The sequence below is a fragment of the Puma concolor genome, chromosome E1, assembly GCF_028749965.1.
Source record: "Puma concolor isolate L17-30 chromosome E1, mPumCon1.1.hap2, whole genome shotgun sequence".
NCBI lineage: Eukaryota > Metazoa > Chordata > Mammalia > Carnivora > Felidae > Puma > Puma concolor.
Window position 1 is genome coordinate 37269436 of NC_141680.1, and position 122747 is coordinate 37392182.

The following is a 122747-nucleotide window of genomic DNA, read 5'->3' on the forward strand; positions in this document are numbered from 1 at the left end:
TCACGGGACCTGGCCCAGGCCCAGGGACACCGAGCGACGTGACGGGGCGCTCTCTACGCAGCCATGCGAGAAATAGCACCTCACCCGGTCTGCTGGGCTTCCGAGCCCCCCGAAGCTGGGAGTAGAAGAACCATTTCCACGAGGGAGGTGACGGAAGGAAGGAACAAGGCAGGGTCAGCATGACTTGTCACCTCCCCCGCTCTGAGGGATCCCCCACGTGCAGCTATCCCTGGAGCTGGGGATTTGGGTTAAATGCATGAGGAGGGCTTCAGGCAGGGGGAGGAGTCTGTCCCGGGTAAATGGGGACCAGTGTCCAGCCACCCAGGAGGGTGGGAGAGAGGGGAGTCTCGTTTAATTCATAAGTAGCCATTCTCTCCAGCTTGCCTTTGAAGGCCGCCTTTTACCCAAAGTGGTTTTCATGAGCTTTTCGGAAACGGGTCCAGATCTCCCACGAGGCTTTTCCGGTTCCAGGCCAGGCGAGGCGACTCCAGCCAGGTGGCTCGTGTTACTTGAGGGCTCTAGCTGCCTGTCTTCAGCCTTCCTGCTTAAGGAGACCCCATCCTCCTCCCTCTTCCCAGAATGCCAGAGAAAGGGCCCCTCTTCAGCATTCTGTATCCCACACCTGCTGTGTTCTAGGCTCTGTGCCAGGTACTGGGCGCACAGAGATGTGAAGATGGTCTAATGACTGTCACCCATTGTCACTCTCTCCACTAGCAAGCCTCTCTCCCTCTCGGCAGAGCTGAGCAAGCCCTTCGGGGTTAAGGCCAGAAAGTGAGAGGACATTGCCCCACATCACGAAGGCTGATGGAAAAATGAGAACTTCAACCCATAGCCCTCGGCCCAGAACTTTCAGCCCAGCAGCTCAAGGATGAAAAGGTCTTTGGGGGCACCTGGGTGGCTCAGTCGGTTAAGCGTCTGACTTCGGCTCAGGTCACGGTTCGTGAGTTCAAGCCCCGCGTCGGGCTCTGTGCTGACATCTCGGAGCCTGGAGCCTGCTTCAGATTCTGCGTCTCCCTGTCTCTCTGCCCCTCCCCTGCTCATGTTCTGTCTGTCTGTCTCTCTCAAAAATAAATAAACATTAAAAAAAACTAAAGAAAGAAAGAAAGAAAGAAAGAAAGAAAGAAAGAAAGAAAGAAAGAAAGAAAAGAAAGAAAATGCCTTTGCCCAGGGTCATGGCCTCCACCCCAGGCCTCATGCCATGTTCCATATGGGAGACCCAGGCTGTTGGGTAGGGCACACGTGGGGGGAAGTCAGGGGAGAAGCAGTGGGAGTGAGGGTGCAGGGGGAGGTCTCCCGCCTTGCCTAATAGGTGCCCCCCCGCCCCTTGTCTATGCTTGGAGACATTTCTAAGATCGAGCAGAATCCAGGCCCTGGAGGCAGACTCCTTGGGTTCAAATCCTGCCTCCACCACTTCCTGTGTGACCTTGGACAAGTCATTTACCCCCTCCCCCATAAGTCTTAGTTTCCCCATCTGCAGAGTGGAGATAAACCACAGTCACTACTTCATATGGTGTTTGTGAAGAGTAAACGAGATTTTGGCCTTTGAGCCAGGTGACCCAGATTCAAGTTCTGGCTCCGTCTCTGGACAAACCAATCTCTCCGTGCCTCGGTGTCTTTGTCTGTAACCTGGTAACCATACCGGTTCTTAGTTGGTGTGGCTTCAGCGGGGATGAAATAAGTTCATATGCGGAAGCACCGGGAACCGTGTGAGGAACGTAACAGCCAGAACGTTAGCTATCTACTGCGTCTAGTAGGCACAGCATTGGGTAAAGAATGCGCCAGAGCCGCGTGCCCGCACGGAGCAAGAGTCACGACGCTGCTGGTGTTCAGGCTGCCCTCCCGGTCTCGTCTCCGGCCTCTAACGATGAACTCTTTGCTTCCCCAGGACGGTGTCGTCCCCCACATTCAGCTCACGCTTCAGGAGGTGAAAAGGGGCAAAACGAGCCAGTTCTTTGGGCTGATGGGGAAGCGGGTGGAAGGTGAGTGACAAAGGTGGGCGCTGTCCAGACAGGGGTGGTTCTGAGCGGGTTCTGTGAAACCAAGCCCAGGCACCAGGCCGGTAGGGGTCACCCGGGCCATAGGGTGTCCATATAGATGATCATCAAACAGCGACGCTTTGTGGAGAGTTCACTAGGCCAGGCTACAGGTGTGAAAACTGGGGCTGCCTCTGGCATGTGGGGGTGCAGCCACCCTAAGGGTGAGGGCATCGAAAGTCAGATGCTCAACCGACTGAGCCACCCAGGCGCCCCTGTTTTGTTTTGTTTTGTTTTGTTTTGTTTAACAACTGCATACTTACATATATATGCAAATAGATACGGAAATTTCTAGAAGGATAGACATCAAACTGTCAACAGTGGTTACATCGAGGCTGGGAAGTGGAGGTGAGGGGAAGAGGGTGAAAGGGACTTTAATTTTGACTCCACAAACCTCTCATTACTTGACTCTTTTTATAGTGGGCATGTATTCAAAGGCTGCTTTTGTAATTAAAAAAAAAATATGCACATTTAAAAAAAAAAAAAAAAAGGCACCGAGCCCCAAAGAGCCACCAACCCTTCCTGCCTCGCCAAGCCCCCAGGGAAGCAGTGTGGCTCTCACTCCTTCTTTCTCTTCCCCCCAGGAATACCTCCTATCCAGCCAGAGAGAAGAACAGGTAAGTGTTGTCTAAGCTTTCCTCTCAGCCTGCTCCCTGGGGAGGGCGGAGTTGTCCCAGCCACTAACAAGCCAGAGGTGGGGGACATGTTCTGGCCGGGCGCATGCCAGACTGGCATCGGAGAGGGTGGGGCCAGCCTGGTTTGGCCACACACTAGGCTTCCTGGCTGTTTCCTTAGAGAGGTGGTCTGTGCGTGTGGGTTCGGGGGCGGCGGGGGGTGGGGAGTACTTGCAGGGATAAGGAAGAGACAGGATGCAGCCAGTTCTGCCCAAAGGTTTCAAAATCACTTTGGGTCTAAAGCCTGGAATTGGAAAAACTAACCAATCCATTGCCCACACTGAGCCTAGAAGGATCTGAAAAGTGCAAATCTGAGCAGCCGGTACCCTGTCCCAAATCCCTGGTGAAAAGGGGGGGAAAATCAAAAGAAAACCGACCAACCTTGACCCACCACACCCTCAGGACTCAGGATCAAGTCCAATGCTCTGACGCCTCACCACATCCTCCGGGCTGCTCTCACGGGCTTGACTCCAAGCCCCACCTCTCCTTCCCCCACTGCCTGCCCTACCCTGGGCGCCGTGCTGTCCTTGGCACATTGCCCTGCCCTGCCTTGCTGGGTCACGTGACTGGTGTCCCCAGAGTGGCGCCCCTCCCACCTCGGGCAGGAGCAGGTCTGCTGTCTCCTCTGTACCCACAACGCGAGTTTCCATCAGTGAGAGGTGCCCCCTAGGTGTCTGTGGAAAGAACGGCAAAGAGAGGGACGGTGAAGGAGAAAGGGGCGGAAATCAATGAATGAAATCAGTGAGCGAAATGAACCAATCCACGGTTCTTCCTCAACTCCCAGGATGCTTGAGGAACGACTGCATTTACAAGGCCCCAGGGCTGGCCCTGCCCTGCCCTGCCCTTCTTGGGTCCCAGGACGGCCTTACTGTGCTGCTCTCCTTCTTTTCTGTCTCTTCTAGCTCCACCCCCAGGGCACCCACCAGCAGGCACAAAGAGCGTGGGGCCTCCTGGGCAGGGCAGGACCCTCTAGAGAAGGTAGGTGAGAGCCTCCAGCGGACTGCAAGGGCATCAGGAGAAAGCGACCAGACGCCTCACTGCGTCTCCACGGTGGGGGCCCAGCAGCTGGACAAACAGAGCAGGGTCCCCACCAGCCATTAGGCAGATGTCCCATAGAAGAACGCAGCTGAGGTGCAGGGAGGCGGTCCCTTTGATGATCCAGGCCCGAGACAGCTGTAGTCCTGAAGCTGGACCCTCTCCATCCAGATGGCAAGTCCCCTGTTTCCCCCACCTCCCCCCCCACCCCAAGACTTTTCTAAATGTCTGAGCGATTCCATCCGAAAGGCCATGGAAGTCACCTCAGTACCAACACAGGATCAGTGTCCCTCCATGCAGAGTGTGGGGCAGGGATCGTCATTTTGCAGGGATGGGAAGCAACTTGCCCAAAGTCACACAGTGAGCTGAGGACAGCAGGGACGAACGCTGGGTCTCCTGCTGCCTAGTCCGCTGCACCTTATACATCTCCAGGAGGGCCTCTGGCCTTTCAAATACTGGATTAGCACTGCCCTTCTTTTAGACAGAATAGCTGAGGGCTGGCCCATCCGTGCTCTGGAGGCGCTTACGATTGAATCCGGGAAGATACGATACCCGACAGATGAACTTGTCATTTGTCCAACATATGTACAGCCTGGGGGTAGGGAAGTGGAGGGCCCAGAGGGGAGTCACTGGGGAAGCCCTCCAGGGGTGGGGGGTGGGGTGGGACAGACAAGGCTCTTCTAACCGCCGCCGTCATGCACAGAACCCTTCCCAGGCAGAGAGGACAAGGACCACAGGTCAGAGTGAGAGCGCCCACCGCACACTTCCCAGGGGCCGAAACCCCGTCTCCTTACCTGGACGTTACAGCTGACAGCGGCCAGGCCAACGTGCTTCTCCGTGCGTCTCCTGCGCCCCGACGCGGCCGTGTCCCAGCCGGCTCACTGAACTCACTGCGGTTCCTTCCAGGACTCTTCAGTGTTAGGCAATGGTGACGCATAAAGGCACTGTTGTCTCAGTCGTGAGCTGGGGCTGACCCTGCCCTCCCTCGGCTCTCAGCCCCCATCTGGCAACTAAGCAAGGGCCGAGTGCTACCTGCTTCCACGTCTCCTGTGCCTGGAACACAGTAGGGGCTCAATAAACGGACGAACGGTGAGCAGTTTCTTCTCTGGCACAGGGTAGATGGCAGGAATGCCCAGGGGCCCGGCAGGGCAGCAGGCGAGGTCTTTTCCAGAACCGCAAAGGGAAATTCTAAACAGCCCTGGTCCCCACCTTTGGGACACAGGTAAGCAGGACAGCCCCAGCCTGAAAGCAGACACCCTTTTCCCTACTCACAGGTCATCATCTCAATGACCCAAATCCATGGGTCCACTGACCTGGAGAGGAATTGGATCCCAGGTCCTCCTTCATCAATTGTCACGTATAAAAAGGGGCTCTTCAAGTAACTGCTTTGCTTTTAGGACACAGACAGCTAGTTCATGCTCTGAGCACTGGGGAGAGCTCCGGAGCAACCCTTAGGGAGCCCCCAGTCTGATGGGGAGACAACTGTCGCAGCCCCAGGGGTTAATAGGCAGGCAGGGCACAGAGGACTCTGGGATGCTTAGAAACAGGCCCGCCAACCAGAATGAAACCACGGAGGGCAAAGCTAGGGAGTAAGCGTGGAGGGGCTACGTAAAGGGACCAGTAAGGAGCTGTGTGGGCTCAGCAGAAGACAATTCATTAATTCCCTAGGGTACATAACATTTACCTTCTGTGTCCCTCTCTCCACAAAGGAGGAAACGGGTTAGAGGTTTTTTGGGAGGGGTACATCTGATCTTTTGGGAGTGGAGTGGCCAGGCTGTTTTTATTTTTTATTTTAAAAAAAATTTTAATATTTATTTTTGAGACAGAGAGAGACAGGGCATGAAGGGGGGGGGGGTTCAGAGAGAGAGAGGGAGACACAGAATCCGAAACAGGCTCCAGGCTCTGAGCTGTCAGCACAGAGCCGGACGTGGGGCTTGCTTGAACTCACGACCCGTGAGCTCATGACCTGAGCCGAAGTCAGACGCTTAACCGACTGAGCCACCCAGGCGCCCCCCAGGCTGTTTTTAAAGGGAGGGGAAGACGGCACTGGAGGAGAGGGCAGCCCTTCATCTGGGTGCCAGGGAAGGTTTCAGTGAAAGCAGAGACCAGTAAGGGGCAGCCAGATGGGGTCAGCACAACCAGTTAAGATAGATCCCTCTAGGGGCGCCTGGGTGGCGCAGTCGGTTAAGCGTCCGACTTCAGCCAGGTCACGATCTCGCGGTCCGCGAGTTCGAGCCCCGCGTCGGGCTCTGGGCTGATGGCTCAGAGCCTGGAGCCTGTTTCCGATTCTGTGTCTCCCTCTCTCTCTGCCCCTCCCCCGTTCATGCTCTGTCTCTCTCTGTCCCAAAAATAAATAAACGTTGAAAAAAAAAAAAATTAAAAAAAAAGAAAAAAAAAAAAGATCCCTCTATTCGACCTGTAATAAAATAGCTTCCATCCTGTTCATCATGAGCCCTGAACCAACCTCAGGTCTCCCCGCTCTTCCTTCTCCACCTCACGCACGGCCAGTGAGCCAGATGGGAGTGGGGGCGGTGCAAGCCCTCTCCAGACACCCCTGCAGAATTCCCCAGTCAATGCACCCCTTACTCCATCCACTCCTGAACTCCTATCCCCCGTCCCCCCACCCAGTGCCGTGGTCCCAAGAGGCGGGTCACCGTCATAGCCCAACTTGAAGGAGTGGCAAAGAAGACTGACATTTGGGACATTTAAGAGAAACTGAAGTCACCAAATGATTTAGTGAGCCTCCTCTCTGTGCCGGCACTGGGCCAGGAACTCAGACGGAAGAAGGGGGACACAGATTTGTCCTCGAAGATCTAACGGACCTTACAGGGGGGACTGAGATGTGCAAAGGCCACTCCCTGCTCTCCATTGATCCTGATCTCACCCCCCCCCCCCCCCACCACGTTCCCTCAACTTCTGGTTCCCGCACCTACCATGCTGGGGAATTCTTAGAGGTCAATGTCTCTGAAAAGCTTTCCCAAGCTGGGAACTACCCATCCACTCCCGCCTCTGAGTTTCCAAAGCACCTTGCACATACTTCCGTGACATCACTCAATATAGGGTCTTCTAGCTCACACTTCCCGTCAGCAGGGTTTCTCAGGCACGCGGACCGCATGCCATGCGTCTTTATCCCAGAGCCAAAGTAGGGCTTGGCGCCTAAGAGGTCCTTGGAGAGTGTTTTGACAGAAGGGCTCACACTTCCTGTCCTCGGGGAGTCTCTGTCTCTAGAGAGCCATGAAGGAGCCAAACTTAATACAAGTACCTGAGATAAATAATCGCAGCCACAGCGTATCACACACATACCGTGTGGTTCTCAACCTCAGCAGGTGCGAACGCTGAACTCTTCACCGACCGCCCCAAAGGCACTCCTCCCCGCTCCCGCCCCCCCCCCCCCCACCGTGGTGGGCATCTCCACAAATGGCACCTCTGCGTGCCCGGTAGAAACCTGGGAGCCACCCTCTCTCTACTCCTCGTGCCTCACATCGAATACATCCCCCAGTTCTTGGCTTTTCCAAAATCCATCTCAAATTCCTGCCCCCTCCACGACCACCCTTTGTGCAAACCGCGGTCTTCCCTTGCCGGGAGGGCGACACCCCCCCCCCCCCCCACTTCCTTGCTTTCCCACCTGACTGCCAGACCCACCCCCATCCATGCGCCACCCAGAGGATGACCTTTTAAAATGGGAAATCGGATCCCGCCAGCCCCTGCTGGCCGCAGTTCAGCTTCCAGGGATAAACCCGACAGTCAAGGCCTCCAAGTCCCCGTGCTGTCCCTTCCCCCACAGCCGGGCTTTCTCTCAGGCCCTCACACACACCAGGGCTCACCTACACCCGGCCCCATACCTAGGCTCTCTCTGCCTTGGGAGAGCTGCCCCCATCCCTCCACTCCCCCACCCCCGGCCAACTCACTGTTCAAGATAAAGGGTCTTCTCAGGGATTCCTTGATAACCAAGCTCAACCAGCGGCCTCCACTGCTGCTCCCACTCCCGGTCCTTTTCCCTTCGCAGCACTGATCACAATTAGAAATCATATGTATTCTTATCTGCCTCCTCCAGGAGACTGCAAGGCCTTTTTTTTTTTTTTTTTTTTTTTTTTTTTGGACGAATGAACATCTGTGTATAAGCCAGACATTCTGCAAGACAATTTCCCTTCATAGTTACTATCCTCACTCTGCAGGTGACAATAAGCCACGCGCTTGAAGTTACACGGGAAATGGCAGACCCAGGATTTGAGCCAAGGTGCCTTCGCTCCAAACATCCAAACCCCTCCACTCGCTTGGTCTACACCCATAACCGTACAGACAAGTCCCAGGCAGAATTAAGGCTTCACAAGGAACTCCTTTTTAGCTGGGCCATTTCAATTGGTGGGGAATTAACTTCCAAATGTCTAACCACTCCCCACCCCACCCCACCCCCCCCCCCCACCCCCAGCATACCAGTCTTGCAGGAGTCTCCTTCCAGATTGGATCTTTTAGGAAATGTTACTGTTTTCCTCTAGGAAAAGCCCAAGAGGGAGGTTTTGAGAAGCTCTGACTTCAAGAAACAGACCGCTACTTTTTAACGGAGTTGATTTCCTAGCTTGTGTGGCTACAGTATCCTTTTTGCCCATACTATGGGGTTCAGTGGAACACACTTAGGGGAGGATTATCCAGGAAAAAGAGGAGGGGGGTAGAGACTAAACCAGCTGCACTCTGAGGCTGTGTGTAGGGGAACCACCAAGGCCATGTGAGCTGAGTCAACTCATGGAAAGACTTGAAAGCCAGGATGAATGTGACCTTAATCCAACAAGCATTGGAAAGCCCCGTGGAGGAGCAGGGAGGCGACGAACCACGTCTGGACAGCAGGATATTCTCCACTCTTCCTGACCCGCTTCCCTAAGGAGGTAGCTGAGATTCCAAGGCCAGGCAGGGACCTCAGAAGCAACTTGACAGCTGAAATAAGCTGAATGGGCACACCGGGCTCAAAGTGGCTCCCAGGCTGCTGTAGTAAGGCCTAGGAATAGTGCCCCTGGAGTTACACAGGGGGTGGCCCTTTGCCAGGCACATCTGGTTTCCAGTCACAGGCAACCAGCTGAGGCAACCTACAGGCCAAACTCAATTCCTGTCCTCACATTTCGAAAGTTCTCTTCTGCCCTTGCCCAACGCTGTCAAAATCGTCTGCAAGGAAGGGCTTCAAACGGTATTTCACCCTTGCGTTTCTTTAGTTTCAAGCGGTGCCAGCAGGGGTCACTGCCGAGGCCACATTCAGGAGGGAGGCCTGGGATCTCGGTATTCCACTTCTGCACCTCCTCCCACGCCCGGTCTCTCTTTGCACGGCCCTCACTCTTCACTTTCGCTCAAGCTTCGGGTGTGGAAACATCTCAGCTGGTTTCCCACAGCAAAAGCGGAAGCCGCCAGCCTATCACTTCTGCCACATTCAAGGGGTCAAAACAAGTGAAGAGTCCAGCCCACTCTCCAGAAGGAAAAGGATGGCTCTTGCTGGGAGGAACAGAACACATAGCCAGAAATGGCAGAGACTGCTGGTGGCCAGCTCTGGAGATGATCTACCACACCTGTGTGTGTGTGTGTGTGAGAGAGAGAGAGAGAGAGAGAGAGAGAGAGAGAGACAAGAGTGTAGGTTTCTAATAACTCTGGAATAAATAGAAGGTGAGCTGTTCCCAGAAACGAACCCCCAGTGAAGAAGGGAAGGCTGCTTGGAATGAACGTGACGGGTCAAGGATAAAGGTGTTTATATCTCACAGAGACCGTCTGGGGCGAGCAACGGAGCCCGTGTTGTGCAACAGCACAGGTTATTTTCTCCACTCTTGGCACAAATAAACAAGCCCCCAAACTCGCAAATGGCGGCCACGTGACCTGCATCTCTAAGGTCTTGCACAAGGCCGAGGAGACAAGCTGATATTTCAGCACCAGGGGCATTTGCTAACACCGGGCGGTCCTTTGTTTCCTCCTCGGTGACACTCACTGGCATTTGGTTGGAAGACACCACAAAGGAAGTGGGCAATTACACTGCCCCCCTCGGCAGGAGACAGTCTGGGAGAGGCAGTCGTACAAGTTTGGAGCAGTGCCGGGGCAAATCCAGAGCGTCTAGTGCTTAGAATTCCATGATCCGGCTGAAGACCAAAGATCGTTGTCTACGACTCCTAGCACACCCCACATAGTTAGCCAAGGAGTTTTCACTTTATCCTAACATGCAGAACCCCGTGCCGCATTTTGTGTATATGCACGCTTGGGAGGCCACAGGAGGAAGTGGAGAGCCACAGCGAGCCAGGCCCGCTCCCTCAGCTGTCACTTTACCTTACTCCGTGGGACCGGTCATTTGAGCCTGCACACACAAGCCAGCTGAGGGCTCTGGGGGGTGTGAAGGCAGGGTTCACACTTGCTCACAGAAGCTTTCACAAACCGAGGTTTCTTATTTCTGAACCTCAATGCAGGAATGGACTTCGAAGGCGGGGTCTCCTGAACTGTAGACAAATGTGTGCGTCTCAGCATTGCGTGCATTCCAGAAGATCCAAGGCTAGTTTTTCTCAAAATGTCAGAAGAAAAAAAATGATAGTCTCTGCAGAGAGTTCCGATGCGTGACCCCGGCACCGGTCACACAACCTGCACTTCCTGGATGCCATTTGGCCTATCAGTGGCTCTTTGGATGAAAAGGCAGGAAGGTGAAGTTACTAATACACCCGTTAAGTCGATGTTTTCCACCCCATTCCATATTCCAGAAATGTGTACCGTAAGCTGTGGTCTATTTTCCTACTGGCCTTTCATACGTAGCCCCAACCTCCATTTGAACCAACTACTTTTCGCATCAACTCCATGCAAGACCATTCCCAACCCTAGGCAGGCCATCTGCCCAAAACTACAGGGACAAAAACTAAGCTAACAATCACCAAGTGTCATCTTGGCCTATACAGGGTAAACCATATTGTTTAAAAAAAAAAAAAAAAAAAAATCACTTGACTCCCTCTACTTCCTTGGGAGAAATGGGAATAACAGGCAGAGGGATCACGGGGCTCATGATGGCATCGTTAACAGGTCTGGAATCAGAGGGAATCAGGACTTGGTTTCTATAATCCAGCAGCAAGAACTCTGAGCCTCCAATTTTCCCATGAAGAAGAGCGAGGTATGAGGAGGGAAGGAAACCTCAGGAAGGGATGATGCTTACTGAATAGCTCAATCCTAAAATCAGCAGCACCAGAACAGGGCAGGGCTTCTGCTTCCTGGTTCAGGTCTCTGGCCCCCAGCTGCTGCTTATAGGATCAACTGAAGTCCTTTCCTTCATCTGAAAGTTTCCACGTTTATTTTTCTTGCAACGGAAACCACTAAAAGTATGGGCACCTGTGGCTGAAGCAAGGAAATCCAAAAGGGGGAGGATGACTGGGGTGCATGAATGGATGGCTCAGTCGGTGGAGCGTCTGACTTCGGCTCAGGGCACGATCTTGCGGTTGGTGAGTTCGAGCCCCGCGTCGGGCTCTGTGCTGACAGCTCGGAGCCTGGAGCCTGCTTTGGATTCTGTGTCTCCCTCTCTCTCTGCTCCTCATCCTGTTCACACTCTCTCCAAAATAAACATTAAAAGAAATTTTTTTTTTTTTTTAAAGTGGAGGGGTGGGAGGGATGACTGATGATCATGGAACCAAAAACGTGGAAAGATAGAGGGTAGGGTGTTAGGTTCTCACGCTGGACAGACTACAAAATGAATGTTCTGCCTTCATTGTTTATGGTCACCTTAGGCTCCAGGCGTCCTGCAGAACCAGTGTGAATTACTCCTGCGTGGGGCTGACGTGAGGGTCAGAGGCAGTGGGAAGGCTCATAGCAGTGCCAAGCATATACAGGAAGTAGCCAGCACACGCCAGGGCTCCCTCCTCCTCCGGAAACAGAGTAGGTGCTTCCACTTAGAGGGTTTCAGGAGCTGGATCCAGGAATAATTCCAGACTTGTTCTGCTAGAAAAGAGCGTAAGCAGCCGAGTTGCTTTTGTGCAGGTAAAAAGAGTCAGAGGGGTCAGTCTTACACAAAATCGCCCAGGAAGTGAACACTCTGTTCCCATACCTGTAAGGGATTTAAACCAGAGAAATCTTTTACTTTTCCATAAGGCACGTTGGGTGGCAATCAGCTGAATCTTGGGATCCGGACTGTGCGCAAGAAAACTTCTAGTGCCCTGACCTCAGCATTCCAGGCTCATGGCTCACATGACGCATTCCAATGTTTTAGAAATGTGAGCGAGCAGGGGCGCCTGGGTGGCTCAGTCGGTGAAGCGTCCGACTTCAGCTCAGGTCGTGATCTCAGTCCGTGGGTTCAAGCCCCACGTCGGGCTCCGTGATGACCGCTCGGAGCCTGGAGCCTGCTTCAGATTCCATGTCTCCCTCTCTCTCTGCCCCTCCCCTGCTCATGCTCAGTCTGTCTCAAAAATAAATAAAAACATTAGTAAAAAAAAAATGCGAGTGAGCAGAATTTCCCTTTGATACAAATATCTAGAATAGGGAGATTTGGGTATACATCATTCTAAGAGTTTAAGAAGGGTCTTTGTTTCTTTTTTAAGAATTTATATATTTTGAAAGAGAGTAAGCAAGAGGGGGAGGGACCAAGAGGGAGAGAATCCCAAGTAGGCTCCGTGCTGTGAGCGTGGAGCCCGACCAGGGGCTTGTTCTGGAAACTGGAAGACTATGACGTGAGCCACAATCAAGAGTCGGCCACTCAACTGTGCCAGCCTTCCTTTTCCTGCACTGGGTACACGTTCCAGGGCAAATGAGCTCCTTTGAGACATCCTCTCACCTTGGGAGTCAGCGACCGGGAGGAGACAATGCTATTAACAAAGGCGCTTAGTGAAGAGAGGGAAACCTGTCCCCACTCCACTCCAAGTAGCCACTGTATCCCGGTTATCCAACTTCCTGCTGGTTCCTTTGCACTTGTAATCACAGGAAAATGCACTAATAATAATGAGGCATCAGGCTGGCTCAGTTTGTAGCACATGTGACTCTTGATCTCGGATTTAGGAGTTCGAGCCCCATGTTGGGCATACAGCTTACTTTAAAAAAAAAAAAAAAAAAAGGAATACCGACCAATCACTGCTATGCATACCTATTAGCGGCAACTGAGTGAGGCAGAGAGAAGCCATCCCACCGAGAAGAGTTCGGAGCAATCACTCCCTCTATAGATAGCCTGCATCAGAGAAGAAAAAAAAAAAATTCCACAGCCACAAACCACATCCCTCAACAGTCAGCTTACTGCTGGGGAAGATAAACGCCAAGTGCACACACTAGGAGCGCCGGGTCCTCGGCACCCCGTCCAAAGAAAGGCTCCTGCGCAAAACGGGCTTGAGCAGAGAACATGCTTTATTGAGGAGTAGATATAGAACAGCACATTCTACCACATGTGGGGAAGGGTTAGCTTCGATAAAAGGCCTTTACCCCTTAAGAAAACCCCCAGTGAAGTTGCTTTTGGATAAACTTTTAACAGTGACACTGAAACTGGCAGGGAGCTGCCACTGAACATGCTTAAAATTAGCTCCCCCCAACCCACAGTGAGTATAAGTAGTGTACAGAGATGACAGGAGAAAGGCACAAATGACCAGAGTCGGGATTGTGGGGAGGGCTCCACACGAAGACAGCGGTGTTGGAGGCGACCAAGTTGGGAAGGGTGGCGGGTCCTACATCAAAAGCTGCCCCAAGATAGCAGGTTATAATGGGCCGGACAGAAATTAGAGGGAGCATCTCTTCCTTTGCTTGAAACCAAAAATAGGAGACCGGAGAATGGGGGGGGAGGGGGGGGGAGGTTGGGTAGGCATGGTGGCAGATCCCAAAAAAGGAAATGGAGGAGGAGTTCTTGGAAGGGCAGGAGTGCTTAGTTCAAGAGGGGAGGGTGAGGCACTGTCGAAGAGGAGCCAATGTTGGCAGGGGGGGTGGCCACTCTGCCCTGCTGAGTCATGGGCTGAGAGGAGATCCGGAAGTCCCTCGCGGTCACTTCCTACTTCTCCAGGGATGTCCAGGCCAAAAAAAAAAAAAAAAAATCACCGCGACTCGGACAGAAGTACGGGTGTGTGCCAGATCGGACTGGCGGGCCCTGGGGAAAGTTCTGTGCAGCCTTACGACCCAGGGAGCGTGCGAACTGGACATTATTTTGACACCTGCAGACGTACATAAAACGGGGCGGGGAGTCAGGGGAGGAGAATACATTCAGGACTGGGCACTTCCCGGGGAGGCAAGAAGCACTCATTGGCTTCCCCGAGACACTTCAAGTTCACTGCAGGTGAACGCCAGGGACAGAATCACCACCTCTCGACCCTCCTTCTCCATTTCATTCGGATAAATTACATACTGTTACCAAGTTAAAAACTACTGGTCTCTGGTCAGCTGGACGCTGACCAAAACCAGACCTTTCAATAGAAATGGTGGGGGGAAAAAACTGCAAGGGAGGTAAAAATCCAAAGGGAATGGACCCCTCCGAGTGGGCACACACTCACAAGCGTTCCCTCTTCCCTGCTCTTCCAAAAAAAAAAAAAAAAAATACACGTTAAGGAGTAACTGTAAAGGTCCTGGTGGCGACAACCGTTATTTGGAAGTCTGGTGACCGGGGCAGCAAGAAGCACTATTACAAAGTTCGGGAGACACAACACAACCTGAAGGGGCTAGAGGGCACGAGGGGAACCAGTGACTGGACAGGTACAGTACCAAACAGAACACCTTGGGTCAGTGCTACGAGGGATCTGTGCTCAAGTCTACTAGAGATCCCATCCAGGCAACCTCACTGAGGCCGAAACAACAGTTCCTCAGAACCAGCGTCTGCAGAGTACGTGAGGCTCGGAGCCAGGACAGTCCTGAGGGGCGTGGCCTTCCCAGAGGATACTGTACTTGCCAATCACAAGAGCAACAGAAATGACAGACAGATCCCTAGGGTACGGATTCCTACTGCTGGGGTTCGCTGGCTCAGAGTAACAGGTCACTTTAAGTGCCCTTGGGAGGGGTCCATTTTAAACAGCTCGGATCCATGGTTTTATTGGAGTTGGATCTTTTGGCCTCCTTGGCTATCCACTCATCAATCAGGTCCTGGGGGAGAACAGGAAAAATTATTATACGTGTTCAACGAAAATGTCTTTGTACATACAGATTCCAAAATGCTGGTCAGTCAGGAAGGAATCGCCCCAAGTTTAATGATATGCTAAGGTGCGAAAGAGGTATAAAAACATCTCCTGATTTACAAAATGCTTTCCCGCAGAATCCGTTTCTTCCTACTGTGTCCTCCGTAAGAAGTGAAAATTATCCATCTTCCCTTCTTATACAGTAGTCAACCAAATCAAATTAAAAGTGGCCATGACTTGAGATGGAATTTGTTAAAGGAATTTATTTTAAAAAAAATTTTTTTTTCAACATTTATTTATTTTTGGGACAGAGAGAGACAGAGCATGAACGGGGGAGGGGCAGAGAGAGAGGGAGACACAGAATCGGAAACAGGCTCCAGGCTCTGAGCAGTCAGCCCAGAGCCCGACGCGGGGCTCGAACTCACGGACCGCGAGATCGTGACCTGGCTGAAGTCGGACGCTTAACCGACTGCGCCACCCAGGCGCCCCTGTTAAAGGAATTTAAAAGCACCTGCATGAGCCCTGCGGTCTACGAAGATTCCCCTCTACAGATGGGCAATTTTTTCCAATCGAAGAAAATCACGCAACGACACGAGTACTGTGGGACACAAAGCTGCTTAACTGAGCGGCTTCACTTGTGTCATCCAAATCTGAGACAAGAGCTTACCCAAAGTTTCTGAGAGGGGAAGATAGGAGGGAGACAAGCCTAACAGACATTGCTGCCTATGAAAAAAAAAAAGAGAGAGAGAGAGAGAGACCCAGTGAAAGGTGTATCTAAGCAAACTCCTCCTTTAAGAAGAGAAGGCGGGGGGCACCTGGGTGGCTCAGTCGGTTAAGCGTCCGACTTTGGCTCAGGTTGTGATCTCATGGTTCGTGAGTTCGAGCCCCGAGTCAGGCTCTGTGCTGACAGCTCAGAACCTGTTTTGGATTCTGTGTCTCCCTCTCTCTGCCCCTCCTCCATTCACTGTCTCTCTCTCTCTCTCCAAAACACTAAACATTAAAAAAAAGGAAAAAAAGAGAGGGCTGCCTTTTGGGTGTTAAGCCCCCACTTCGCTGTTAAGCCTTAAGAGACATTTAACCATGAGCCAGCAGCTGACAAAAACTTTACCTGTCTCTTTAAAACTAGATGTTTTCCTTTCCAGTACTTGAGCATCTGAAGGGCTTGCAGAGTGCTGACAATGTCCACAGGATTCACAGCTGTCTCCTGGCTAATTTCTGAAATAGAAGCACTACTGAGAACCTGGCCAAAGTGCAAACCCTCAAACCCCCAACTGAGCCTCCCTACCGCCACCCCCCCCCTTAAGAGGAAATCCAAATGGTTGGAATCTTTGATACTCAACCCAACCTATTCAGAAAAAGCTTACAGAACATTCATTTGACCAGTTCTAATAACTACAAAAGAGGAATAGTACAGCAAGAAATCACTCCGGCCCCTATGGAAATCAAGGTCAAAGACAGACCTGATTAAATTCTTCCACCCTGGCGTAAATATACAGGGATGTCTTACCAGCTCCTGTGTGTGCCAAAAGACTTGATGGAAAATAAACGTTTTTCTTCTTTCTGGACTTTTGTTACCAACCCCAGGTTTGTGAAACCAAATCGATAACCATTCCCAAAGGGCCAAACGCTCTAGAACCCGTAGGCACCTTTAGGGAGAGTCTCTGCAGTGCCCCGTATTCAGTGGGCCTTCTATTCTCATATTCAGATGAAACACAGAATGAGGCATTCTCTTTGCAGGTTACACGCACATCGGGGCCAGTGGAAAAGCTGGACTATTCAGCGGCATTAACATCTTGGGTACCAACCATCTTCAAGAGTCAAAACACCAACCTTTGATAGAAATCTCTTTGCCTTGGAAATTATGCAGGTAACGGAGAAGCACTTCTTTCCAGTAACTGCGATAGCTTATGAGTCCCAGGTCAGAGAGGGGACGTTCTGGGGAGCCAACTTTTTCTTCCACTTTGGAAAGCAAATAACCTGCCAGGGAATGGAACACACACACTGTTATTTCATCCGAACGGCAAACGACATTGTGCCAACGTGGCAGGCCTAACGAGAACCGTCTGCTGTGCAGTACATTAGGATTCAGACATTAACAAAATACAGTGTGGCTGCTGTATGGTATGCTACCTCGGGATAAACCAAAAGAAAGAATGTTATGTTAATATTTACTTGTACGAGACAGGAAGAAAACTCGAGAAGGTTTCACACGTAGAAACTGGTAACAATGGTTACCTGTAGGTGTGTGTTGGGAACAGGGGAGTGGGCACAGAGACGGGAAGCCATTTCATTACATCACTTTGTGTGTTTTTGGAGATTTAAAAATTTTTTAAATAGATTATTATCTCAGTACCCACATCTTGTTATGGGGATGCAGTCCACAAACTCCACTCTGAGAAACCTTAGTGGGAAACTAACCTGCTTTCGATAAATAAATAGCAAAGAAAAACAAGAAACAGATGGAGTGGGAACCTTCAGACTGCAAGTGATTTACAAGCCACTTCTATCAATGCCAATATATCCATTCTCTTTGGAATGAAGTAAAAATAATTATGCGTGCTTTTTAAAGGAACAAAATCATAAAATTAAGGAAATCTGAATACTCTAACTTAGGTTATTAAGGGATTTGGGGAGGTTTGGTTTTGTGTATGTTTTAACCTGAAATAGATCTTTTCTTTTAGAGACAGCAAAGTAATTGAGGGTAGAAACAGAGGTAAAACAAGACTGGCCAGAAAATGCTAATCATTCATTATAGAGGGTTTTAGGCAATGATTCTCCTTTTACACATGTTTGAAATTTTCCATGAAGACAAGTTTCTAAGATAGGTGTTACCTCTTCAGAGTTACAGGCACACACACACCCCCACCCCGGTAGTGGGACTGTTCCACTTCCTGATTTCATCTCTTCCCAGGTGGTTTAAACATGGAAAAGCTGGAAGGCTAACTCTAAGTATTCTAATTTTGACCAAAACGTGTCATAGGACAGTGAACCCTGCACAGAATACAGTTGATTCTCATCATTTACAAGAAGTTAAATGTTCTCTGAAGTCACGGCAAATACCGCACCACCGCTCCTACGGGAAATACCAGGTTCGGTTTCTATGAGCCTTTGGTCATATTTTCATCAACCCGCCATTATGCAACCTTGTTGTGTTTCACAACTTATTTAACATACGTTGCTGACTCCTTAGCATCCAGCTTCCGGCCAACAGCACCACAACCTACGCCTGAATGAAGCCTGCCTAACTCGGGTATTTTCTCTGCGAGGCACCCCACAGCCTTTCTGGATGGCATTTCAGCACTACACTTAGGGGCAATTTAAAATCACCAACAGGGGCACCTGGGTGGCTCAGTCAGTTGAGCGTCCAACTTCAGCTCAGGTCATGAGGTTTGTGGGTTCGAGCCCCGCGTTGGGCTGTGTGGACAGCTCAGAGCCTGGAGCCTGCTTCAGATTCTGTCTCCCTCTCTGCCCCTCCTCCATTTATGCTGTCTTGCTGTCTCTCTCTCTCTCCCACAATTAAGTGTTAAAAAAAATTTACAAACACTTGCTGTCTCTCTCTCAAAAATTAAGTGTTAAAAAAAATTTACAACAAATACAACCAGCAACAAAAAGCACAAAAATATGAAAAATGTAGCACTAACGGATCGTGAAACAAACATCTGTTTACACCACGAATGCCGAAACAAGGCACCTGCTTGTTTGGAGCTGAGAAAATGCAGTGACTTTTTGCTGCTGTGTGCGTGTCTACAAGTGACTGCAAAAGTGCCGAGAGTATTGACTTGGGGTTTAAAAATAAATTCCTAAATACAGAATACACTATTGATGCGGCCCGAAGCCTCTACCAGGTGTATATATATATGGACTGCCTCTAGACAAGGCCTTACAAAACCGAAATCCCTAATCCAGGAGCAGATTTGAAGCCTTATGTACGTATGTGCTGTTCCTAAGCCTCAAACGGGGATAATCCTCAAAAGCTTACTTCACTATCCTCTCTCTCTCCTACCCTCAGGTACCAACTCCGGGTTGGTCCAAAGAAGGTTCATTGTATACCAGGCTGGCCGGAATTGCTCAGATTTTTCTCCACGTATTCATTCACTTGCTACATGCCTGCCCGGAACTACGGGGACCACAGGACAGAAAGATGACAATGTTCCCATAGCCCCCGCCCCTTGTGGAGCGTGGGCCTTAGCAGCGTCACTTACTGAAATCAATGAGCATCTTGCCATAGCCCTGTCTCATGTACTGAGGCATGGTAAGGATACAGGACACATTGTAGTTGAGGAATGAATTCTTTTCCTGAAATCAAGAGCAAACAGATGGAAGCAGGTCACGAGGGTTTGGAACCAGAGGGGTCTGCGGTCCCACAGATTCAGAATTAGGCACCAGCAAAATATCTGGCTAACCAGTCCCGGGGAGTGGCTGGCAGGCTCACAGCTGTTACGTCCACACCTACTAGGTATGGCCAAAGCCATTAATCCCAGGGTTTCCCTAGCTCTTGGGATCAGTCTCATTTTCAGGGGGCGGACTCGGAGTTCTTTATAGTCACAGCGCAAGGCAAGGAGGTCTGAGGTTTTGACTGCTGAGTTGTCTCGGGCAACCCTCTGTAAATGCAATTTTTTTAAAAGGGGGTTGCCCACTGGAAAGGAGGGAGACCCCAAACAGTAAGCCCCCAGTTTGGAAGGGGTTGGTCAACAAGCAAACCACATTCTGTAGGATTCCACTTATGTCAAATGTTCACAAGAGGCACACTTCTAGAGATAGAGGGCTGGGAGGGGTTGGGTGGAAATGTGGAATGTCGCTTAGGGGTTTCTCGCCAGGGTAACGAAAACAGTGGGGCCTGTGCCGTTGCCGCACAACTCTACTAAAAACCACTTAAGTATGCACTCTGAATGAGTGACTCGTATGGTATGTGGATTACACTTCAATAAAGTTTATATTAAAAAGTCCTAAGCAAAATCTGGCCTTCGGTCTTCAAAGGCACAGTGGGGTTATCACTGAAAAGAGCCCAGCTAGAAAGCCAGGCAAAGGAATATATTCCTGGTTTTAGGCTAATAACAGAGGGCAGAGCCAGGAGGGTTGGCTTGACTACAAAATGTGGGTTTTAAGGGTTAGCAGGCAGGGCCTTGGCCAATAATTAATAGGCAGCTCCAGCCCACAAGTCCAGAAATGAATAAACCAGAAGCTTTCAATAAAGAATTGCACATTTTCATTAAACAACCTTTGATACATGGATTTCCGAGCCCCGAGCCCCCGCCCCTGCAAGGGAAGGGCGGTCATCACTGTCCAGGGTACTGCCTCTTCCTTGTCAGTGATTTGGGTCCCCATATGCCAACATCAATCACCCCTGCTGTGGCCATTAGCTTCTTAATCTCCAGATCCTGCTGACCTTGGAAAAATATCCAATCAGGTGACAGCCGGTGTTGTCCGCTTCAGTCATAACATAAAACAGGAAGGGTTCCACATCGTAATATAATGTCTTGTGGTCCAGAAAAAGTTTGGCCAACAGGCACAGGTTTTGGCAGTAGATCTGGAAACCGAGAAACAGAATTTATGTGTGGGCCAGCGACTCCTACACTTATCAGATAAAGGCCTAAAATTAAAGATCGTTATTGCTGATGAAACGGCAAGTGTACTTTGGTCAATAGTTGAACTTTATCTTCTTTACAGGGCGAGATGGAGACCAAACACACGCCTTCTGAAGCCTGTGAATATGCACCACCACCACCACCACCACTGCCGCCGCCGCCGCCCCTCCTGCCACTGTTTACCTTGTTCTTCTTGCCATCTACTTCAAACACAGAGACGGAGCCTTTGCGATAGATCTCATCGCCGGGTGGGTGTTTCCACACACATTTAGCCTGCAGGAGAACGGAATTCATATCAGGGAAACAAGCTTCCCCCAACAAGACTACCGCTCAAGAGGGAAAATGAATCACAGGTCAAACTTTAGTTAGCGGAGAGGACAGACAGCTGACACGCTTGAGAAGGTACAGCAAGAGAGAGTTTCTGTTTCAGTAAAACAATTAAAGTCTTCTAAAATCATAGTAATGTTTTTATGGTATTTTTATAGCAGTTTAGAACAAGATTTCTAGATGGTATTCTGGCCCTGCTTCAACCCAGGAGATTAAAGTCATCTACTACGTAAAAGACAGATAAATAAAAAAATACCCTTATTATAAAATGCCTTGTGCCAACAGGAAATTCTTAAGCAGCTTATTTCCAGCAGCTTAGAGTTGCTCAGTAAGGGCAAGAATACTTGACGTTCACCTTTACCAGTAAACTTTGCTACCACCTAGCCATTAGTCTTGTTTTCAGATCAGAAAATAGGCCTGTAATAAAAACTACCCCCACACCAAAGTGTTCCCTTTGGTATATAAGGAATAGGAGGAGCAAGTCCTTTCTGTGGCTTAAAAAAAAAAAAAAAAAGGACAAAAAAAAGGACAAAAAAAAGTCAAGCAACAAGAAACTGCAGGGGTAGATGGGCACCCAGCCACAAGGGGGCACAATGTACCCCCCCTTTCCTCACCTTCAATGGCTAATAGATCTAATTTTTTTTTTTTTAAGGTTTAAGACAGAGACAGAGCACAAGCAGGGGAGGGGCAGAGAGGGACACGGAACCTGAAGCAGATTCCAGGCTCTGAGCTGTCAGCACAGACACAGGGCTCGAACTCACGAACCTTGAGATCATGACCTGGGCTGAAGTCAGTCGCTCAATGGACTAAGCCACTCAGGTGCCCCTCTTAACCGATTTAATGCAGGCTGTCAGCCATTGCTGTACATGGATGAATTCTTTTGAAAAGTTTTATGTGAATACATTTTGAAATATCATTTAAGAAGCGCATGCACGTGGAACATTTTCTACCAAGTTTTATTGTGACTTTTGGTCAACTCAAGAATCATGGCCCAATTGGTCACATGTAAATCCAAGTATTAATTGGAATTACTTCGAGAAAGCTCCACCCAGTCTGTTCCTATATCCACCTCCTTATTCACGCTGGCTCTTTCCAATAACCTAATTAGTGTGACACTCATTTGTTTAGAAACAGAAGCCAAACTCTTGGCCAAAAGGCCAAAGAAGGCCCACATCAGTGATTACCCCTAAAGCAATGGGAATCAGAGGAGGTGTGAACGAAAACAGGTTTTCATTTCCGGAAATTCGATTCTTGCACCTCCCTTAATGCAGGAGGTCCTCAAATACACATAATGTTTACCTGACCTTCAGATTTATCCAAACCCTTTTTTTTTACCCTTCTACTACTATTTCCTGCCCTTTTTGACTACTTCATTGGTTAATGCCACTAAATAACCACAAACAAAAAGGAAGAAAGACTTAAATGGTAAGAAGTTCACATCCATAAAAATACCAGCCTTACTTTCACGCAGCAGCACGGCATTTTAGCTTCTCATGGTCTACAACGGTTGGAGACCAGGCCTTCTGGTACCGCTCCCCACCCTCTCCCCACACTGGTGTCTCCACCAGTCCTGCCCATCTCTCCAGCAGTCCCTCTCTACCCGAAGTCAAGCGTGCAGGGGTCTGAATGGCTTAATTCACAGGGGCAGTTCTGGGCCACAACACTACAGACCACGTGTTCAGCGATGGGAACACAAAAATGCAGTTATCCCCCAACCCAACTAGGGAGAAGAGTGGAAAGACAGAAACCCTGGGTTGTAGATGCTGGCCATATGGAAATCCTGGAAAATAAGGGGGGAGGGAACAGAAGAAAAGACACCCTGAAAGGTTTTGGAGCCAAATATGCTGTGACTGCAGAAACAGGGAGAGGAAGGTTCCCTGCCGGAAACGCTCCAGTCTTTCCCCATCTCTGCTCCCAGAAATTCCCATGTTTCAGACAAGACTTTTCGCCCCACAACTAGGGAAAGAAAAATGGCTTCAAGCTACAAAATATCTAGTAACCAATAAAGTGAGTGTCATGTCTTTGTTCCTATTTAAATAAGAAGGACAATGTTCAGGAACCAGAAAGCACTAAACTTGAGAAGGCACCAAAGGACCCATTTTGTAAATTTCATAACTTGCCTCCTTTAAATAAGCATTCATTCAACAGTCACTGGGCATTTACTGCCCACACTGGTTGCTAGGGATATACAAAGGTGAGTCAACGTTGTCCTTGCTCTGTCTAATGAAGTCAATCTAATGAAGTCTATTTGTTTTCATCTAGCTTGGGACACATAAAAACTGCAGGCAGGTCATTTATATCTCAAGGAGAAACAGAAAGGAGCAGGCATTGTGTGACAGGATGTGGTTAAGGGACATCAATTGTTTCAGGTGCCACACAGCACACCTTGCCACAGGCTGAATCCCCCAACCGTGAAATGTGGCTTTCAATTTCCTATGCCTTTATCTCATTGCTATGGACCACGGAGAGATGCATGGATAAAGGCCATCCAGATAGACAGCAATATCTAGAGCTCCAAAGCTCATCACCATCATGATTGCGGACCCGGACAACTTACCATGTGCCGGCGGAGTATCGTTTGGCTCTTCATGTATTTTAAACAGAATTCGCACATGTAGAGACGCCCCAATCGTGCATACTCTTCAGGATAGGGAGAATGGTACCAAGTATCGAGCTCATAACGACCAAAAGCAATTGTTTTAATCATGTTGCTCCCCTCTGTGATTTGGCCTTGCAGCCGTAACTTCTCCTAGTGTGGAGAAGAAATCCAAAGTCAGAAGATTAGAATTGATCATCTTTGTTATTAAAAAACCCGTAGTTAGCTTACTATGCATACTACCACGCTAGGCTAGGAGAAAAATAGAACTGGCTTCTAACTCACGAGAAATTTGCACTATGGAGGGCTACCTACCTGGGCATGGATAATCAGGAAGGCTTCTAGAAAACTCCTGTCTACACACTGCCTGGCACAGGTCTCAACAGACAGCAAGCGGCTTCTCTCTGCTCCCCCCTACCATGCTCCAGGCCTTGTCTCTTGAACCTCAGAACAAGTCCTTGGTAAAATTTTGTTTTTAACCAGCCTGCACCAAACCAAATTTTAAAGCAATCTACCAAGAATGCAAATGCCCCACCCTCACTGGACACTTCTAAAATGAAACAGAAGAGATCCAGAATGTGCTTTGAGATCTGCTTCTAAAGCTTATGGATTGTTGGGACAGAAATCTACTGGGATAGGGGGCCATCCTCTCAACATCGGTCCCTGAGAAAAAAAAAACATTCCTGAAACATGAACGGGTGCTTTAATTCTGTAATCTAAACTCCAGATAAAGTAGAAAATACTTCTGGGGATCTATCTCTACTCAGTCGCTAGAATTTGTCAGCATAACCAGGTGGAGAGCGGTGAAACAGACTAACCTGGGGAATGCTCTGTTCTGGAGCAGAACAGAGAAAGCCAGCCATAGCACAGCAGCCCAGCCCAGCCCAGCCCAGGGCAGCTATCAAACCCTGCCTCCTCTACATTTCCAATAAGTCTGTAGGAGGATTTGTAAATTAAGTGTTTGATAAAATTAAAAAAAAAAAAAAAAAAAAAAAAGGTTTAACGGGATGTTCAGGTTTTAAGCTAAGTTTCCCCAAACACATTTAATCTGTTAAATCAGAGGTACCACAGTTTTTAAAAGCAAAGTTGTTGAAAATTCTGCCTAGGGTATCAAAACTATGCGTAAAACTAACTGTAAATAAAAAGCAGAACACAAAACCAGCTTCATGTATGAAACTTGGCTAGGTCAACGCTGAATTTTCTAAAATATCCACCTACAGTCTTTTCCATTATTCCTCTTCACTGTTCTTTTAGAGCTAGCCTGGAAGGGCTGAAGAAACTGCTAAGCCTAAGCCAAGTTCCTGGAGGGGGTTAAGAGAACAGAGAGGCTCACCAACCAGTCCAGAGGCTCTCAGAATTGCAAATTACCCAACTGAGACCCAGGGGCACCTATTGTCTTTACCAGCCTCAATACCTCCACACCCGAACTGGTCCTTCCGGGAGGTGAAAGGGAGAGAGAAAACCCATCAGGCAAAGGAAAGAGAAGGGAGGAGGGGTAATTAATTTTAACTATGAATGGGGTGGATCACCTCGAAGCTGGATAGCTGGGGGAGGGGGAAGAGATTCAAGCGGCAAAGTACGTTTGTTTAATTCCTGGCCAACTGATGGCTGATCATTCTTCTTGGCAGTCCCACATGCCCTTCCCAAGTGGTCCAGAGCTTGAAGGTTTTCATACTCACCAAATCCTCTGAAGCCCGGGCTTGCGCTCTTCGGAAAAGATCCAAGTCATATTCGCTAGTCAGGTTTTCCAAGAGAGGTTCCCGAGTATTCCCATAGGTCTGTCTGTGTTCCTAGGAAAATAGCCAGAGCGTGATTCTCTCTGCTTCTAAGAACTTCATCTATTTCAACTGATGCCAACCAGAGGGCCAAGCACAACTATAAGCTATTTACTTAGTGCCTACTATATGCCAGGCATTATACTCGGCACCAGGAATTGAGCGTAAGACGCACTATCAGGTTAATGCCAAAAACCACCACTATCCACCCTAATGAATCTAGAAAGAAAATGCTCCTACACCTTCAAAAAGGAGCTTCATTCTTCTATCTCTAAATGAGCACCTCGAGGATCAGAATTCTATGCCTCCATTTCTTCATCTGAAAATGTGCATGACAGTACAAATAAATAAAAATGTAACAAACCCAAAGGCACTACACATTCCTAGACAAAACAAAAAACAAAAAACCAAATCTCTGACACTCAGAGTCTGAGAGTTTAGACTGAAAGGGAAAGCTGCAAAGGGGAAGGGTTAGCTGCGCTAAGGAGTCCTTGGTAAATTCTGTCCCGAGTCGCTGCACCCACTGCGATCTGCCAAAGGCCCAAAGCTCCCGACTCAGATCTCCAGCCCAAGTGCACAGGCAAAAGAGGATGGCCTCTTTAAAAAACATTTTACTAAATATTAAGCAAGAAGAAAGAGGCAATATTCATAGAAAATCCGAAGCATAAAAATAACCCAGTTCTTAATAAGTATCAAATCTCACCATGATAGTAAAGTATCCTTGCGCAGGAAAGGAAGGGCACGAGGGAAACTTCCCTTTTAAACCTCCAATTCTAGCCCTTCCCACTTGATCCTAGACTCCACCTCCCACCCAGAGAATAGGAGATAATGGTTGTTAAGTGGAGTGGATGGCTCATCCTAGGGAGACCATTATAGAGTTCACACACATTAGCATATGAAAAAACCATTCACCAATATCTTGAAGCTATTACAATTTCTTCAGGTTCTTCTGGGCCCATCTGACCAGTATATTTTGAATTTGGACTCTGTTATCTACGATTTAGGTTCTCAGTATTAAAAGTATTTCTTCTAGTTTCATACACATCTTTTTTTAAGTTAAAAAAAAATACCCTACCCAGCATTTTTAACAGGAAGGTTGGGTCCCCATCACCTAGCTCAAATTATTGCAAAGTAGATGTTTGTAAGATAAACTTCAGGAGCTTTTCCTTCAGACACTCCTTGTACCCATATGATTTCTGGGCAAATTACCTCTCTAAACCTCTCCATTCTTATCTACGAAATAGGTAAGACGCCATCCGTCACAGAGGGCTGTCCTAGAAATGATGGGAACAACATGACCATGACACCTAACACACAAGCACTCAATAAATGCTATTACCATATTATTTATGCCCCATCTACCCAACATGTGAATAAAAGCCCTGAACCAGGCCAAGGGAAGCAGCAGTCAGCCTCATACTAGAGCCTTCCCTCTACAAACCCAACAGTCTGGTGTAGGTGTTTAGCTACAAATTAGCCCACCATCCATCTCCTACTGGCTGTTGCCATTTATTCGTAAGATTCTCATTCTCAGGGCAGGGAGGACCACCAAATAAAGTAAATACGTAGTTTGGCACGTTTTGGCCTTAGTGAAGCCACGCTGACTGTCTAAGCACTCACAACCCATCTAGTCTGATGACTCAAGAAGCCAAAATTCCAATTCCATGAAAAAATAAACATCAGAAAAAGACCCAGAGATCACACAGCAAAACACCCAGGGGGTTACATCTCAGAGGGTGATTTTTATTCTCTGTATTTTTGGTATTTTCTTTCTTTTTTTTAACGTTTATTCATTTTTGAGAGACAGAGTGCGAGTGGGGGAGGGGCAGAGAGAGAGGGAGACACAAGATCTGAAGCAGGCTCCAGGCGGGTAGCTCAGAGCCTCACGCGGGCTCGAACCCATGAACTGCGAGATCATGACCTGAGCCAAAGTCGGATGCTTCACCAACTGAGCCACCCAGGTGCCCTTTGGTATTTTCAATAGTAAGCATTTATGAACACATTTATAAATCTTTATCAATTACATATATTCATATATCGCATTTACAATAAGTCTTTATTTAAATTTTATGCAAAAATGCTTTGAAGAATTTTTCATGAACTTGAGGAAATTAGTTCAAACCATTTAAGTGAAAACAAAGAAATTCAAAGCTGTACTTACAGTAATATCCAAATGACATAAATAAGGCATTATGTAAAAGGTCAGAAAAGGTCAGGAGGCTCTCCCCCCAAACGCTAACTGTGGTTACTTTTAAGTAACCACTACACCCAATGTGAGGCTCAAACTCACAACCCCAAGATCAAGAGTCAGATGCTTTTCTGACTGAGCCAACCCGGCGTCCCTATTTCCCTGTACTTTTCTTAATTGGTCTGTACTCCCTATTACAAATGTGAATTACTTTTAAAACTAGAAAAAAATTAAAATACTACCAAAGAAATCTTATTATATAGAATACATCCCCCAATTAATACCCTTTATCATGTAGGAATTTTGTTTTCCCATTAAAAATACACAGACTCTCACTCAGTTGGAATACTTTTCCTTATACAGACATCTCCAATATCTTGGTATTTGTTCAAGGGGCTAAATTTAACCTTTTACAGCAAATCTGAAAAGCAGAGTTTAGAAATCAAAAGCAATCACATGCAATTACAAGAGTTCATGCCAATGGTCAACGTTTTCTCACCATGTATTTCTCCTTCTGCTCTTTGCTCAGCCCAGAATTCCTTTTCTTCCTGAGTTCGGCCACCTTTTCCTTATACCGCAGCTGCCTCTCTGTTGGTGCCTGAAAGGAAAGAGAAAACTGAGAAGCTAGCCAGAAAACTCATTATGTCAGTAAGTTTCAAAATGAAGAACAAAACGAAACGAAACAAAACAAAACATGGCAGGGAAGAAAAAAACGCCAGACGTGTGAAGGCCACCCTATGCCTATGACGGCAATTTTAAAATTCCAAATTGGGTTCCCAGACCACCGTGGTTACAGGCAGTTCATATTTATTTTAAATATTAAGCCCAAAAGAACACCATGTTGAGGGACGTCTCCACCAGAGCAACACGAATAAAATAAAGATGATTTCAATTCAGTAAGCATTTATTGAACGTTTACTGTTTTCCCAGTACTGATACGAGAAGGAATACAATTTTTACACTGAGAAAGATTAGAACCCAAGACAGACAATGAAAAAAAGTAGAGCTACCACTTACAGAGTGCGTATTACCTGCCAAGCACTGGGGATAGGTATTTTGTTAGCTGACGCCCCTACCAGGTAGGTATTCTTCTTCACTCGTTGTTATTAACAAAAAAATGCCAGGTGTGTTACAAGGACAGAAAGTTTAGGGAGGTTAGCTGACCTGCCCAAGACCACACAGGTAGAGTCACAGAATGACAGTATTCAAATCCAGATCTGTCTGGCTCCAAACCCAAACTTCTCCCTCCTCACCATGCCTTCCTCTGCTATCCACCTATAATCTAACCACAAAAACAGACATCCGTATGATGAACTGTGATAAAGGCTAAACCAGCCTTCGGAGAACATTACGATGGAACAGATGAGGAAGAAATTCATTCTTGATAGGAGATCTGGGAAGAGTTCCTACCACAGCTGAGAGGTGCTGAAGGCCTTGAAGGATAAGCAGAATTTCTTCTTGGTACAGGCACAGAGTTAGGCAGAAAAACAGTAAGAACAAAGACCAAAGGCATTCGTGGAAGAACTAGGAATTTAAGCGTAATCAACAAGCACGAACGTTCAAAGAGGTAGACAAACTAGGGCAAAGCAGCGTCTAAGAGTCCAAGGGAAGAGAGAAATGGAAGAGAAATGACATGACCAACAAGTGTCAAATGCTAAGGAAAAGTCACCGCTGACCTCGGAAACATGCCAGCAGAGCGAAGGGGTTTGAAAGTAACAAAGGGCTAAAAAGTAGATGCAAAGTGAGGAAACAGAGCAGCAAGTGTATCTTTCAAAGAATGAGGATTATCTTTTATCACTATTACTATCATTATCATAAATAGCACGAGTCCTTCATTTATGAGGCAGAGGTGTTTGTTTCACGAAATTTTACTCTTTGGAAAAACAAAACAAAACAAAACAAAACAAAAACGCTTCTGAGTTCATGACTGAAGACCAGTTATTTAGAAATACCACAGGGAACGAGAGGCACAGATAGACCTAAAGACCGTTAACGGGGCAGAGGAGATCCCAGACTTGGCTCTCAGACTGTGAGCGGCCAGAGTTTAACAAGGCCCATACCTGGTGCCTGGTTGCATGCCTGTTGTTGTCATCTTGCCTGTGGGACAGCATCCTTTCTTCTATCTGCTTATCCCGGCTCTGTGCTCTCACCTGCAACCATCAACAACGTCAATAAATCCACCTGCTTCTAAGACTAAGTTTACTGAAAGCATAAGAATACAATGGTCATCCCTTGAATTTACGTTGCACTTTCACTTTCAAAGGGTCTTCGCGTTTATCAGCACAATCTCTACAAGAATAGGCGAGGCAGGCGTCACAGTCTGTCTCCTCAGCCACGAACTAGAGTCAGAGAAGTGAAACCAAGACCGCTGACTGGTGGTAAGGCTAAGATTTTAATTCAGTCTGAGGACTCTGAGCCTGGACCCTTCCCACCGTACAGTGGATAAGAAACAAGAAACCGTGAGGAAGTGCAAACACAGGGCAAAGAAGTGCGAGGGAAAGGGTGGACGCCTGGGGTCAAGTCTATAGGGAAACTGACCTCTGGAGTCGGGTGATCCTAAGACGGATCACATCAGCTCTCCCAACCGTTTCAGGACCATCTCCCGGAAGGAGAGGGCTCGTATCTCACCGCCTGTTCAACTTCACACTAGGACTAGGACTCGGCAGGTCAAAACACAATGACTGACATTTTCCCACAGACCAGCTCCTCCCAAACATTCCGTCTATCAACAGCAACGCTTTCTAAGCAACTCACCACATCAGAAATGAGAAGGTCGCCCTCGTTGCTTCTCTCTGTCTCACACCTCGCGTCACAAAATCCATCAGCAAGTCTATCAGGCTGCTCCCCTCCAAAACATATCCCGAGTCCAATCAATTCTTACTATCTCCACTGATACAACGCCAGTCCAGGCTACTAGCTCCTGCCTGAGCTCAGAGCGGTCTGCCAACTAGTCTACCTGGGTCAGCGCCTGCCCCCTCCAGTCCATTCTCCACACCACGAACCAGCCGTGACTTTTAAAAAGTGCTCGTGAAAATTCTATTACACCTCTGCTAAAGCCCTCCAAATGTGTCCCGCCGCCATCACAGTAAAGACGCACTTCCAACGCCAAGGCCTTAACAGGTCCTTCATGATCTGGATCCGGCTTCCGCATTCCCGATCACGTTCCAGCCACGCTGGCCTACTCTTGGTCCCTCAAACCCAGGCGTTTACCCCCACCTCTCGGCCTCTGTGTTTGCTCGTCCTTCCACTTAACGTCTCTCCTCCTAGATCCGGACACAACCGTCTCTTTGCCCATCAGCCACGTCTCAGGTCAAATGCCAACTCCTCCAGGAGGTCTTCCTGAACAACCCAAGCGGAAGCAGTGCCGTATCCCCGTCACCCCCAAACAGCCACTCTCTGTATTTGTAGTTTTTTGGTTCCTCGCAGCATTTATCACTGCTTGAAATTCTTCTTCACTGATTAGTTTATATGTGTTTTGCCTCCCCCTGCGAGAACGTTAGCTCCTCGAACGCAGTCTTTTACTGGATTCACAGAACCCACAGATATCTGTCACAGCGTTTGGCACAGCAATCTGGAACTGAATAAAAGCGGTCCTAACGTTGATTGCAATTGTCCACTGGGAAACTCAGAGTGACCACCTATAGGCAAGTACTTTAAAAATGACAGAGCTTTCGGGGCGCCTGGGTGGCTCAGTTGGTTAAGCGGCCGACTTCGGCTCAGGTCATGATCTCACGGTCCGTGAGTTCGAGCCCCACGTCGGGCTCTGTGCTGACAGCTCAGAGCCTGGAGCCCGTTTCAGATTCTCTGTCTCCCTCTCTCTCTGACCCTCCCCTGCTCATGCTCTGTCTCTCTCTGTCTCAAAAATAAATAAAGTTAAAAAAAAAATTAAAAAAAAAATGACAGAGCTTTCAATTTAGGTGAGGAGTTAGTCTATAATTCTTCCACTTGGGATTCTAAATATAATAAAAACCTATATCCTTCAGAAATTCTCTGGATCGTCCAAGTTCCAGTAGTCAAGATGGATTATGCTGAGCCTGATTTCTCTTGCAAAGAAGAAAACACGACAGAGGAAGAATTCAGGAAATGCTTTCCTTTTCTTCAGAACTTTCTTCCCCAAACTGGCACTTTTCTTTTTCTTTTTTAAAAATAAATTGCTTAAGGTAACTCGTTCACATTGCTACAAGCCAACAATTTTTGAAAGTTGTACCCGAGGAAGACGTCAATGCGAGACCACGCTTAGTATCGGATCACGATATTTAAAGTCAAGAGGTAGAGGGCGACTCCCAAAAAAAGAGATCACGGTTATTTTCAGAGAACGAAAGACCCAAAGCCTGTCGGCTTCTGCTGCAGATACCGGCAGAGCTGCTCCTGTTGGGATCTGGTCTCAGACTAATGGGAAGATAATGGGCAGACCAACCACTCACTCTTACACAGAGCAGAAGAAATGAGCCTGCTTACACAAGAGATTTGGAATAAAGAAAAATGACAGTGTCTTCAACCTTGAAATCCATGCAAGCTTTCAAAGTCTACTACTTTGCTGAAAGACTAAACATGCAAAGAAACTTCCCATCGTGTGGTCTCGTTAAGAAAAAGAGGACAAATTCCTGACTCGGAAAGAACTAGTGTTAGTTAGGGATTCTCATTTTTCTTAGGATGAAACTGGCTCAGACAGGAATAAATCTGTGACCTTGGCATTGTTAGAAAATAACAACCACAGGAACAGTTAATACTTTGATGCCATGAGCTTGGATAACCTGTCCAAACACTACCCACGCAATGCATTTAATGAAGCGTGTTTGCAACTCCTGGTTCCCCATTATTAGTTTCATCCTTGGTAGCAGCAGCCGATACAGGAGCCCACAAAATAGGGTCTTAGGCTCTCCTAAATCCATCACCCCCAAATCCCAAAAGTTACGTAGGACTATATTTTTCAAGAATTTAAGACAAAAACTGGCCAAGAGTGGGTGTGACTGAGAGTAACAACAAGGAAACGTATTCTGCGGAAACAGAGCCAAAGGAAAATAATCATGCAAAAATTTAAAGAGCAAAATGTCTTCAGAGATTCACGAGAAGAGAACTTAATGCACAAATACTGAGATCACATATTTAGGCAAATTAATTCCTCGTGGAAAAGGTCCCTGCCTCGTCGAAGTCAATTTTCGATGGAAAATATCAATGCACACAGGATGATATTCCAAATGTTCCAGATCTCCCTATTAATTTCTTTCGAAGCAGTCATTACACACTGTAATTCTTTTATTTATCTGTTTAAATCTTTCTTTAAAAAACCCAGCTGTATTTTTATTGTTTCCTCCACTGGAAGATAAGAAAAAGGACCTTGCCTATTTTGTTCACATTGTATCCCCAGTGTTTAGCCAAGTGCCTGGCAACGGAAAAGCACTCACTAGATTAAGTATAGAGTCAAATAATGAATACAATTACCTTGCACTCATCAGCGGACAGGTTATGATAGAGCGGGCATCCTGAGATGGAGAAATGTCTCTCATGTTTTCCTGTAAGATGTCCTGTTAAAAGAGGAAAAAACTTTATCTCGAGACAGAAGATTTAAGTTCATAAAGTGACGTGGGTTTTTTTGTGTGAAAAAAATTTTTTTAATGTTTATTATTTTTGAGGGAGAGACAGAGAGCAAGCAGGCGAGGGGCAGAGAGAGAGGGAGACACAGAGTCGGAAGCAGGCTCTGGGCTCTGAGCTGTCAAGCACAGAGCCCGATGTGGGGCTTGAACCCACAGACCATGAGATCATGACCTGAGCTGAAGTCGGACGCTCAACCAACTGAGTCACCCAGGCGCCCCAAAGTGGTAAGTTTTCTATAGGACAACTGTGTAATTTGGCTGTATCATTTCTATCCAATATGTATCTGATCACAGATTGAATCCACCAAAAGTAAGTGCTGCCAGGGCCATAACTTGCACCCACTGATGAATTCTTTTTTGCCACAGGAGGGATCTGGCAATCGTTGAACATACTTGTGTATGTTCAATATAAACTGTAGTTCCTTCTGTTCTTTTTTTTTTTTTAATTTTATTTTTACTTATTTTGAGAGAGAGATAGAGAGCAAGCAGGGGAGGGGCAGAGACAGAGAGGGAGAAAGAATCTCAAGCAGGTTCTGTGCTGTTAGCACAGAGCCGGATGTGGGGCTCGAACCCAGGTACTGTGAGATCATGACCTGAGCCGAAGTCAAGAGCTGGACACTTAACTGACTGAACCATCCAGGCGCCCCAGTTCCTTCTGTTCTGATAATGTATTTCTCAAATTCTAAAAAATCATAAAGCCATATATTTATAAAAAGAACAAGATTACAAACAGAAACATTTTCTTTTGGTGAAACTTAACTTTCCGTTGCTAAATTATCAAGTTATATGTATATCAAGTGCTTCTTCCTTTCTATTATGCAATGCTACCCAATCCGAATTGAACTTCTTTCAATAATCAAAAGAAACTTCTGGAAAATGAAAAAGAAAATGGACTCTTCTATTCTGCAAATAAACATATGTTGATAATTTTGAATCAGATTAAATATATTCATTTTTTTGGAAGGGGGCTGATTTTGTTTAAAGATTTAGGCTTCTGTAATCAGACTTTTTAATAGGTGGTACTTTTAATAATGGGATATTACTCAGCCATAAAAAAGAATGAGATCTTGCCATTTACAATATGGATGGTATAGGGGCACCTGGGTGGCGCAGCAGGTTGAGTGTCTGACTTCAGCTTGGGTCATAATCTCGCAGCTCGTGGGTTCAAGCCCCACATCGGGCTCCACGCTAACAGCACGGAACCTGCTTGGGATTCTCTCTCTCCCTCTCTCTCTGCCCCTCCCTCACTTGTGCTTTCTCTCTCTCAAGACAAATAAACTCAAAAAAAAATTTTATACAATATGGATGGCATAATGCTAAGTGAAATAAGTGAGTCAGAGAAAGACCAATACCATATGATTTTACTCATAAGTGGAATTGTTTCAGAGTAACAAACAAAGAAAAAAAGAGACAAACAAACAAACAAACAAAAAAAAAAAAACCAGGCTCTTACATACAGAGAACAAAGTGGTGACGCCAAAGACGGAAGGCACGTGGGAAAGGGGTGAAACAGATAAATGGGTTCAAGAGTACATTTAGCTTCATGAGTACTGGGTAATGTATAGAATTGCTGGGTCACTATATCATACACCTGAAACTAATATACCACTGTAACACAAATACATAGGCACAAGTTAGCACAAAGCTCCTTCTTATGAGGGGATAACGTGAGCAGTTAACAATACAAAAAGCTCACTTTAAAGGGGTATCTCTTCACTTTTTAATTTTTCATGTGGTTTTGGGAAACACACAGGGAACTGAACATTACTTCCTTTTTATACGTCTCTTCAACCTAAAAGCTTATACAGCCTTTGGATAATAGAGACAATGGGATTTTAAAAATCATATATGATTTATAAAGTAAGCTTTAAAGAACAATAGTTCACGTAGTGGGAGAGACAGGAATTAATACATGTTATGCGGACTGCCATTTCTCCAGGATTGTGTTATTAAAAATGTGATTTTAGAGATCTGTTCAATTTATCTTGCACACAAAAAACTAACCTCAGTGATCAAACACCGTGTACAAAATGTAAAGCATCCATGTTTTAGAAAGTCTTCTTTCTGTAGATTATTTCTAAAAAATATTTCTGTAGATATTTCTAAGATATTATTCATCTATATCTTCTGAGTAAATTATTCAAATGTCTTAGTTTATAATAAATAAACTAAAACCAATCAAATGAGTCTATATTAAAAGTTTTATAAATAGGATAGCTAATCTATTGATCTAGCAATTCTATTGTTACAAATTTATTCCACAGGTTTTCTAGCAAGACATCAAACTACATACGTACAAGACTATCCACTATAGTAATATTCAAAGTAGCTAAAAATGAGAAATCTAAAGTCAACTTATACTGTACAATTTAAAAAATTTATAAGCTTTAGGGGTGCCTGGGTGGCTCAGTCGGTTAAGCGTACGACTTCGGCTCAAGGTCATGATCTTGCGGCTTATGGGTTCAAGCCCCACGTCAGGCTCTGTGCTGACAGCTCAGAGCCCGGAGCCTGCTTCCGATTCTGTGTCTCCCTCTCTCTCTGCCCCTTCCCACTCATGTTCTGTCTCTCTCTCTCTCTCTCTCTCTCAAAAATAAATAAACATTAAAAAAAATTTTTTTTTTAATTTATAAGCTTTCAATATAATGGAATGCTCTGTATTCTTTTAAATAGATGGAACCTGGGGCGCCTGGGTGGCTCAGTCGGTTGGGCGGCCGACTTCGGCTCGGGTCATGATCTCGCGGTCCGTGAGTTCGAGCCCCGCGTCGGGCTCTGTGCTGACAGCTCAGAGCCTGGAGCCTATTTCAGATTCTGTGTCTCCCTCTCTCTGCCCCTCCCCCGTTCATGCTCTGTCTCTCTCTGTCTCAAAAATAAATAAACGTTAAAAATATATATATATTAAAAAAAAAAAAAAATAGATGGAACCCTAAGTAAAATACCCAAGATGCCGAACCAACCACTGTATTTTCCCTTTTGTGAATAACAAAAAGGAAATATATGTACATATACCTGTGTACGTACATACACACAAACACACAAACTTACTAGAAGCATTCATAAAAAACTACCAAGAATAGTTTCATATCTGAGGATATGAGTGAAGGAGAACTTTTACTTACTCATTTCAGGGCTTGTAAGTTTGTACAAGCACATAATACTTTTATACCAAAATTAAACACACACACACACACACACACACACACACACACAAATTAACGACATTATTTTCCCAAACATAAAGAGTGGAACAGGATCAAAAGTAATTTTGGCAATGGATTTTTTTTTTTTTTTTAATTAAGTAATCTCTGCCCAATGTGGGGCTTGAACTCACAACTAAGATCAAGAACCACATGGTCTACTGACCGAGCCAGCCGGGTGCTGCCTTATCAAAAATAATTTTGGAAGCTCAGGTTCACACTTTTCAAACTTTGCCAGCAGATTAACACCAAAATTCAAAGTGAACTTTCTCTGATGCAACAGAGATTTATCCGCTCATCTACTCCATTAAGGGGGTTAAGTACTGAGCAAAGATAACACACGGTCAGGCCCGACTCTGACCTCACCTCCTCCTGTCCACTGTGGCTGCTCCACCCTGGGCATAGTGGCCCCTAAGTGTGCCTCAAACGGCCTAAGCATTCTCCCGTCCCATACCCTTTGCACTGGTGTGTGTGTGGGTGCGCATGGCCGTACATATGCACAACACCTTACTTGCCCTCTCAGCACTACCTTATCTTCCTTCAGAGAATGATCTCTAGTTGACCTATTGTACACCTACCTGTTTTGACCTTCCCAGTTAGACTATAAGCTCCGTGAGGGTAGGAACTTTGACATGTTCATAGCTACATCCCCAGAACCTAAAACAGTGTCCGGTACATAGCAAACATTCAATAACTATGTACTGAATAGCTAATTAAACACACGACATAAAGGGAACAACTTAGGGATGCACGGACAGTGACCAGCAGTGCTGGAGTCCCTTTCCTTGCTGCGCGGCAAGTCGATCCCCTTACCCTCTTAGAGCATGTTGGCTAGCTCTTAAACACTGGTGTTTATATGACGAGGTCTAGTCTTACTTTTTCATTAATTTGCGCAAGGAAACAGATTTAGGCCTGAACCAATTAGCTTCTTTGAGGCTGGTATGACATTCAGGGGAATTTACACTCTGTGCATTCTGAGTTCAAATTATCTGAGAAACCAGTGCCAAGACCCGGAAAAGATCCAAATAAATTAAATACCAGGGAAAACATACTGTGGGCCCACAAAGCAGCAGCTCACTCTGTTCTACCTTTTCTGAACCTGATGGCCACATTCAAAAGTTCACAAATTTGAGAAGTAGACCCGGTGGAGAAATGCTTGTGATCTCCAAGTCAGCACCTTCCAACTCTAGACAAAAACTTACGCCCAACATGTGCACTGAAGCTCACCTAAGGAGAATTAATAAAGTTTAAACCACTATAAGAATCTGTCAGTCAGGAGTCAAGGTCATAAGAAAACAAAGACATACTCATTTATCTGAGAAGAAATACTTGTCTGGTTTGTATTGATTAAGCACACAAGACCTAAAACCACTGAAGTCACAAAAGGCCGGGGTCTCCTCTGTGCCCTTTTAGTTTCAAGCCACGCAACAAGAAATCTGTTTTTCTCACTTCCTTAACAGCTGTGGCCGCACAACTGGTGTTGTGCATTAGCTTACACTCATTGAATTTGAACTACGCGCCATACAATGAGTTGTCTGAAGGTAACTGGTCCTCTGTTTTGTTTTTTGCAGGAAAAAGGAGGAAATTTTTCACAGGGGGGAAGCTCTTGATAAGCAGAACGGTGCATCCCACTTAATTTCCTTGCAATCAGATCTGTTATTATGGACGGACAACAGGCCAAGAAGCAAAAATATTCAAGTGGGCAACCCAGTGATACTCTGAGCACCACTGAAGAACCTAAGGAGCTAGGTCACAAGGGAACACAGAACATTTCTTCAGGAGCCTAAGTCCAGAGGGCGAGAAGCACAGAACACAGGCATCGTGAAGCTGGGCGCACTCACCTAGAGAGTTACAGCCTGGAGTAGGACATTTCATATTGAAATTGTAGCTTTCGTGGAAGCGACGACGCTTGGGGCGATGAGAGAGATCGCTGCCCGAGTCCTTCAGGGACATGTCCTTGGCCATGCTCTCATCGTGAGACACATTAGGGCTGGAGATGTCGATGTCAGACTCAGAAGAAGGTGCGTTTCCAGTTGGAGTTCGAGGTGGAGACTCATCATGATCGGCTGTATTTTTAGTTTCTAAAGCAAAAGTAATTGGTAGAGCTCATGAATGAAGTTCATTTGTTTGAGGTTTACTATTCAGAAGAGTTTATGGACTTTCCAGATCCTCTATCGTTTAACCAGTAACTTCTAACCACTTATCTGCTATAAATGAAAATGAAGAGAAACTAACATCACTCCTTTGTGCAACTTTACATTCTGACTACAATTAAGTTTGGAGTTTCCCCAATACATTTCACTTATCTGTGTTCCTCACAGACCCCCAACCATGGATAATCAAAACTAGATGGAGGCAAATTTTTCTTTAAAATTACCATCCAGGGGTGCCTGGCTGGCTGTCAGTTGAGTGTCCAAATTTTATCTTTGGCTCATGTCATGATCCCAGGGTCATGGGATCAAGCCCCGCCTCAGGCTCCTCACTGGGCATGGAGGCTGCCTGGGATTCTTTCTCTCCCTCTCCGTCTGACCCTCCCACACTGGACAGCACACGCACGCACGCACTCTCATTCTCTCTCCCCCTCTCTCAAAAAGCAAAAATAAAAATGCAATGAAATAAATAAAATAAAATAAAATAAAATAACCCATTCCACTCCTAGGAGACACACAGGATGGAAGAGAAATGGATGACAGGCTTGGTGTGTGAGTGTGAATGAACTTGGCTCTCGAGATAGCTTGTGAGTAATCTAACAACGTAGATTATAAATCACGGGTTGTAAACCAAATGCCTATAGGAGCTGGGCAAGGCCAAACAGAGACCCAATTGTCCATCTCAAGGAGACAACTACTATTCCGCTCTAGTCCATACTGTGAGTGAATGGGTTACCTCATTCATGTTCCCAGAGATTTGCATTTTTTAAAGGAAACTAGTAACTCAGGTTTTTATATGAAATCTCTGTATTTTCAAATGCTGGCAACAAACTTTTAAAAGTGTAAACACAGTGGGGCACCTGGCTGGCTCAGTCGATTAAGTGTCTGACTCTTGATTTCAGCTCAGATCACGATCTCGCAGTTCGTGGATTCAAGCCCTACATCAGGTTCCACACACTGACAGCGTGAAGCATGCTTAAGAGCCCCCCTCTCTCTCTCTCTCTCCCTCTGCCCCTCCCCTGCTTGTGCTCTCTTTCTCTCAAAGCAAACTTTGAAAAAATAAAAAATAGAAATGGGAACCCTGTGCAAGCAAACCAACTGAGCATGTTGGCAGACTAGACGCTCCCCAGTCTATAAGCCATGCGCTAAGGCCTCTGATTTGGGCTGGTGAATCACGATCACCACAGCTCACCATCCCCCATTACCGAAGGTCACCTCTCCCCAGAATTTCAGAGATAAATGGACAGACAAGCATGAACGTAAGAAAATCTGGTTTAGGCCTTCCTCATCTGTGGGTAAGAGGGCCATAGTCCCTTTTGCCTGTTATAGGTCCAACCCAATATACTCCAGAGACTGTAAACTTCAAGAGTACTCTAGAGCAAAACTGTCCTCAGCAAGACATTCAAGAAAGGAATCCGGCAAACAGCATTTACCTAGCTGAATTTCGTCAGTACCAGGCATCTACCTGCAGTGGCCCCAAGCCTTCCTTAAGAGGAAACTGACCAGATCTTCTCTGTAACTGACCAATTCATACTATACTCACTCACCTCTATCTGAAAAGTCAACCACCTGCTCAGTTTCTGAGCCAGACGAACGAGTCTGCCGAAGGGGGTACTTTTTTGGAGTCACTGGGGTAGGCTGCTGCTGACTACGGGTCACTCTTCTGGTAGAATAAGCAGGCTCCTCAGTGCCAAAAGATTGCAAATTTCGAACCGGGCTGGAATCTGATCCCCAATTTTAAAAGATAATAAAATAATTAAAGAGAAAAGAAGGAAATTTGTTTTATTTCTCATCCATATGACTTATTACCACCTGTGCCCTCCTCTTCGTATTTCACAAAATCCAACAAATCATTAAAATGTCTATTTTATTAAATAAAATGGAAGCTAAAGAGACTAGATCAGGCATAGAAATCCAATATAGTACAGAATTAATAGTTTTAGGTTCTGGAATCAAAACTGACTCCCATTCAATTCCCCTGCACCGTACCAACTAGCTATAACATCTTGGGCAAGTTCATCTCTCCAGGCCTGTTTCCCTGAACTATTAAAAAAAATAAATAAATAAATAAATAAATTATTTGTACATTCCTCACCTCTGTTGTGAGAAGTAAGAAAGATAATTCATAAAAACGTTTAACGTAATCCCTGGTACCTAGATGTATATCTTTCTAAGTATTAGCTGCAACGTCTCTTTCTTTCCTTATTCCAACCCACCATCAAACAGGAACTCTACTTCTAAAGGTAGAACAATACACGTATTTCCTTTCTTCAGACATCTCTTGTGTTCTTCCTGATTACCCTGTCTGATACTCTGAAGCAAAGTCATAATGGATTCATGAAGGGTAAGGCAAGAACACAGCTTTTGAAATTCTTTTGGATAACAAAACTATTCTGAATCACCCAGCAGCCTTTTCACATCTCTAATTTGATGACACTGAAAAAAGAATTAGAAAAAGATTCAAAGCTGAAACTAAAGTGTGTTTTAAACAACAAAAGAGGGGCGCCTGGGTGGCGCAGTCGGTTAAGCGTCCGAATTCAGCCAGGTCACGATCTCGCGGTCCGTGAGTTCGAGCCCCGCATCAGGCTCTGGGCTGATGGCTCAGAGCCTGGAGCCTGTTTCCGATTCTGTGTCTCCCTCTCTCTCTGCCCCTCCCCCGTTCATGCTCTGTCTCTCTCTGTCCCCAAAATAAATAAACGTTGAAAAAAAAAAAATTAAACAACAAAAGATCCTAAGATGATATGTACATCTTATTCTGCAAAGAAGAAAATTGAAATTCTCAAACTTTTGGGTTAAAAAAAAAAAAAGCACACAGCTAGGTTATCAGTTTACACGCCTCCAGGGGACTCAGCCAATTCATAATAGGGTCTATATCTTGCTTTAGAGAGAGCCACCTTACACAGACTACATTGTGAATGATGCCTCTAGGCGTTGTCCAACTCCATAGTTATGAAGTAGAACAACTAAGAAGTGACCCAGGACCCAGTTATTTCCTAGCTGTTTGGAATATTTTCAACTTTCAGGTGGCCAGGGCACAGCCAATTACGCTTTGTGAGAATATTACTCCCTTTCCTTTGCATATACTGTTCTCTCTACCTAGAATGATGTTTTCCCACCTTTCAGTTTGTAAATTCCTAGCAGATCCTTTAAGATTTCCATCTTGGAGACCGGACCCAGCTCTGAACTTCCATAATATGCTATACAAACATCTCAGAGCTCTTAACCACAATGCATTACTACGATCAGCTGACATACTATATTTCGCACTGAACTGTGAGCTCCTTACGGGCAGGAACTATGATTTTTCTATCATGGCATTCTAATACATAGCATAGTATCTGAATTACAGTAGTTTTTTTTATCAGTATTCCCAGTATGCTAAAAAAATAAAAACTTACAAATTGAGAATCTTACAAAACTTACAAACTTACAAAAAGACAACAGCTATACTTTGGCTGAAATGTTAAATACAAAAATAAAGTTAGGAACAGTTGTTGAGAATGTTCTCATTTTCTCCCTTGAAAAACTGATGTTTTTCTCTCATTTTGTAACGTGCTCCTAAAGCAATAACTAGACCTGCACTATTTAAGTGCTTGAAGCATATTACAAAATTTTCCCCCTTAATCTCTCATCAGCTACTGATCATTAGCTTTTTGTATTAACTGCAACTTTCTTTCCTCCCCAGGGAATGAATCCCAGAGCAGAACCAGGAGGGATGAGGGGTACCTTCTAAATCAAAGCCCAGATGGCTAATCGCACTAGAGAACCTTCAAACTGCCTTCCAACACGGAGGTCCTCTATTCTTTACTACCAAAGCCAACTGCTGGGTATTTACAACTGTAAAGTAGTTGGATGCAACTACTTATGTCTATGAATCATGTCTGACCACATTACAGAATTACATATAAGTTATGGAAGTATTTAGAAGTATTGAACCTCCTCCAAAAACAAGTTCAAGAGACTATTTTAAATGCCTAAGTCTAAGCCATCCTAACAGAAAGTAAAAATATAGTCTTCCCATTTTACTCATGGAAAAACTATTATTCTAAACAAAAGTTAAATGACTTAAGACATACACGTGCCACACAGTCATTGTATCAGATATAGTTCTTTTGGGTCTACAAACTGGACAACCCCCAACAGAACCATTTTTAAGAACCTGATACTTCTGCAGGCATTGACCCTGCATTTTACCAGATTTTGTCATCTACACCAAGCCAAAGGACCAGTTTCCACATTCACACAAGAATATGATGACCAGCGAGGTGGCTATGAGGCACGGTCAGGAAGAATGAATTCTTATACCTTGGGAACTCTGGCTCAGCCGGGCTGAGGAGCGGGTGACTCGGGCAGATCGCCGGGACGTGCCGTCACTCTCTGAACTGTCTGTGTGCTCGAGATCTGTAGAAAAATCGGAATCTTCGGTTCCATCTGAACTACTGCCTGCATTCCTCTGTAACACCATAGATCCAGACATTAGCACAGAAGCATTTACTCTGTGGGTTTGTCTTAACACTGGAAATAAAATGAATTATGATACTGAAAACACTAAGAAAGGATTCCACCGCCAAATTCCCTTTATTTAAGGCATTAAATGGAACAACCTGCAAGTAATGCACCTTGGTTAAATAAAAAAGAGAATTAATTCTTACTTTATTGTCACTAATTCTGAAACAAGTACATTTAGAGGTCAGTACCACAAACTGGAAATAAAAGTACCTAATTCGAAATGGTCTGGCTGACATAACTACGTACTTCGAGTCCATGGTGGGGAGAAAAATGTCAGCGCTAGACCCCTTTTAACTTTGGAGTAGCTTTTGTTCAAAGTCTCCACAAACAGCCATCACATTTTTTTTTAAACCATATACTAATTCAAAATACCAGGGTCCACAATTCCGATCCCAAGAGAACTTAAAGGAAAAGACTAAAGTTCTTCTTATGTTATCTATCTACGAAGTTTCTCCACGTGAATGCTGAAAGTGCTTTAAAAAAAAAAAAAAAAAAAAAGCGGCTTGCATGTGAAGACTTGTAAATATCTAAGAACAGAGATTTTATCATCTTTTCAATAATCGTTTGTCAATTTTTAGCCTCCTGAAGATGATTAGCCATAAAGGTAACTTTTATCGGTTGAACATTACCGCTACACCCTTTACTAAGCCAGGAAGGAAAGAGCATTTGCTTAGAAAACAATACAAAGCCTCAAACCACAAGTCCTCTATTTTTTATCCAAAACCCTTAGGGCCAGTTGTGCTTGAAATTCCTAACTTTTTGGCTTTTTGGAAAGGGAATACTTTACATATATCCCTCAAGTAACACTCCATAATCAAACACACTAATATTTCTACAGCAGAATATAGAAACAATCGCCCCAAATCAGACACACAAAACCTATAAGTAGCCTCAGGATAGTTTAGGACAGGTTTTGCCACCAAATAAGTTACTAAAAACACTTACATTTTCAAAAGCTCTTTGTATTTGGGAACTGCAGAAAAGGGACTGTGGACCTATTCCAAGGCACCAACACTATTCCTGCATTTGGTTAGCCTTCATATAAATAAATACCACCTACCAATGTAGGCCATTTTAGGAGAAAATAAAAGGTTCAGATGTTTTATTTGAAAACCTCTGTGAAAAAAAGGTTTCTGCAGAAATAAGCAAGAACACCATGCAGCTTTCCAAATATTTCAAGGGTAAACTGCCCAGAAATGAGCAGACTTCAGAGTCATAAGATGAAGGGGGAGTCTACAGGTCATCTAGTCCAGTTATCCAGTTATTTGAATCCCTGACCATCCCTTCCTGGTTTGACCCTGGAATTCAGCTCTTCTCTCTGGCTTTCACCAACCTCCTTCCCATCTTACTCCAGAGCAGACTTAATCGCTCTCTTACTTCCCTCCCATAATACTTTGTATATACCTCCACGTAGAGAATTTACTAGCTCCTTCTACACTTATTTATATGTCCGTTTTCCCCATCAGACTGTGATCTCCTTAAGCCAGGGATCATGTCTGATTAATTTGTGAATCCCCAGCAACTAGCACAGTAGCAAGCAGTCGATAAACATTTGTTGAATTAGATTTGTTCTGTAGTCCAGGCTCTGCTATTGCCTAATGGGAGTGGCTTAGGGCACTCCATTAGGCGTCTGTTTGTTCAGCTGCAAAGAAAAGGGATGGGGGTGTCCCTAGGTGACCTTATAAATCCTATCTAATTGTGGAAAGTTTTTGACTTTACGAACTGCATTTTCTGGCCGCTGTTCAAATGAGCAGCTAAGGAAAAAAATACGTCTTAGATGCAAAAGGGCCTGAGCAGGATCCCTAGGGAGTGGGCGCTGGTTCTCTACCACCCAGTCTTCTGCTTTGTTGTGCCCCCCGCCTGGAGAGGAAGGATGCTCCAAAACCCCGCCCATGCACCTATCAGCATCCCCGGCCGGAAGGGCGGGGATTCGTGCCCCCCAATCGCGCTACTGCTACGCCGCGCCCCCACGGGACAGACTGCCAAGTCTAGCCAATCAAGAGAGGAGGGATCGTTCTCTACAGCCAGTCGGAGAGCTGTAGGGCCAGGCCCCGACACCGCCCCCGCACGCGGGGAGGTGACCGTTGGACCCAAATGGGCGGTGTCACCAGCCAATCAATATGCTTCCAGGCGTTTCAGCGACCAATTACCGAGAAGAACGCCTCCGAGCCAGGCAAGCAGAGGGCGGGAATAGTTGCAAGCATAGGCCGAGGCCAGGATCGGGCCCACATTTTTCTGTCGGGTATGGACAGAAGAGAGGGTTGCTGAGCTACATTGGGGGAAGCGGGAAGTTGGCACCCAACCACCGTGAGGCGTGGCCAACTGCGTCACGTTGCTCAGTCGACTGTCCTTAGACACCCGCCATCCCTCTGTCCTGTTCCTCTCACCTTCCTTCGCGGCATTGCCGGCGGCTGCGGCCCGACAGTTCCGATTCGGGCAGCGGCGGCAGCAGCAGCAGGAACGGTGGCTCCGGCGGGCTCCGTGGCGGCCTCTGTAGCAGTCCCAATCCTGCGGACGATCCCAAGTGCCTCCTGCTTCACAGCGTCTAGACCCTTCTGCGCAGGCGCCGCGGGCTGAGGCGCTTTTTCCTTCACTTCCGGCTGGGGCTCGCGTCACCTGACGTTACGGGCCAGAGAGGGTGCTGGGAGGGTCGCTCCTTCTGGTGAGGCTAGTGAGCGCCATTTTAGAATTGGGCAGAAAGTAGCGCGGTGGTAGAAACCCAGGCCAGCCATGTTTAGTCAGGGGATTGGCACCTTTTGTGGACGTGGGCAGCCATTCTTGTTTGGGGCTGAAGCCCGACAATTGAAGTTAACGGTTCTCATCTTTACCTTGGGCAAAATTTCCCTTCCCGTTCGTTTTAATTTCTGAAGTAGAGGAAGGAAACCCCCAGAATCCATCAGGTGGCTGAGGTTTAACCCCTTGGTTGCCTGGTTGACCAAAGGACGTTTCTGTTTATCCTCCAAACTCAACGTTGGGAAGGGATATTTTGCCCCAGAAATTGCATCTTAAAAGTCATCCTGTGTCTCAAAGTGATGGGAATGGGGGCTTGTAAAAGGAACTGAAGGGTAGCGTCCATCATCAGGAAGTTTGTTGTCTGGTAGAGGAGACATTGTCCTTGCCCGTAGCGAACAGCAAGTAAGTTAGTTAGTCGTTCAGGTCGCGGAAAGAGGCAGAACCATTCTCCAGAGGCTGTAGCTCCAGAGAATTCCCACATTCGCTCTGTGGTGAGCGCCCATCTCCTTCCCCCATTCTGTGTGGGTTTGAGAGCCCTGGGTGGCTCGCGGGGGTGGGGGCGGGTGCTGACGCGGTAGCGAGAGTCGGAGAAGCAGTGATCCCCACTTAGCCCAAGTTAACTCTGGAAATCTAGATGCTTGAGCCAGGAGTTGGGGGAGGGAAGAAGAGAGGAAGGAATATTTTTAGTAAAGCTGGAGCTTAGCAAAAAAAAGGCATGGATATTTAAATAATAATAATAATAATAATAATAATAATAAGGCCTATCTTGAGAGGAAGGAAGAGTTGGTCAAGGATGTAAGGCTAGGAGAAGAGCAATTGTAAAAGGCTGGCAAATGGAGAGCAGGCTTTGAGGATGTAATCTCTCTGGAGGAAATGCTTTGAGAGGACCAAAGGTTGGCGAAGAGAGACCGGGGGGGGGGGGGGGGGGGGTGGAATCCAGGCATACTCAGTCATTAAGTTAGACTCCTGGACCCCAGTTGCACCTGAGGCCAAGTAAGATGGAGTTTTCACCCTGGAGCAGAGCTAAAGAACAAAGCAGCCGAAGGTAAACATCTGACTGATGTGCTAAACAGAGAACTAGGAAGAGTTAAAGTTCCAGACCCTTAGCCAGCACTCTCCTGGGGGGGGGGGGGGGGGGGTGCATTCTGGGCCGGTGGTAATACAGGCAGCTTTCAGTATTTAGTATCTAGCTTCTAGGGTTTAGTATAAACACCTCTGAATAACCTGCTTTAGGTTGAATTGGACATAAGAACTTGTTGGAGCTCTTAATGCTAAAAGCACATCTCAGTTTTGTGTGTCATCCTTAATAGTGCCCAAATGGTCCTCTATGCACAGGAAATGCTTGCTAGTCGATCAAATCATGTTTACCCTTTCACAGTCTCTGAATGGATAGCCCTCAAAGATGGTGAAATATCCCTCCCTGGAAATTAGGACTTTAGAAGATCTTATCCTGACGTAACCACTCGTCATACGAACACCAGCATTACGAATGTTCAACGTTAATCTCTTACACTGGATTCTCCAACACTGCGGCTGACACGGAAGAATGTACAGTTTCATTTAGACATGGTTCTTCTCCTTGGAAAATGTGCACTCTGGAAAAAAAGATGAAAAAAACTAGCATCAATAGGATAGAAAGATGGTCCTAAGGAAAATGTATACTTAAAGCGGAATGGGGGGCGCCTGGGTGGCTCAGTCGGTTAAGCGTCCGACTTCGGCTCAGGTCATGATCTAACGGTCTGTGAGTTCGAGCCCCGTGTCGGGCTCTGTGCTGACAGCTCAGAGCCTGGAGCCTTTTTTCAGATTCTGTGTCTCCCTCTCTCTGACCCTCCCCTGTTCATGCTCTGTCTCTGTCTCAAAAATAAATAAACGTTTAAAAAAAAATTTAAAAAAATAAAATAAAATAAAAATAAAGCGGAATGGGTAGGCGTATTTAGAATGGGGAAGAGAGAACCCCAAAAGCTTCTTTTTCTTCCTTTCTTTTTCTGAATTAAATATAATCTTTACTTTGAGGGTCATTTTTCATCGTGGCACAATTGGCTTTTGAAGCAGGGACTGATGTTGCGTTTCAGAGTCTCTTGACTAAGTTGCCCCCTGCCCATCTTCATCCACCAGACTTAACGTAGGTAGCCCCACTGGTTTTCCTGCCTTTACACAGGCTTTTCCTCCTGCCTGGATGCCTCTCCCAACTTTCTTTAAAACGTATTTCTTCCGGGGTGCCCGGGTGGCTCAGTAGGTTAAGCGTCCGGCTTCAGCTCAGCTCATGATCTCACAGTTTGTGAGTTCGAGCCCCGTGTCGGGCTCCGTGCTGACAGCTCAGAGCCTGGAGCCTGCTTCGGATTCTGTGTCTCCCCCTCTCTGTCCCTCCCCCGCTCATGCTCTGTGTGTGTGTGTCTCTCTCTCTCAAAAACAAACATTAAAAAATTTACTTTCTTCAGAAAGTCTTTCCTGATTTATTCATTCTAAGGTAGTAAGGCACCGTGATATGGTATTTTGCACTTACTGCTATATTTACACTTTTCCTTATACAACTTGGTAGGTGTCCTGTTCCCCTTTCTCCTTTCCAAACAGATAATAGGAACATAACTCCTATTTATTTCGTTCATCAGCTCTCCTAGTGTCCGGTACAGGGCTCTGATGTCAGATCTGGCTTTGAATTTCAGCCCTGCCACTTTCTCTCTGCGGTGCTCTCGGACAAGTTTTCGAATTTGTGCCTCGGTTTTCTTATCTGTGAAATGGAGATGCCAATAGCCGCCCCCACAAGGCTGTTGTCAGGCTCAAAAGAGGTGATTGTGGTAAAGCGCTTAGCAAAGTTCCTGACCAGAGTAAGTGCTCAATAAATGGCCGTTGTTACTGATATTTATAATTTCCAGTCAACCTAGCCATGGCTAGCATCCTAATGTTTGTGAATGTGCACATGGTCTAATGATTGCTTATGTCTGTTCAACCTCACTTCAGCTCAAGGAGCACAGAGTGGGGGGCGGGGGGCACCTCGGTGGCTCAGTCAGTTGAGCGTCCGACTTCGGCCCAGGTCATGATCTTGTGGTTTGAGTTCGAGCCCCGCGTCGGGCTCTGTGCTGACAGCTCAGAGCCCAGAGCCTGCTTCGGAATCTGTGACTCTCTCTCTCTCTCTCTCTCTCTCTCTCTCTCTCTGCCCCTCCCCTGCTGATGCTCTGTCTCTCAAAGACTAAATAAATGTAGGGGCGTCTGGGTGGCTCAGTTGGTTGGGCGACCGACTTCAGCTCAGGTCACGATCTCACAGTTCGTGAGTTTGAGCCCTGCATCGGGCTCTGTGCTGACAGCTCAGAGCCTGGAGCCTACTTTAGATTCTGTGTCTCCCCTCTCTCTGCCCCTCCCCTGCTCATGCTCTGTGTATCTCTGCCTCTCAATAATAAATAAACATTAAAAAACATTTTTTAAAAACCTAAATAAACATAAAAAAAACTAAAAAAAAAAAAAGATTCTGTGTCTCTCACATCTGTGTTGGGGTTCCTGGGTGGCTCAGTTGGTTAAACATCAGACTCTATGATAACTTACCCTGAGTTGAAGAGGAACAGAGCAAGGTCAGAAGTGGGGGTAGTCTTTTGTGTATGTTCTTGTGCATTTTCTTTCTTGTGTCTGTATCTTGTCTCAGTCACATGTGTAAGCTCTTTAAAAGATTCCTCAACTTCCTTGGGGCACCTGGGTGGCTCAGTCGGTTGAGCATCTGACTTCGGCTCAGGTCAAGATCTCGCATTCGTGGGTTCGAGCCCCCCATCGGGCTCTGTACTGACAGCTCGGAGCCTGGAGCCTGCTTGGGATTCTGTGCCTCCCTCTCTCTCTCTCTCTCTCTCTCTGTCCCTCCCCTGCTTGTGCTCTGTCTCTCTCTGTCTCTCAAAAAGTAAAATAAAATGTTAAAAAAAAAAAAATCCCTCAACTTCCTTTAAAATGCTCCCTTGTCAGTAAAATGATAGGTACCATATTTCAGATGCAAAGTGTGGTTGGTGGTTGTCACCTTCCAAGGCCTGGGAGCTCCTGGAGGTTGGGAGCCTTGCCTGGCTGGCTACACCATCTCCAGCTTCTCCCTTGCTGCCTGACATCTTAAAGGGCCCAGTAAATGCAGTGACCACTGCCAAGTGTTGGCTCAGTCAGGAACCAGCCACCCTCTCTCCTCTTAAACCTGCTTTTTGACCAGTGATGGGTCTAGGAAGGGTTAGAAACAGCAGTTTCCTCTGCGTGCAGAAAGCTGACCTGCAAGGTGGAGACGCATGCCTTGGCCATTTTAGCGGCTAGGGTAGCCAGGCCAGTCTCGTAACTTCTAAGTAGAGGTGTTGGCTTAGTCTCTATCCCTTTGGGAGAAGCTCAGAGGCTGCTGATGTGACCCTAATTCATATTAAAATATTTTTGTGTACAGCTGCCTTAAAAATGGAGTCAGCGCAGCCACGAATGGTCATGTCTTTCTTACTCTTCTTGGAGGTGGCCTGGAACTTCTCTTACCTTCTTGGCCACTTGGGAATTTGGTTCTTGTATCCCCCTTAGCCACCACCCCTCCCCAACCCCACCCTGGGGGAAGGTATTGGACAGATCCCAGCAGGCTCAGGCATAGCTCCCCGCCTCTGCAGCTGGGGTTATAAATAACCACCAAAACTAAACAGTCAAATCACCACATTTTGAAAATGGCTTTAAAAAAAAAAAATCACCCTAATCTTGATTCCATAGTAGTTCTCTCACCCTTGCCCTTCATCACCCGCCTTCCTCTACTTATCTACCTCCCTTCCCTGATCCAATCTCCCTCGGAAGTCCATCTGCCCACAAAGCCTGCCTGTGATAAAGACATCCTTTCCCACATTTGACAAGGCCAAAGCCCTCCAAGGCTGTAGTTATAGTTACAGGGTGTCGTTATGGCAGCGGAGGCCTCAGGGCAACATATGTTCCTGGGTGGTAATTGGGTTTGCTCTAACAGACTGTCTCTCCCTGGGTTCTCCATGCCCAAATTCACTTATCAAGAAGACCAGGGAATTGTCATTATGGATAGGACTTTTTTTTTTTTTTTTTTTTTGAGTAAGCTCCGCCCACCTTGAGGGCTTGAACTCACAACCTGGAGATCAGGAGTCACATGCTCTACGGACTGAGCCAGCCCGGGCGCCCCGCCTTCATTTTTTTATTCGAGCGAAACCAAGTTCCTGTTTATTCCCCAGGATGGAACCTACCCAGCGATCCTGGGTTGAGACTTTTTGGACTGCAGGCATTTTCACGTACCCATTCAACCAATATATTTTTTTTTAATTTTTTTTTTCAACGTTTATTTATTTTTGGGACAGAGAGAAACAGAGCATGAACGGGGGAGGGGCAGAGAGAGAGGGAGACACAGAATCGGAAACAGGCTCCAGGCTCCGAGCTGTCAGCCCAGAGCCTGACGCGGGGCTCGAACTCCCGGACCGCGAGATCGTGACCTGGCTGAAGTCGGACGCTTAACCGACTGCGCCACCCAGGCGCCCGCATTCAACCAATATTTACTGAGCATCTGATAAGTGCTAGGCTTGGACTGGGAGCTGAGTGCACACTGTGGATAAACGGACATGGTCCTTCCCCTCCCAGAGCAGACAGTGCAGGACAAGTGTGTATAGAGGGGGCTGGGAGAGTATGACTTTCTTTTTTTTTTTTTTTCAACGTTTATTTATTTTTGGGACAGAGAGAGACAGAGCATGAACGGGGGAGGGGCAGAGAGAGAGGGAGACACAGAATCGGAAATAGGCTCCAGGCTCCGAGCCATCAGCCCAGAGCCTGACGCGGGGCTCGAACTCACGGACCGCGAGATCGTGACCTGGCTGAAGTCGGACGCTTAACCGACTGCGCCACCCAGGCGCCCCTCCAATGTGCTTTTTAAAATTTATTTTTTTTAATTTTTTTAAATGTTTATTTATTTAATGTTTTTTTTTTTATTATTTATTTTTGAGACAGAGAGAGACAGAGCCTGAGCAGGGGAGGGGATAGAGAGGGGGAGACACAGAATCCGAAGCAGGATCCAGGCTCTGAGCTGTCAGCACAGAGCCCGACGTGGGGCTCGAACTCACGGAGCATGAGATCATGACCTGAGCTGAAGTCGGACGCTCAACCGACTGAGCCACCCAGGCGCCCCTAAATGTTTATTTATTTTTAAAATGTTTTTTTTTTTTTTGAGAGAGAGAGAATAAGTGGGGGAGGACCGGGGGGGGGGGGGGCACAGAAACTGAAGCAGGCTCCAGGCCTTGAGCTGTCAGCACAGAGCCCGATGTGGGTCTTGAACTCATTAACTGTGAGATCATGACCTGAGCTGAAGTCAGACGCTTCACTGACTGAGCCACCTGGGCGCCCCTATTTAGTTATTTTTATTTTTATTTTTATTTTGAGAGAGAGAGAGAGCATGCGCACCTGCACTAGCAGGGAAGGGGACAGAGAGCGGGGGAGAGAGAGAGAATCTTAAGCAGGCTCCACGTTCAGCGTGAAGCCTGACACGGGGCTCAATCCCACAACCCTGAGCGGAAATCAAGAGTCAGACTGGCTGAGCCACCCCGGCGCCCCTCCAATGTCCTTTTGATTTTTATTTCTGATTAGGATATACTTCAGTCTTCCATGTGTCCCTTTACCAGTTCTGTTTCCTCTTCCATGAAATCCCACTCATTACTCATTTCCCTACTGAGGCCTTGATGATTTTCTTTTCTTTCTTTTTTGAATGTTTATTTTATTTACTTTTGAGACAGGGAGAGAGGCAGTGAGCGAGAGCACAAGGCGGGGAGGGGCAGAGAGAGGGAGAGAGAGAATCCCAAGCAGGCTCCACACTGTCAGAGCAGAGCCCAGGGCAGGCCTCGGTCCCACAAACCACGAGATCACGACCTGAGCCGAAATCAAGAGTCGGGCGCTTAACCGACTGAGCCACCCAGGCGCCCCTTGATGACTTTCTTTTTAAGTCCGAACGAGGTATAGACAGGTAGACAGACAGATGCCTCGTGCGAGCCACATCCGGTTACAGAGTCAGTTGTGTCAAGAACGCAGACCGTTCGCTTCGTAATCCTTGGTCCAGTACTTTGTCCTGCTCTGCTCTGGCTTCCCAGTTACCTCTAGGGGCCAACTCTTAGTCAAGTATGCGTGCTGTTGAGAGAGAACGACACGGTGAACAGAGTATGCAGGTGACAGGAGTTAAAGCAGTGAGGAGGCAGACTCTGTTTTATCTCAGCAAGAGTCAAGGAGCCACTTTAAAACTCCAGTCCCTCTTAGCCAACTACAGGAACCTTAAAGACGGTTCTGTAGACGACATTTTCCCAGCGACTTAGGAGAAACTGAGTCCCAGGGAAAAATATTTCCCAAACCAGTCAAACTTCAGGAGGATGAAAACTGACCCTGAATTTTGCCATGCATAAACTGTGGGTCGTTTTATTTTGGTGGGAGATGCTTTCCCAGGAATGGGGGCTCGGAATGGGTCCCTCTGAGTCATTTACACATGCTTACCCAGCCTCCCTTGTGACTAACTGTACCCAAATGTGAATCAGCTGGCCAAAGCGAGGGATGGAAACCGCAACTAGAAAGAACATTTCTGTATTTAAGGCAAACCAGCACGTACGTGGTCCAACGTGTCTTGCTCTAACCAACATCAGAGGCTTAGGATGATTTGTCTTACTAGACTAGAAATTGCTTGAGGATGAGTGGGCATCTGGTCATTTGCTTACCTGCCTAGCTTTGCCAGTAGATGTCACTACACCAAACCACATTCTCCAAATAAAGGACAAGAAGGAAGGAAGGAGAGGCCTTCAGAAAGGCTAAGTCCAATCACCATGACCCTCTTCTCCCATGACTTCCAGGAGTACCTGTGGAAAACTATCAAGGATGTGTAAATATACACAGTTCCAGACAGTACAGATGCCTGAACTCAGCAGGTCAAGACCCCAGGTTCTAGGCAGTCAGAGTTCTTATCCAGGGGCCTTCCCCACATCAGGTGGGGAGAACAGCTGTACAGGAAGGGTGGCAGGGCGAGCAGGCCATTTAAATGGGGGTATGTATACGTGATAGAATTATCTAGGAACAAGAGCCATAGTCTTGGGGCTGTTCCAAGCGTCACTGTGGAGCTGATAGCTCAGGCAAAGCACTCCACCCACCCTCCACCCCTGCTCCTCTGTCCACAGGAGCAGGGGCCATCCCTGGCCTGAGGGCTGCCAGGCTGGGGCTGGCTTATCAGTCCTGGGCCTCCCCAGTGCCAGGCAAACATAGCCACACCATGCCAGGACACCGGGAATGTTCTTAGGAGTTCAGACCATCGTTTCTGTTCTCCTTCAAGAGAAGTAGAAGCAGCATTAGTAAGCTGGGGAAAAGAGCCACTCTTCCGGAGATATTTGCCTCATGTGCTGCTCTAGAATAACGACTGGCATCCTTACCTAGCCCGTAGTGTCCTGCATGGTCTTTCTTCCATTTATCCCACACAACCTCATTCTCTGTGCTGTATGTAGCCTCACTGGCCTGCCTGCAGTTCCACTGGAGCACGCTGGTCCCTTCGACCTCAGGACCTTTGCACTTTACTCGCAATGTTCTCCCTCATACCCTTCTACCTACCTCCATACTCCTTCAGATCTCGGGTCAAATGTCGTTTCCTCAGGGAACCCTTTCCAGACTAGATTTCCAGGCCCCCATTTCGACATTCTGAGGCCCCCTGTACATTTCTTCGCGGCCCTCGGTCTCAAGTTTGTAATTGTGTGTTTATTTCGGTGCCTTTTGGATTCTTTATCTTCTTCAACGTTTATTTATTTTTGGGACAGAGAGAGACAGAGCATGAACGGGCGAGGGGCAGAGAGAGAGGGAGACACAGAATCGGAAACAGGCTCCAGGCTCCGAGCCATCAGCCCAGAGCCCGACGCGGGGCTCGAACCCACGGACCGTGAGATCGTGACCTGGTTGAAGTCGGACGCTTAACCGACTGCGCCACCCAGGCGCCCCTGGATTCTTTATCTTCTATCCCCATAACACACACCCCAGACTTAAGGCTCCGTGAGGGGAGTGTCCGTTTCACCTACCGTTGCAACCTCAGTTCCCAGCGCAGTACCTACCGTGGTGCTTAGTGGGCACTCAGTGACTCCTGGATGTTTGAAAGAATGGCAAACAGACCAATGAAGGAAGTCAGAAAACGTAGTGTTGCTCGCGCGCACACATTCACATAGCATTTGTCTACAAAGGACAGTGCCTGATTCTGGTCACTCAGCTCCCAAGGAAGACCTGTCAGAGTCCAGAGAAAGTCATGCAAATTAGCAACGGAAAAGTGGAGACAAACTTTAAGTATGAAACAAACTTTAAAAGACTGGAAAGACGGAGGCTGAGGGGCTGAGCCACGCGTACGAAAACGGAGAGGGGTCAGATGCCGGTTTGATTACCAAATCCCCAAAGGTCAGCACAGAGGAAAATCTCTTGAAAACTAGACTGTGGACTCCCCCAGAGAAATGAACCGTGTGTGTTGTTCATCTCTAGATCCCTAGCACGTAGTGGGATGCCTGGCACATAGTAGGAGCTCAAGAAACGCCTGTTGAGCTATTTTGTTGTTAGAGCTTAAAGGCGGGTAGTCTTGGGTCAGGGGATAAGGTAGTAAGCAGTCATTCACTTGGGAAACCCCAAAGGCCGAGTGAAAGAATGAAAGAAAGAAAGAGAAGTATGAATAGGGCCAAGAAGGGTTCCTTTACATGTATAGACAATAGCTATACAATAGACTGTTTCAGGGACATTAGGGCTATTCAAGGCCCATCCCTTGACCTTTTGAGATCATACTTATGAAGGGTAATTTACCAGGCGCTCTCACAAAATGCATCTTCTTTCCACCAGCAAGGGCCAAACTCTATATAAAGCACAGGCCTCACCCTACCTCACGTTGTTATCTCCTTCAGTGCCCTCCAGGCTCTTGGGCACAAGCCTTGTTGGTCCCCTGGGCATATTCTACTCTGGTGTTTCACCAGAGAAGGGAAAATCCCAGAAGGTGGTGCCCTTCAGTCAGAAGTAAAAATGGCTGCATCTCTCAGGGCAACCAAAGCCTGGGCCTGGTATTCCTGAGCCCACAGCAGGGAGGCCATTAGCCCCCGTCCCAAGAATCCCTGCGACCAACATCTCTGGCATTTAGCCTTCCATCCCTGGCACTTAACCCCCTGGCCCCTTAAGCGGGGACATTTCAAATAGTTTTTCTTGGAGCCGTGGAGGGTTCAAAAGAATTCTTATGCATTAAAAAAAATAAATCCTCCCAAAACAGCCATTGAGCTTCTCCACCTCACTTATTTCTTCCCTCGCCCAGCAGTGGGAGGCTTACAGGAAAGGCTAAAGAGTTGGATGTATGTCCAATTAGACTCATTCCAGCCAGTTGCACGCGTCTCATCCCAGATGGTACCCCGCTTCCCCACCGAGCTGTCGGACAGGCCGGGCAAGCGGTGTAGCCGGTGTGCTGGGGCCGTGGAGAGCACAATCCAGCAAGGGTGCAATTTATTTTGTTCCCCCACCCCAGAGATGGGGAGACAGAGTCCCAGGGGCGAGTCCCTTTCGTTTTTGATTACGGTGGTTTCAGAATTCAAGCACACTTTTTTGGTCCTGGATCAATTCTTTTTTTTTTTTTTTTTTTCTTTCTTTTACTTTATTTATTTGGTTTTATTTATTTATTTTTTTCAACGTTTATTTATTTTTGGGACAGAGAGAGACAGAGCATGAACAGGGGAGGGTCAGAGAGAGAGGGAGACACAGAATTGGAAACAGGCTCCAGGCTCTGAGCCATCAGCCCAGAGCCTGATGCGGGGCTCGAACTCACGGACCGCGAGATCGTGACCTGGCTGAAGTCGGCCGCTTAACCGACTGCGCCACCCAGGCGCCCCTACTTTATTTATTTTGAAGAGAGAGAGAGACAGGGACAGAGCACGGGAGTGGGGAAGGGGCAGAGAGAGAAGGAGGGAGAGAGAATCCCAAGCAGGCTCTGCACTGTCAGCATGGAGCCCAACGTGGGGCTCAAACTCACGCACAGTGAGATCATGACCTGAGCTGAAACCAAGAGTCCGCTCTTAACCCTCAGAGCCACGCAGGCATCCGGGGCCCGGATCAACTACCAGGACCTCCTTCCCACCCTCCTCTGGTGAGGCTTCCACAGGGCCTCCTCTTGTCGCCTCTCTTTTGACCCCACAAAGAGCTTTCTCACTTTACCTGCCACACTGCAGAAATTTCTTAAGAGTCTTGGCTCTGGAGCTCTGGAGGCCTTGATCAGAGAGCAATGCTGCCCTTCTACTCCCTTTCATTTTCTCCCATTTCTCCAAATGGAAACCCCCCAGCTTCCCCATCTCTCTCCCCTCCTCCAAGCTGGGAAGCTCGGAGGAAGCAAATGGATTCGATCCTAGGCTAGTCCGCTGAAGGAAAGACACGCTTTTGCCAAGGAGAAGTTCCAAAAAATGTTCGACTCCCACACCGGGAACAGCTGGAACCTGCCAGATTCACCTCCATCATTTCTGAGCACAGCTTCCTGTGATATAAACAAAGGCAGAATTTGAAAGAGTTTAAGGCTGGGGAAGTGACAGGGAGGCAGGGTAGTAGGTGGTCTGATGGGTGGCATGGCTGGTCCGGCCTGTTTTCCTAACTCTGACCTTCAGCCTCTGGGGAAGGGATGGACCTATAGGTCTGTATCCCTCTGACCCCCACCCTCCCAGCGCCCAGTAGCAGGTTATACAGTCCTTAAAAGCAGGTGGGCCTGTCACTTTTATCTATATAACTTTCAACCCATTTCCTAACCTCTCAGAGCCTCAGTTTTCCTTCCTGTGAAATGGGGGTAATTATACCTACTGTATAGGGTATAATAATGCTGAGAATTAAATGAGATTATGTGTACAGATTACCTAGCCTATAGTAAGCACCCAGTAGGTGGATGTTTTCTTCTATGCTGTGTAGCAGGGTCACATGGCCTTTAGCATCCTGATTATATCCCTTCCTTCCGGGGGTCCTGATGTTACTGTCTCCACAGGTGGTACAGGCTTCTTGGGCATTTTGAGGAATGCAGGCCCACCACTGGTTCAGGGATCCCAGGATTTTCAATCTGTCCTTGGAAGAATTCAGAGTTGAGTGTACAGGGGCCGAGAAATCGGCAGGGTTGGGTTCTAAACCCTGGCTTGACATTCTAGGCCAACACCCAGGAGATCAAAGAATTGGAAAGAGCTTCTGGGTGGGACTTCCAAGGAAGGTGCCAACTTGTGTGATATTATCAGAGTGGCATGGAAGAAGCAAGGCCGAGCTGCTTCCTACCCCAGCAGAATACAGGATACTTTGTAGACTACCAGGCCTTTGCCCAAGTTGATTGGAAGCAGGGGTCACAAAGGCCACTGGTGGAATGTACTGGAACATTCCAGGCCCTTCCGCTGCACAACAACACAAATCCTCGAGGCTTGGAGCCATCAGGGGCTTCCAGAATTGAGCACAAGTTCCTCACCCTCCATGATGCACAGCAGGAGAAACCATCTACTCTGAACAGAGGGCGATTCTAAGTGCCATGAGTCACTAAATGGAAGGAGTGTCCAGCCAGCCCGATGGAACTTTTTCATTAGATAGACTCAGCTGCCAAAGCCATTTTGTTGAGCCAGAGCCATCTTGTGGAATACAAGTGTTGGGTACAGGATATCCACAGGAAAAACCAGGAATAGATACCTAATTCAGTCAGGGCTTGAAGAATTGGACGGGATATAACCGGACTTCACTCTCTGAGTCAGACGCGGGTTTACCATAAAGCTAATGAAACTTTAAGAGTCAGAGCCCCTGGGGCGCCTGGGTGGCGCAGTCGGTTAAGCGTCCGACTTCAGCCAGGTCACGATCTCGCGGTCCGTGAGTTCGAGCCCCGCGTTGGGCTCTGGGCTGATGGCTCAGAGCCTGGAGCCTGTTTCCGATTCTGTGTCTCCCTCTCTCTCTGACCCTCCCCCGTTCATGCTCTGTCTCTCTCTGTCCCAAAAATAAATAAACGTTGAAAAAAAAAATTAAAAAAAAAAAAAAAGAGTCAGAGCCCCTCATTTGTACAGAACCTTCTAGGGCCTTGTGCCTGGTTCTCTAATGGCTTTACTCTGTAACTTAAAGAGGAACGCCCCAATGACAAGCATTAAGGCCTCACAAAACCTGGAGGCTTCACTCCTTTCGGTCTACGGGACGTTGAGCCCCAACTTTCAAGAGTGATCAGAAACACTCAAGAGGGATCATTTGGAGAAATAATCCATCGCTTAAACAGCCAAGGCTGTCTCACCACTGCTGGCTGCAGTGGCTCACCGTGGTTGCCGGCACGAAATACCAGAGCAAACGTTTCCCTTTGCTCAGAACTGGGGAGAAGGAAATCAGACTACAGACCGACTTTCCAATCACTCCTTCCTTCCGTTATATTTAGCGTATCTTTCACTTGGATTTCATGACACTTGATGCCTGATTTGGAGCATGGTGTGAGGGGCAGGGAGAGGGATTGGATGTGCAATCAGATGGAAAATGTTTAGGGTTTTGTAGCTTATTTGCCCTGGGGTGATTGTATTTTTGAGGCCAACTTGAAGAAGGTACATGGGAAGAGAAGAGGGAAATCTAAAGGGGGCTAAGGCGCGCCTGGCTGGCTCAGTCAGTAGAGCACGTGATGCTTGATCTCGGGGTTGTGAGTTCGAGCCCCATGTTAGGTATAGCAATTACTTTAAAAAAAATAAAAATCTTTAAAAAAAATAAAGAGAGCTGAGACTCCACAGTCACCCGGGAGTGTACGTACCCCAACCTGTCTTCTCCAAAGGCTTTGATCTCTGAGGAGGTCCGGGTGTGAGGGAAGCAACCTGTTGCCACCAAGGTGCTGCTCTAGAAACCAAATGGTACCCCAAGGCGCCCATGGTCACGTGACACAGCAGCACGTGGCAGAAGTAGAGTTCATTTGAATTCATTTTTTAATTTTTTTTTTATTTAAAAAAATTTTTTTTTCAACGTTTATTTATTTTTGGGACAGAGAGAGACAGAGCATGAACGGGGGAGGGGCAGAGAGAGAGGGAGACACAGAATCGGAAGCAGGCTCCAGGCTCCGAGCCATCAGCCCAGAGCCCGACGCGGGGCTCGAACTCACGGACCGCGAGATCGTGACCTGGCTGAAGTCGGACGCTTAACCGACTGCGCCACCCTAGTGCCCCATGAATTCATTTTTTTAAATGTTTATTTATTTTCGAGCGAGTGCAAGTTGGGGAGGGGCAGAGGACAGAGGATCCGAAGCGGCCTCTGCGCTGACAACAGACAGCCTGATGTGGGGCTCAAACTCATGAACTGGGAGACCGTGGCCTGGGCCAAAGCTGGGCGCCCCACTAACTGAGCCATCCAGGTGCCTCTGGATGAATGAATTCATTGCATTTTTTGAGAGGCACGACCTGCATGCCGGTCACAGTGCTGGTGAGGCCATAAGAGTGATGACTGAGATGCACCTGTTCTCTTTAGGAAACTTCTCTATTTTAGAGAGGAGGACATTTGTAAAAAATGAAAAATGCCAGCCTGGGTGTTCCATAGGCCAAAGAGCCAAATCTTATGTCTCTCATAGTGACCTTTTAGGGAGATCGTGGGGGTAGCGCTGGTTCCCGAGACATTCCCTTAAAAGATTAGCAGGGTGGGGCGCCTGGGTGGCGCAGTAGGTTAAGCGTCCGACTTCAGCCAGGTCACGATCTCGCGGTCCGTGAGTTCGAGCCCCGCGTCGGGCTCTGGGCTGATGGCTCAGAGCCTGGAGCCTGTTTCCAATTCTGTGTCTCCCTCTCTCTCTGCCCCTCCCCCGTTCATGCTCTGTCTCTCTCTGTCCCAAAAATAAATAAACGTTGAAAAAAAAAATTAAAAAGATTAGCAGGGTTTGGGGCACCTGGGTGGCTCAGGCAGGTAAGTGGCCAACTTCAGCCCAGGTCATGATCTCACAGCTCATGAGTTCGAGCCCCACGTCACGCTCTGTGCTGACAGCTCAGAGCCCGGAGCCTGCTTGGGATTCTATGTCTCCCTCTCTCTCTGCCCTTTCCCCCCTCACGCTCTGTCTCTCTCTCTCTCTCTCTCTCTCTCTCTCTCTCAAAAATGAATAAACATTAAAAACATTTTTTTTAAAAAGGTTTAGCAGAGTTGGCACATATCAGAGATCCCTCACTCTTAAACATATCTAACTCCTTTCTTTGGAGACAGCTTGATTGAGGCATAAATTACATACCATCAAATTCACTTATTATATATGTATCATCATGTGATTTTTAGTAAATTTATAGACTCATGCAACCGTCATCACATTCCAGTTTTAGATCATTTTATCACACCAAAAAGTTTTACCGTGCTCGTTTTCAGGCAACCCTTGTTCCCTTCCCAGTCCCAGGCAACCACTGATCTGCTTTCTGTCTCTATAAATTTGCCTTTTCTGGGCATTTCTTAGAAATGGAATCCCATACTATGTAGTCTTTTGCATCTGGCTGCTTTCACTTAGCATGATGTGTTTGAGGTCCATGCATGCTGTGGCACATATCACTAGGTCGTTCATTTTTATTGCTGAATAGTATTCTATCTAAATTCCCTCAAAAGTCATTTATGTTTTCCAACAACACTAAACAGGATGCAGGAGCCCTGGTCTCCTACCCTGTGTCTGATTTTCTGAGTGGCCTCTGACCACTTGTCTTGGGCATCCATTTCTCCATCCATAAAATGAAAAAAAAATCTACTCTGTAATTTCCATGGAGTGCCCCTAGGACCAGCATTCCAAAATGTCGATGTCTCTGATCCCACATTTATTTACCCTCTCCCTGTTTGAAGACTTCCACCATATCCTATGTTGTTAAGGATAAGGAATCTTCATTTTTAAAAAGCTTGCCGTTTCGGAGGCAAATCTGATTCCCGGATTGGGGAACGAAGAACGGAGGAGTCAATGTCATCCGGTCCGAAAGAAGGCGAGTGAGCAAGCGAGAGAAGTAAGCCGGAAGACAGGAAGCGGTGGGCCGCAGCAAAGGATGAAATGTGTCAGACACGGTACCGAAGGTCAAAATCCAGGCCATCTAGTTACCTTGGGAGTAAGAGGGAAGGGATAGAGAGAGAGAGAGAGAGGCCACCAGAGTGGGAGAGGTGTGGAGGGCTGGGATCCCCTCCCTGCTCTCGTTCCCATAACCTCATTCATTCCCTCAACCCTCCTTCCCAACCCCTTTCCAGCCGCTCTGCTCCTTCGGTTCTGACCCCATTTCCTCAGGATCTCGTTCCCTGAGGAGCCGGGCCTGACATTTCAGACAGAGGCTGAGGAAAGGAGGTAGGTCGGAAAGAGACACCGTGTGTCTGCGTCATCTGATTTTCTGTTTTATTATTTTGGAACCCGAAGGCCAGAGACGGAAGCACTTAGACATTTACCTGGAAATTCAGAGACAGTCCCCCAGATACCAAGGAATACGAAGAGCCGTCTGTTCTCTGAACAACTGCTACTTGAACTGCTTGAACCTGCTTGAACTGCTTGAACTACTTGAACCTGAACTGCTACAGGTTCGGGAGGGTAAAAACGGCGATCTGGAGTTCCCATTCTTGTTGGTAACCGTGGCAAAAACGCTCAGGGTGAGGGTCAAGGTGTCCCGGAATTAGGGCTGGACAGCACCTTCAAAACTAGAACGCTTCTCTTGGCTCTGAGGACGCCAGCCTTCTCCTAATTCAGTAATCAGCAGGACAGCACCTCCCTGCTGATCCTCCGATCGGCCAGAATTCCCCACAGACTTTTGCCCACGGTACTCCCTCAGACTCCTGCAACTTTTAAGACTCCAGGCCCTAGGGGGACTGCTCGGAGAGTGGCTGTACCTCTGACTCACTCCTGTAGGAAAAGTGACTCCAATTCTTTGAGTCCTCGTTTGTTTGTGACAACTGTGGACATCCCCAAAGTAGGTTGGGATCAAGGAACCGAGCATTTGCTGTTGGAGCCCTCTGAGGCAACTAAGTCTCCTAGAGAGGAGAAACGATTTATTGATCTGCTTTGCGTAAGTATTCCTCCACTCTTGCTGTTTTTGAGTGCCTGCCTCTGACCGAAAGGCCCTGAAAGCAGGAGCCACATCATGTCTCAATCGGAATAGCGTCTAGCCCAGGACCATTTCGGCATACAGTCTTCAAGGCCTGCTGGGTTGTGAGTTCCAGGGTAGGGAGCGTGTCTCTGAATATCGCGGTCATTCCTTAGTGCCAAGCTCTGTGTCTGGCACGGAGTCGTTGTCTGAATACATTTGTGATGAGTAAGTTAATGAATGACAATCGCGTGGACAAGGACGATGGGGGGACAGCCACAAAGGTTTTGTTTTGTTTTTGCAAGCTGGAAGACGCTTTGTAAGGCATCGGCAAGATATGTGTAGCATCACCCAGCCTCCCCAAAGCCATAGTTTCTCTCAGTGGAGGAAAGAGACAAGAGTTTATCTTCAGATGACGTCTTTATCCTCACCATCAAGCCCGTGCCGGGAGAAGCTATCTGTGATAGAAAAGGGAATAAGAGACAGCTGCTTGGGTGTGATACCTGAGTAAGGAGCGGACGGGGATCTCCTATGCCTGCCTTCTCACTCCTTCAGCTAGGTCAGCTTAAATGTCATCTGCCAACGACTTATCAAGAAGGACCATGACTCTCTGGCCTCAGAAGATCCAATTCTCCAGCTACACCATCTCCGCTAGCTCTTCTTCCACTGTCCGGGCCCTCATTTTCTGGTACCTCGGCTTTAGAACAAAAGTTAAACACCACGTCCTTGAGACTGCCCACATTACCCTTCTCTCCAAGGGAAGAATGCATCTTCCAATACTGTGCCATTTTATCTTTAGAACAACTCTTCGAGGTTAATGGAGCAGAGGTGATGCTTGCATAGAGAAAGGAAGCCACCTGCCCAAAGTATTTCAAGCTTCCTCATCCCAGGAAGCTCTAACACATCCTGTATGGCTCAACCAATAAAAAGCACTCATCATCTCCTAAAACTGTCTGAGAATTTACTTGTTGAGGGGTCCAGAAACGGGATATGTTGTCAGGCGAGAACAGATTTCAAGAGACCAACTGGTCATCCTTTGGTTCTTACCATCCTTTGGCTGTTAGGTCAGCCAGTGGTCTAGAAGTTGAGTTGGTTGGGAAAGTACTTGAATTTGGAGTCAAACGACCTGTGATGTAAGTCCCAGGTCCGCCATTTACTGAGTGAATGATCTTGAACAAGTCATCTAATACCTGTGACTTAGACATTTACCTGGAAACTCAGAGTTAGTCCCCCAGGTACCAAGGAATATCAAGAGCGCTCTATTCTCTGAACAACTGCTACTGAGAATCAGGTTCAGGTTCGTCCCTGTAAAATAGGGACAAAATGTCTGCATTTTTTTTCCCGCTTTACAGGGGTGTGGTGAAAATTAAATGAGATGATGTATGTGAAAGCTATAAAGTAGTACGAAAATGTTGATTTGAACATCTCACCCAAATTTGCATCTTTGGAGACTCTTTATGTAAAAGATAAGTAGTAATCCATCTGTGTTCATGAGAAAGTTTTACAAGAATAGTTCAACTGCAGAGTCAGGCTGCCTGAGTAACCTTGGCCATGCTATTTCTTTCTGAAACTTCACTGAATCAGAGATGATACCCATCTCACAGGGGTGATAACAAGCATTAAATGAGAGAATGAACACACAGTACTTAACATGTACCTGACATAGAGAAGGAAACTCAGTGAATGTTAGCTGCTACCATTACTGATTTTGTTAATGGAGATGTGGGACAGGGCGGTTCCATAAGATCTGATAAAAATCTGAGCTAGAAATCAAAAGGACTCACCTTTTTGGCCCTTAGTTTCCTTACTCGCTCCCTAATAAAAATCTATGGTTTTCTTCTTCCAGATTGTCATGAGAATGTAAAAAAAAAAAAAAAAAAAAAAAAAAAAAAAAGATAAAAAGAATATGAAGACTTGGAACTAATTGAGGAATATTATAGGTTGCAAGACACTTTTTAAAGCACTGAGTTAAGTTTATAAAGACTCTGATTTTTTTTTTTATCAGTTCATCAATTTTTGTTCATTTCTATCTGCCTGTGTTAAAGTTGTCTTCCTCATGGAAAAGGATCACAGCGTTTCCCAGCCAATAAAAAAGATTTCAAATGCCAGATCTTGAAGTATACCCTTCAACTCTGCTAGAGTATACTTTTTGCAAAGAAAACCATGCTTCCGGGTGTTCCATTGCCTCAGTTTGTTCTGTGTATGTAAACTGATTTTAGTATTCAACCAACTCTTGAATTTCCACTTTGGGTATTATCTATTTTCAATACATAATCACAGAATGACCTCTCCTTGCCTTGCAGGATGCTCCCAGATTACCTCCTTTTCTCTGATTAGCTAGTATGGCTTCAGGGAATACCTTCATTTTAACATTAAAGTGGGCAAAAACAGAAATAGAAAGATAAATCTGTAGCAAGATCAAAAATAGAATTCATAGCTAAATATAAATCTGGAGGGAATTATCCAATTATTTGTGTGGTCCCTTATCGCAGACAATCCAGGGTTCATTGCCTTTTGCTTTTTCCATATATAGAACAAAACAGTTAATAAATACCAAGTGTAATATTTTTTCTTTTGAAAAGTAATAGTTTTTAATAGTAACTGAAATGCTGTTTCCTTCCCAAATATCCTCATATATATTATAGCATTGATTTTTACAAAAGCATGCATCCTCTTCGGGGACCGTCTCATCTCATTTTGACTTGTAGGTCAGAGAGCATAGAACTGGGAAGACCAGGATTTGCTAATGGAGTCACTGTGCAAATTTGGGCAAGTTTCTCACTTTGTTCCTTCCACTCTACTGAGTTAGACTTGGAATGGACGGCTCTGAAGGGAAATTCCCGGCTCCTTTTCAGTCTCAATATAATTTACAGGCTAGCAGCTGCTTTTTTTTGGGGGGGGGGGGAGGTTAGACCCACACCAGCTAGGGACTTGGAAACGTGGAGAAAGACAAATGTGGGTGTCACATGAGGCACGGTAGCCATTAAGTGCACGAATATAATGCAAATCGCATGCAAATATATGCAAACTTTGTATTAATGTGTAGACTCTTACTTTGGAGCTTGCAAGCAGCACTGCGATCCTATGAGGACTCAAAACTCATATTTTTAGGTTAAATCAAAAGTAATGCTTTTTGAACTTATCGCTTTCTTGGTGCTTGCCGGGCTCATTTGCTGGAAGTTTGACACTCCTCCCTACCCCCCATAATGATTTCACTAGTATTTGATTCCATCTTACACCCGGCCCCGCCCCCGCTTAGCCTGACGTCACGTGACAGAGTATTTGCATACTACCTGGGACTGGGTGTGACGCTCCCCTTTTCTGCGTCTTCTCATTGGTGGCACTGGAGAACCAGCCCTCTTCCGGACGGACCAATCAGAGGCCCCTCCGGCAGAGGAAAGCGGGAGGGGGTGGGATGAGGGTGGGGTCTAGGGTTGGATCGCTAGGCATATCGACCAATCATCCTCTAGAAAGGGAAGAACAAGCCGCGAATTGGTTGGGAGGAGGGGTCTGGGGATATGCGGGCCAATGAGAGCTCTGGGCTGAGGGGGCCGGTCTCCGCCCCGCAGGGCAGATAAGCAGCCGCAGCGGGGGTTGGGGGGCTGTGTGGGGCTCGCTGTGGGGCCGAGGCAGGCAGGCTGTCGGGCGGGCGATGGCGGGGGCCGCAGCGGGCGGCAGAGGCGGAGGTCCCTGGGGGCCGGGGCGCGGAGGGGCCGGGGGGCTCCGGCGGGGTTGCTCTCCCCCAGCCCCCGTCGGCTCCCCCCGGGCTGGGCTGCAGCCGCTCAGGGCCACGGTCCCCTTCCAGCTGCAGCAGCCGCACCAGCGCCGGGACGGGGGTGGCCGCGCAGGTGAGCCGGGCCTGGAGCGGGTACCGGGGGGAGGAGTCGTTGGGGGAGGGGGGGCGCGTGACGGGGGGGGAGGGGTGTGGGGAGAAGCGTGAGGGGGAAGTGGACGGGGGCGAGGGGAGAGAAAGGGGGTCGCGCAAAGTCTGCGAGGGCGGCGAGAGCGAGGAGCGGTGAACGCTGGGGTCCACCGTTGGGACAGAGTGTGCGGGGAGTCGGGGCCGGGAGGTGAGGGGAGGGACATGGCAGACGGAGGCTGGCTTTGGGGGCGTAACCGAAAAGTGGGCAGAGGTGTCGTGTGGGGGTGAGTGGAAGACGCAGGGGTGGCAGCGAGGTGTGAGGAAGGAATGAGTGGCGCGTGAAGGGGGCGCCCTGTGCAGGCTGGCGCTGGAGCGAGGAGCCGGTGGGCGCTGGACGTCTGCACCGGGAGGGGGAGGGGCATGGAGGAGAGCCCCGTGGAGCCATGTGTTACTTCTCCAACTTGAGTTTGGCCCCGGCATCCCGCTCCACAGCTCTGGAGTTCCTTTCCCCAGCCCTTCACGTGCACTTCCCTTTATGCCACCTCCCGGAGCTGGTTTCATCGGAGCCGTTGGAATAAGTTAGTTTAACGGCGTTCACTACGGTACAAACGCTCCGCTCCGATTTCCCTACATTCCTCTTGGTGTGGCCCACAAGTTGTATGCTCCCAGATCATTGACCTGCTTAATATGGCTGTCTCATTCCAAGCATCGTGTGTGTGTGTGTGTGTGTGTGTGTGTGTGTGTGTGTGTGTGTGTGTGTGTGTAGAGCCTGGGCAGTTTGCCCCCTGCCATTCCCTCCTACCCCCACCAAGGCTGTTTTTGTCCCAGGCATTGCCAGCCAACGTGGCAGTGGGGTGAGGGCTACAGTCAAGTACAGTGTGGCAAATACCCCCATTTTAAGACGGTGTCTTAAGAGCAGCTTGGTGTGGTGGGTGTGGGGAAGCCAGGGAGGAGCAAGATTAACCTTGCTCTCACACTCAAAGCTGTGATGGATCCCCCACAAAGGCAGGCAGTTAGGAATGGGGAAAGGAACCCACTTACATGAGGAGGTTGGCAATAAGTGGAAAGTGAGGCTTGCACTTGATTCACACCAGATGTGAAAAAGATCACTGCACACTTCCAAAGCCTCAGAGTCTACCAAACGTACAGAAGTCATGGTCTCTGCCGTCTAATGGTTAATGACATTCTCTACACCAGAGTTTCTTGAGCTTTTTGTGATTACTAAGCCTCATTGCCACACTCCCCCCTCCTGAAATTATAGTTGCTTTTCTACAGTGCCTTTCTAGATAGGAACGGGATTAAGAGGGTCTCTGAAGTTGAAAGTCCAAGTCTCTTTGGATGGGCAGTGTGAATGTTAACACTGCATCTTGGAACACAGAAAACTTGGGCAAATCTGGCAGCAAGATGGTGACCAACTAGTAAAAAGTATGCCTAGAATCTGGTAGCGTAGAGCAGGGCAATGCCCAAACTCATGCCTATCTTGAGCCATAAAGCAAACCACAAGATTACAAACCTGTTGGTTTTGTTTGGACTTCCCTGGAGTCCAGGGAAGTTAGTAGAACAGCAAGCACCAGAGCCTTAGTCACTTTTAGTAGAAATCCACAGAAAGCCTGCCTATGCAGGAGCTGGAAATCTGGTAGCGATCGTATTTTAAGAGCGGTTATTTTGTGTCTACCACAGAACTAACACTGAAGGCAGAAGCACTGGTGGATGCTGTGGAAAGAAGAGTGTAGGTTTGGATACCCGGGTTCTTTACATGGCCTCTTTTTATAAGGCCACGGGCCCTAAGATCCTGGTAAAAACCATAGGAAGCTAGAGTTCTGCGTAACTTTTTGCGCGGTTTAGGGCGCGTTGAGTGGCTTCTTGTGTATGGATTTGGGCTGACGGGTAAATTCTGCACCTGTTCATACCCCAGAGGCATTCATGAGGCAATTATCTGGTATCTAGTGGGATTATGTATAGATTTTCAGCGAGGCAGGACAGAGGAAAGGTAGAAGGAAGAAGTGGTCTGAGCCTGTGGACTTCTTTGTGAGTAGACGTTAAGGGAAATGTGTATGGCCTTTGGTTTAGGAGCACATTAGGTCGTCTACATGTTAACTTTACCGTCTATGTGCATTCAGATTGTTTCCATATCTTGCACTTGAGAAGTGGCAGAAATGGTTTCCTCTAGGCCAGTAGGGTATGTGTGATAGGAGGAAACGCCTTGCATTCATAAACCCTTAAGGGAATCCTCCTGGCTTTGGGTGCCAGAATTCCTGCGTTTACGATCCGGGCCCTGCCATTTACTAGCAGAAGGTGCCATCAGTGTTTGCCGCTGCTGATCGTCACCCTTCCCTCCACCTAGCCAAGGTGAGAGCAGTGTTGGCCAAAACCCATTGCCTTTCAGGCTTCAAAGAGCAAACCTATATTGGTCTGAAACCAGTACCGCAGGTTTCAGAATTTCAGCACCTCCTCCTGCGCTTGTATTCCCTCATCTTTTAAAATGAGCTTTCTAAACAGGGCTCTGGAACCCAACTGCTGAAAACGGGCACGTGAGCTGGGACTGGGTTTCCGGGATAATCAGGTGTCATCACTGTTTGTTTCCCACCTCGAGGTGACGTAGCGTTCAGGGCTGTGCAGTTATCTCTCTCCCACACACCCTGTTGTGTTCCTGACGAGATATGTTAGACCTTGTAACACAGGGTGACGATGTAAAGAACGGATTTACCTTCTGTGGCCATTCATGCATAAAGAATGTCTTCATAAAGTGAGGAACGGCTTCCTTCTTTTCTGAGCCTGGGCTAGCAGCGCGGAAGGCAAAAGAAAGCCCAGAGGAAAATGAAGGTCAACTCTAAGAAAGCTAAGATCAACCAGTGGGGAATAGCAACCCAAGATACATTTCTTACGGCAGCTCCCCCTCTAATTAAATTCTCGTTTGCTTCTCATGTCAACTGGAGGCTGCTAACTTTTATGTTCTTCCAGGACCACTGATGGACCAAACGGGACTAGGAGGTGAACTGTTCTGGGTTTCAGTCTTCCCTATCCTGCTTAGTGTCTCTGTCTTCATATCTCTAGAATGAAGATAATGTTTAATCCAGCTTTGCAAATTCTTCTCTAGCGGAGAAGAATTACTGGGGCCAGCTAGGTGCTGGGGGAGCCAAGTGTCGCCTGTGTACCTCCTGTGCCCATCAGAACCTTCTTCAACCAAGGGTTGGCAATTATGGCCTGCAGCCAAATCCAGGCCTCTGCCTGTTTTTGTAAATAAAGTTTTATTGGAACACAGCCATGCTCCTTTCTTTAGTGTTGTCTGTGGCTGCTTTTGCACCATGGTGACAGAGTTGACTAGTTGTGATCGAGACCATAAGGCTCACAAAGCTTAAAATATTTACTATCATAGCACTTTGTAGGAAAAGTTGGGATACCTTTGTCTTAGACAATGTTCCTTACCATTATTCCCATATAAAGATCAATTTCAATACATGTAGCGTATACTTTTGTCAGAAAATTCTAAGAGGGTAAAGAAAGGTAACAAGCCTCTATTCCCACTCGTTTTACGCGAAAAGAAAAGGCGGGGGGGGGGGTCATCTGCCTCTAGTCAGTTCTCAGTCTTTGTGGGAGATCAGCACGTGTGAATGGAGGCTCTCTACCCTCCACTGCCCGCCCGCCCCACCGCCGTCTTCAGGTGGCATGTGTTCAGTGGACATAAACTAATTTGGATTTACATAAAAGCTTGACTGTTAGGCAAATGTGTACCCCCTCCCTTCGTACCCCCCTCAGAAACAACTGCAGTGAACGCATTTCAACTCCATTGGAAATTACTTTAGGTTTATCTCCTGTTTGGGATTTTTCTCCACCCCTTTTCTCTTTCTGAACAGCCGGCGGTAGTCATGGCCGCCCTAAAATGCTGGCTTCCCCACGGGGACGTAGGATGGGTTTACTTCAAATGTCCACTTGGTTCTCCTGGATGGCCGTGTCAGTGAATATAAGGCCGCATTGTTGTTAGCAATGCTATCGGTAATTAGTAAACTCTTTTCCTTGCAGTGCTTTGGAAACTTAGTCCTTGGGGGATGGGTGTTTAGATAGGTCTGGAACCACATAAAGGAGGTCCCTTATTAGGGACCTTGAGAGACAGCCCTCATCAATTCCTGGTCCTTCTGGACCCTGGTACCAGAAGCAATCCCAATTCTTCTATGCCAAGGAGCCACCTTGCTATAATGAAGCCTGGGGGTGCACTTAAAATCCTTCAAGAGCTCCAGCTGTTCTTGAAAACTCTGGGATGGAGGCAGCTTCTGTCTGGGAAGCGTTAAACACCGCTTAGCCTGATGCTGCTTACTTGCTTTTGACGGCTTTGCCCACACCAGGCACACGGTCAGCAAAACGCACTGCTGGAAGTCTCTCTTAAATGATATCACCGGTGACGGCATCCTTGAAATTTGGGGGCCACGGTTGCCTCACTGCTTTATCCCTCTGGTACGCAAAGGAGTGTGGGTCAAAGTGCTCTTTGGTGTTTTGGATCGCGAAGGATTCTGCATATGGGAAGTTCCCCGCTCACGTAACGTAGAGCTAGGATACTTTAAACCATCTGAGGTCAGTGGAGGAGGGGTGAGAACAAAAGTGGGGTGTGGTGGTAAGAGGACATGATTCTCTCTGGTTCCAAGTGCAGCCAGATCTCCAGAAAATTTGGGGTGGGATCGGAAAACTTCCAGTTGCGGTGGCCACGTGAGTTTTGCCAAAGTGGTTGGGGGGGGGGCTTTAATAGCAGAGAACACTTTACCCGTATTTTTGGCTACGTTATATCGAACGGTGTCATGGGCACCATGGCCACGCTCTTCCTTGATCTTACTCTTTGTCTCATGAAAGTGTAATTAACATACAGCGTTATATTAGTTTCAGCTGTACAAGATGGTTCACCCATTCTATACATCACTCAGTGTATTCCCTGGTCTTAATGGAAGTGTTAGAAATCAGGCGTCCTCGGGGCTCCTGGCTGGCTCAGTTGGTGGAGCGCGTGACTCTTGATCTCTGGGTTGTGAAATCGAGCCCCACGTTGGGTGTAGAGATTACTTTTTAAAAAAGGAAAACAAAGCGAGCATCCTCCTCTGGGTTTTTACGCTTCTCACGTAGAGCCTTTGTGCTATAAGGATTCACGCTTCAAAGTGTGATATGTTGTGGGGGCAGGTCTGCTGTTTCAGTCTGGCTGACACAATCCCATTTATCAAGTGCTGTTTGACACCTGCTCAAATGCTTTCCTAGTCATACCTGGGCTTACCCTTATTCTACAGGCAGTTTGGAGCCCTCTCAAGGGGCTGCAAGGGGAAAACCTGTGTCTCCTTCCCAATCTAGAGAGAAGGTGGGTACCTACCAGCACGTTGGTTGAGTGAGAGTGGACAATCCCTTCTTGGGTTGTTAGTAAGTTTTACCCCACTTTGAGGTGGATAGAACAGGAGCCGGGAGGAGTGGAAGCCGCCAAAAGATGAGTGGGAGACTTGGGCCACTTTTCCCCCTGCCTGAGTTGAATCTTCACAGAGGGCTCCATTATTTGGTTTGCAGGGTTATGAATTAACCAAACACGAGCCGCATCTATTCACATTGTTAGGTCAAAACCAAATCCTGATCTCTGAGAGAAAAGAGTTTTGAATTATATTTGAAGTTATAAATTATCCGTGCTCCAATTCCTCTCCAGCGGTGAGGAGCTTGTGAAGGGCTCGTTGTTCTTGGGAACAGCTGTATGGAGGGAGTTTCTCTACCGCCGGCTGCCCGCACTCAGGCCTCCAGCTCATGGTCCCCACCAAACCTCCTGGTTTTGAAACCTCTTCCCGGCGCTTCGCTTCTCTCCTCCACACCTCTTCCTCAGGGTCACTACAAAGCTGCGTGCTCAACTCGGAGTCTTTTAAATGTTTGTCCTCAGGCCCGAATGAGCCTCGGTTCACTTTCACTGTGTCAGGAGGCTACAGCCAATCAAGGGTGCATTTAACGAACTGAGAAGAACGCTATCAAAGTGTTTCATGATAGGGAATCTTTTAGCTCCAGCCCTTGAGGAACCTGGAACTGAAGTCTGGGCTCTGTGCAGACAGATACTTACCCTGCCCTGCTCACGAGCCCTAGATGGAGTGCCTTGAGCTCAGCATTGCCTGCGCATGAACAATTGTTACTTCCGGCTCCCTAATAAAAAGGGTGGGAGGCGGGGGGGAGGCCTGGGAAGATTCCTCTGGGGGCTTTGGTTGATCTGAAGCAGCAGGCCTGTGATCAGGGGCAGTGGAATCTTCTGTGTGGCTATCTTGCAAATGGAGGGTGGCTTTTGGAGGTGGAGGGAACTATGTTAATCAGCGCAGGCCCAGTCTACCCCCAGCTCTGTTACCTGAATCCCCTGTCATCTGATCCTAAATGAAAACATGCACGAGAGCCTTGTGGTCTCACCTCCTTAAGAGGCAAAGGTAGGATTAACCATAAGACTCCAAGAGCAAATTACTAACACGTCCACAAGTGAATAAAGTACAAAGCCAGGCAGGAGGAGGCATAGAATAAAGGAATATTTAGTGTTAGGTAGGGTCAATTAGAGAATTACTGGGATATTTCTAGTAAGTTTTTTTTTTTTTTTTTAATTGGCCAATGTGTTATTCTCCCTAAGGTTGAATTAAGCATCTACTCTCCTCTCTTCCCTTCCCTTTCAAAAGTGGCATTGGTGTGGCCCTGCCTGGTCAGCTGTGTCTCTTCACTTTCTCAGATCTCTTTAGGCCCTTCAGCCTGTGCTGCAAATTGTGTGCCTGCCTTTTTAAAAGGTAGGCACCTCATGTTTCAAGTTCAAGTGCAATGGAACTCACCCTGCAGCTTGAACAGATTTGAGTGTTTTTGCAGAGGGAGGGCCAGGGCAGATGGGGAGTGTCGTGTTCAATAAATACTTGTTGGATTGAGTTGCTGGAAAGGCAGCAGGGGTGGGGAGAGTGAGCCACACTTCCCCCAGGCTCATTTGAAATGGTTTTTCCCACTTCTGGTCCCCACACACTGTGCCCCCTTTATAATACCTCTCTGCAGCTACTTCCAAGGCAACCCCCCCCCCCCCACCTCCCCGAAGTGTTAGTGTTCTCTCTCTCTTTAAATCACTGGTCTCCTATTCATCCTGGTCATTGGGCTTGAAGCCCAGCTGGTGGCAAAGACGTGGCATTTCCATGGATGTCATTGCTAGGCCTGTAGGTTCCCTTCCCTTCGTACTTAAAGCCAGAGGGTGAGCTTGGGCAGTTAGTTACCAGGTCGATCCATGAAAACAGCCAACGTTTAGGATTTTGTTATGATTCCGTGAAAAAAAAAAAAAAAAGCCAGACTACCTGGCTTTATTTAGGCTTAGAAGTGGCTATGGGTGACAGGCCAAGGAAACCAAGATGAATACTGGGTACCCTTTCATTCCAAGTGGATTTACACCACATTCCTAGTAGTGTTATAATGTATAGCGAAGGGAAGCGGAAAAACAAAGTGTGAATCGCTGGCCTTTCTAGGCTAGGGAGCAGAACTGGCTGTGGGCCCGGGGTGGGGGTGGGGCGGGGTTCAGGCTTCCCCTAGAGGTGTGATCAGGCTGGGAGTCCCCCTCTCCCAAGCCAGACAGCATCCCGCTTCTCCTGTGCCTCCCAGGCCCCCAGCAAGCGGGGAAATGCTCGAAAGAGATGCCCGTCATCCTTCTCCGAGCCCTGGACACATGCACCGTCATCCATGGAGACTGTTCCTCTGCCTTTCAAGTTGCCAACCATGGGCCCGGCGGCTTAGTCAAAATGGTTTTATGCACCTGCCCAGCTGGGGGGTGGGGGCGGGTAACTTTGGACAGAGTAAGATTGTGATTGAGAGGAAGGAGAGACAGCTTCTGTTACTTCGACCTCCCTTCTCCTCCTCCCTACCCCACACACTACTGCCTTCCCTTGAAGAGTTTTCTGTGCTCGGTGCGTGTTTGATCGCCCACACGGCTTGGAGAGAACGGGCGCCCATAACACGTGTGCTCCCTGCCCCACACCTGCGAGCTGGCTGTAAACCTGCCACGCGGCCTCTGTCTGGGGATTGTCTTTGTAACTCATACCCATCAGATATGACAGACCAACTGGGGTTGAGGGTGGAGCTCGATGCCTTTTGGCGAGACGGAGGGGATGCAACCAGAGAGCTTTCTCACGGGATTACGCAGTCCGGATTTAGAGATTGTGAAGAAGGCGGTATGAGCCGTGCACCCGTGTGGCGTGTGCACCTCTCACTGCCGAGAGCAGCATCTGGGCTCTTTCTCACTGGAACTGCGGGCCTGGGTGGTTCTGTGTTCACAGGAGAAGTCGAAAGCAGCTCCTTCACACGGAAAGCAAAGTCGGTGAATCCCAACAAGTTTTTGTCTTGTTCAGGGAAGTTGAGCGTATAAGTAGCGCTAGCCTTTTTTTTTTTTTTTTTTTTTTTTTCAGCCCTGTAGGTGCAGGTGGCATTTACTTGTTTTCGCAGATAAGTCACCGAGGCCCAGAAAGGAAGTGACTTGCCCCAGACCACGTGACTAATAAAGCCCTGTTGCTCCTGATCTCAGGGCTCTTCCCACATCTGTGTGGAGAACCCATTGTGAATTTCCTCCCAGGTTGGCACCCTCTGCTGCCTGCCCCGCACACGCCCAGCCTTTGTTTCCCTTCTGCGTGTATGCCTGGAGCCCAGGAGTGGAAATCCGTTCGTTCGGTTGACCCAAAGAGAATTGGAAAGGAAAAGGGATGGCAAAGAGGCTTGTTCGTTCCTTGGGCACCCCATAAGCGCCTGTCCGTTTGGTGTGGCCCATTGGGAGGTGGTGGTTAGTGTATTCAACGTGTGATAGGATAGTGGCACCATTTCCGCGCGGAATGCGAAGCTAACCAGGGATAGATAGACCCAGGAGGCAGGCAGGGTTTTCCTGCCTTTGTGGGGTCACAGTCCTGGAGAGCTTGGGGCCATGTCAGGGAGAGACCCCTAAGATAGAGCCTATGGGAAAGGGCATCTTTCTTATATGTGACTGCTTGGAACCCCACAGAGCACCTGGGAATAAGTGCGGGTGTGCATTCCTTCAGTGGGGAGCAGGGGCGGGTGGCATGGTACCATGATGACAGCTTAGTCTTCCTTACAGGGAGGGAACCCCTGGTGCAAACCACCCTCCTCCCCGCCACGCTCTATTTGAGTGCGTCTCCCCCTCCTAGCTTCAGGTTACGTGGGAGTAGAGTCACTGTGACATGTGGTAGTGCCTTGATGAGACCAGCGTGCGCGCAGTCAAGGGGAATATCGGGGACTGGAACTCAGGAGAAAGCTCCATCATCTAGGGGCTTGGTGTCACGGAAAACTGCCTGGCCTGCTTCACAGAGGTCGCCTGGCCTCTCCCGAGAGGGTGACGGGCAGCTCTTCCCTCCTGACCTCTCTCACGAAGCTAGATTTTGTGTAGAATTCTTGAATGTTCTGATAGCCGTATGCTGACCTGCAGTGCTTCTCAACTTCATAAGGGAGAATCCCATTATGACAAATATTATCGAAAACAATTCTGTATAATAAAACTATTTCCATGGTTCATATAACTGCTTTGTTGTTGTTTTTTTGTGGGTTTTGTTGTTTAAAGAAACGAGTAACCGACTATTTTCTGTATCAGGTACTCTTTCTTGTCCCTTTCTATATATGAGTTCATCCCTAAGCCAGGGCACTTGAGCCCTAGCTGTTTGCATTGGAGGCAGGGAGAAGGGAGAGGAGCAGTGGACCCACCACCAAGTAGCAAGGGCCCCCTGGCTTCCATTTCATCTCGAACCTTCCACCCTCCGATACGTCCTTGTTTTCAAACAGAACACCACCCAAAGACCCAACAAAGGACGGTATGTGTGTTTATCTGAATGTGAGTGTGTGTCTGGAGCGTGAGTGACCACGTAGGTGTCGAGTAAGTGTGTGCATGTGAAAAAGTGCACGTGACAGAAAGCGAATGGCAAAAGCAGGTGGGGCCAGGGTCTGACAGAAGGTGAATCTGGGTAAAGGTTATGTGGGGGTCCCATATGCTGCTCGTGTGCTGGCATCTGTGAGCTTGAGATTATTTCCAAATAAAAAGTTTAAAACATGAGTACATGCTTGACTGGTGTGACTGGACCAGGAGTTCTGTAGAATATATGCTCTCTTCCCTCCATCTTATAACATCTCTTATTCTCCCCATTTAACAGACAGCAAAACTGAAGCCCAGAGAAGTAAAGTGACCACGTAGCGCACGGGGGCGAGGCAGGATTGGGGTCCACGTATTGACCACTGTAGTAGGCCACCCCTCAGGAGACTAGACCGCGGCTTGTCCTTACTCCCTGAGCGGGATAAGGGGGCCATCAGAGTCCAAGAACGATCGGGTGCCTGCCGTGGCGTGCCTGAGCCCCATCCGTGCCCCACGCTGACCCAGCCCCGGGGGTCAGCAGCCCTGCAGCTGTCTGCCGAAGTGCACTGAGTCCGCTCATGATGTCCAGGTACCTCCTCGGGGAGAACTGCTTCCTTCTTCTAAGAAACACTCTTAACTCTGCTCTTCAGTCAGCTCTCTACGTTTCTTAAAGTGCAGGAGATCGGAAGCCTGTCTTGCTCCAGAGCCGTGGAGTGATTCTATTTTGAGTTTTTACGTCCGCGATCGGAGGGTGAGAGCAGTCGGGTTTGGTTTAGAAAGCAACGCCAGAGTACGGGCCTGGGCCAGAGCGCTTTCTCGACTGAGCACCAGGCGGCCGGTGGGCCCTCAGGAGCCTGGGGGGGGGGGGGGAGGGGGGGACATTTATGCAGTTCGGTGCGGCGTGTCTTCCCAAGTGCCCAGGAGTTACAACTTCGTACACAAAGGGAGGGCTCGCTCTCAGTCATCGAAAACCTACTAACCACAGGACCCGCAGAGGGTACATCTGACCATCCCGCTGAGCCAGCAGAGGGAGAAGTTCAGACGCTGTCATTTGTTTCCTGGCCCCTTTGCTCGAACCCCAAACCACATGGTTTACAGCTCTCTGTGCTCCTTGAACCCCTTGAATTATTCCTGACAGTGTTGCTTAACCGATATTCCCCCGCCCCCCCAGCTTCCAGAATTGGGGTAAGCGAGTGAGTCTTCTTCTACTTCTTAACACAGAGAGTACAGTTTTGGCAAAAATTTAGTTTTAGCACGTGTCCTTTATCTGCAGGGCCTTCCTGTGGCCACCCTAGAGCCATGAGACTGGTTAAGTGGGACACCAAAGGATTTTTTTTTCCCCTTGGGCTCCAGCCAGTTATGTGAAATAAACCCATGAACATTTGCTGTATTATTACCCCAGCGCCTGTGGACTCAGATTGCTTGCCTTAAGGTGGGCATCAAGTTATAAGGGCTATCCCCGCTATTCTCCGATTCTTCTCGGCTCTGTCCTACCCCTAAAAAAGTGCCAGGTGGATGACACCCAGGGTCAGAACAAGATGCAGGAGGATGGGGGAAGACCGCCCCCTAATTCCTGTTGGGTCGTGTGCAGCTTAGCCGTGTAAAGGGGGCCAAAAGCTGTCTACTTAGATGGGATAGTGGCAAAGGAGCCTTGTTGTTCCAGTTGGTTTTTTTTTAAGTATTTATTTATTTATTTGTGTATTTAGCGAGAACGGGGTGGGGGAGGGGCAGAGGGGAACAGAGAATCTGAAGTGGGTTCTGCGCTGACAGCATAGAGCCCGATGCGGGGCTCAAACTCACGAACCTGGAGATCATGACCTGAGCCGAGGTCAGACACTTAATGGACTGAGCCCCCCGGGCACCTCTCAGTTCCAGTTCTCAGAGGTACAGATAGGACGTCTTGGTAATTGACCTCCCAAACTATTTCTCTGGATCAAATTTTCCTTTGCTTCAGGCGGCTAAACCTTTTTCTTCGCCTGACTTATAAAAGAAGATACCAATACTATTTAACAGCCCTTGATTTAAGAGCAGGCACAAAGCCCGTCGCGTACGGGGAAGGTGGCGTAACTTACCCCCCAGTGACATGTATTGCCCCGTCCACCTCTGTCTGTGCAAGCACGTGTAGAGAGGTGACCTGGCAAGCGTCCTTCTGCTCTGAAGTCATCAGTGGTCTTGGGCATACACTGATGGTAGGAAAAAATCATCATACCTTTCGAGGCTGTTTCTGGAGGGTCCATCTAATCTTGCTTTTCAGACTAGGTTTACCCAGGAGGCACTGCATAACCTTTGAGCCTCCCATCTGAACAACCGGAGAGATCAGGGCAGCATTGCAGGGGCTGTCCTGGAATGTTGCCCAGCACACTTTGGGGTTTTTCCACCGGTAGGGCAACAGCCTGGGAGTTTGCCTGGGATTTGAGGTTAGGCTAGGTCAGTTCCAGAGTGTCCGAGGCCGGGTGGAGAACCGCTCGGTGGGATGTAGCAGTCTCTTGGGTATCTCCTCTTTGCAGCCGGGGGACGCAGTAGAACTGGCAGAAGGAGATGGTTGTAACCAGAGAAGATTTTGCACAAGTGGGACAGCATGGTCCATGCAGCTTTGCAAGGCTGCGAGGGCTGAGCAGAGGGACCCTAACAGGGTTTTAGACCCTGAAGGCAAAGCAAATCCTGTGACCCTGTGACCGTAACTTCCTGGTCCTGAATAATTGAGCAATTGCTTCTTAAAGCCCCCCCTCCCCACCACCCCTCAACCCTGAGCAAAATGAACCTGAGTCAGTGTTAAAAGCAGAGAGCCTGACAGGTTCCAACCTAGTGAGGTGTAGCCAGAAAGCAAATGTGCCCTCTGAGCTCTGATGTCTGCTCGCCTGGTCATGTGACCAGACCTTCTGCCTGTGGCTAGCTGCAGGTAAACTGAGCACTGTTTATACGCTCCAGCTTGGTCTGGGAGCCCACAGCACAGCTGTCTTGATCAGCCACATCTCCCTTTGAATCTGTGAACTTGTGCCCCGCCCCTGCCCCTTAACTTACCTTACCTTGCCCCAGATGATAGCGTGGGCTCTGAACTTTCCATTTAGCTGAATTGGTCACCGGCCATCTTTTATTTACCCTTTAATAGTTGGGGAATTCTAGAACTAGAGGAGGCTCAGACTCCTCTGCTGTCACTCCCTGCCTTCTGGGGGTGACTCCTGAGACATCCGGGGGCATATAGTTATCTCTCCCCAGAGCTGCTTGGGGGCAGTCCTCCTCATCTAATTATGATGAGCCAGGAGGTTCTTCCTTGTATCCAGCTAGACTCTCTCCTATTCTAACTAAAGTCTGTTTGCTTTCCTTTGCTTTTGCACCCGTGCCGAGGACTGATGAATTCTAAGGCCTTAGAAGCTACCTTTCCTTTAGCCACTTTTACCTATGTTTCCAAGATCTCACTGGTTTCTCCATTCCTGTGACAAAGCTAATTGTGGCAAATGGATGCCCAGGGGTAACTTAGCTGGGCATCGCTGAGGTTATATCCACTTCCGATTGTGTCTCTGGACCTGGAGGAGCCCCTTCAGTCTGCCCATGGTCTTGGTCTTGCTCCTGGGATGACGTGACCTTTCTTAATTTAACGTTACCTCCTTCATTGGGTATCTTTATTCTACCTCGTACTGATTTACATCTTTCAATTCCTTGCCTCAGATGAAGCCTCATTCGCTGTTTCGTTTCTTCTCGCCCACCTTCCCTTTCCCCAAATTAGAAGTCCAGAGCAGTGACCCAATTGAATTTGACTACAACCTGCCAAGATTGAAATGTTAAAGGGTTTAGATCCTTGCTGAGGAGGGGACGGAATTTCCGTCTTCCCAAATCAAGCCAGTTCTTTTTTTTCCCCCCACAACTTTTATTTCGGAGAATTTCAAACCTACAGAAAAATTGTAAGCACCACGCACACCCGTTTATCTTTCATCTAGAGGCACTGATAACTTTTTGCTACAATTGTCAAATCTCTCTTCTCTCCTTCTGTGTATTAGGTATGTGTGTGTCTAGACTTACGTGTGCATCCGTATGTGTGTTTTGTTTGTTTTTTGTGAACTGTTTGGAAATTACGTATATCGTGACACTTCACCCTTAACCTCAGTGGCGGCTCCTGAGAATAAGGCCATTCTTCTACATTATCATTGATATCTCTGCGGGAGAGAGAGAGAGAAAGAGAGAATGAGAATATCCCAAGCATCCCAAGCAGGCTCCATGCTGAGCATCGAGCATTGAGCCCAATGCGGGGCTCAATCTCACGACCCTGGGATCGTGACCTAAGCCAAAATCAAAAGTCAGGTGCTTAACCAACTGAGCCATTCAGCTACCCCCAAAATAAAAATAAAAAAAATTCTTTTGGGTTTTGGAATCATCAGCGCGGAGTGGGGGGAGGCAACAAAACAGGGTCAATCAAATTCCGTCGAAGACTAGGTATTTTGCGTGAGTTGGGCTGATATTAAATTGAATAATAGTTGCTTACACAGATATTGCTGTCCGGCAGTTTGCTTGAGATCAGGGAGAAGGCAGGCTGGATGGAACTAAAAGTAAGTCCTAGTTTGTTCACAAAGCAGACGTTATTTTGACGATTTGGAGCTCTTAGTTCTTTTCTTTCTTTCACCCGCTTTGCATTCTCCTCACCAGAAAAGGAATCTCTTCATTTTTTAAATTGTCTTTTTCTTCCCCTGGGCCCCGCCCAAGATGCCCAGCGGGTAAAACAGTGTTCCTGAGACCCAGGTATGGTCACCCTGGTTCCTAGCGAGGGAAAGGACTAGAACTCTTCTAACCCGTGGAAGCCGTTCCTCAATGAAAGCAGCCAGCCAGTCAGAGACTGGAGCCGGACAGTGGAGGACGGGGGTGGGAATTATACCCTCAAAAGTCTTCTCCTGGGTTAAAAAGATCCGCATCTCCATTGTCTGCGGGGCCCCGGAGAAATCAGTTCGCCTCTACACGAGGGTGTGTCACAGGCCCCCCACCTGTAACACACCGGAAACTCTGCCTCCTGTTCTGTAGGTGAGTTCACGAGAGTATGGGGTGCACACATTCAGAGCGGGAATTGCTGAGTTTCAGTCACAGGTGTCCCCTCGTAGGATTTGTTGTGGACGAACCTTCTCAGTCTCTGATGCTGCCTTTCCCTCAGTTTATCTTACAAGGCTACCTGGGAGCTGACTGGATGTTGTGATTCCTTCTTGACTTGATAGGAATCAGATTGTTGCGAGAAGTGAAAATACGGAGGGGTTTGTGCCCGTCCTCCGAGTTTATAGGCCGCCCAGAGATTCCTCACTCCCAAATAACCGTGGGTGGGGATTTTTTTTGTTTGTAAGAGAGAGCTAGGCTATGTGCTATTTATGCTACGCGTGCAAAGTCCAAGTAGATCCCAGAGGAAAGCGTGATCCAATCACTAACTGCTAGTATTTTGTTTTAAGGATGTTGAAATCCTGCAGAACTCTTCAGAGAATTCAGATAAAAGGTGAAAAGTTCACACCACTTCCTTTTCTTCTAACTGCAGGTTCTTGAGAATCGAATAACTGAGTAACTGCTGTCTACTCTTTTTGTACGCGCACACACACACACGCGCGCGCACGCGCATACACGCACACTTGAGATCACCCTTTTCCTCCTTGCTGCTACAAAGAGTCAGCCTCTTCCTTATTTTTTCCCCCCACAGTGACATCTTTAGATGGGTTGCTCCTGGCCCTTCTCTCCCGCTTCCCATAGATGTGGTCTGTGTGCTGAGAAGTCAGACACGGCCAGAAATGCCCTCACTTGTGCTGCACACTTAACCATGGACTTAGGAATTCACTGAGGGTCTGGCTGAGTGGTTTCTCATGCATATACAAATATCATCGCTCTTTTCTGTTTAGGTAAGCCTTCGCGGTAAGGGAAATGTGATGTTACTCTTGTTTCCTTCTTTCTTTTTAGAATCTGGTTTCTGTAGCTTCTCCATGTCGTGGTTGAAAATGAGCTCTTTGCTCGGCGCCGAAAGAAGCTTTGTTTAAAGCCCCAGGTTTGATTTTCCCAGCTGGGATGGTTGGGGTCTCCTTGGGCTTTCCAAGGAGGGCTTCTAACTCTTGTACAGTCATGTTGGGGATTTCAGTTTGACCACAACTTCCCTCCAAAACCCACATGTCCCTGAGTTAAGCAAGCAGTTCGGCAGCACTGGACTATACAGGTTGCTCCGAAGATCTGTCTGCAGTGTTTAATCCCAACACACGTACTGAAATGGAACAAGAATCCTTATAAAGCTTCTGGAAGGAACTTCCCCTACCGACTGCCAATCTGTTCCTGGGGAAGTGTTTAGAAATTCTGATTCCCTGTTTCACTTTGCTCCTCTCCAGATTCACATCCCACCCCCCCTCCTCCCCCAACAAAAGGGCCGCATCACAGCCTGGAGGGGGGGCGGGACGGGGCAGGGCCTGCTCCCTTGATGGCCAGCTTTATGCCCTCGGCCTCAGCTTCCCAGACTGCCCCGCCCTGCCAGCTCCTCTTTCTGAAGGAAGATGCCTGCCGGCAAGAAGCAGATTGTAGAAAAACACGTATGCTCTGATCTCATTTTTATTAAAAAGACAGATGCATACACGCGTGCGTGGCGAGAGCTCAGGAAGGGTTGTGTACAGGTGGCGATCTCCCGAGTGGGGACACGCATAGTTGTTATTTTTCAGTTCCTGCTCACCTGCATTTTCGTATTCCCTCCAATGCAGGTACAGCTTCTGTTACAGTATGTGATCTCTCTTTAAGAGAGGAGGCGAGAAGGCTAGTGCTGGTAATGCTCCAAAGCCCAGCAACGTGAGAAAGTGACTCCCAGCTCACTTGTGAGACCAGCTGGTTGTTGAGTTTTGGCCACGTGTGCGACCTCGCTGGCTATCTTTCTCCCTTTTGTAGTCCTTCTGGGGTATTTTGGGACCACTAGGTCTCACGTTAACAGAGGATGAGGGAGAGGAGCCTTGTCTTACTTCCCAAGCTTCTCCTGCGTTGCTTCAAAGGTAGCAACACGAGTGAAGTCACCCCCCGCCCAGATGCCCGGCCGGGACCCTCTGGTCAGCGGCTGGTTTCTCCGTGCAAGCTGCCAAACCACCACCCCACGCTCCATCTCTGGCCACGTTGAGAAAGACAGCCACAAAAGCCTCACTTCCTGCATCATCTGCTGCCTTCCTCCTTCCCCTGACCCCCTCTTGCCCTTCTTCTAAGCGCCGTCATCCTTCTTTGGGTTCCTGGGGGGGGGGGGGGGGGTGGTGCTGGTGTGGTCAGGCCTGAGCTGATCTCCAGCCAGGGGATAGGAGGGAACAGCAGAGACAGTGTCCTCCTTCATCCTTGTCCCCGTGCCCTCTTCCCATATCACTGGTGCTTATAGACTGGCGTGTCGTGGGCACTCTGGAGGAGTCCGCCGGTCTGTGGTGGTGCGCCAGGCCCCTCTTGGCCACTCTCCGTCCCGCGTCCTGTCTGCTCTTTGCTTTCCGCCCCCTGGACCCTCCCCCCAACGCACAGACACCTGACCGCTGGCCCTGTCCACTCGGAGCCCCTGTCCCCGAAGCCATACAAATGCAGCAGTTGGGAAACCGAACCAAGTGGCGCTGGAAGATAGCACCTGAGGCTTCTTATCTCCGGCGTGCGCTGTTGTGTTTTGTTTTTTCCATTTGCCGTTGCCCAAGAACCCAAGCCTCCGCCGCTGCTCAGCTGCATGGTGAAATGGCCTGGCCCCGTGCCAGGGTGCTTCGCCAGGTGGTTGGGCTGTGGAGGCTGCTACATGCGATGGGCCGATAATACCCCACAGCGCTGTAAACAGGACACTCCACCCTCCCGCAGGCACCCAGCTGGTGCCCGTCCCCCCCGCTCCGCCACCCCCCCCCCCCCAAGGCCTGCTGCTTTGTCACGGGCCCGTCGTGATACGGGCGTTGCTTCTCAGCTAGGGGAGCCGATTGTCCTGTTTCCCTCCCCCCCACCACCGGCTTCCCAAATCTGAGAGGGGTACTTTCCAGAAATGAAACCAGTTCATCTTCCAACCGCAAGCAACCGTCGCAACCTCTCAGTGCTGCTGCTTTAGCTGTACTCCCACAGTGGCCTCGCAGACCCCAGTCCCCAGATCTTTCCGGTATGTCCGTGAGGGCTCAGCCCCGTTTCGACGACGCTCTCACTCGGGGGACTTCTCAGGGGACGGTCCCACCTGAGCTAGGTCTCCGTGGGCAGCACAGCTTCTCCAAGCGGCTGTGTGTCCCTCTCCATTTATTCAGGGTGGTGCCCATACCGGCTTAGACTGGCATTAATAAAGCAGAGGCTTTGACACTGGAGTAGTGCACGTTCCCAAGGGATAACGTGGCTAGAGCTCGTTCTCTTCCTAGGCTCCTTCCCCTCCCCCTCCCCCCCCACCGCCACCTTCTGTCCTGAAGAATCATGGAAGAGGAAGGGATTAAGTGACGTTAACTGGTTCAACCTGATCTGTCTGGTGAAGACTTTAAAGCAATTTTGCCTCTCATCTTCTGCTCTTTAGAGCATCCCTAGGAGGGAACGTAGGCTGGGCTCGGGCTCCTGTTTGCCAGATGGGAGAGCAGGCGCAGTGAGATGGGATGGCAGTGGCTGCAGTCACATCACGAGGTGGGTAGAGCCTTGGTCCCAACTAACTGGCTCCCTCACATCAGAGCTGCTTCTGGATCTGCGGGGCCCACGTTGCTCCAGACTGTCGCCCCCTTGAGGGTGACACAATGCATGTCACTGTCTGATTCTAGCTTTGGATGGTGTTCCATTTAGTGGCGGGGGGGGGGCCGGGGTGGGGGCGGGGGGTGGGGAGAACTTGACACCTTGGTTTTGCCCTTTATTGGTTTTGGTGCCCCAGATTAGCAGGTGCTCCCCAAACCATTTAGGGTTTTGAAGTAAGTGGTAAATTTTCTTTTTCTATCAAAATCTAAGTTTCCACAAAGTGCCCTCCTCCCCTTCTTTCCGAGCTTGAAGGGAACGTGGCATTTTATTCTCTCCAGAGGTATTGGGACATGCCAAGAGTCTGGGGGTCAGGGAGGGGAAGTGGGGCCTTGCTGAGGTCTCTGAGACAGAAGGGGAGTCTGTCACCTTGTGGCTGGTAGGAGCTGTGCCAGCACTAGGATGTGGTCACTGTCGAAATATGGCTGAGGCCCTGTTGTCTTTGGAGGAAGAGAAACTGAGGCAAGGCCTCCAGTTTGACTTTGATGCAATGAGATCCTTGCAAGTCTGGCAGAGAGGCGGGCATCAGAGGCTGCTGGTTCTGGATTGGGGTGCTTCCTGTCCATTCCTATCCCTGTCCCACTCCTTGTTTTCTTTTTTCTTTCTTTCTTTCTTGCTCTTTCTTTCTTTCTTTCTTTCTTTTTCTTCTTTCTTTCTTTCTTTCTTTCTTAATTTCTTTCTTTTCGGTATTGTTATTTTTATGTACTTGGAGGAGTAAATCAGGACCCATGATGCCCTCAGAGTCTTTATGAATAACTTTGGTGCCAAAAAGCATGTAGAGTTGACCAAAGTGGGTGGTTGGATTCTCACAGCAAACTCCAGGATTCTGGGTCCCCCCTCGCCCTGGGAGTCCTGGGAGGACAGTCCCATCCCTCATAGTTGTCCTTGAGGTTAGACTCCTACCAGAGCTCATGAGTGGGGTGGGATATGAGGGGTAATGCATACGGATACCAAATGGGTGTGGTTTAAAAAAATTTTTTTATGTTTATTTATTTTTGAGAGAGAGGGAGAGACAGAGTGTGAGCAGGGGAGGGGCAGAGAGAGAGGGAGACACAGAATCCGAGGCAGGCTCCGGGCTCTGAGCTGTCAGCACAGAGCCCTACATGGGGCTCGAACTCACGAACCGCGAGATCATGACCTGAGCCGAAGTCAGACGCTCAGCTGACTGAGCCACCCAGGCACCCCCAAATGGATGTGGTTTAAATGGTCCCTAGGAGATCATAGAATCCCAAGGTCTCAAAGACTTTAAAAAGTAACCCAACCAACCCAGGAAACAGAAAATCAGCCCAGACACCTGGGCAGTGCTTGCCCTCGAAAGGTTTCCTTCCCCAAAAAGGGGCTAAAAGGACAATCCTTCCTGCAGGTGCAACCTCTCAGGATGTTCCTGATGCCGAAGGGCCAGGAGCCTTTGTGGGGTGATTGAGGAGGAAAGAGTCTTGGGTTTAGGTGTTAGGACCACCTCGGACCTTGTGGGTGACCAAGTCTAGCCCGATCCTGGCCCCCTCTGGCCCTTAGTTCCCTTTACAGTCCCCCCAGCCCCTTTCAGGGCTGACAAGGGAGTAAAGACCTGCATTAAAACACCGTGCAGATGGGGTGAAACTCGAAAGTTCTATATAAATACCAGCAAGTCCTCGTGGTCCCCGTAAAGGAAAAATCCCAAAGATGCTTTTGCTGCAGCTTCTGCCGAGGGGCTGGGCGAGGCAGTTCCCAGAGATATCTCCCCCTGGCTGCTTCACCCTCCAACCCCCTGCCCCTGCCCAGGAGCCCTAGCCCTCTTTTGCACAGCGATGAAGCAGCCGTCAGGATCACGGCCTTCTGGCCTTTATGCCAACCTCTTGCTCATCTGCTTCCCACCTGCCTCTCTGTTACTCGGTCACGTCATCCTATAAACTTGCTTTCTCATCCCCGGGGTCTCATGGGCACTTTCGGCGGACCACAGGGCAGCAATGTGACATCTGACCTGCCTGCCAGCCTGTGTCAAAACCTCCACAAAATATCTGGACTGCCACCGTTTGGTCTTAAATCCAGGATAGGAAAAAGAGTGGTGGACGGGCTTGTGTGGAAGATGAAGCTGGGGCTGGAACCCAGCATGCCTGTCTCAGGGAGCAGAAGAGAGAGGTCGGGCCTTCCTGAGCCGGGGAGAGGAAGAGACAGGCAGGCCTGGGGGCTTTATTCATGGGGAGCGGGTTGAGCATGGATGCACAGACTTTGAATCCGTGGTATAATTAGAGGAGGCGTCCCCTTGTAGTAACCTGTTTTGATTTTACACGGAGACTTAGGTACTGCCCAACCACCAGCCCTATGTCCTAGGTGTTGTGTGGGGTACAAAGATAAGTTAGGGACAGTCCTTGGCTGCAGGTTGTTTATTATCTAGGAGTTAAAATACTCGTAATCCAAGAGAGAGGATGCTAAGTACTAGAAGGGCACAGAGTGCTGGGGAAAATCAGAAAATCCCGAGATACTGTTTCCAGGAAATCCAGAAGGCTTCGTGGAGGTGGAGTGGTTAGGCTGGCCCTGATTCATGGGGCAGATTTCCACCGTGGGCACGTGGGCAAAACCTCAGAGGAGGGAAGGCTCCGGACATCGGTGGGAAATGGTGCGTAGTATGGCTCGTCCAGGACTTTTGGAGAGAAGGGACGTGCGCAGGAAAGGTAAGGGCTTGGGACCAGAACCTGAGAACATGAGGCCTTTGGCTACCACCTTTGAAAACGAACCTTTGAAGAGTTTTTGACAGAAATGTTAAGATCATTTAAAAGGATAGCTTGTAGGTCAATATGTATTATTTGGAGAAGTGTTTATGGTATCAGGTGAAAACGTATTGGAAAACAACATGTAAAAAATGATCCCATTTTTAAATTTTATGTGTTTTGACATTTTTTAATTTTTTAATTTTTTTTTATAGTTTATTTATTTTGGGGGGGGGGGGGGAGGGACAGGTAGCGAGAGGGAGAGAGAGAATCCCAAGCACACTCTGCCCTGTCAGCACAGAGCCCGAGGCAGGGCTTGGACACACGAACTGGGAGATTATGACCTGAGCTGAAATCAAGAGCCAGACGCTCAACCAACTAAGCCACCCAGGCGCCCCAAGATTTTTTCACTTTTTAAGTAATCTCTACACCCAACATGGGGCTTAACCTCACTACTCTGAGATCAAGAGTCACATGTTCCACTGATCTGGGCCAGCCAGGTGCCCCCTATTTTGTATTTGTATTTTATTTATGTATTTAAATTGGTTTTATTCATTTATTTTGAGAGAGAAAGAGCACAAGTTGGGGAGGAATAGAGAGACAGGGAGAGAGAGAGAATCCCAAGCAGGCTACCCACTGTCAGCACAGGACCCAGTGTGGGGGGTCGAACTTAGACTGTGAGATCATAACCTGAGCTGAAATCAAGAGTCAGGCGCTTTACCGACGGAGCCACCCAGGCACGCTCCCCGCCCCTCCCCCCCAGCCCATTTTTTATTTTAAAGCACACACACACACAGCAATAAGGCTGACATGGTTATATCTATCATGGTATTACCTGTGATTCTCTTTGGATGCTGAGGTTCGAGGTTTTTCTTTTTGTTTGTCTATTTCCCTACTTTCCCACAATTCACTTACTACGTTTGCAACATGTCATTTCTCGTGTGTGTTTTTTTTTTTTTTTTTAATGTTTATTTATTTTTGAGACAGAGAGAGACAGAGCATGAACAGGGGAGGGTCAGAGAGAGAGGGAGACACAGAATCCGAAACAGGCTCCAGGCTCCGAGCTGTCAGCACAGAGCCCGACGCGGGGCTCGAACTCACGGACCGTGAGATCATGACCTGAGCCAAAGTCAGACGCTTAACCGACTGAGCCACCCAGGCGCCCCATTTCTTGTGGGTTTTAAGTGAGCACATATGAGAGCTGAGGGAGAGGACTCAGAAATATGCCAGGGATTAAATAAAAACAGACTGAAAGTTACCCGCGTTGTAACATTTGTGATACGTGAGTCGCGAGCAGGGAGACCCCTCAAATGTCCAATAATATGGGAGTGGCTAAGCAAACTACCTTTTACCAACCTGGTGGAACATATGTAGTCATTGAAAGTGATAAATATGTAGATTGTCGATACTTGGAGATGCGTATGTGAAATGGGTAGAGCAAAGCAGAACACAATGTGCGTTTCATATTGATTACAACTCTGTCAAAATGTGTGTAAATGGATCTGGATAACATACATGGTGTTAGTTTCTCTCTTTTTTTTTTTTTTTCTTTTTTAACGTTTACGAGCCACCCAGGCGCCCCTCACTTAGCATAATGTTTCAAAGTTTCATCGTGTCGTAGCATGTATCGCAATTTCGTTTCTTTTTGGGACTAGTAATCCATTGCGTGCACACACCACGTTTTCTTTATCCAGTTCATCTGCTGATGGGCATTTGGTGGCTTCCAACTTTTTGGTGGTTGAATAGGACTGCTGTGAACATGAGTGCATATATATCTTCTCAAGACCCTGCTATAGATTCTCTTGTATATTTACCTAGAAGCGGAATCGCTGGGTTGTATGGTGATTTTATGTTTAACTTTTTAGGAACTGCCAGCCAGTCGGTGTCTTTTTAATATAAAGCTCTTCAAGTTTATTTATACCTACAGTCCCCGGTTCCTTTTGCTCTGCTTAATGCACACATGAATTGTCAAGGGAATACTGCAGATGTGAAAGCGTTTTGCTCTGTTTAAAGGAAAGAACCTTTACAGATCTCGAGATAGTAGAATGTTTTGAATGTGACCATGGAAAACAGGGTCAACCCAGATGATTGAAACTTACACATGATTCCAGAACTCTTAACATCTTATGACGGTTTCAACTTTGACCTTCTCCCCAAACTTAACGGAGGTAAAAATTAAATGAATGGATTTATAATTGCTTTATTATGCTTGTCCCATTTAACCTGAAGTTGGAGACAGTGGAGGGATCCCAAAGACTGATTTTCCTTTTTTCAAATTTTTTTTAATGTTTATTTATTTTTGAGAGAGAGACAGAGTGTGAGTGGGGGAGGGACAGAGAGAGAGAGAGGGAGACACAGAATCCGAAGCAGGCTCCAGGCTCTGAGCTGTCAGCACAGAGACCGATGTGGGGCTCGAACTCACAAATCACGAGATCATGAACTGAGCCTAAGTTGGACACTCAACCGACTGAGCCACCCAGGTGCCCCGGAGACTGATTTTCCTAAGCTGGATTCCTTAGCTGGATTCCTCCATCCTGGGTGGTTGAAAGGAGTTCTGTTGTTCTGTCACCTAGGTTCGCTGAGCTAACCAGTCTTGAAGGAATTATAAAGAGTCCTTCAGTTATTTGGGTTGATTTTGTTCAGTGCTTAGGAGCTCTGCCGTGGGTGCCAGAGAGAGGCAGGGCAGTGGATAAAAGATTGCTTTTTGGCCACTTAGAGTTCCCTCATTAATGATGGGAAACAGTCCTGCTCCCCTATGGAGACTTCGGAGTTCACGTTCATAGTCCATGAGGAACAGGAAAAAGATAGAAGACATGTATAAAGTAACCCCTCATCCAAAGTAAAAGGATGTAAATTGTTTCCAGTGATAAAGTCCAACTGGTTAAGTCAGGAAAGTTCCGGTCAGACTGTATTTGCTTTTTTTTTTTTTAAGTTTTTTTTTAAACATTTATTCATTTTTGAGAGTGAGAGAGACATAGTGTGAGTGGGGGAGGGGCAGAGAGAGAGGGAGACACAGAATCCCAAGCAGGCTCCAGGCTCCGAGCTGTCAGCACAGAGCCCGACGCGGGGCTCGAACCCTCGAAGCGTGAGATCATGACCTGAGCTGAAGTCGGATGCTTAACCGACTGAGCCACCCAGGCGTCCCAAGACTGTATTTGCTTTTATGGGCCGCTCCATATTCTTGTAGGAGGGAGGTGGATACAGGTGAAGACGTGGCAGTCACGTGAGGCTTCCTAGGAGAGAGAAGCTTGGTTACCACGTCTCCCTCCTCCGTGCTCATGTCAAGGTGTGCGGGCTGTGCTCTCTTCCAGCCAGCGTCCCGTGCTCCGTGGCCCCAGAAAAGTCAGTGTGTAGGCCTCAGCCACCCCAGGTCCGACGTACATTCTCCCTGGACACCATCCTCAGCTCCTACCTTCTGGGCCAGTGGCCACGAGATGCTGATGGGGCTTTCACCTGCTGTACCAATGACAAGGCCACCCAGGTAATGACGCGCTCTCCTACTGGGATAAGGATGGGGGGAGGGGGCTGGCTGAGGAGGCTTTTTGTCTGCTCACCAGCTCTGTCACTGGAATGAGCTGTCCTGGGGTTTGGCTGTGAATATGCATCACGTAGCTGTTCATCATCTGGTATTTACCAGGTTGGTTTCCTCCGTGAACTTAACGTGAGAACAAGTTTGCATTCCACCTGGCTGGTGGAAGAGAGAAGTCAATCTGGGTTTTCCAGTTTGGCTGTGAGTCTTCGTGTGTGGGTAAGCAAGACTTGACTTTGGACTCTGTTCTGCGTTCTAAAAAATGAGATTTTACCTTTCTAAACTTAAGCAGGCCAACATTCAGCCGAGTTTGCATTCCCCAGACAACTGGAAGAGGTGGCCAACAAGTGTGGTGAGCTAGGAGAGATCCCCGGAGCAGTAGGAGGGGAAAGTTCTCAGATCATGAAGACTTGACCCCTTGCCAGCAGCCCGGTGGGATTTCAGTGGGCCCATTCAGGTCCTTTGAAGCCCAGGTCCCCTCTGTCAGTCGTTGTCTTCCTGACAGTCTTTTCAGTAGGAATCCTTAACTTGGAACGAATCTGTGCAGATCACCCAGTCTACTTGTCAGCTTTTGAATAAGATAGTGTTCACCCGAGCAAGGAATCATCTCCCATGTGAAGTTATACAAAGATATTTCTTGTTTTTTTAAGTTTTGTTTTCTGCATTTTTAAAAATGTTTATTGATTTTTGAGAGAGAGAGAGAGAGAGAAAAGACAGAGCTCATGCGCATGAGGCGCAGAGAGCGACGGGGACAGAGGGTCCAAAGCGGGCTCTGTGCGGACAGCAGAGCGCCCGAAGCGGGGCTCGAACTCAGGAACGTCAAGATCATGACCTGAGCTGAAGTCGGACACTTAACCGACTGAGCCACCCAGGCGCCCGTGTACAAAGATACTTCTTAACCTGATTCGGGACTTCACCATGCTTAGCAGTCGTCAGGAGTCAAATCGTTTCCATTTTGATGCAGTTCCTCAGGAAAGAGGAAACCGGGTGGGAAGAACACGGGCTCAGAGGCAGGCCTGCATCCTGGGGGGTCCCGGGCAAGTCAGCTGTCCCTTTTCTAGCTGGGAGTGTGCGCCTCTTCTGCTCGCTCACAGGCGGGGTGACCGCCACGCACGCAAGCGTCTTGTGTCCTCCCGTCCCCCTACCTCCTCTGTTGTGCGCATCACGTCAGTCCCTTTCTTTCGTTTATTTTTTTTTTAAATGAGATTCATTTTCAAATGTTGCCGGCGAACGTTTGAAGGCCCAGTACTGTTCTCGGCCTGTGGGATGAAGAATGAGGAAATGAGAACAAGATTTGGCCTCTGTGAGTCTGGGTGCCCGTTCCATGAAGGCCAGTGAGCAGACAGCCAAGGGATGAGATGAGACCAAATGTTTGGCACAATTTAGAGGAGAGGAATTCTCGTGGGAATGCCCCACCTTGAACCAACAACAGTTTGCCGCAGCCCGGATCAGCGGGCCTCTTTAGATCCACAAACAGAGTGCGAAGGGAGGACACGCTCCAGCGGCGGACAGGACAGCGGGGGCCCGCTTCTTTGGAGCCCTGGGCACTGCTGTTCCCAGCATTCTTAAAAAAAAATTTTTTTTAACGTTTATTTATTTTTGAGACAGAGAGAGACAGAGCATGAACGGGGGAGGGGCAGAGAGAGAGGGAGACACAGAATCCGAAGCGGGCTCCAGGCTCTGACCCATTAGCCCAGAGCCCGACGCGGGGCTCGAACTCACGGACCGCGAGATCGTGACCTGAGCCGAAGTCGGACGCTTAACCGACCGAGCCACCCAGGCGCCCCAACCCCGGCATTCTTTAGAAAGGCCGAGTAAGATAGCTTTACGCTTTGCCCTCCCGGGCCTGGAGCACCCACTCCCTTTCTTGTCGCAAAGGAGTGTTTAATCCAAATAACGTATCTGGTCGGGTAGGACTTCGAGGGTGCAAACTTGTGAGCGCATCCCCCTCTGACAGGCGCAGGCTTCCGGGTAGCCCACCTCTCCCCGTCTCTGTCACTTCCGGCCACCAACCTTCTAGGAAGCCTCCACCCCACTCCTCGGAGAGCGTTCTCTTTGTCAACTCAAGGCCAGGCCGCCCTCAGATGTTCCCTGGCCGGATTTAGAGGCCTGGGCTCTAGGCTGTGTGTTTTCACTCGGGCCCCAGCTGCAGGCCAGATCTTTTATATAACAAGTCTGGGCTTCTTGCCACAGCAAGACAGAGGTCAGCGATGCGCCTCCGTGGGTCTGGCAAGGCCAAGCCGTGCAGCTTTCCTCTTTTCCCGGGATGGGCTCCAGCCCTCGAGGAACTCTTAGCAACCTGTCAATATTGTGGCTGCGGGCAAGAGGTGGGAGAATTCTGATCAACGTAGGCATCCGAACCAAAATATGCACTCTGCCGGTCTTTGATTCCTGGGCCTTCTGGGAATTTTCTGCTTCCAGGTTTTGGGCTCCATTCGCATTCCTGCTTGAGCCCCCTGGCCTGGCACAAGCCACCTCCTTCAACACTGGTGTTACACTGGGAAGCTCTGAGGCTCTCCTGACGTCTCCCTAAGTAATTGGTGTTCCTTGTCTGCAGAGCACGGGCACGTCCCCAGAAAGGACTAGAGATGAGGGAGGGCCTTTACCGGGGAGAGACAAGGGAGCATGGGCCAGGGTAGAGGGAGGGTGGGGAGGCGGGATTTACTGAAGTCCTTGCAAGCTTTTGTGTTGTTAAAAAACAGATGGGGCGCCTGGGTGGCGCAGTCGGTTAAGCGTCCGACTTCAGCCAGGTCACGATCTCGCAGTCCATGAGTTCGAGCCCCGCATCAGGCTCTGGGCTGATGGCTCAGAGCCTGGAGCCTGTTTCAGATTCTGTGTCTCCCTCTCTCTCTGCCCCTCCCCCGTTCATGCTCTGTCTCTCTCTGTCCCAAAAATAAATAAACGTTGAAAAAAAAAAAATTAAAAAAAAAAAAAAAACAGATGGATGCCAGAACCTTTTCCTGATTTCTTTGACCCCACCCCTGCCTTCTGCCTCTTCTCTTCCAGCCACACCAGCGGCGTAGCACGTCTACTGTACCTGGCAGGCAGGCCCTCACTTTTGCCTCCTCATTTGCCCCCCCCCCCGCCCCAGAGCCAGCAGCTAGAGTGTGTGTGTGTGGGTTTGGAGACCACATCAGCCCCGGCGTTCCCGGGACACGCTTTGTAGTGAGGGCGGCAGCCAGAGTTAGGCTGAGCGGCTCCCCCCTCTGAACCTCCTAGAGCGAGCAAGAACCCTGCCTGTTCCAAGCAAGTTTCTGACCTGGGCAGCGAGCACAGAGCACCCGCCACTTAGGTAGCCAGTGGGCACGCTGCATTCTCGAGTCTTCCTCGCGAGGCAGAAGACGGTTACCCAAGCCTTTGGGGCAGGGGAGGAAGAGAGGGGGTATAGGTCTTGTTTGGGGGCGTGGGTTGTTTTGTGAAGTTCTGCACGTTCGGAGCCAGGAAGAGCGATGGGAGAGAGCTGACCAGCTCTCCCAGAGACCAGCTTGGTGAGGCCCAAGGGAGAGCTTGGGTGCGGCGGGAGTGGGGCACAGAGTGGCCAGCCCTGGGAGGACGGGCAGGGCTCCTGTGTGGGGTCACCGTCATCTGGAGGAGGTTCTTTGGTGTCCTAGAGGGCCTTGTGAGGATTCTCCAAGTCAATAGGAATGTTCTCCCCTCTCTGGACCACCTTCTTCCCAGGTCAGCTGGTAAACCGGTGTTGGCCACCGAGTGCTCTGGGCTGGCCCTCTTAGTGGCGGGGCTGGGGACGGGTGATGGCCGCACATGCCGGTGGTTGTGGTCACCCCTCCCTTCTTGCTGTGCAAAGCACGAGTGTCCCCAGGCACTCTTCTGGAGGGAGGAAGTGATCTCGTTGGTCTCATCCTGCAGACAGACGGGACCCTGGGCACCTGCTCTGCCTGGCTCCCTGTTCTATGCATCCCGGCCCTGCTTCCTCCATATGCTCCGGGTGAGGCACGGAAGCCTCTATGGTAGACTTTTTTGTCTTCAGGCTTGATTTACCTTTTGGGGGAAAAAAACCCGGCTTAAGTCCCTGACGAACCTCATTGGAGTGTCTTGTAGGCCAGAGGCAGAGTGGCATACTTTGTCTGGGAAGCCTTCCCCTTCTGTGACTTTTCCCTACTGTGCTCTCTTTCTGTTCCCTGCTCTTCTTCCCAAGCCAGCACCTTAGCACTTAGTGATGACACACAATTCAGCGTGCCCGTCACAGGCTTTCCTTGTGGGTGTGGGGGGCCTGGGCACGGCGCCTGTTTTCCAAAGTGGCGAGCATATGGCTTGACGACAGCATGGCGCATTTGCAAATGGGTCCATGATGGAAAACCTGAGAGTTCCGTCGTCAACTGGAGGGCCAGAGACCGCGGCCTTGGCCACCTGCAGCCCGAGCTCTTGGCGTGGGCCGGCAGACCACCCTCAGAGCCTTTCCCTGCCTGTATTTCGCCAGGGTCCCCAAGGAGCTGATTCCCTGCTGAACTTCAGCTCGACATGTGGTTGCTGACCGTCTATACCAGGTCAGGCACCACGCCATTCTTCGTGCCCGCGTAGGCGTACTGAGCCATGTTCCCAGGGCTCCGGTGGTGACTGGAGCCATCATGGCCAGGACTCTTGCCTTGGAGTCCAGGTAGAAACTGAGTTGGGTCGGGGGCAGTGGAAGAAGTTCCAGCTTGGAGGCTTTTCAGCTCCACGGGACCCCTGCCTTCTTGTTCTACTAGGCCGTTCTTTGGAAAACTGTCCCCCACCCCCACCCCCAGCCATCCTTCCACATGTAGCTCTGGGAGCCCGGGAGCCCGGGAGCCCAGAAGCCCAGGCAAGGCTTCCTTGGTTTGACCCACATCCAGTGTTGCCCAATCCAGGCATCATCTGCACAGTTGGCTGATGTCACTCACGGCAAGTGAGTAGCCCTGCTTCTCCCTCAGCCGCTCCCCTTGGGCCAGGGTGTTAAAATAAATCTGTTCCGATGCATGAATCCCCTTGACAAGCACGACATCTTGGTCTGCTGACCTCAAGCCCTATCCCGCTTCCAAAGGATCGTCTGGAGTGACCGCTGCCATTGCCGTCATGCGGCATGGCTTGACCCCGGTTGTGCCATAAACGGTTGCTCTTTGAAGGGTAGCCTTCCTTCGCTGTGACTTGTCTGTACCCCGTGGAGACTTTGGCCCAGACCTCCGTGGTGAGACCCAGAGAAGTGGCCTGTCTATCCACATGCGCTAGAAACAAGGAGCAGGGTGTGGTCCCCACTCTTGACAGTCTGAGTTCAGTCGGAGGGGCCCAGACCCATACTCGTGCACGGGCTTGCCCAACAGATACCCCAAGCCAGCGCGTAAACACCTTCAGATGGGATGACCTATTGAATTCAGTTCCTGGGGCTGCTGTAACAAATTACCTCAAACTCGGTGGCTTAAAACAACATCACTTGGTTCTCTCGCAGATCTAGAGGCCAGAAGTCGAATTCTGTTTCACCTTCCAAGGTGCTGGCAGGGCCACGCGCTCTGAGGAGGCTCCCTGCAAGCCTTGGCTTGTGGCCACATCACTCCAGCAGCTGCCTCTGGGGTCACATCACCTTATCTTCTTCCCTGGGTGTCCAATTGCCCTCTGTCTCTCTTGTAAGGACACTCGTAATGGCCCTATTTGTCTGGATAACCCAGGATAAGCTTCCCACCTTGAGATCCATAATTTAATCACATCTGCAAAAACTTCATCGTAGAAGGTAACATTTACAGGTTCCAGGGATTGGGACCTGGTATCTCTGCAGGGTCATTTTTCAGGCCGTCACACCTACTGACCTCATCTGCTACTACCTTGCCTCTCACTCACTCTGCTCCAGCCATGCTGGCCTCCTTATCATTCCCAAACACACCAGGCTTGCTCCTGCCTCAGGGCCTTTGCGCTTGCTGTTCCCTCCATCTTGCCCACTCTTACCTCAGATAGTCACATGGCTCACTCCCTCAGCTCCCTCACGGCTTCCTTCAGACATTCCTTTTTCAGCGAGGATGTCCCTGACCTTTACAATGACGTTCCCCTGGTGGCTCAGTCAGTCAAGCGTCTGACTTCGGCTCAGATCATGATCTCATGGTTCGTGGGTTCAAGCCCACGAGCGTCGGGCTCTGGGCTGACAGCTCAGAGCCTGGAGCTTGTTTCGGATTCTGTGTCTCCCTCTCTCTCTGCCCCTCCCCTGCTCTCTCTCTCTCTCTCTCTCTCAAAAATAAACATTTAAAAAAAATTCTTTTTTTAAATGATGTTCCCCTGCCCAGCATTCCTATCCCCTTTTTTTTTGCTGTGATTTTCTCTTATGTCCCCAAGCAGAACATCAACTCAGAGGGGACAAGGATTTTTGTTGTCTTGTGCCTTGTGGTGTCCCCGGCGCCTGGAACGGCACCTGACACGCAGTATACGTTCTGTAACTATCTGTTGAGGGTATGGATGATGTATATACTCTGGGCCCATCTGTCCAGAGCAGACGCGGAACAAAGGAGCAGCCAGCACGAGGTGGACAAGTTAAGAGAGTTCCCCGAGGGAAAGGCTGGGAAGAGTTGGTAAGACAGGTCATCTTAGGGGCGCCTGGGTGGCGCAGTCGGTTAAGCGTCCGACTTCAGCCAGGTCACGATCTCGCGGTCCGTGAGTTCGAGCCCCGCGTCGGGCTCTGGGCTGATGGCTCAGAGCCTGGAGCCTGTTTCCGATTCTGTGTCTCCCTCTCTCTCTGCCCCTCCCCCGTTCATGCTCTGTCTCTCTCTGTCCCAAAAATAAATAAACGTTGAAAAAAAAAATTAAAAAAAAAAAAGACAGGTCATCTTAAATGGACAGCCCCGGGCATAGAGGTCCAGGGTGAGGCCAGGCGTGGAGATCCAGGGTAAAAGGGGAGAAAGGAGGCAGAGCTAGGCTTGCCTGAGTGGGATGAGTGCCGGGTACGGAGGGCCCGTGGGACGGATGGACGGTAAAGACAGTGATATCGGCGGGCACTGGGGCAAAGCAGTGGCCCTGGTAGCATGGTCTACACAGAGGCGGCCACGGTTGCTGGAAGATGTGGCCGAGCAGGGAGAGCTGGGGTACAGTGACCGAGGGAGATGACCCCCGTTGGGCGTGAATTTTCACACCCTTTCTCAACTCCGGTGCCTGCCCACCTTTCTCCCTCCACCCCCTCACGCGCCTCAGAAGGAAGGAGGCAGTCGAAGAGTCTACGAGAGATGTTAGGGGAACCGCCGGCAGCCTGGATGGGGCTGCTTTTAGGCCGGTCTCCCCCGTCCTCCCTTGTGAGCACGGGATCTTCCCGGCGGCCGAGGGGTGATGGGCATTTCCACCCTCCCCTTTGCCGTCCCTCTGAGGAGCGGAGCCAGCGATCGGTAGGGTTGGTTTCGGAGCCCCCGGGAGGGGAGGTGCGTCCGTGCGTCCGCTGGGCCGAGGGGGCTCCTGGAGAGGGGCGCCTTCTCCTTACTTTGTAGTAGGAGCGAGCGGCAGCTCTCCTGAGGCTCTGTCTGCCGACACCCTAGTTTAGAGAGACACGGGCATTTGGAAGTAGACCAGCCGCTTGGTGGCCGTATTGCTGTCACGGCCAGGTTTACCTCGAGGGCTTGGGCCGCGGGCCCGCAGGACGTGCTGGGTGCCCTCTCCCTGAACGAGGTGGGTGTGGAGACTGGAGCCCTGGACGGTCTTCCTTGTGGCGCTAGCATCAGGGAGGGAGGGTGGGGCCGCTGTCTCCCCCTCTCCCCCGTCCCCCCCTCCCCGCTGTGTCGCCTGGCCCAGGAAAGGTCCTGGTCAGCAGCTGGGACAGGGAAGAGCCAGGGAGACTCAGCCCCCTGTGGCCCCTCCGTACAGCTGTCACGCAGGGCCGTCTGCCTCTCACCCCCCAGTTCTTCAAAACTGTTGGATGGTGAGTGGTGGCGGGGTTTTGTTTTTTTCTCCCCCCCCTCCATCCTCCCCCTTTTCTGTTTGCAACAGCCTCTCGGGGGAGGTCAGCAGATCTGTTGGAGGAGATGGTTCCCAGGCCCTCATGGTTTGGCAGCTTGTGCAGAGAAGTTAGAGCCGGTTCCCCTGGAACATTCCCCCTTGGGCCTCTCCCTTGGAATGGAAGTAGGGGTGTTGGTGGTGGGAAGTGATCTTGTCCTCCTGGGCCTCATGCTTCAGCCAACAGCTTCCTCCCTCAGGTTGGGGCCCAGGAAGTGGGTCTCCAACTCCCTCTGTCTCAATCTTGGGCCCCTGGCCTTCTATGCAGCCAGGGCCGGGGGTTGGGGGGAGGGATAGGGCCGACTGAGAGCTCTGTTCTCACGAAAGGCAGAACAGGGCCCAAGAGAAGGAGTTGTGATAAAGCCAAGAGGGGTCAGGAGTCGGGGCTGAGTTCCGAATTCTGGCTTCCTCCTCGCTGAGAATGTCCCCTCCCATGTGTATTCAGGAGGACTTCGGGGCCCCCAACACTTATTCTGTGTACAGGGGAAAATCACACAACGAGCTTGAGAAACCGGGCTACCCAGAAGTCTCTGCTTTGGTCAGTTGGAGGACGGGGGACCGCTGCTGACATTTTCGCCGTGCCGGACCCATAAAGGATCCAGGGCTCGAGGATGCCAGTGGTTCCCCAAGCCCCTGTTCTTTCGAAGCTGGTTGGGATGGGGAGGGGCAGCACTCGTCCTCAGCCATGGGGAGCCCCCGGAACACATCCATGTGTAAACTTCATAAGGGAATAAAGAGACGGTTGGCCTTCCTGGCGCATCAGGGAAGGCTTCCTGGAGGACGTGGATTGGGGGAGAGGCAGGGCAGGTGGAGGCTGACGAACAGACGAGAGAGAAGCCTTCCAAGAGCCGCCGCCTCCATCCAGGCAATGGTGTGGCTGCTTCCCCGGAGCCTGCCTGAGAAGCTGTTCTGTTTCACGGGGGTTTCTCTCCCTGCAGACCCCCCTGTCCTGGCAAGAGCTTGAAGGTGAGCGGGCCAGCTCCTGTACGCACAAGCGCTCGGCGTCCTGGGGCAGCACAGACCACCGAAAAGAGGTAACTGCTCCCTCCGCCTCCCTGGCCACGGTAGCTACGTCCTGTCCACACCCAGCACGGCGACGCGTCTGCTCCAACGTGGCCTCACATCTTCAGTCCCCCCTGCCTTGGTGTAGCCTTTTACTAATGAGATGGCTCCTTCGAAGCTGTCAGTGGCCTGGGGGGCCCGGCTTAGGAGTCCAGACCCTTCTGCCGGCTGGGGCTTTGCCAGCGACTGCTGGTGCCCTCCAGCAGCCAAGCGTGAGATGGGAGCCGCCGTTGTTCTCGCTTTACTTTGAGGTTGTGTCCAGATAAGCCAGTCAGAGGCTGGAGAAAGAGAGTGAGTTTCTGGGGACTGGAAGCCCCCAACCTCACTTCTTACTTAACTAGTCATCTAGCCTTGTTTCATTTTTTTTTTTTTTCTTAAATTTTTTAAAATGTTTGTTTATTTTGGAGAGAGAGACAGGGCAAGTGGGGCAGGGGCAGAGAGAGAGGGAGTCACAGAATCGGAAGCAGGCTCCAGGCTCTGAGTTGTCAGCACAGAGCCCGACGCGGGGCTCGAACTCAAGAACTGTGAGCTTATGGTCTGAGCCAAAGTCTGACGCTTAACTGACTGAGCCGCCCAGGAGACCCTAGCTTTTTTTTTTTTTTTTTTCTTTTTAATGTTTGTTTATTTTTGAGAGAGAGAGAAACAGAGCACAAGTGGGGGAGGGGCAGAGAGAGAGGGAGACCCAGAATCTGAAGCAGGCTCCAGGCTCTGAGATGTCAGCACAGAGCCTGATGCGGGGCTCAAACCCACGAACTGTGAGATCATGACCTGAGCTGAGTGAGGTCAGAGGCTTAACCGACTGAGCCAGGCGCCCCAAGCCTTGTTTTTAAAAGAAGAGAAAAGAGACGCCTGGGTGGCTCAGTCGACTTAAATGTCTGACTCTTGATTTCGGCTCAGGTCATGATCTTACGGTTCGTGGATTCAAGTCCTGCATCATGCTCTGCCCTGATGGCACAGAGCCTGCTTGGGATTCTCTCTCTCTCCCTCTCTCTCTCTGCCCCTCTCCTGCTTATGTTCTACCTCTCTCTCTCTCTCAAAAATAAATAAAAAATAAACATTAAAAAAAGACTAGTGGGAAATACAAAGTATGTAGAGTTTGTAATTGTCAGAGTCAGCAAGTTATTTGCCCTAAACGTGGAGTCACGGCATGAACCGAGTCTGATAGCAACTCTAAAACCACTTTCTTCTTGGCAGGGGTCACAATTTGTATGGCTCTGGGCGGCAGGTCTACTCTCTGAATGCTCTTTACTTTGAGCCCGTATTTAACTAGATCTGCATTTCCAGAGCATTCACCAGCTGAGGGCAAGGAGGTGGAGGGTTAGAGACGTGACGGGGATAATAGTCAAAACCGTTGATGATAACGCGTTTTTGGTACAAGATCTGGAAGCCAGGACAAAATCTGATATTTCTTCTTGAGAGCCTGCTCCTTGCTCAGTGCCGTCTGCTTTCAACCTGGGGGGAAATCCTTCCACCCTTCCTGGTCCTGGGGCCTGTGAGATGGCTGCGAATGTACTTGGAAGACTGAATTCAAAAACCTCATTTCCCATTTCTATTAATAGAGTAGTATTTCCACGCCTTTGGAATCTGGGAGAGACAAAAATGCTTTCGGCATTGCGTATTTTTAATTTTTTGGAAACCGACCTATCTGATTCATCTTTCCAACTGATCCATGCAGTACGTGGTAATTTAAACAAACAAACAAACAAACAAACAAATATCTAGTGAATAAGGTCTCCAATTTGCCCAACGAATGTATTATCACAGTTGTGAACAACACCACGAGAGGTTTTCCAGCCTCCTTTTATGTATTTTCACGGGCTCGGGCAGGAGCCACGGTGGGAGGGGGGACCCGGTGCCCTTTAGCGTTGCTTCACCTGCCTTGGCCCCACCCCTACCCTCTCTCTGGGCTGCCAGATTACCAAGTTGAAGCAGCAACTGCAGAGGACAAAGCTGAGCCGCAGTGGGAAGGAGAAGGAGCGGGGCTCCCCACTCCAAGGGGACCACGCCGTGCGGGGAGCACTGAGGGTATGTTTCCACCCCCTCCCCAGGGCCCCGTGCCCCTTGTCATCCCCCAGTGGCCGTCCTCTCGGGTCTTACAGCTGTTGACAAGAGACTGCCACCCTGCATGTGCCGTGGTCGTGTGGCTGTCCAGGTGGTTTTAGCCAAAACTTGAACTCTGAGTGAGGCCGGATGGGCTTCTTGCCCTTGGGAATGGTTCTCCCCTCAACCCCTGCGCCCGTCTCCGATGGAGGCAGTGGTGAGCCTGCAGACTTATCTAAAAGCTCACTCTAGACCTCTCGAAGCGCTAAACTTCTGGGGAAAAGGCCACCAAGTTTTCCTGTAGCAATTGGCGACTGTCCCCAGATCCTCCTTTATTCCCTTGGTCCTGCTGTGTAGACATGACCTCACCCCCTGCCCCACCCCCACACCCCCATCAGAACTAGTAACTGTACAGGGCTTGGGAGTGGGGGGTGGGGGGAGACGGGGGTCCGTGATTCCTTCATCTGCCTCCTCCTCAGGCGTCCCCTCCCAGCTTCCCCTCAGGGTCACCTGTCCTGCGACTCAGCCCCTGCCTGCACCGGAGCCTGGAAGGGCTCAACCAAGAGCTGGAGGAGGTGTTTGTGAAGGAACAGGGAGAAGAGGAGCTGTTGCGGGTGAGTGGGGCATGCTCTTGACGCGGGACAGCCAGTGGCCCGGGGTTGGGGGGCGGACTTTTGCTCTCCAGCGGCTCCAGACCACGGAGACCTCAACAGAGCAGTGCGAACACCAGCCTGCGCGAGGAACACAAATGGAGTCTGTTATACTCAAATGGGCTTGGCCTTCAGGACGGCGGAGCTGGGCGGTGCGGCTGGGGCAGGCTTTGGGGGGCTGAGTGGAAAGGGAAGGGGCCGGGCTGGGTGGAGAGAGGGGGCTCCCCAGCCAGGGGGAAGGGGCTGGGCATCGCTCTTCAGCCATGGCACCAGCTACCTGCTCCCTCGTCACCATCCCATCACTGTCCCCACCCGTGCCTCAGGAGTGTCATCACCTCTCCCCCCACGTCCACCTGGTGACCCACATTCATCCTTCATATGCCTAGTTGCCCCTGTGCAGCCTCCCCATACTCCCCCCCCCCCGCCCCCCCCCCCCACTCCCGGGCAGAATTATTTGCTACCTTTTCTGCAGTCTCAGGCACATTTTTATACTGACACAGTGCAATCGGAGAATGCCAGTTGGGCAGTATTAATATAATTCTAACGGGCACACATCTCAGTTTATGAGTTACTTGCTAGTTGATTTTTAATTTACGCGTATGTGGGATTTTAGACCCACCCGCCCAGACACACACACACACACACACAGTTTGGTGAGCTGCGGGTCCAAGTACCGCTGATGGTTAAAAAGCGAGGCGGGGGTATATTCTACGTGATCATAACGTGCGTGCTTGTCCTGCCCTGGCTCGCGTGGTCAGTGGCCTGGTGGTCTGCCCCCCCGTCACGCTTCCCGAACGTTCATCATCTTCGTGTATCTGGAGGAGGCCCCTGCCCTCGAGGCTTAGAGCCTGGTGGGGGCCTCACCTTGATGAAACCATACAAACAAACGCGTAATTCTAAATTGGGCCACAAGTGCTGTTTTCAGACCTAGCAAGGGCTTTCCCTTAAGTTAGTGACTTAAGAAAACCATGTCCTGCTGTCGCTGTGTGTGACGAATAGAGGACAGACCAACCGAGGGGAGGGCCTGAAGGGTCACCGCAGCTCTGTTGGCCTGAAGACAGGGGCCTGAGGGTCCTTTCCCACCCTCTTCCCCCGCAGATCCTTGATATCCCTGATGGGCACCGCGCCCCAGCTCCCCCCCAGAGCGGCAGCTGTGACCACCCCCTCCTCCTCCTGGAGCCTGGCAACCTTGCCAGCTCTCCCTCCATGCCCCTGGCATCCCCCCAGCCTTCGGGCCAGGCCAGCCGTGAGGAACACCGGGGTGCAGGCGAGGAGCTGGCGTCCGTCCCCAACGACAAAGGTAAGCTGAGGAGGCTGGGGCAGAAGGGCCCATGTGAGGTACGGGGGGTGGGGGAGGCTCCACGCCCTTTCTACCTCTAATCAATTTCACGCCTGGGAGTTCTCCTTCCTAACCGACCAGAATATCTTCGTGAACCATTTTTATCCTATATGTGACACCGGTAGTAATAACGGTCCTCCTGCACAGATTCTGATTGTTTTTAAAAATTTTTTTTAACGTTTATTTATTTTTGAGAGAGAGAGAGAGAGAGACAGAGCATGAGCAGGGGAGGGGCAGAGAGAGAGGAAGACACAGAATCCGAAGCAGGCCCCAGGCTCTGAGCTGTCAGCCCAGAGCCCGACGCGGGGCTCGAACCCGCGAATCGTGAGATCACGACCGAAACCACCGAAGTGGGATGCTTAACGGACTGAGCCAGCCACGCGCCCCCAGATTCTGATTTATAATTTATATCAAGTCTCCGCACCTGCACTTGTATTTCCTTCTGACTGTGACCCGGGCAAGCAGTGTCTCCCATCCTCATTTTTTGGCGAAGGCTCAGGATGCTGAGCCCGTTTGGGGGTCCACCGTGCACATCACCAGCAACAGGACTCAAGGTGGTTACGAAAGATCTAAAATAAGCTTAGGTGGTCTCTTGCCCCCAGGGTCACACAGACCCAGATTGAAACCCAAGCTTTCTGACTCCACATCTCCACTTGGTCCTGTGTCCTGGAACCTTTACGGGAGGGCGAGACCCAAGCCCTTCCTCCCTGCGATAATGATCGTCCTGTCCTAGAGCCCCGAGGAACTGCCTCACCGGGTTGGGTCCTCGCAGCACCCCGTGAGGGAGGCTGGTCAAGGGCATGACCTAACAATACACAGAGGTAAACAGAGCAGAGGGTAATAAGGAATAAACGTGAGATAAATACAGATAAGGTCAATATTTGCAGCCTAGGCAAAGTACATTCGCCGCGTGGAAAGGGAGAGGAATCTTATCCCACCAGCGGGGTTGAGTGACGATGGCTTCTCTGAGTCGGCACAGGAGCTGTTCCTGGAAGAGGGGGTAGCTTTTCCAGACCATGGTGAGGAAGCAGCTGTGGCACGTTCGCAGCAGGGCAGGGTAGTCTTGGAGGAACATGGGGAGATGGAAGTTAGGATTCTTTAAAGTCAGACTTAGAGCCCCAGTTGCAGGCTACCTCCTGGGAATCCAGAATTGATAACAGACCTGGTTTTTCCATCCACTCAGCTGTACATTTTTTAATCCCGTACAAAGAGATACGGACTTTGGTAGGCCACCTCAAAGATGTTCTAAGGGAGAGGACGGACGGGCAGCCGGGATTAGCTTAACGGCCACCGGCCCCCTCACCGCGGCTGCCAGTGTCGCCTCTTTCCACCGAGGCCTGAGCCCAGGGAAGCGGAGACCTTCCTTTCTTCAGTTCCACTGGGCTCAGCCTTGCTCTGTTTGCAGCCTCCTCTCCGGGCCACCCAGCCTGCCTTGAAGACAGCAGCCCATCGCCAGTCCTTGCCTTTGCCGCCTCCCCTCGGCCCAATCACAGCTACGTCTTTAAACGGGAGCCCCCGGAAGGCTGCGAGAGAGTACGTGTGTTTGAAGAGGCCACGTGAGTACCTGCTGTGGACAGGGAGGGCAGGGGCGGGCTGGGGCGGGCTGGGGCGGGCTGGGGAAGGCGGGGAGCCCCTGCACCGTCCCACCCGACTGGCTCTTCTTCGGTCTTGGACTCTCTGTCCCGGGGACGTTGTCAACTTCAGATGATTGGTATTGCACTTTTTCCACCATCAAACTTGTTGACATTACCTACTCTGAGCCCTTCAATCTTTGCTTATCGTTATCTCCATGGAAACCTGCTCTCTGCCCACATGCCAGCCACAAGTGCTGCAGGAGGTGGAAAGGAAACAGATCTGAAACCTAAACCCTTTGTTTCTTCTATTTTTTTTCCATCCCCGCGGAAGGCGTGAGCTTGCTAGACAGTAACCGGAGAGAGAGAGAGAGAGAGAGAGAACATACCAGTTCTCTCAGGCAGAGAGGCGAGGTGTCTCGTCCCCACCGCAGTGACAGTCCCCCAAACGGCCTCCTAACGGCTTCTGAGTCAAGTCTTCACCCTGTGGCTGCAGTGGTTCGAGTGTCATGAACTCCCAGACAGAAATGTCCAGTCCTTGCAAGGATGGACTATGGAATTGTCCCGACCCAGGTTGGACAACTCAGAAGCCATTCTGGTGTTGATTTTTTTTTTTTTTTTTTTAATTTAAATTCTAGTTAGTTAACACGCGGTGCAGTATTGGTTTCAGGAGTAGAATTCAGCGACTCATCGCTTACATACAACGCCCAGTGCTCATCACAACACGTGTCTTCCTTAATTTCCATCCCCCTTCTAGCCCACCCCCCACCCACCTCCCTCAGTTTCTTCTCTGTCCTTAAGAGTCTCTTGTGGTCTGTTTCCCTCTCTCCTCTTCACCCCCCTTCCCATTCTGATGTTGATTGACTTCTGCTCCCTCCCATTAGCAGAGACGGCCAAACCTTTCCATATGCCCCTTAGCAGGTGCCCTAAGAGCTCATTTCATTCCCCCTGCCAGTTTCATTGTCAGCGGGGCAGATTCTCAGGAAGATTTAAGTCATGGCGTGTGAGCCAAGATGTAGCTAGGACAGGGTTTGAGACTTGAGAGCTCCATTCACGTTTCAGATAAGGGAGAGGACAGTCCATGGTAGTGGCAGGGGCCCATCTATAAGCCGGAGTGGGAGTTATGGAGAAAATCACAGCCCCCCCCCCCCCCGGGTTTTTCTCCCAGCATCACTGTTGCCTTGGTACCTCTCCAAGAACCCTGGGTCCCCAGGGGTGGTGTGGAGGAAGAGGGCCACACCTCGCGGCTGAAGCACCTGCTGAGTATACTTGAGTAACTCCGAGCTGGGGTTGCTTGTGGAAATAAGGCTGGTGCCTGTCCTGATCCTTCCATGGACTCATGATGCCAGCAGAGGTCTTAAAGTCATGTCCTGCGGCGTCCTGCCCCTGCGTTAACCCTTTCAGAGAAAGATTAACCCTTTCAGAGTGACCCACTGAATGCTTTCCGGGATGCCCTGGGATAGAAATTCCCAGCTCCTTGCGGCCTTTTCATTGTTATCAACTTTCCTATTGGGAAGTCCCTGTGTTTAGCAATTCTTTTGCCACGTTCTCCTTTTCCTAGCTGCTGATCCTATAAGATGGCCTGGATTTCCCAGGGAAGAAGGGGAATCAAGCCCTTCAGGGTCATGCCCTCATGTCCTTTGAGGGGTGCTCGGTCTCCTGGGTCGCCATCCCTAAGTGTGCGTGCACACACCGTTTCTTTTCAACCCTTCTTGGTCGGGGGGATACCTTGCCACTGTGGACTCCCCAGGGACCGCAGGCCTTCCCATGGGTCTTTGAGAGAGAGAGAGAGAGAGAGGGAGAAGGAGAGGGAGAGGGGCAGAGAGAGAGGGGACAGAGGATCCAAAGCAGGCTGTGCACGGACGGCAGAAAGCCCGACGCGGGGCTCGAGCTCACGACCCACGAGATCATGACCTGAGCTGAAGTTGGACGCTCAACCAACTGAGCCACCCGGGCACCCCCATCCTCGGATCTTCTTTATCATAAGGATTCCTTACTCTAGAACTCCCTGACCTCACTCCTTTTATCCTTCCGTTTCCTCCACATGACCAAAAGGGTGGGGACGGTTGTTTCCACATTAAAGGTGAGATAGGCGGGTCAGGACCGCGTGGTGAGTTAGAGCCCAGACCTCCTATTAAGGTCGGGCTGCCTTCTCCAGACGGTTGTTACCCTTGCCTCTCAGCAAGGGCTTTGAAAAAAATCACACCTTTCAAATGTGTTCAAAAATGAGATTCTTTAGGTCAGTAGATTTCAGTGGGGGACATCCCCCCCCCCCCCCCCGCCAGGGGACATTTGGCAATGTCAGGAAACATTTTTGGTTGTCACAGCCTAAGGGGGGCACAGGTGCTCCTGGAACCTGGTGGGTAGGGCCCAGGGATGCGGGTAAGCATCCTACAAGGCTCAGGACAGCTCCCTGCCACCAAGAATTACCCAGCCCCACACGTCCATAGCGCTGTTGCTGAGAAACCCTGCTTTAGGCTATAAAAAGTCTTAGAAAATCACTTTGCCTGGGCCTCTGCTTTTGGGCACGTGGCCTGCCCCCAAAACACTGCTTACTGATAAAATCTCTCAAATTAAAAGATCCCTTGGGGGGGCGCCTGGGTGGCTCAGTCAGTTGAGCGTCCGACTTCGGCTCAGGTCATGATCTCACTGCTCGTGAGTTCGAGCCCCGCGTCAGGCTCTGTGCTGACAGCTTGGAGCCTGCTTTGGATTCCGTGTCTCCCTCTCTCTCTGCCCCTAACCCACTCGCATTCTGTCTCTGTCTCTCTCAAAAATAAATATTAGAAAAATTTTTTTAGAAAAGATCCCTTGGTTTCCTCTTCAGAAATCACATCGTGAGGAAGTTCTCCTTCCGGTCTAGCTTTAATCCCTCCTGTTTCTAGATAAAGTAGATTTCCTGTGGTTTAACCCTATTCCTAATAAATGGAGAGTGGAGGGCCTAAAGACTGGCTTAGTAGCCTGTAGTTTTCTCCCGTTTGAACAGAGACCCAGCTCCCCTGATGCCCCCATCCCTTCTCACTGGCTGTTTCTCTCCCTGTGTGTGTGTGTTTCTCTCTCCGTCCTCCAGGTCCCCAGGCCCTGACCTGGCCTTCCTGACTTCCTGTCCTGACAAGAACAAAGTCCATTTCAACCCGACCGGCTCGGCCTTCTGCCCCGTCAGCTTGATGAAGCCCCTCTTCCCCAGCATGGGCTTCATTTTCCGCAACTGCCCCTCGAGCCCGGGGTCCCCCCTTCCCCCTGCCAGCCCCAGGCCACCGCCTCGGAAGGATCCAGAGGCCACCAAAGCCTCCTCGCTGCCATTCGAGCCGTGGCAGCGCACCCCGCCATCAGAAGAGCCTGTGCTTTTCCAGAGTTCCCTGGTGGTCTGAGGGCCCTGACCCCATCACTTCGCCATGGAGACCAGTGCCTTGGTGGCAGGCCCCTCCCTAGCTCCCCTGAGGTGGGGGATGAAGGAGCCCTTCCCTTCCGGCCTTCGAGCACTTTCATTTATCGTGTCAAAGCCCCGGGTCCTCTTTCTGGCGGACACCGGCCCCTCCGAATGTGAGGGGACCTGCCTTCTCCACTAGCAGCTGGGCAGCTCACAAGTCACACCTGTGTTCTTGCCGCCTCTCTCACTTGGTGGAAAACCCACCCCCGAAGGTCTTGGGTCCCCCACCCCTGGGTGTGAGTCCAAAGGGCTGTATATGGCGCCCTTGACCTTGTCATGGAGCAAGCTGCCCATAATCGAAGGAGAGGGGACCCCACAGATGTCCTTCCCTCTCCCCCCCTGCCCCCGGACACGGAGGAGGAGACGTGAAGATATATACCCCCCTCCCCATGCCTCTCTCTCATTGGAGGAGCTGACCAAAGCAGCCCTCAAGGGCCAGAACACTTGACCAATGCAGCTGCTGGCAGAGATGGGAACCAAGCGTTTTCCCAAGTGGCATTTTCATCTCGCTTTCACCCTAAGATTGTCTTAAGCAGCGGCCCGGCTTGCCCAGCCCCAGGTGGGCAGTGGGGGAGAGGGACAGCTGGCATTCCTCCAGGTGGCAAGTGGCGACCCTCCACCCTCCACCTGCCCCAGGACTGGGTTGGATTAGAAAAATGCCTATTTTTCTTGTATCGATGTAGAAACTCTATTTTCTCCCAAAGACACTATTTTTGCAGCTGTTTGAAGTTTGTATATTTTCCGTACTGCAGAGCTTACGCGAAATCGAAGAATGTTAATGTTCAAGTTTTCTTATCCTGTGTTTAGAAGTTGTTTTTTTGCAGATCTTGGTGTTAATAGACCAAATAAATAAGTATTCCCAGCAGCCTGAGGTTCTGTTAGACATGATTTGGGGGGGGAGGGGGGAGGGAATGGGATAGAGATTGGAGGTATTATATTGATCATTTCCTGCTTATCTTCAAGAGGGGTCTTTACTGAACATGTAAGAATGCGGATGTTACATGGATGTGGGCGTTGTGTGGATGGACAGTGTTCCTGTCCTCAGGTCACTAGGCTTGGATTCTTTACACGGACGTCTAAGCAGCAGGTCCGTAGAAAGGCTGTCCAGATGAAGGGTGTGGTGGAGGTGGGGTGAAGGAGTCAGTGGGGAAGCCGGAAGTCAGTGGGGATGAGTCCGGAAAAGCTCCCTAGAGAGAGTGGGTTTCAGAGAGGACGCGAGGGGGACCAAGTTGGACGTCGTGGGTGCTCTTTGCACCAGCCAGGGGAAGAAGACGAGAGAATGGCAAGCAGGCTGAAACTCTGGGCGCAGTTTTAGGGAAGCTTTGGCTTTTCTGGAGCACTCTTTCCACCTCCTGAGTACCCACAACACAGAGGGGTTTGCAGCCTCTCAGCTTTATCGTGCTGCACCTGTAAGAGCTCAGCAGCTTTGAGGGGAAACGGAAACAGCCACCCCAACATTCCGATGGCGCTTTGCGATTTACAAACATTATCACCTGGCATCCGATCCCTACTGGAGGGGCGGAAAGTTGACTACCCCAAGAGCAGTGGTAATAACTACAATCGCACCTATCTTGTAAGACCGCAAGACAAGCTCCTAAGGCAGGCTATCCCTGTAGGCATTGGCTCGGTGAGCATCAGAAACCCTGTTAAGTGCTTGACCTAAAATCCTACCGAAATATCGCAACAACACAAAGAGCGAGAGAACTGGATAAATCCCACTGTACTAATGAGAGAAAGACAGAAAGATTGTATAGCCTCACCCCAAAGACACAAAGTGGGGGAGCTAAGTTTGGGAAGCAGATCATTTGAATCCGGTGCCCATGCTTCTGACCACAGCGCTCTCCTGCTTGTTAGTATTTTCCCATTAATTTCAGATGAGGAAACTTGACTCAGAGGTCAAGAGAATTGTTTGAAGTCCCAGCTGGTGAAGAGGCAGGGCGGGGACTGGAACCTAGGTCTCTCACCCCAGCTACTGTTTGGTGCCCTGGAATCACAGGCTGATTCAGTGGAATAAGCCACAGGGCGAGAGAGCAAATTGTGTGTGTGGGGGGGGGGGGGGGGGCGCACCCTCATTAATAGAAAGGAGACAGGGGTTTGAAGACAGACCCTGTCTTCTTTCTCTTACTCCCCCCCCCCCCCCCAAAGATGTTTGGCCTACCCCCAAAGCCTTAGTGAGTCAGGCCCGGAGTGATGGGTGTGGTGCTGCCCTGAGTTTCCTTCCTTTGCCTGAGGCTGTGCCAAAGGAGTGAGCTGTTAGAAGCAGAGAAGGAGGCTCTACCCAGATAGCAGCCCAGAGTCCATTGATTAAGTGGCACTTGGGGGTTGTAGTGGAAAGCCCTGGGGTCTTGCCCTAGCTCTTGATGCAGAACCAACACTTGGGTGAGGGAGGGGTCCAAAAAGGCGGTCCTTTAATGGGAAAAAATCTGGAGGGTGGCAGGCCCACTGCTGGGGATGCATAAGACCCTGAAGAAAAGCCACTTCGGTGAGCTTCCATTTCCACCTCCAGGAGGTGAGGAAATCCGATCAGAGTCGAGAAAAGTGTCAGGACGAATAATGCCTTAAACTCGCACAGCGCACTTCACGGTTTACGAGACGCTTTTCACAAACCTCAGCCCATTTGATCCTCAGAACAGCCAAGAGGCGACAAGGTGGCTAATACTAATTGAGGCCGGGAAAACTGCCGCTTGGCACGGAGACAGCACGCGTTAGGTTAGCCCAACCCTTGGAAGCCTACGGATGTGCTCTGGAAGGAGGACCGCTCTCAAACGCCTGGTCTTCGGGCAGAGGGCGAGGCGCTGACGCGGGGCAGCAGCTAGGGGGCGCTGAGGTTCCACTGAGACTTTCCTGGCGTTAGGACCCAGCGGAAGCCTGACCGCTGACTGGGAAAGAGACTGGGGGATTTGCCCAGCTGGCCGCAACCTCCTTCCCACTCACCTGTCTGTCTTCGCACAGCGCAGCCAATTGCTGACCTCCACATCCTCATACGTCATCACTCCCCGCCCGCCTAGCTCGTAGGCCATCCCGTGGAGCTCCGGGTTGCAGCTGTCCTCGGAGTTGCCTGATCGGAAGAGCTCGAGGGCGAGGAATTAACTTCGGGGCGGCTGGCTCTCTTGGCCACCGGGGTCGCAGCCAAGGTTTCAGGGTAGATCTCCTTTCCTTGGGAGCGGTTTCCGGGTCCCGAGGCGTTTCCCCCTCGGAGGCCCTGAACTGGCAGCTCTGGCGGTGGCTGCTGGGGCCTGCTGAGCAGCGGTCGCATGCAGCTCCTATGAGGCCCCTGCCGCCGGTCGGCGATGTCCGGCTGGAGCTGTCCCCGTCGCCGCCGCTGCCGCTGCCGGCTGTGAGCGGGTCTCCGGTCGGGTCGTCCGGGCGTCTCATGGCCGCTAGCAGCTCCCTGGTGCCCGACCGGCTGCGCCTGCCGCTCTGCTTCCTCGGCGTCTTTGTCTGCTATTTCTACTATGGGATCCTGCAGGAGAAGATGTGAGCAGATCCCCGGGGCCGGAGCGCACGCTTGACCCCCTGTCTCGCCCCTGTGGCCGCGTTCGCGGGGCCTCCCGCCCCTGATCGGGGTGTCCCCTCGTGCCCTCCCTTCCGCCCTCCCAGCACCCCGACCCCTTGGCGGCCGCCGCTGTGCCTGCTCAGGTTTCCAAAACGCGAAAGTTGGTCTCCGAATTCTCGGGACCTGGTTAGTTTTCTTCCCTTGTTTTTCTTCCTTTTGGATCTGAAAGGCCTGCGTTTTACAGGCTGAGAATTCTACCCCCACACAGGTTTGCGTGCCTGTGCCGCCGGCTCCTCTTTGGTCCTTCCAGATGTTTGCAGACCGCGGGTTCTTTTGCCCTGGGCTCTGCTGCTGTAGCTCGTACCCCTTCATCTGCTGCGTGGGGTACCTCGTTTCACCGTCTGATGTGCCACGTTTCCTCTAGCTCCATCCCCTAGTCTACGGGATTCGCAGGCCGGGATGTCTGGTTTCTAGATCCAGTAAAATCAGCCCCTCTTGCGAATGAGGCCAGTGATCCTTACCAAACTGCCCCTTCGTTCAGAGAAGCAAGATCGTTTTAAAGCTTTCCGTGGTTCCGGACATACTAGATGACCCTGAGGGAAACACACTAATTCCTCTCCCCCCCCCCCCCCCTTTTCGTTCTTAGAACAAGAGGAAAGTATGGGGAGGGAGCTAAACCGGAGACATTCACTTTTGCCTTAACTCTGGTCTTCATCCAATGTGTGATCAATGCTGTGTTTGCCAAGATCTGTGAGTACCTGTATAGTAATGCGTTGCGTGCTCTCTCCCTACCCACCCGGCTCCCAAGACCTCCACCCTCTTTAGCACTTTCGCAACCTCTCTGTTCGGTGTACAAAACGAATGGCTTTGGAACGGGGTACAACCCTGTTTCCTCAAATCAGACCAACTTCTGAGTCAGAAATGTGCAGACAATGGGTCTTCTGTGTTCCAGATCCCCACGGAGAATCCTTACTTTTTTTTCTTTTCTTTTTCCCTTTGATTTTCCTTTATGCGTCAGCTTCAAACATGTTTTGAGCTTCTCTCTTTGTTCCCTGGGGGCTGCATCAGGGTTAACTAGTCCCTTGAACTGAATGAGCCCCCATCTCTGCTCTGCATGTGGTCTTGTGTTAGGCGTAGGTGAGACTGGGGAGCGTAATCTTCAGAGATTTCCCAGTCTAAGAGGACAGAAATACCTTGTGCTGCTCGTCTTATTTGACAAGTTCCTTTCATGTGGCTTCCAACTTTTGCTCAGTAGTCCATCCTGGGCCCACCAGGTTTCTCTTAACATGTTTTTTTGTCTTCTCCCAGTGATCCAGTTTTTTGACACTGCGAGGGTGGATCGCACTCGGAGCTGGCTCTATGCTGCCTGCTCGGTCTCCTATCTGGGTGCCATGGTCTCCAGCAACTCAGCACTACAGTTTGTCAACTATCCGACTCAGGTGAAACCTCAGGGTGGGAGGAGGGTCGGCTCAGCAGTAGTTGGAAAAGAACGAAGGATCCTTCTCTCGGGTCCGTGGCTTAAATAAAAGGAGAATGGGCTGGAGAAATTCAGAGGGCAAAGAACTAGAGAGCTGAGGTTTAGCGGTGGTGGGTTGGCCATGACAGGCTGCGGTTTCTGCTGTAGGCCCCACAGTTACTCATCCTGACATAGCACGGGGCCTGGCACGTCACCGACGGCTCAGATGGTATTTGCTGAATTTAATTTCAGGTCCTTGGTAAATCCTGCAAGCCAATCCCAGGTAAGCAGAAGAAGATGGTCCCCATCTACCGTCCTCACTCTTCCTGTAGGAAGCCCTCTACTCCTCTGCTAGAGCCGTGTATTCCTTTGGATTCGTCATCCCATCTCGGCTCTCTTGAGAGTCGCCCCTCCGTCCCTTCCTGCTGCCATCCTGTCACCCGTATCACTTCCTGTGGCGTTGGGGGTGCATGAGCTAGAGGCTGACCTAGTCTGCTTCTCGTGCCGGTCATTTTGGCGTCCCGTGTGTTTACGTGGTCATTAGACACCCTAAATCCTATTTTGGGGGCGCCTGGGTGGCTCAGTCGGTTAAACGTCCCGACTTCAGCTCGGGTCATGATCTCGTGGTCCATGAGTTCGAGCCCCGCGTCGGGCTCTGTGCTGACAGCTCAGAGCCTGGAGCCTGCTTCAGATTCTGTGTCTCCCTCTCTCTCTGCCCCTCCCCCGTTCATGCTCTGTCTCTCTCTGTCTCAAAATTTAAAAAAATAAAAAAAGTTAAAAAAAAAAATTTTAATCCTATTTTGTTGTGGGTTTTTTTTTTGTTTATTTTTTTGAGAGAGAGAAAGCATGAGTGGGGGGAGGGGCAGAGAGGGAGAGAATCTTAAGCAGGCTTCATGCTCAGGGTGGAGCCCGACTCGGGGCTCGATCCCACAACCCTGGTCACGACCCAAGCCAAAAGCAAGAGTTGGATGCTCACCCGACTGAGCCACCCACGCGCCCCCTCTCAGTCCCGTTTCGATCGTCAATTTCTTTCTCTTAATCTCTCACTCTTTTCCCTTATCCCCACCCTTGCCTTGTTCCTTCTTGGACCTTTCACCTTTGTTCTCTCCCTTTTCCCTGCCTTACACCCTTTGTTCACCCTGTTGCCCAATCATCTCTATCTGGGAGCCAGCCTTGCACACCTTCCTCTTACCGTCTATAGGCCTTCCTTCTCAGACATTGTTTTCTCCCATGAGTCTTTCCTTGGCCCTCCAGAGAAGAGTGGCGGGCTCATCAGTGCCTGTGGGTACCGGAATTTTCCACTGTTTCTTCCCTGTAGTCATGCTCCTTGGAGTTACCCTCTTGAAGAAGAAGTACCCAATGGCCAAGTACCTGTGTGTGTTGCTAATTGTGGCTGGAGTGGCCCTTTTCATGTACAAACCCAAGAAAGTAGTGGGGATAGAAGACCACACAGTTGGCTACGGAGAGCTGCTTCTGGTACGTGATCCTCGTGGGAAAGGCAGCCTTTTCCTGTAATCACAACCAAGGAGCATCCCCACCTGGGGTTATAGGTCTTGAGAGAGATCGTGGTGCTCCATATGTCCCCCGCTTCTGGTCTTTGCCTCTTGCTGTGTGGCCCCTGGCTCTGCGAAGGCCGTAGCGGGAGGCCTGAAATATTTAACTACAGCTCAGCCCTCCCGGGGAGGGGGCGACTCCGAGGCCTGCATTTAAACACTGGTGTGAGGCCAGAGCAAACAGGGAAGGAATAGCGTGTCTCTCGCTGTAGCTTTTCTGAGAAACCTGGAAGCCAGAGTTTAAAAGAAAAGTACCGTAACCGTTGCTTGCTGTGTATTAGGCATTGCCCCCAGTGGCTTACCTATTCGTTGGTTACTTTTTACAACGATGACCTTACAACGTACGTGGCGTTCTCTTTGTTTTCCATACGAGGGAAGTGAGACACAGAGAGGTTAAGTCACTTGCCGTGGTCACACAGCTATTAAGTGGCCCGAGTTTGTGGCTAACTTTGCCCGGGGTTCCAATCTGGGCGGTGTGACTGCAGAAGCCAGTCCAGAGCACTGCTCCAAGCCGGGAGGCCAACACACCAGGACTAGATTCCCTGTCCTTGCTATAACAAAATACACGCGTCGTCACAATGTGTTCCTCTGGCCCCTGCACACGAAGCTTCATGGCGTTGTGTTGGGAAGTGGGAGGCGTCCCGTCCTACTCTGATTACATTATGACTGTTGGGGCTCAGATAGGCTGTCGTTCTAGTGCCAGGGGCGGGGGGTGGGGGAGTGAGCTAGCGTGATCTCTCCTGACCACCCACCCGTGACCGCTCGGCAGCATTTTGTTCTGAGGGACTCTGTCCTAAGGCAGCGGCTTCGTGAGGAGGTCTCAGAAAACTGAGAGTACCGTGTCCTGGGACGGGGGGTGGCGGTGCGGCCTGGTGGCCTCACTGCCGGCTGCACCCTCCCTCTCTTTTCCAGTTACTGTCTCTGACCCTGGACGGACTGACAGGCGTTTCCCAGGACCACATGCGGGCTCACTACCAAACGGGCTCCAACCACATGATGTTGAACATCAACCTTTGGTCGACATTGCTGCTGGGAGCTGGTAAGGAGCAGTTTTGCCGTTCTTTCCGTTGTGTCACCAGAGGCCAGACCACCCTCCGCCAGTTGACCCCCAGCGCAGAGGCCAGCTGCTAACTTTGCCCAGGCCAAGGGCCTTTCTTGGCTCAAAGGGGCCCTTCTGTCCAGCCCCCTGAGAAACCGTCCTGGAGAAAGCTCCCCAGCAGGCTGTGCTTGCTGCTCATTGCACAGTCAAGGCTGGGTCACGGGGGTGCCTTGGGAACCCAGGGAGAGAGATGAGATCGTATTTGGCGTGTACCGAGTATAGTTCGAATGTGGACGCATTTGCTTTTAAATCAGCGCTTCCTAACCTGATTTTCAAATCCGGACACACACGGGAAGTATTTTTTGTACGGCCCGGTGGGCTTCACGGAGGAGGCTGCCGACGGCTGGAGGTGACCAGCGCTCGGGGCTCCACTGAGCTGGCGATGCGTGGGGCAGTATCTCCCCAACACGTGAGGATCCCTGATTCCAGTGGCTTTGGCAGAAGCGACGAATCGATTCCCAGGCCTCTCTCGGAAGAGTCTTTAGTTAGTTTAATCGGAAGACTAGGAGGCTGCCTGACGGGACAGTCCAGACTCCTTCCGCGCATTCTCCTGTGGGGTACTCCAGTGGGTCGTGCGCAGGCACGCGCACCGTTACAGGCGTGGGACGTGCACCACTCACCCCCAGACGTCTTTCCCTAGGCATCCTGTTCACCGGCGAGCTCTGGGAGTTCTTGAGCTTTGCCGAAAGATACCCTACCATCATCTACAACATCCTGCTCTTTGGTCTGACCAGCGCCCTGGGGCAGGTGAGCGCATCACGACGGGGTGGCGTGGCTTCCCTGAGAGAGACTGACCCGGCTGGGGGGAAGAGGGTGGGCCGAGCGAGCCCCGATGGCCCCTCGCAGACCTTAGACCTGGTGGCGGATCCCCGAGAGCCAGGCCGACCCCCACGCTCTCCGTCTCTCTAGAGTTTCATCTTCATGACGGTGGTGTATTTTGGCCCCCTGACCTGCTCCATCATCACGACAACTCGCAAGTTCTTCACCATTTTGGCCTCTGTGATCCTCTTTGCCAACCCCATCAGCCCCCTGCAGTGGGTGGGCACCGTGCTCGTGTTCTTGGGTAAGTTGCCGGCAGAGCTGGCCTCTCTGGGCACACAGAGAGTGACAGCGCTTGGGATACTTTCTTCCCCCCTGAAACGTATACTCATGAAATTGATGTCGTTATTTTAGAGAAGACGTTTTTATTTTTTATTTATTTTTTATTTATTTTTTATTATTATTTTTTTTAACGTTTATTTATTTTTGAGATAGAGAGAGAGACAGAGCATGAATGGGGGAGGGTCAGAGAGAGGGAGACACAGAATCCGAAACAGGCTCCAGGCTCTGAGCTGTCAGCACAGAGCCCGACGCGGGGCTCGAACTCATGGACCGCGAGATCATGACCTGAACCGAAGTCGGCCGCCCAACCGACTGAGCCACCCAGGCGCCCCTAGAGAAGACGTTTTTAAAAGAGGAAAGGAAGCATCGCGCCTAATCCACCCTTCCTAACGTACGTTTCATTTTAGGGATGTTCCTCCGGCGACTTAAGTTTCCCCACGCACCGAACAGGATAAAATCATTATACTTACTCCCTACTGATTGGTGCTGCCGTGGATGCGCTGAGAGAACTAGTTAAGAAGTCTTGACGTGTTTTTCTTTTCGTTGTACCGTATTTTATTCTATATATGTAATTACCTGTGTCTTGGTGATTTTTTTTTTCCTCCGAGGGAGTCCACTAAAACCGGTGTTTGCACGTTAGTTTTATTTAAAGCTCCCAGTGTTGGGGAGACTAAGGCTGACCGTCCCCTCCCCTCCCCCTACTCTCAAAATCATTGGTAGGTTGCATTTCTCCTCAGAAAGCTAAGCCCATCTTTTCCCTTTCCTTAGGTCTCGGTCTCGATGCCAAGTTTGGGAAAGGAGCCAAGAAGACGTCCCACTAGGAACAGAGAGACTACCTTCACTTCAAGCATATTTAAGTTATTATCTCAAATACGGACATCTCTTGGGCAAATGGACACAATAGGGAAAAAAGACTGGGACTGGGTTCCGGTCTGTTTGGGGTTTTTTGGTTTTGTCTTGTTTTTTTGTTTTTTTTTTTTTTTAAGAAAAGGAAGCAAAAATCACATATTCTGAAAGAAGCCCTTGGATTTTAACAGGACAGAGTTGGCAGTTTCTGTTCTGGCTGACCGGGAGCACAGCCCAGGGCAGAGACGAGAGCTGACGTTCTTTGCCCAGGCTTCCTGCCGGCTGTAGGTGCCCTGGTTGGGTGGCTAATTGCCCCAAGCGCCCAAGCCTTGCCGGGAGGAACTTTAATAGGTTTGCAGTTGTGTTGTGGTCTCTGCTCCCACAGGTGACGGTCCAAACACGCCAGGACGGGGGGCTGGCTGTTAGAGCCAGAGATTATGAAAATCACTTCCTCTGTTCAAGCTCTGCTGGGCAAATCTTTCTTTAAGAACTCCAGATCTCTTCTTTCCTCAAGAAACCTCTCTTGAAGTCGGTGGGGGGAGGGAAATGAGTCCAGAGCCACAGCGGCTGCCGTGTTTTCACGTTTCCCCGCGGCCTCCCCTTCGGCCAGAGCTCGCGCGAGCCCCGAGTGGAGACCCAGCGTATGTATCATGAGCAGCTTGGGAAGGTCGCTTCCCTCCCTCCGTCTCTGCGTCTGTTCTCGGTCCACCTGGTCCCCTCCTGGGGAGGCCGGATTAATCCTATTCCCCTGTCCCCGTCAGCTGCTAAAGCATTGCGGTCCTCCTGCCGCCGAGGCTGTGCCAAGGTGTCCCCATGCCAGCTCCTGCCTGTTGAAAGGGATGCTGGCGGAAGGCATGGTGGCTGGGGCCTGGCACAGAGCCTCTGTCAAGTTTCCTGGGTGGCAGTGGCGGGGGGGGGGGGGGGGGGAGAAGGCGGAGCGTGGAGCAGCGCCACCTGCCCACTGCTGCCTTCAGAGTTGGAAACCGCAATCCTCCACGGGCCGAACTTTACACATGAAAGTGCATTTCCACCAGCTGCAACTTTCACTCCATCTGTTCAGCAGCCCCAGCCCCTTGGCTCTCCAGATGGGAGCCCAGCCGCCTTCCTGAGCGGCTGCCTTGCCACCCCTACCCAGCCTTTCAAGCCAGCCTCGCTTGCATTCCTGTCGCTCTCTAGGGGCCCTGGTGTCGCTGCAGTTCTGCCCCCAAAGGCCCCCTCTCATTCTGAACTCCTCCTTGAGAGAAGAGGTTTTAAGTACATCTGACTGAACTTCCTTCCTTCTCCACCCCTTCTCCCTCTCTCTCTCTCTCTCTCTCTTTTTTTTTTCCCCCATCCCAAAGTTTGCATCAGTTAGCTCCTTGGACTGATGGTTCTTTCAGACTGTCTTCTGTGGATCGGATAGGTGGCTAGAGCGTGTGACCGGGGCCGGGAACCTGCAGGCGAACCACATGTGGGCCTGTTGTTCCAACCCTGGGACCAATCCCCTCCGCCTCCAGCCGCTGCCCTTCCCAGAGATCCTGATACTAGGCACCAAGAGCAAGACAGAATCTTCAGCGGGCAGCGTGGCTCTCACCTGCCACCAGGGCAAGTACGTCCTACGTGCTGTGCGCCAAGAGCACGGTGCTGGCCTATCTGTTCAGTCCCGTCTGTCCAGCTAGCCCATCCCTACTGTGCCACCTACTGTGAACTTGCTGGGAGTTGGAAGCTGAGGAGGACCAGTACTTACCCTCTGGGGGGGTTCACAGCCTACTAGGGAGACAGGTAAACAAATCACTGCATCTCAGACGCGCAGAGCTAACAACGAAGTGTCTGGGCAAGGTGAGGCTTGAGCCCGAGTGTGGGAAGATGAAAGGAGGGGGGATCGGAGCCAAGCGGGAACTGGGGTTTTAAAATCCCTGCCTCCCCCACCCCCCCCCCCCCCGCCCTGACCCCGCCATCCTCCTGCCTTCAGTCAGTTCAAGTGGGAGCAGTGACCGCGCTGACGCGTCGCTCGGCTCAAATGGGACAGAGGTGAAGGTGTGGCGTAAGTTGCCCTTGTGTTTTGGGCGGGGCATCCTTACCTACAGGATCGCGGGAGCCAAGCGCACCAAGTTAGACCGAAGTCGGCAACATTCTGTTTAGGGCTGAGACTGTGAAATACCAGACAAGTTCCGACAAAAGTAGTGTTGATCGCTAACCCTGGGCGGCCTGATGCCTCAGGTTGCTACAGATCAAAGGGATTTCATCTGCAGTTAATTCTCAGCTATGTGCAGAAGGGAGGGAGCCCGCACACACGTTTCCCCAAACACTATGTTTTTCGTTCGGGGTATGCTGTACTTAGGCCTATTTTGGTCAAGCCATCAGGTCCACCTCCTCGGCTGTTTATGCTCAGGCTGGTGGCAAAAGCGGCTTGTCTCCTTCCTGGACGCCTCGTAGCCTAGTGCGAGGGGAGCGACCCACCGGTGCGACTGGGGGTAGAAACCTAGGGCAGGCTATTCCGGAAGTAAACATTAAGAGGAGGATTCTATGTTGTTTTGAAAGGGACAAAAACGGGCAATCTTTTCAGGCGAGGCGCTGAGGAACGGGTAGTGTGTTTTCCCACAGCCCCGCACACCCTTCCGGAGAGGACCGAGCAAGCACCTGTCCCTTACAGAGATGGAAAAGCAGATTAGGGAAGGCCGGATGACCCGTGGTAGGTCCTTGGGTATGGGCCCGAGAGAGAGAACTAGAACTCAAGTCCCCCAGGCCCTAGTCGCGTCTTGGACCTGTGCCCTCAGATAGGGAGAAGCCAAGCCCCTCAGGAGGCCCGCTGCCTCTGCTGTCCGCTCCCGCCGGTCAGCGGGACAGTTTGCGCGTTTTATGAGTCGGTGGCGTGCTGGTCGCTTTCTCCACATGCTGTGGCAGAGTAGTCATCGTGGGTCTCTCCACGATCGTTAACCCCTCCCGCTGGGAACACGCCAGCTGTCTTTAGGAGCCGCGATCCCATAGATTTATTGGACTCCTTTCCCCAAGCTCTGTAGTTCCTGAAAATTTGCCCTGACAACACTCCTGGGGAGAAGCTGGGGCAGGGCAAGTCTCCCCACATTTGGAATAGGGAGCCGGGAACCCACCCAGGCGCGTCAACCGGAAGACCCACGACCGCGGGAAGACAGGGCCCAGAAGCGAGCCTGTACTCCCCGCGGGTCGGGTCAGCAAGCGAAGCCAGTGGTTCCCAGCTGTTTGGATTTCCTGGTCCAGCCGAATTGCAAATGATTTTGGGGGGGGGGGTGGCTGACAGAGGTGTTTCCATATTTTTTTCAAGTGAGGACATTAAAAAAACAAAACGGGTATCAACCATTATGGCTGATTACAAGACGTTTTAACTCCCGAAATTTTTAGGAGGGGAGCAGGCTGTGGGGGTCAGGGAGCTTTCCGGGAAGGGCTGTAAAAGGGAGACTTGGCATCCTGCTCCAAGATCCACTCCCCAAATGTTCCGGCCATGGCTTTGACCAGAGCGCCCGGAGTTTTACTCTGGAAGGTTTTCACCTACTGATGAAGGCCGATTTCTGACAGGCATAGTCCTTACGCTGGGAACCGGTAGGCTATGCCTGCCGTGGCAAGAGGGTGGGGGGGGGGGGGGGTTGGGGAACAGAGAGGGTCTTGGAATAGGAAGTGATCTCATTCAGTGCCTTCCACTCGGCTGAGGCGCCAGTCCACAAGGGCTGGTGGGTTCACTGTCCAAGTATGCCGGATTCCCTGTTCTTTCTGGGAGAGGTGGAGGAGGGAAGAGGTTCAAGGCCTTCGCGGAGGGGAGGGACAGAATGCTTCTTCCTGCCCACTTCTGTGTGTTGTCATGGTACGTGGGTGGCCAGAGCTAGCAAAAGCGCTGCGTCTTAGTTAGGTTCGGGGTGGACACCAGTTTCCTCCTACTCGGGATCTAGAACTACCACATTGAGAGACCACAGCTCTAGAAGGAAAGTGTCACCCATGCGAAAGTTTGGGACTTCCTGAAATTGTATATAAAAGTGTGTATGTGTGTGTGTGTGTGTGTGCACGCATAATGACACCAGTGCTCACACACAAGTCAAGCCAGTGGGTTCACTTTTCTGTAACGAGCCCGCAGCTCTCTTCAGATTCTCAAAGGGGTTCGTACATAGGATCCACCGTAATCAGGGGGCTCGTTT

The 122747-nt window shown here is 49.7% G+C and overlaps 4 protein-coding genes and 3 long non-coding RNA genes across 13 annotated transcripts in view; 4 read left to right on the plus strand and 3 right to left on the minus strand.

Moving 5' to 3' along the window:
• TAC4 (tachykinin precursor 4) overlaps window positions 1-4835 on the plus strand; it is a 6440-nt gene extending 1605 nt beyond the window's left edge. The window contains 6 exon segments of the mRNA XM_086687030.1: window positions 1886-1953; window positions 1956-1979; window positions 2618-2650; window positions 3610-3685; window positions 4446-4497; window positions 4500-4835. Of these exon segments, the coding sequence (XP_086543156.1) occupies window positions 1886-1953; window positions 1956-1979; window positions 2618-2650; window positions 3610-3685; window positions 4446-4497; window positions 4500-4627 (381 nt within the window). The 3' untranslated portion in view covers window positions 4628-4835.
• An 8210-nt stretch (window positions 4836-13045) lies between these two features.
• KAT7 (lysine acetyltransferase 7) lies at window positions 13046-45301 on the minus strand. 5 transcript variants are annotated; one of them, XM_025915573.2, is made up of 15 exons: window positions 45111-45301; window positions 42520-42667; window positions 39762-39938; window positions 37906-38145; window positions 32719-32801; window positions 29337-29426; window positions 27776-27874; window positions 24993-25103; window positions 23275-23466; window positions 20574-20663; window positions 20192-20332; window positions 19008-19101; window positions 16636-16782; window positions 15914-16020; window positions 13046-14773 (listed from the first exon to the last, which is right to left on the minus strand). In XM_025915573.2, exons 1-15 carry the CDS (start codon window positions 45123-45125, stop codon window positions 14672-14674), a joined length of 1836 nt encoding a protein of 611 aa, XP_025771358.1. In that variant the 5' UTR covers window positions 45126-45301; the 3' UTR covers window positions 13046-14671. The 5 variants fall into 5 exon arrangements, 4 of the variants coding, with proteins under 4 accessions (XP_025771358.1, XP_086543157.1, XP_025771366.1 ...); XM_086687031.1 differs by lacking the exon at window positions 39762-39938; XM_025915581.2 differs by lacking the exon at window positions 29337-29426.
• Window positions 17953-19001, minus strand: LOC147574283 (uncharacterized). Its single transcript, XR_015244083.1, has 2 exons — window positions 18402-19001; window positions 17953-18352 (listed from the first exon to the last, which is right to left on the minus strand). It is a non-coding gene; the product is annotated as an uncharacterized LOC147574283 (long non-coding RNA).
• A 15751-nt stretch (window positions 45302-61052) lies between the features above and the next one.
• On the plus strand, window positions 61053-63381 carry LOC147574284 (uncharacterized). The gene is made up of 2 exons (XR_015244084.1): window positions 61053-61443; window positions 61775-63381. It is a non-coding gene; the product is annotated as an uncharacterized LOC147574284 (long non-coding RNA).
• A 2663-nt stretch (window positions 63382-66044) lies between these two features.
• Window positions 66045-109919, plus strand: FAM117A (family with sequence similarity 117 member A). 2 transcript variants are annotated; one of them, XM_086687034.1, is made up of 8 exons: window positions 66045-66280; window positions 90816-90985; window positions 99904-99999; window positions 101942-102052; window positions 102547-102681; window positions 103816-104017; window positions 105462-105612; window positions 108695-109919. In XM_086687034.1, exons 1-8 carry the CDS (start codon window positions 66085-66087, stop codon window positions 108993-108995), a joined length of 1362 nt encoding a protein of 453 aa, XP_086543160.1. In that variant the 5' UTR covers window positions 66045-66084; the 3' UTR covers window positions 108996-109919. The 2 variants fall into 2 exon arrangements, with proteins under 2 accessions (XP_086543160.1, XP_086543161.1); XM_086687035.1 differs by lacking the exon at window positions 90816-90985 and having other exon boundaries at window positions 66055-66280.
• Window positions 104920-112319, minus strand: LOC147574285 (uncharacterized). 2 transcript variants are annotated; one of them, XR_015244085.1, is made up of 2 exons: window positions 111989-112319; window positions 104920-105118 (listed from the first exon to the last, which is right to left on the minus strand). It is a non-coding gene; the product is annotated as an uncharacterized LOC147574285 (long non-coding RNA). The 2 variants fall into 2 exon arrangements; XR_015244086.1 differs by lacking the exon at window positions 111989-112319 and adding an exon at window positions 106017-106380.
• On the plus strand, window positions 112218-119275 carry SLC35B1 (solute carrier family 35 member B1). The gene is made up of 9 exons (XM_086687036.1): window positions 112218-112531; window positions 113197-113300; window positions 113859-113989; window positions 114259-114289; window positions 115325-115482; window positions 116472-116598; window positions 117299-117405; window positions 117568-117721; window positions 118528-119275. Exons 1-9 carry the CDS (start codon window positions 112320-112322, stop codon window positions 118578-118580), a joined length of 1077 nt encoding a protein of 358 aa, XP_086543162.1. The 5' UTR covers window positions 112218-112319; the 3' UTR covers window positions 118581-119275.
• The last annotated feature ends 3472 nt before the right edge of the window (window positions 119276-122747 follow it).

Bases quoted from the DNA above. Each gene is read 5' to 3' on its own strand.
- SLC35B1 (XM_086687036.1), top strand. From the start codon at position 112,320: ATGAGGCCCCTGCCGCCGGTCGGCGATGTCCGGCTGGAGCTGTCCCCG. The intron at 114,290-115,324 runs GTAAGCAGAAGA...TCTTCCCTGTAG, and splicing joins ATCCTGCAAGCCAATCCCAG to TCATGCTCCTTGGAGTTACC. The intron at 115,483-116,471 runs GTACGTGATCCT...TCTCTTTTCCAG, and splicing joins GCTACGGAGAGCTGCTTCTG to TTACTGTCTCTGACCCTGGA.
- FAM117A (XM_086687034.1), top strand. From the start codon at position 66,085: ATGGCGGGGGCCGCAGCGGGCGGCAGAGGCGGAGGTCCCTGGGGGCCG. The intron at 102,682-103,815 runs GTGAGTGGGGCA...CTTCCCCCGCAG, and splicing joins GAGAAGAGGAGCTGTTGCGG to ATCCTTGATATCCCTGATGG. The intron at 104,018-105,461 runs GTAAGCTGAGGA...CTCTGTTTGCAG, and splicing joins GTCCGTCCCCAACGACAAAG to CCTCCTCTCCGGGCCACCCA.
- KAT7 (XM_025915573.2), bottom strand. The intron at 38,146-39,761 runs GTGAGTGAGTAT...CTTTTGCTTTAG, and splicing joins GGTTGACTTTTCAGATAGAG to AAACTAAAAATACAGCCGAT. The intron at 20,664-23,274 runs GTAAGTTGTCCG...GTTCTCCTGCAG, and splicing joins CGATACTCCGCCGGCACATG to GCTAAATGTGTGTGGAAACA.